At 43.2% G+C, this 110,814-nt stretch overlaps 1 protein-coding gene across 2 annotated transcripts; it reads right to left on the bottom strand.

The window, feature by feature from the left end:
• Positions 1-26,929: 26,929 nt before the first annotated feature.
• On the bottom strand, positions 26,930-100,216 carry LOC139566022 (PRKC apoptosis WT1 regulator protein-like). Of its 2 annotated transcripts, none has more exons than XM_071386828.1 (7): positions 100,068-100,216; positions 99,025-99,756; positions 53,602-53,733; positions 38,941-38,975; positions 34,599-34,713; positions 33,146-33,250; positions 26,930-28,380 (listed from the first exon to the last, which is right to left on the bottom strand). In XM_071386828.1, exons 2-7 carry the CDS (start codon positions 99,589-99,591, stop codon positions 28,294-28,296), a joined length of 1,041 nt encoding a protein of 346 aa, XP_071242929.1. In that variant the 5' UTR covers positions 99,592-99,756; positions 100,068-100,216; the 3' UTR covers positions 26,930-28,293. The 2 variants fall into 2 exon arrangements, with proteins under 2 accessions (XP_071242929.1, XP_071242930.1); XM_071386829.1 differs by having other exon boundaries at positions 34,599-34,710.
• Positions 100,217-110,814: the final 10,598 nt, after the last annotated feature.

The raw sequence follows: 110,814 nt of genomic DNA, 5'->3' as shown, positions 1-110,814 counted from the left end.
TGCACTTTAGGGGTGGACCTCTCATTATCTCTCTCGTCTGAAGCTATAATCACCAAGCAGATTGTCTGGTGTTTTGCAAAGTTTAGCAACAGGAGCAGCAGTTTGTGATGAAAATGAAAATTCAGGTGTTCATGAATAATGTAAATCTGTGTACTTACTGAGAGCGTGCTGACGCACACATGCTCTCCCTTTTGTTTGTCTGTTGAATTAAGAAGTTTGAGCAGGTTTTCTTAATCTCACACAGATGCAGCAGAACACGATGATGGGAATTGTGGCGTATTGGCTCACTGTGGGGGAAATTAAACCACATTCCAGCCGAATAAATTACCATATAGCCTTTCCTCTTCCTCACCTTTTCTCTCACTGTATTGCTGACTGACATTAGCAGATGTATTTCTGCTTTCCCCATTTGCATTACAACTACTCAGGCTTTTAGTGCATCGAAAATCCCCATTTTAAATTGGCAAAACAGATTTGCTCCATTTTCAGACCTTTTACTAATGGAAAGGCTTTCAAAGCTTATTTTTACCCAAATTACTCAAAAACAAAGAGGAACATCGTCTTTCATAAAACTTGAGTGTACGTGGAACTCCCAGACCACTTTATAATGCCGTTTTAAAGTGGGCTTCATATACACTAATACAGCTATGACATGCAGGATAATAGCAACCCACTGTGTGTCGACATAAAAACATGCTTAGGCGGCATGCAGACACGTCCACGTCGCTCAGAGCGAGAGAGCGAGAGAGCGAGAGAGCGAGAGAGAGAGAGAGAGAGAGAGAGAGAGAGAGAGAGAGAGAGAGAGAGAGAGAGAGAGAGAGAGAGAGAGAGAGAGAGAGAGAGAGAGAGAGAGAGAGAGAGAGAGAGAGAGAGAGAGAGAGAGAGAGAGAGAGAGAGAGAGAGAGAGAGAGAGAGAGAGAGAGAGAGTAGACTGTAATTTTTATCATAGGTACACTTCAACTGTGAGAGACAGAATCTAAAACAAAAATCCAGAAAATCACATTGTATGATTTTTAAGTAATTAATTTGCATTTTATTACATGACATAAGTATTTGATCACCTACCAACCAGTAAGAATTCCGGCTCTCACAGACCTGTTAGTTTTTCTTTAAGAAGCCCTCCTGTTCTCCACTCATTACCTGTATTAACTGCACCTGTTTGAACTCGTTACCTGTATAAAAGACACCTGTCCACACACTCAATCAAACAGACTCCAACCTCTCCACAATGGCCAAGACCAGAGAGCTGTGTAAGGACATCAGGGATAAAATTGTAGACCTGCACAAGGCTGGGATGGGCTACAGGACAATAGGCAAGCAGCTTGGTGAGAAGGCAACAACTGTTGGCGCAATTATTAGAAAATGGAAGAAGTTCAAGATGACGGTCAATCACCCTCGGTCTGGAGCTCCATGCAAGATCTCACCTCGTGGGGCATCAATGATCATGAGGAAGGTGAGGGATCAGCCCAGAACTACACAGCAGGACCTGGTCAATGACCTGAAGAGAGCTGGGACCACAGTCTCAAAGAAAACCATTAGTAACACACTACGCCATCATGGATTAAAATCCTGCAGCGCATGCAAGGTCCCCCTGCTCAAGCCAGCGCATGTCCAGGCCCGTCTGAAGTTTGCCAATGACCATCTGGATGATCCAGAGGAGGAATAGGAGAAGGTCGTGTGGTCTGATGAGACAAAAATAGAGCTTTTTGGTCTAAACTCCACTCGCCGTGTTTGGAGGAAGAAGGATGATGAGTACAACCCCAAGAACCCATCCCAACCGTGAAGCATGGAGGTGGAAACATCATTCTTTGGGGATGCTTTTCTGCAAAGGGGTCAGGACGAATGCACCATATTGAGGGGAGGATGGATGGGGCCATGTATCGCAAGATCTTGGCCAACAACCTCCTTCCCTCAGTAAGAGCATTGAAGATGGGTCGTGGCTGGGTCTTCCAGCATGACAACGAAACGAAACACACAGCCAGGGCAACTAAGGAGTGGCTCCGTAAGAAGCATCTCAAGGTCCTGGAGTGGTCTAGCCAGTCTCCAGACCTGAACCCAATAGAAAATCTTTGGAGGGAGCTGAAAGTCCGTATTGCCCAGCGACAGCCCCGAAACCTGAAGGATCTGGGGAAGGTCTGTATGGAGGAGTGGGCCAAAATCCCTGCTGCAGTGTGTGCAAACATGGTCAAGAACTACAGGAAACGTATGAGCTCTGTAATTGCAAACAAAGGTTTCTGTACCAAATATTAAGTTCTGCTTTTCTGATGTATCAAATACTTATGTCATGCAATAAAATGCAAATTAATTATTTAAAAATCACACAATGTGATTTTCTGGATTTTTGTTTTAGATTCCGTCTCTCACAGTTGAAGTGTACCTATGATAAAAATTACAGACCTCTACATGCTTTGTAAGTAGGAAAACCTGCAAAATCGGCAGTGTATCAAATACTTGTTCTCCCCACTGTATCTGACAAGACTGTGGCTGGAAAGCAGTGCCGAAGGAGGAGATGGTGGCAGGAGAGAGGACACAAATGCAGGGGGACAACACAAGGCATGAACCGCTGCTTTAACTATCTGGTACAAATGGAACTGAATGAGTATTGTACTCAATATATTTTAAATGTTACATGTAGGTTACTATAGATTGGCTTGGTATACTCTAAACATGACTTGTAGCTTCGAGCAAGTACAACAACAAAGGTAGATGTGATCTTGGGTATATTATACCTTGGGCACAAGGTGCCTTTTCTTGATCCACTGTTCTTTAGCTGCCTGAGTCAGAGAGGCAGGGTTTAAACCTGCTTAGTTATGCTTCTAATCAGATAGATCACATAGTCGCTCTCCTTCTCAGAGTTCAACGTATGACCAGACAAGGTCTAAGGGTGGCACAATGCTTCAATATTCAGGTCTTAAACAGGGACGCTGATAAGATGTACAACATGCATCATCTTTTTGCTGTGAAATACATATTGCTGTATGCTCAAAGGCATGCTTTCAGTCATTCTTTTTGAAAATGTCATAGCACCCAAACAGTCCTTTTCATGAATTAATTCACATCTCACAAATACTTACAAGGTGTAGAATAGCATTTAATGGCACAGTTTTCATGAACCTCATCAACCACAACAAACATTGAGTCATGATCCCATTTCCCCTTCTAACTCTCACACAGCAGGCAAATCAGAGTGTGAGGGCCGACTGATTGCAGCTTTGCAGCCAGTCAGCTGGAGCCGCTCAACCACCACTGTCTAATCACCAGAATGCTCTCCTGCAGGGTTGTGACGAGATGGAGTACAGCTACGATCAGAAGTGACTTTTCGTAGCAGGTTAAGAAAGCATTTTATCTGACGCTAACCTTTTTCCTAACCTTAACCTGATTCTCAAACCTGCTATGTTAATTCTCCTAACCTGCTATGAAAAAGTCACTTCCATTCATAGCTGTACACCACCTAGTAAAAACCACGTAGGGGTCTGTTCCTTCCTGCTGCAGAGCCACCAGGGGATCTGGGTACTGTATACCCCACAGTCAAGCTCCCCACTGAAACCTATAGCTAAAAACCCAGAGATGAATGTGACTTGGGGGCACACTGGGCCAAGTCACACGATCAGACGGGCGCACTCGCTATCCTCGCCTCCCAGCTGTGCACCGCTGCACAATGGCATTGTGGGAGAACACTCCTTGGGCTGAGAGAACCTACCTGATCCCCTAAGCTGAGCGAGTGTCAAGTCCTTAGATCCCATTGCCTCATATCCTGTTACTGCCAAGTCCATTTTCTCCTGGTACATGATTGTCTGTGCGAGTGGCAAGTGCATATATCCCTTTCAAGTCCTTCTTTTATGACAGAGCAGAATGGCCATTCTATACGGGCTATGAAGTGAACAGCTCGGAGGCCAGAGAGGATATCTTAGCTGCAGTCATCGAAGGAGTGTGTTCAACGAAGCAATGGTTTCTCTGTGGAGTTGCACCTTAGTCAACTGTACACTTAGTACCTACTATAAGGAGTTAGTGAAAACGTATCATGGTGTCTTTCATCATGACTACCTACAGTACAGTTTGGCCCAAATATTATACGGTCTATAACTCCATCAGTAGTCGTGATGTTTTTCTCAAGACGTTGCCGTTCTATATTGGAGTCATTATTCTGCAGGGACAATGGCTGTAAAATCAAGCCTTTTGTTTTCTGTTCCCAAGATATGTTAATTAGAGTAAGAATATTGTATTTTTCACACATCAGTTACTCCAGTTGGGAAAGAAGGACCGTGTTGAGTGCAACTATGATATTATTTATTTTCCGCTCTCAATTATGCCGTTTTAATTAGGGAACATTAGGAGTGTTTTTTTAGATTGCTCTGACGCACACCAACAGAAAAAGGTATGTTTATTTCACGCAAGACATCTCCTTGTATATAAAAAGGACAAGCAAAACTACAGTTACTGTCTATTGCTGATTGGTTTTCCGTTTCTCTTTGGAGTGCAGAGTGGTTTTGTAAATGAGATGTTTGTTTGTAAAGCATTCAAAACAGAAAGGAGAGCGTGATAGCTAGATTATAACAAGTGATGCTAGTTCTGAAACTATGATTTAATATAGAAAGTTTGAATGAGGACGGAAAAATACGTACCGTTATATCGTGTATACCCCGTTATATCGTGTATACCCTCTACGTCAAATCAAATCAAAATCTATTTGTCACATGCGCCGAATACAACAGGTGTAGGTAGACCTTACAGTGAAATGCTTGCTTAAAAGTCCTTAACCAACAATGCAGTTTTAAGAAAATCCCCCAAAAAGTAAGAAATAAGAATAACTAATAATTAAAGAGCAGCAGAAAATTGGATACCAAGATGGCGTAGCAGTCGGACGTGTGTTTTTGTCTTGTCCCTTCCTGTCCCTTGTAAACATCGTTTTCCCTTGTTTTGTTTTTTTCGTATATATATTTCATATTTTAATATCACTTTCTATCTACGGACTGAATATGCTCTCCTGCAACCCGCCTCACCCAATGTGGTACGGATCTGCTATTTTTATACTTAAGAACTCATCAACTCATCAAAAGCTAGCCAGCTAACTGGCTACCAGCTAACTGGCTATTAGTTAGCCACGGCCCGCTAGCTGTCTAAAGTACATCGGACTGTTAGCTTAAGAGGCCCATCGGACAAATTCTTTGGCCACTATACCCACCATAAGAAGCCCTGCTGATCCGTTGTCTGAACCGGAACCCCAACAGATGCTAACTACTAGCTAGTAGTCAGCTAGCCTCTGCTAGCGGTCATCAGCCACCTCCTAGCACGGACAACTCTCGCCAGTCTGCACAGCGCGACTCAAACCAGAGCAAATCGAATGTATTTTTCTCCATATCTCCGGATTCCTACCGCAAGCTCTGAACTTTTTTATTTTCTTCACCTGGATCACCGCAGCTAGCTGCTATTCGAGTGGCCACTCCTGGCTAACGTCATTGTCCCGAAGCAATAACCAATTAGACTGGAGCTAACATAGCTAGGCCCATCTCCTGGCTAGCCAAAGAGGTCCATCAGCCACTACTTGGGCTACAATACCTCTTTTTGCCAACTAGCTTGGACCCCCGCCGACTCATCACGACTGGACCACCGACGTGATTCTCCCGATGGAGTTTTTCTCAACTGACTCCACCATCGCTTCGTCCCCTGAAATCTCATCCACTAGCATGCTAGCCGCGGCCTGCTAGCTGTCCAGAGCACATCGGACTGTTAGCTTAAGAGGTCCACCGGACAAAATCTCTGGCCACTATACCTATTCTGTCAATTGGCCTGGTTTACCACACGGAGCCCTGCTGATCCGTCTGCCGATGTAATAGCAAGAGGGGGCCACAACAGACTTTCTTCCGTCACGACGTCCCTCCAAGGCTCTTCTGTTAGCTTGCTAGCCCCGGCCCGCAAGCTGCCTGAAGCCACTCACTGGACTCCTAGGATCACTTGGCTACGCATGCCTCTCGCTAACGTCAATATGCCTTGTCCATTGCTGTTTTGGTTAGTATTTATTGCCTTATTTCACTGTAGAGCCTCTAGCCCTGCTCAATACGCCTTATTTAACACTTTAGTTCCACCTACCACACATGCGGTGACATCACTTGGTTTTAAATGATACTTCTAGGGACAAAATCTCTTTCATCGTCACGCTATGCACAGGTTTACCCTCACTGTATACACATCCTACCATACCTTTATCTGTACATTATGCCTTGAATCTATTCTACCGTGCCTAGAAATCTGCTCCTTTAACTCTCTGATCTGAACGTACCAGACAACCAGTTATTTTAGCCTTTAGCCGTACCCTTATCCCACTCCTCCTCTGTTCCTCTGGTGATGTGGAGGTTAATCCAGGCCCTGCAGTGCCTAGCTCCACTCCCATCCTCCAGGCACTATCATTTGCTGACTTCTATAACCGCAAAAGCCTTGATTTCATGCATGTTAACATTAGAAGCCTCCTCCCTAAGTTTGTTTTATTCACTGTCCTAGCACACTCTGCCGACCCGGATGTACTAGCCGTGTCTGAATCCTGGCTCAGGAAGACCACCAAAAACCCTGAAATTTCCATACCTAACTAGAACATTTTCCGACAAGATAGAACTGCCAAAGGGGGCAGAGTTGCAATCTACTGCAGAGATAGCCTGCAGAGTTCTGTCTTACTATCCAGGTCTGTACCCAAACAATTTGAGCTTCTACTTTTAAAAATCCACCTTTCTAGAAACAAGTCTCTCACCGTTGCCGCTTGCTATAGACCACCCTCTGCCCCCAGCTGTGCTCTGGACACCATATGTGAACTGATTGCCCCCCATCTATCTTCAAAGCTAGTGCTGCTAGGTGACCTAAACTGGGACATGCTTAACACCCCGGCCATCCTATAATCTAAGCTTGATGCCCTCAATCTCTCACAAATTATCAATGAACCCACCAGGTACAACCCAAATCCATAAACACGGGCACCCTCATAGATATCATCCTAACCAACTTGCCCTCCAAATACACCTCTGCTGTTTTCAACCAAGATCTCAGAGATCACCGCCTCATTGCCTGCATCCGTAACGGGTCTGCGGTCAAACGACCACCCCTCATCACTATCAAAAGCTCCCTAAAACATTTCAGAGAGCAGGCCATCCTAATCGACCTGGCCCGGGTATCCTGGAAAGATATTGACCTCATCCCGTCAGTAGAGGATGCCTTGTCATTCTTTAAAAGTGCCTTCCTCACCATCTTAAATAAGCATGCCCCTTTCAAAACATTTAGGACCAGGAACAGATATAGCCCCTGGTTCTCTCCAGACCTGACTGCCATTGACCAGCACAAACACATCCTGTGGCGTACTGCATTAGCATCGAATAGCCCCCGTGATATGCAACTTTTCAGGGAAGTCAGGAACAAATATACACAGGCAGTTAGGAAAGCTAAGGCTAGCTTTTTCAAGCAGAAATTTGCATCCTGTAGTACAAACTCAACAAGTTCTGGGACACTGTAAAGTCCCTGGAGAATAAGAGCACCTCCTCCCAGCTGCCCACTGGACTGAGGCTAGGAAACACTGTCACCACCGATAAATCCACTATAATTGAGAATTTCAATAAGCATTTTTCTACGGCTGGCCATGCTTTCCACCTAGCTACCCCTACCCCGGTCAACAGCCCTGCACTCCCCACAGCAACTCTCCCAAGCCTCCCCCATTTCTCCTTCACCCAAATCCAGACAGCTGATGTTCTTAAAGAATTGCAAAACCTGGACCCTTTCTTTCTAAAATTATCTGCCGAAATTGCTGTAACCCCTATTACTAGCCTGTTCAACCTCTCTTTCGTATCGTCTGAGATTCCCAAAGATTGGAAAGCTTCCGCGGTCGTCCCAACTTCAAAGGGGGAGACACTCTAGACCCAAACTGCTACAGACCTATATCTATCCTACCCTGCCTTTCTAAGGTCTTCGAAAGCCAAGTCAACAAACAGATTACCGACCATTTTGAATCCCACCGTACATTCTCCGCTATGCAATCTGGTTTCAGAGCTGGTCATGGGTGCACCTCAGCCACGCTCAAGGTCATAAACAATATCATAACCGCCATCGTTAAGAGACATTACTGCGCAGCCGTAGTCATCGACCTGGCCAAGGCTTTCAACTCTGTCAATCACCACATTCTTATTGGCAAACTCAACAGCCTTGGTGTCTCAAATGATTGCCTCGCCTGGTTCACCAATTACTTCTCAGATAGAGTTCAGTGTGTCAAATCGAAGGGCCTGTTGTCTGGACCTCTTGCAGTCTCAATGGGGGTGCCACAGGGTTCAATTCTCAGGCCGACTCTCTTCTCTGTATATATCAATGATGTCGCTCTCGCTGCTGGTGATTCTCTGATCGACATCTACGCAGACGACACCATTCTGTATACTTCTGGCCCTTCTTTGGACACTGTGTTAACTAACCTCCAGACGCGCTTCAATGCCATACAACTCTCCTTCCGTGGCCTCCAACTGCTCTTAAATGCAAGTAAAACTAAGTGCATGCTCTTCAACCGATCACTGCCTGCACCTGCCCGCCCATCCAGCATCACTACTCTGGACGGTTCTGACTTAGAATATGTGGACAACTACAAATACCTAGGTGTCTGGCTAGACTGTAAACTCTCCATCCAGACTCACATTAAGCATCTCCAATCCAAAATTAAATCTAGAATCGGCTTCCTATTTCGCAACAAAGCATCCTTCACTCATGCTGCCAAACATACCCTCGTAAAACTGACCATCCTACCGATCCTCGACTTCGGCGATGTCACCTATAAAATAGCCTCCAACACTCTACTCATCAAATTGGATGCAGTTTATCACAGTGCCATCCATTTTGTCACCAAAGCCCCATATATTACCCACCACTGCGACCTGTACGCTCTCGTTGGCTGGCCATTGCTTCATACTCGTCGCCAAACCCACTGGCTCCAGGTCATCTACAAGGTCATCTGCTAGGTAAGGCCCCGCCTTATCTCAACTCACTGGTCACCATAGCAGCACCCACCCGTAGCACGCGCTCCAGCAGATATATCTCACTGGTCACCCCCAAAGCCCAATTCCTCAGGTACCGCTTGCAGTGCGGTAGCAGAGAGAACAGTCTATGACTAGGGTGGCTGGAGTCTTTGACAATTTTTAGGGCCTTCCTCTGACACCGCCTGGTATAGAGGTCCTGGACGGCAGGAAGCTTGGCACCAGTGATGTACTGCACCGTACGCACTACCCTCTGTAGTGCCTTGCGGTCGGAGGCCGAGCAGTTGCCATATCAGTCAGTGATGCAACCCGTCAGGATGCTCTCAATGGTGCAGCTGTAAAACCTTTTGAGGATCTGAGGACCCATGCCAAATCTTTTCAGTCTCCTGAGGTGGAGTAGGTTTTGTCGTGCCCTCTTCACGACTGTCTTGGTGTACTTGGACCATGTTAGTTTGTTGGTGATGTGGACGCCAAGGAACTTGAAGCTCTCAACTTGCTCCACTACAGCCCCGTCGAAGAGAATGGGGGCGTGCTAGGTCCTCCTTTTCCTGTAGTCCACAATCATCTCCTTTGTCATGATCAGGTTGAGGGAGAGGCTGTTGTCCTTGCACCACACGGTCAGGTCTCTGACCTCCTCCCTATAGGCTGTCTCATCATTGTCGGTGATCAGGCCTACCACTGTTGTGCCATAAGTAAACGTAATGATGGTGTTGGAGTCGTGCCTGGCCGTGCAGTCATGAGTGAACAGGGAGTACAGGAGGGGACTGAGCACGCACCTCTGAGGGGCCCCCGTGTTGAGGATCAGCGTGGCAGATGTGTTGTTGTCTAACCTTACCGCCTGGGAGCGGCGCGTCAGGAAGTCCAGGATCCAGTTGCAGAGGGAGGTGTTTAGTCCCAGGGTCCGTAGCTTAGTGATGAGCTTTGAGGGCACTATGGTGTTGAACGTTGAACTGTAGTCAATGAATAGCATTCTCACATAGGTGTTCCTTTTGTCCAGGTGGGAAAGGGCAGTGTGGAGAGCAATAGAGATTGCATTGTCTGTGGATCTGTTGGTGCGGTATGCAAATTGGAGTGTGTCTAGGGTTTCTGGGATAATGGTGTTGATGTGAGCCAAGAATTTCGTGGCTACAGTTGGTCAGCGCATGCTCGGAGTACACGTCCTGGTAATCTGTCTGGCCCAGTGGCCTTGTGATTGTAGACCTGTTTAAAGTTCTTATTCACATCGGCTGCAGAGAGCGTGATCACACAGTCGTCCAGAACAGCTGATGCTCTCATGCATGTTTCAGTGTTACTTGCCTCGAAGCAAGCATAGAATTTGTTTAGCTTGTCTGGTAGGCTCGTGTCACTGGGCAGCACTCGGCTGTGCTTCCCTTTGTAGTCTGTAATAGTTTGCAAGCCCTGCCACATCCGACGAGCGTCGGAGCCGGTGTAGTACAATTCGATCTCAGTCCTGTATTGACTCTTTGCCTGTTTGATGGTTCGTCGGAGGGCATAGCGGGATTTCTTATAAGCTTCCGTGTTAGAGTCCCGCTCCTTGAAAGCAGCAGCTCTGCTCTTTGGCACAGTGCGAATGTTGCCTGTAATCCATGGCTTCTGGTTGGGGTATGTACGTACAGTCACTGTGGGGACGAAGTTCTCGATGCACTTATTAATAAAGCCAGTGACTGATGTGGTGTACTCCTCAATGCCATCGGAATAATCCCGGAACATATACCAGTATGTTCTAGCAAAACAGTCATGTACTGTAGTTTAGCATCTGCTTCATCTGACCATTTTTTATAGACCAAGTCACTGGTGCATCCTGCTTTAATTTTTGCTTGTACGCAGGAATCAGGAGGATAGAGTTATGGTCAGATTTGCCAAATGGAAGGCAAGGGAGAGCTTTGTGTGTGGAGTAAATGTGGTCTTGAATTTTTTAGACCACATAAAGATGACAATTCTCTAGGTAGATAGTGTGCTCTACAGTTTATCATGAGATACTCTACCTCAGGCGAGCAAAACCCTGAGACTTCCTTGGATATCGTGCATTAGCTATTGTTTACAAATATGCATAGGCCCCGGCCCGGTGTCTTACCAGAGGCTGCTGTTCTGTCCTGTCGATAGTGTATAACCTGCCAGCTGTATGTTCTTAATGTCGACGTTCGGCCACGACTTTGTGAAACATAAGATATTACAGTTTTTAATGTCCTGTTGGTAGGATATACGTGCTTTCAGTTCGTCCCATTTATTTTCCAGCGATTGAACGTTAGCTAGCAGAACGGAAGGCAACGGCAGATTAGCCACTCGTCGCCTGATCCTCACAAGGCATCTTCATCTCTTTCGGCAAAACCTACATTTCCTTTTCCAGGGGATCTGGGCCTGGTCGGGTGTCCGTAGTATTTCCCTCGCGTCAAACTCATTGAAGAACTCCTCATCCAATATGAGGTGAGTAATCCCAGTTCTCATGTCTAGAAGCTCTTTTCGGTCATAAGAGAAGGTAGCAGCAACATTATGTACAAAATATTTTTGATCCTGATTGCGTGAGATTACTCACCTAAATGGTGTTTTCAATGTTATTTTTGTATGGAGGGGAGCCTTTGATTTATCAAAGCACTTCAAATACACTCATACATATCTTTGTAAGAGCTGATGCCCATCATCCAGTCAAGGTAAAGCTTGCCTATATATTATGTTGCTTGCTTACTAACAACCAATGATCAAAGCAGAAAGATGAAATTGTCAAGGCAGATTGCCCTAACACATTGCCTTTAGTAGGAATATTTAGAATAATTCCCACCACAACAAAGGCCCATTGAACTCTAATCCGCTTTCATCTACCTGATGGTACACACACACACACACACACACACACACACACACACACACACACACACACACACACACACACACACACACACACACACACACACACACACACACACACACACACACACACACACACACACACACACACACACACACACACACACACACACACACACACACACACACACACACACACACACACACACACACCACAATGTCATCGCCTTGGTTCACTCACTAATAGCTCCGTAAAAGTGTTAAAACTACCTGTTACTCTCCCTCTCTAGTATCAATAAACCAGAAATGTCCTCTAAAAGGCCATCATCATCTAGACCAATTACCTCTGTTGGTCAGGTGTGGTGCCTAGTTGGAACAACATCCTGCAGTACCTGCAGCACTCCGGGTACAGGGTTGTCTACCCCTGATCTAGGCAGCTAAATGTGCCATTTGAGATGCTGTGGGATGTTTCCAAACTACATTTAAATACAGTAATACAATATAACAAAATTCAAGATGACTGATCTGGTGATGGCTGCTGGAATGACACCAGTCTCTCATATTGGCAGTGATTTTGGAGTCAAAATTGAACTGAATGTGCAGAACATGTCAATAGCCCGTCACATTGCCTAAACATCAAAGTGTTACCATGGTTACTCCAGAAATGTTCAGTCTGACCGAAGTCCCCCTAAAAAAGACGTAGTAGTCTCTACAAGCCAGAATGTTGAATAAAATGATACACTACATGACCAGAAGTATGTGGACACCTGCTCGTCGAACATCTCATTCCAAAATCATGGACATTAATATGGAGTTGGTCTCCCCTTTGCTGCTATAACAGCCTCCACTCTTTTGGGAATGCTTTCCGTTAAATGTTGGAACATTGCAGCAGGGACTTGCATCCATTCAGCCACAAAAGCATTAGTGTGGTCGAGCACTGATGATGGGTGTATACAGTAGGCCTGGCTCACAGTCGGCGTTCCAATTCCTTCCAAAGGTGTGTGATGGGGTTGAAGTCAGGGCTCTGTGCTGGCCTCATTATTCCTCCTCCAAACTTTACAGTTGGCACTATGCATTTGGGCAGGTAGCATTCTCCGGGCATTCAGCAAACCCAGATTTGTCTGTCAGATGGTGAAGTGTGATTCATCACTCCAGAGAACGCATTTCTACTGCTCTAGAGTCCAACGGCAGTGAGCTGTACACCACTCCAGCCAACACTTGGCATTGTGCATGGTGATCTCAGGCTTGTGTGCAGTTGCTTGGCCATGGAAACCGATTTCATGAAGCTGGATGAACAGTTCTGGTGCTGACATTGCTTCCAGAGGCAGTTTGGAACTCAGTAGGGAGTGTTGCAACCGAGCACAGACGGTTTTTACACACTATGCACTACAGCAGTCCCATTCTGTGAGCTTGTGTAGCCTACCACTTCGCAGTTGAGCCATTGTTGCTCCTAGAACGTTTCCACTTCACAATAACAGCACTTACAGTTGACCAGGGCAGCTTTATTTATTTAACCCTTATTTTACCAGATAAGTTGCCTGAGAACACATTTTCATTTACAGCAATGACCTGGGGAATAGTTACAGGGGAGAGGAGATGAATGAGCCAATTCTAAGTTGGGGATGATTAGGTGACCGTGATGGTATGAAGGACAGATTGGAAATTTAGCCAGGACACCAGGGTTAACACCCCTACTCTTATGATAAGTGCCATGGGATCATTAGTGACCACAGAGAGTCAGGACACACATTTAACATCCCATCCGAAAGATGGAACCCTGATATACCACGGCTTTCAGCTAATCAGCATTCAGGGATCGAACCACCCAGTTTATAATTAAGTGATAATGCTTGAGAGGCCAGTGTTTGAAGGATATATTAGCACAGGCATTGTTAGGCACGAGACGAAGTCGAGGCAAACCGTGCCAATATATCCTCCAAACACCGGCTTCGAGGACATTATCACTTATATACAAAGGGTTACAAACATATTCAAATAATGATTGACATATTTTCATTTAAAACTTTATTTTGATAAATGTATTCATACTATTTCATCCTTCCACAAGATATAGTCCAGAAACAAATCTAGGGTTGTTACCCAAGCAGGCGGGTCGTTCGTTCTATTGGTTCGGTTGCCAGAGACGCAACCCAGTCGTTCAGTCTTCAGTCAGAACAGTAGCTGTATTTGTTTAAGCTGTGACATTTCTTTGGATACATCCATAACAATGAGCTAATGAGGCACGATTTCGCCTGACATAGAAAATGTGCTCTCTCTTTAGGACACTGTTGTTCAGAGGAGCTAGCCAACAACACAGCAAACAAAATAACTTCAAACTGAAGCTGGAAAGACTGCAAACTAGCTTCAATTTACATTTCTTTGTATATATCCATAAAAATGATGCCAGCTGATTCATGATTTCGACTGGCTGAGAAACGTTGCCTACCTCTCTCTCTCATCACCACTCCCGTCCCCAACACGCTCATTACTATGGGACAGTTGAAGATCTAATTTAAATATTGAAACAATGTTGCAAATGTCGGAGAGACAGACAGCAAGGTTTGTACAAATCTCCGCTTTTGAAAAAAAAAGTGAGATAATGTCTAGATGCTTTTTATTGTGTAGATTAAGTTCATAACTTCCCTGCCTGGACTGATGGATTGTGCAGTCAGATGGAACAGAGTAAATAGGCATTTTAACGTAACAGATTTAGCCGGTGATAACTTGTGGAATAGACACCGGCTGGAATACACTTTTAACCAATCAGCATTCAAGATTAGACCCACCCGTTGTATAATGTCTGGTGTACCACGGCTTTCAGACAATCAGCATTCAGGACCCAAACTACCCGGTTTATAATTTAAAATATATATCTGCGCCATCTGAATGTCACTATTTAATTTAGTGAGGAACGTTTAGCCTTGTGAAATAGATCAATTAAATAATTTCTGTTTTTCTAAGTAGACTATTCATTACAAACCGAGTGTGGAATTATAATAACTTGAACGCCATGTCTTGAATGCTAAATATCCTCTGAATTCTGGGGCTACACGATTTGTTCTTTGGACTGAAAAGTCTATTCACAGTCAATAAGGATTCCATGATATACAGTCGTGGCCAAAAGTTTTGAGAATGACACAAATATCCATTTTCACAAAGTCTGCTGCCTCAGTGTCTTTAGATATTTTTGTCAGATGTTACCATGGAATACTGAAGTATAATTACAAGCATTTCATAAGTGTCAAAGGATTTTATTGACAATTCCATGAAGTTGTGGGTTTTTGTTTGTCCACCCGCCTCTTGAGGATTGACCACAAGTTCTTAATGGGATTAAGGTCTGGGGAGTTTCCTGGCCATGGACCCAAAATATCGATGTTTTGTTCCCCGAGCCACTTAGTTATCACTTTTGCCTTATGGCAAGGTGCTCCATCATGCTGGAAAAGGCATTGTTCGTCACCAAACTGTTCCTGGATGGTTGGGAGAAAGGTCTCTCGGAGGATGTGTTGGTACCATTCTTTATTTATGACTGTGTTCTTTATGACTGTGCCCACTCCCTTAGCTGAGAAGCAACCCCACACATGAATGGTCTCAGGATGCTTTACTGTTGGCATGACACAGGACTGATGGTAGCGCTCACCATGTCTTCTCCAGACAAGCTTTTTTCCGGATGCCTCAAACAATCGGAAAGGGGATTCATCAGAGAAAATGACTTTACCCCAGTCCTCAGCAGTCCAATCCCTGTACCTTTGCAGAATATCAGTCTGTCCCTGATGTTTTTCCTGGAGAGAAAAGTGGTTTCTTTGCTGCCCTTCTTGACACCAGGCCATCCTCCAAAAGTCTTCACCTCACTGTGCGTGCAGATGCACTCACACCTGCCTGCTGCCATTCCTGAGCAAGCTCTGTACTGGTGGTGCCCCGATCCCGCAGCTGAATCAACTTTAGAAGACGGTCCTGGCGCTTGCTGGACCTTCTTCACAACAATTGAACCGCTTTCCTTGAAGTTCTTGATGATCCGATAAATGGTTGATTTAGTGCAATCCTACTGGCAGCAATATCCTTGCATGTGAATCCCTTTTTGTGCAAATCAATGATGACAGCACATGTTTCCTTGCAGGTAACCATGGATGACAGAGAAAGAACAATGATTCCAAGCACCAACCTCAGTTGAAGCTTCCAGTAATGTTATTCGAACTCAATCAGCATGACAGAGTGATTTCCAGCCTTGTCCTCATCAACACTCACACCTGTGTTAACGAGAGAATCACTGACATTATGTCAGCTGGTCCTTTTGTGGCAGGGCTGAAATGCAGTGGAAATGTATTTTGGGGATTCAGTTCATTTGCATGGCAAAGAGGGACTTTGCAATTAATTGCAATTCATTTGATCACTATTCATAACATTCTGGAGTATATGCAAATTGCCATCATACAAACTGAGGCAGCAGATTTGTGAAAATTAATATTTGTGTCATTCTCAAAACTTTTGACCACGACTGTTCTATACAAACAGAGCTCTCATCTGTTGGGCAAAATACATTGATTACACAACTAGAGTAATGTTCTTCTTCATCTCTCCCCAGTAACAATCCAACATGACCCTGGCTATGGCACCGCTGTTGTTCCGTGAGGGTTGGTGACGTGGCGCTGGGGGGGGGGGGGCGTAGTCAGGACCATGCCAGAGAGCGACCTTTCCAGTCATGTTTCACCTGCTTCTTGCGCTCAGGGAACTGTGGCGACCCTCTCAGCTCGGGTGTGTCTCTGAATGTCACTGTTGTGCTGCTCCACTGGAGCAACAAAGCACTGGAGCCAAGCATCAGCCCAACATACCCTGATGGTGTGAAATCACTTCTATTCATTGAGGACGATACGGTGGTGTCAGATTGTATTTCCAGGGAGGTATTTGTATAATTCATTCCGCATCCAATATGGATGTTTTCTTTGTATTGTTATTGCCTCTGTGTTCCTCCTATGTGGAGGCTTCTCAGAAGACGCTGCTGCCCCTTGCAGGGTCTGTGTCCACCATCCTTCAGAGCGTCATTTAACCTGTGTCAGAGGGGAATCCCCAGTGGGATCAATGGCTCGTTAGATCCCCCTGTGATACTAACTCCCAAGTTGGGTTTTTATTTTCTAAATAAGTTCAGTTTTTATTTTGAAGCGAGACAGAGGCTTGTTTCCGCTACCTTCGTGCCTGTAATTGGTTATGGTGATTTCTTGTACGTGTATGCCCCTGTGACCTCATTACATACATCACTGGACACAGTGTACTGTTGGGCGATGAGGTTTGTTACAAACTCCAAATCCCTCACTCATCACTGTACCCTCTATACAAGAGTGGGCTGGCCTTCCTTCATAGACTAAGACATTGTTGTGTTTTTGTTGATAAGGTCATACTGAAACCGCTCCCATTTTACCTGTGTACCTATATTGTTCAGCAGACAAATGACAACTATCGCCTGAGCTCACATGACTGTGTTTTGTTGACTGTGACTGATGCTGTGTTCGTAACAAAGCAGGAAGTGGGAATTTACCACTTACGACTGGGGAAAATTCAGTTGAATGGCCTCTCCAATGGCCCTCAAACTGGTAATTACTACACATTTATCTTATTTCATTATATTTTTCAAGATATTTAACCTTAATCATCTCACTAAGGTAAAATATGTTGAAAAATATATTGAAATAAGATAAATTACTTTAGGTTAGGGGTTTTCAGGTAAAAATAAGCAAAATCATAATTAAATAATTTGCACTTGGTAAGAAAAAAGAAAATAAATACAAATGTTAAGTGATTTATCACCTAATATAAGATATTTAGGCTTGCTTAAATTTCACTTTTTGTTGTGGGAAACTCATCTATCATCCTGAGCTCCCACTTTTTCTACATGCTGACTAAGAAACTCACCTTTAAAACAGCATTTTTGGCAGTTAAATGCAACAACAAAACATTATTTTTCTTAAAGCAATCTATTCATACGGTTTTGGAATGTAATATAATTTGTTTACAAGCGTGATAGCTGTACTTTTGATTTATGGTTTACGCAGCTTGTTGGCTATTAGCCTATCGGCTTTTCTCAACAAGTTCAAAGCACGTGAATGCATCCAACTGGTAAATTTCCACCTCCCATTTTGTTACCAACATAACATAAGGCCTGTACATAGCTAGGGGGAAAAAGCGTTCCAGTTCTCTGGCACTTATGCTTGGAACAAGCTTCAAAAGGTCCTGAAATTGCAGGTTTAAAGCTAGGGTAAACACTATGATGGGAAATGAAGTGGGGGGCCGTCAATGTTTTGACCCTTGGTTGCAACACACCACACCATCTTGCTGCTCAATGTGTAAATGTATGTTTTTTAAACTGTGGTGCTTCGTGTTTTGTGTCTGAAGCTTTGTGTGCTGCTATTTTGGCCAGGTCTCTCTTGTAAAATATATTTTTTATCTCAATGAGACACCTGGTAAAATAAAGGTAAAATAAATAAATACAAAGTGAGCGCTCATGGAAATGGACATGCATAGAAGAACCGAACTACCGCACTGCTGGCAATCACCTGTGAGTTTATAACTGGAAAATAAAGTGTTGATCATGGAAATGGATGGATGGGTGGGTGGATTCCATAATTTATTGATTCAATGATAGCTGGATGTTATTCTACCACAGAACCTGAATTGGAAGTTTGTATACATGACTTGTTTGATACAGTCTTATCACAGCTGTCAACAGAGTGTGAGGGAGAAAAACTTCAGGCACTTTGCTTACTGCACAAACATTATTCCCTGGAGGTGTTCCGCTGTCTCTGCGCCAGCCCAGCGTATGTTGTGCGTGTTTGCGTCCCCGGGGAGTACTGAGAATGAGACTCTGCTCTGAGCAGAACATGCACCTCTGCCTCTCTCCTACAGAGAGAGAGGCAGCGTGTGTGTGTGTGTGTGTGTGGACCCCTAAATCACAGTACATAACAACAAAACCACAACAGCAACAAGCTTTCCCAGAAGGTGAGCCAGACGGGCTGTCATGGAAACAGTGTAAAGTGACCTTCAGGGACCATTGATGCTCCCCAGAGATGTTTCATATTCTGTATGTCGTGTGGCTTTATGTGTAACCATCACAACCTTGAGATCCATGCACTTTCACTGGTAATAGCTACTAGGAACCTATTTGAGGGCTTTTTGTATTCATAACTCTACTGTTATACTACTGTTATTAATATGTACTGAATTACATTGGGATTCATCACTATCATGAAACAAATTAAAGTGTACAACGGTCCCACATGCAAATATTATCCGGTTTTACAGTCCAGAATAGTGGCAGACTCAAGAGATCTTTTCTTTTCTCTGCCTCCATAGTATTGACAGTAATAATCTTCTGCCTTTGTGTTTTGCCCATAGCTAGTGGTGGTGCTGTGAGAGGGAGGCTATTGTAGAACACAGGACTCCCACAGGGGCTTTATGAGTTTCCACAGGCTAGCATGCCACGTTAGCATAATAACAACACTGGTTTTCAGAACATGCTGTTCATTTGTGACTGTACAGTGTAAATGGCATTTCTATGTAAGACAAACGACAGTATTTTACTTAATTTGCAGCTATTGAATTCATTAATTTTCATTTCCTCTCATAAACATACAAGTGAGATATGGCAGGCATGACTGTTGTACCCAAACAGAACAAGGGTATAGCATTAACAGGACACCGTGTGTGTAGAAAAGAGAGATATGAATCAGTGTAGTGCACGTGTCAAACTCATTCCACGGAGGGCCGAGTGCCTGCAGGTTTTCGCTCCACCCTTGCACTTGATTGACGAATTAAGGTCACTAATTAGTAAGGAACTCCCCTCATCTGGTTGTCTAGGTCTTAATTGAAAGGAAAAACCAGACACTCGGCCCTCCGTGGAATGAGTTTGACACCCCAGTGTAGTGGATTGAATAGGTTGCATGGATGTGGTGAGAACACGGCCCTCCACTGGTAGAGCAGAGCAACTGAAGCAGGGTAGAAAAACATATCTGGTACTGAACATGATTGCTATCTACACAGTGTAGGTTGTGTGAGTCATTCTTTGAATTGAAATTCCTTTGAAAGTTGAAGACATTGGATATGTATGTTATTTCAACTCGTTTCTTCCACATAATTAAAATAGGTGGCGCTCAAGGTAGTTTTGTCTAATAAATAAAAAAAGGGGCAACAAAATTCCCATAGTCTATATATGAGCTATTCTGTCAGTAGTGTTCTCACCCAACAATGCAAAATATGTTGGTGGAATTAGCAGGCAGGTTGTGTGTGTGTCTGCATGGGTGTGCGCAGACCACAGTTTAGAAAGATGGATCGGGATCCGCATCATAACTCGTTGCCATGGCGACCAACGCTGGATCTTTGGAACAGCCAACTTTATTCCCAGCTGAGCAGAGCGCTACTGAAGCCGGTCGTGCTCCGGTTCTAATCATGGGACTCGACAGTTCCATGTGTTGTATGAGGATTTCTTGACTAGAGTATCGACAACTGTACACAAATACTATTGAATAAATTCTGGTTTACACAATCCATGTTGAGGCTGATGTAGTTCATTTTGAGGATGCAGCTTCAAGGTGACATTGATGCCTCCAACATGACAGTAATCAGGACAACGAGGCACCAGTGGATTAAGACAGAAAAGAAATGACACGTTATAACTACCATTACTACAGTGCCTGGCTATCCAACTGTCCTGCCTTGAATTGAACTTGACCTCAAGTTCGACAAAAGGACCACATATAAATTAGGTTCCAACAATTTCTCTTGTCCCACTGGCATTCACAGACCAATGTCCATGTGGCTTAGAAGCCTTGCATTCAACTAAGAGGAAGAAAAGCTTATTGTCATTTAAGAATGCAGTGGAGCACTCAGCAAAGCCCAGAGGACATGGTGTGCTTCTGTTTTTCTTTTTACTCAGATCCCCCCCCCCCAAAAAAAGTAGGATATAAATACTATGTTCTTATGATACCATTGCAGCCCCTGAAGGAACTCTTATCAACAATTGTCTTTGTTATTGTCTTAGGAATTCAGCGTTCTCGGTGTTGTCTTGCCAACCGCTTGTCACACCTCCGAGATGCAGAGGTTCTGTTGTCTTTACATCCTATATGTCGGATATCTGTTTGGAGGTTAACTTTACAGTAATACTATTGGTCAACAACTCAGATTTTGAATCCAAACAACTCAGATGTTATAAAGGGGTCTTAGCTTAATTTTTTCTCTCTTTTGTTCCCGACCTGTGCCAGTGAGACACTTTATTTCCTTCTCCACCCCAGGGACTCTTGGTTGCATGGCCTTTCAGGCTATGACCTCTCACTCTCTCCATGATCATGCTTAGAATAATGCCTTGTAATGCTTATTAATGCTTTGTAACTTAAGTTTATGCCTTGTATAATGTAGCGTTCATCTTACAAAGTAATTAAATACACAATCCTTTCTTGATTGCCTATTACTAACTCAACTATACTCTCTTGCATATTTTATCTTTATGGAGTCAGATGAACAGGCTAATTGCATAGTCTTATCATGGGTCACGTGAGGTATGTACTGTGCCCTGCAAAAGTATCATTACAACCTGTAATTTACATGGATTTTATTTGGATTTCATGTAATGTTCATACACAAAAGTCCAAATTGCTGAAGTGAAATGAAAAAAATTACAAAAAAATACAAAATGGAAAAATGGTGCGTGCATATGTATTCACCCCCTTTGCTATGAAGCCCCTAAATAAGATCTGGTGCAAACAATTACCTTCAGAAGTCACATAATTAGTTAGATTGCACACAGGTGGACTTTAAGTGTCACATGATCTCAGTATATATACACCTGTTCTGAAAGGCCCCAGAGTCTGGCACGCCACTAAGCAAGGGGGACCATCAAGCAAGCGGCACCATGAAGACCAAGGAGCTCTCCAAATAGGTCAGGGACAAAGTTGTGGAGAAGTACAGATCAGGGTTGGGTTATAAAAAAATATCTGAAACTTTGAACATTCCACAGAGCACCATTAAATCCATTATTAAAAATGGAAGGAATATGGCACCACAACAAACCTGCCAAGAAAGGGCCACCCACCAAAACTCACGACCAGGCCAGGAGGGCATTAATAGAAGAGTTAACAAAGAGACCAAAAATAACCCTGAAGGAGCTGCAAAGCTCCACTGCGGAGATTGGAGTATCTGTCCATAGGAAGACTAAGTTGTACACTCCGCAGAGCTGGGCTTTATGGAAGAGTGGCCAGAAAAAAGCCATTGCTTAAAGAAAAAAATAAGCAAACACATTTGGTGTTCGCCAAAAGCCATGTGGGAGACTCCCCAAACATATGGAATAAGGTACTCTGGTCAGATGAGACTAAAATTTAGATTTTTGGCCATCAAGGAAAACGCTATGTCTGCCGCAAACCCAACACCTCTCATCACCCGAGAACACCATCCCCCCACAGTGAAGCATGGTGGTGGCAGCATCATGCTGTGGGGATGTTTTTCATCGACAGGGAAACTGGTCAGAATTGAAGGAATGATGGATGGCACTAAATACAAGGAAATTCTTGAGGGGAAACCTGTTTGTCTTCCTGAGATTTGAGACTGGGACGAAGGTTCACCTTCCAGCAGGACAATGACCCTAAGCATACTGCTAAAGCAATACTCAAGTGGTTTAAGGGGAAACATTTAAATGTCTTGGAATGGCCTAGTCAAAGCCCAGACCTCAATCCAATTGATAATCTGTGGTAAGACTTATAGATTGCTGTACACCAGCGGAACCCATCCAACTTGAAGGAGTTGGAGCAGTTTTGCCTTAAAGAATGGGCAAAAATCCCAGTAGCTAGATGTGCCAAGCTTATAGAGACATACTCCAAGAGACAAAGGTGGCTCTACAAAGTATTGACTTTGGGGGGGGTGAATAGTTATTGTCACAAGCCGGCTCATAGCCTGTGACAAAAATGAGGGGACACGAACAACAGGTATAGGCCAATTAAAAATGTTCTTTATTATAAACCAAAACTATTAACTTTAAACTAAGAAAAGGAATGAGGTGTGAAAGTATTATAATGTAAGGTGTATGTAAAGTGCATGGATGCGTGAATCTGTGTGTGTGAATATGACTGAGTGAAAACTATGCAAAACTACAAAGGAACAAACAAAACAGGATCATGCCTGGAGGAGCAGAGAGAGAGGTGATTAGTGAAGCAGTTTTATACCCTGAGCCCAGGTGGCTCGAATCACTAACGACCCTCCTCTGCCTGCAGGAGGAACCGCCCCCTGCAATGCAGAGGAGGTGCCGTGACATTATGTACGCTCAAGTTCAGTTTGTCTTATTTCTTGTTTGTTTCACAATAAAAAATATTTTGCATCTTCACAGTGGTAGGCATGTTGTGTAAATCAAATGATACAACCCGCCCCCCCCCCAAATCCATTTTAATAACAGGTTGTAAGGCAACAAAATAGGAAAATTGCCAAGGGGGGTGAATATTTTCGCAAGTCACTGTATAGGTGTAATGGCAGTCATATGCAGTATATTCTATCATTTTGAAATGCTTGTAGAGTATTACACATCACATACTGTATCAGAAATGTAATACTACAGCAATAACATAACTGACTATAAGCCTAATCAAAGTACACAAACACCAAGAATGTGTGATTTACACCAAACCATATCGCAGTCATTGCTATGGTAACAGTTCTGGGAAAATGAAAGTATGAGAATCTATCGCACTATGAATCATACAGTCGTAGGAGTTCTGTGGTGAATGAAATGCCTTTGGTCTGTCAATGGTTTATGTTGCTTATTGGTCTGAAAATGGCGCCTTTCCTCCTTATTGACGTTTACAGGGCATTTCTGAAAGGGCAGCACAGCACGTGGCCCTAGTGTGTTGAGAGAAATGTATGTGTCTTGTGTTTTTCCACCTCCCCCTCTCTCTGACATGGTGTTGTTTGCGTTTCAGAGCGTTGGTGGGAGAGCGCGAGTCTAAAAATCCCTCACTAGTCCAGTAGCAAGCCACAGAGGTCCATCAGGATTCCACAAATGCCAATGCTATTAATCTGTGTTACAAAAGACTCGTTGCAGAATGTATCCTAATTTTGATGCGAGTGCAACGTGTGGGAGATCTCGTAGGTTCCATATCAGTAGAACAAGATCTACTGGTTACGAATGGTTTTAGAGAAATGTTACCTTAGTCTAAACAAAATGCCATATGGGCAATTGTTTTTTATTATTTTAGGAGGCATTTTTCTGAGCAGATGGTTCCAAACCAGCCAGCCAATTCAGGGGAGACAAAATAACCCACATATATTCTCTCCCGCCATCTCTCTCCCCGACCCCTGCCATCCTCAGCTGGGTGAGTGGTTCCTTGCACCAGAGATCCCAGAGATTGGCTCTGAGGACCAAGAGCAAGAAACGGCTGATAATGAAATATGGCCTCCTTCAATAAACAAGATAAGGGTTGGTTTTATTTTTTCTCCAATGACTATCAGTTCCACAGGATCAAATGCATTTCGGTGTACACGGACGTGCCCATTCCATCCATATCAACTAGCCTCCAGGCCTCAGCTCAGTGAAGATCTTTAAGGTCTTCACTGAAGAAAGAAAGCCACCTCTGTTACATTTCAGATCAAAAAAAAAAAAGTTAGTTTAAAATTATATCTGATAACGCTGCAGTCCCGTACTTTCGTTAGTGCCGTTAGAGCTTTGATGAGAGCCCAACTGTGACGTGTACCAGTAAGAATACTTACATTGATTTAGCATGAACAAAACCTACATACCTCCATTTTCCAAACATGTCCCCGTGAGGTGGTGGTGAGGGCCTTTCAGAGGGCTGGTTGAGGAACAGATGAGGGGGTTTTAAATGAAGATACAGGTAGTGGGTTAAAACTCAGTTACTGATAGTTTTACTACGCAGAGGAGAAGCAGTCAAGACTGTCAAGTTGGTGAATAACAAGATGGGAAAAAAGACAAAACAGGGGGTTTAAAAGGAGATCATTTCACAAACTACAGGAAGGAGGAGGAATGAATGTCTCTCAAGGTGAGGGAGACTAATTAACTTGGATGGCATTGATATATTAGTCCAGCGTCGATGTGTCTTGGATACGCGGCATCGCCAGGGATGGGTGGTCCCTCTCCAGTCAGACTTCGAGGTGATTGGCGATGATGAATAACCATGGTCGGGGAGCACACAACTGAACCCCCGCTGTCACGTTACATTACCAGCTCAGTGGCATCGTATCATCACATCAAATTAGCCTTAATAAACACTAACGAGTCGACAGAGAGATAATCAAACTTTTATTAAATGACTTCATCTTCTGTACATGCATAATGTAGAGAGAACGAGGTGTGTGTGTCCCTTACAGAAAAAACACGTCACATGATCACATGAAGTTCATGTGACATGTAAAAAAATAAAATATAGTGAAATAAATGTGACAACTTGGGAAGCAAAATGTCAACGTGACACCATTAAACTACACTTGACATCATTTGAGTAAATGTGACAATAATGGGGAGGCAAAACTAACATGTGATAGCATGAAACTATTTGAGCTAGACAAAAACCTTCAGGGGACCATGACACAACATCCCAGGAATGTGCTAAAAACATCCTGGGGGACATCCTTGAAACAAACTGGGAACTAGACAAAACCTCCAGGGGACCATGACACAACATCCCAGGAATGTGCTAAAAACGTCCTGGGGAAAATCCTTGGAACAAACCGGAAACTAGATAAAACCTCCAGGGGACCATGACAACATTCCAAGAACGTCCTAACAACGTCCTTGGGGACATCCCTGGAACAAAACTGGAACTAGACAAAAACCTCCAGGGGACCACGACACAACATCCCAAGAAAGTCATTGAGGAACATGTTAGGATGTGTGTAAGATGTTCTCAAGACCTTTGTTTTACTTATCATCAAGACGTAACATGATGATAAGTAAAGTAAATACATGGTATGGGGGTTTTAAAGTAAGTGGTACGCTGTTCAGCTAAAATAGTAAAATCTTTACTCAATGTCAATATGATTACATTTGACATGATCACTTAGTAGTTAAGTACTGGCTTTTCAATATGAGGCCACCTGGGATTTAAACTCTAACACCGTCTGGATTTGTGGTAAACTGATCTTTCTGTTGTGCCACAAACTCTGTAGCATTCCTCTGCACTTACCAAAAGAGTGCCATTTACACTGCCATTTTACTTATCAGTTAATCTGACTATTCTCTCATCGTTTAATTCATTTACTTATTGCAGCAATTTGAGGGTTTTCTGTAAAGTTGTCTAATATTGGAGAGGCATATTATTCTGTTTTAACGTAACTCCTGAATCACTCCGATAAATATGTACTTTTAACAAAGCTGAGATTTACTTTGAAGTCCAAAGTGTAGGAATATATCGGAATGCCATGAACAAAGAGGTTGTGAGTTGAAATCCTCGGTGAGGACATGTGGAATAATAATTACTGTATAAACAAACATACACAACGTAATCATGTATGTCAAAGTGTGCCAAATATGGGAGTTGAAAACATTAACATTAACAAACAGCACTGTGTGTGCATTCTAACAAATCTGTTTTATTTGCAGGGCATCACCTGTGAAATCTCAAGTGAAAAATATCCCCCAAAAAAGATTCACATTTGAATCAAAATGTGAAAGGTTAATGTGAAACTTCACACGAAGTGTTCCAAAAACACATGGTTTCACATGTTTCTTCTGTAAGGGTTGTGTGTGTGTGTGTGTGTGTGTAAGTCTACCTACCGGTAAGAGAGGTTTCTATATCGAGATGTACCCCAGTAAAGTCTAAAACCTAAAATCTTTACCACCCAGTGGGCTTTACAGAGTACATGATTGCAAGAGCCACACATTTGTTTCAGCACAAAATGGGCCCCTGTATGTAATGCAATGATCTAAATACAGCTGGGTAAAGTAATAGATCTTCTCACAGCCACATCACTGTCTTGAGAAATCAAAAAAATATGCATTCCAAAAAGTATGTTCCTTCAGTTGATTTGGTTATCATACAACAAAATGCACTGCAGTAGCGTACTCTATAAATCTTGCTCACTATATACCAAGAGCAGCTACATCTATCAATATTGCAAACAGAACAAGCTGTAAAGGCTTGAGTTACAGATGCAAAACGCATTTCAAAAGATTCCACGTGTATTTCTACTGGGGCGAAACCCCAAGACCTCTCCCCATCAACAATACTATAATATTTCATTTTCAACATTGAAATGGCTATAAAGCATAGAATTAATGAAAACAAATTGCTTGCTTTTCATGATTTATAACAGGGATATATATATTTGAATGACTTCAGGTTGAAAATATACCACCTGGGAAAAAATCAAGGCGTGAATTGGGTATAGCAGAGTATGGCATTCGTCATATCCTAGCTCAACACCAACAATATAAAATAGGCTACTAAAATCATTCCAATCCCCATTAAAAGGCAAAGGCAGTTTAGCGTATTACGGCTGGAGTCAATTTAGCTTGTTTTTGTTCTCCGAATACCATTTTAGAGTTTTTAAATTGTGTAGAAATGCAGTAAATAAAGCTTCAACTTTATCCCCCCACCCATGTCACTGGCATACCCTAAGTTTAGCTGAAACAACCCCAGTGATTAAAATGTACCAAGTATAAATCGGAACAAGAGAGTAAAAGCGGCATCGACAATGAACAGAAAAAGCACCAGGCTTTTTTTTATCCCCTTGGGGAAATGGAACTAATTGATTTCCAAAAAAGACTTCCGTAAACGTGCAAGGCATTATACCCACTTTGGCTGATGGTAGCAGGGATTTTGTCCTGAATTTGGTCTAAAGGACATAGGCTCCATCACAGAGCCAGTTGTTTCACGTGCAGATGAAGACCAGGTTTTAGTGCTGAGATGGATAATATGGTCACTGGGTTGTAATGATGCAGATGAACAGAAGCACAGAGAGCCGGTTGCACATAACCTAGGCAAGCATTATATACCTTGGTCGACAGATCATTAGAGTCAAAATGTCCAAGACCTCTTTAAGTTCCTAAAACAAACAAAACATCCCTCATGTGCTCGGTGATGCACCACGTACATTCAATTTCCTTTTCCTTTTTAAGATTCATCAAAAAGAACAACAAATCTAAATGGCCTATGTACAAGAGATTTACATTAAATATACCATCACAGAACCTCATTTAGACACCCCGTTGGATCTAAACAGGACTAGAGCTCTCAGTGGCTTCAGTTTCCCCTCAGAACTGAATAAAAACATCCTCAGGGAGGAAGCTAAAGGTGCGTATATGACACAAAGGCTCTGAAAGCTACTTTTAAATGTCCTCTTCCACCCAGCGACAACAACAGAGACACCACTGACACAGAGAAAGGACATGCTGCTGCTGGACTTGGAACGAGGGTGGAAAGGGAAGGGTGGGTGAGAGCAGGGGGTGTAAGGCCTTGGGAGGGGCACTCCGTTGGAGGGAGGGGTGGTTTGTTCTTTTTGGAAGTGGGGATCCGTGGCCCGTTGGGTTCTACCTCGTCAGCTGGCCCACCACCTTCAGGAGAGTTTTGTTCTCCTGCTTCAGCTGCTCGTTCTCATCCTCAATGTCGTCAATGTCCTGCAAAACAAAAACAAAGGCGACAGCTCCACTTCAGCTTGATCGAAAGGAAGTCATATACCATCATTATGCAAGATCTGCCTTATTTTTTTACCTCAGAAGAGTTAGCTTGTCAGTTTAGAGAAAGATGAGAGAGTGAGAGGTGGAACGAAAGAGTTTCACCTCCCGGGTCTCCCTTCAGGAGAATCGCCTTGATAATAACGAATGAAACTTGAACAGCTCCAATTAGACACAAATGAGGAGCCCCATTGCCATGACTCCCTCTCATCAAAGCGCTGATCTAAAAGTGACACTTCTCATTTTCGGCTTCCTCCATCACCGGCGGCAGCGACAGGCGACCGTCAGGATTAGCTAAGCCGCACTTGTCGGAAACTTAAAAAGCGAGATAGTCTGCGAATCAAACACTGGAGGTCACAGAGCCACAGACATGGTGTGGCTACAGAACAGCTCACTGTCTGAGCTGACACAAGGGGAGAAAAGCAGTCTCTTTTCGCATCTGACGGCTGCTAGATTCACTCGATAGCCATGACACTTTTTCTGGCCTCCGGGACACCATTTTAACCTTTTTAAGTTACAACCGACTAATAACTTTATTCACATTTCATTTAATCTCCCAAAATAGATTATATCCACATGTACTTCAACTTGCATGCACCTGCTTGAGCCTGTATTCTATGTAGCCAATACCCAGAGTCAGATGTTTTCCAGGATCATACTGTCTGCCAGCACCTCAGCCTTATCCAAGCCTTCCCTACAAAACAAACTTTGCTAGTGAGTCACAGTTCAATCTTCAAGCGCCGCGAGAAAGAGACGCCACACTGGATCTGTTCCTTATCTCCTGCCTTCCCATCAGGCCTTGCAGGAACCTCTCCGAGGGACATTTCTGATCACTATCGCCCCGGCGAGTGTTCCCACAGGGAGGCTGCCTCTTATGAGGTCCTGTTCATGTGATGCTATCAGGGCTCTCTGATCCAACAGTTATATGGCCTCCTCCACATGGCCAGATGGCTCATAGGCTGTAGACTGCAGTGGCTATCTTAATGAAGAAATGTGAAGATAATAAAGACAGCCAGGCATAGAGGACACTTGCAAGTTCCTGAAATGTGCAAAATCAACACTGACCAGCAACTGTATTTGTTGGCAGGGGAGACTCAGGGATTGTTTGCATTGGAATGCCTCATCGAGGAAGGCTACAAACTCTCTTTTGGAATATTTCAGAGATGAAAGGCTTTGGGAGGCCTGCTGCTGGGTTTCCCAATGCCAAAACCTGTGACCCAGATAACGTGAGCAAGGGTCATGCGATGGGGAGAGTTTGTTGATGGTCTCGGAGTGCTGGGAACACTGGACCAAGACTGTAGACTCAGGAAACAGAAACTCTGACCTCGGATTAAACCAACAGCAAAGAGATCAGCTGTTGAGGTTTCTTCTCAATATTCAATGCCAGGAGGGAGACAATGATATTTGAAACCTTCAAAGTGAGTGAATGCCATCTATTTTTGAAAAATACAAAATAACATCGGGAGAAATGCTAAGGAATGTGTTTCACAGTAGGATCTACAGTAGGTATGGAGACAGGGGGTGGGGTATTTGCCTCTCTGTATACAGTGTGGGTCTACAGTAGGTATGGAGACAGGGGATGGGGTATTTGCCTCTGTATACAGTGTGGGTCTACAGTAGGTATGGAGACAGGGGGTGGGGTATTTGCCTCTCTGTATACAGTGTGGGTCTACAGTAGGTATGGAGACAGGGGTTGGGGGTTTTGTCTCTGTATACAGTGTGGATCTACAGTAGGTATGGAGACAGGGGGTGGGGGTTTTGCCTCTCTGTATACAGTGTGGGTCTACAGTAGGTATGGAGACAGGGGGTGGGGGTTTTGCCTCTCTGTATACAGTGTGGGTCTACAGTAGGTATGGAGACAGGGGGTGGGGGTTTTGCCTCTCGGTATACAGTGTGGGTCTACAGTAGGTATGGAGACAGGGGGTGGGGTATTTGCCTCTGTATACAGTGTGGGTCTATAGTAGGTATGGAGACAGGGGGTGGGGGTTTTGCCTCTCTGTATACAGTGTGGGTCTACAGTAGGTATGGAGACAGGGGGTGGGGTATTTGCCTCTCTGTATACAGTGTGGGTCTACAGTAGGTATGGAGACAGGGAGTGGGGTATTTGCCTCTCTGTATACAGTGTGGGTCTACAGTAGGTATGGAAACAGGGGGTGGGGTATTTGCCTGTAGGCTGTCACAGATCTGACTCCCTGGTGCCTAGAGAAAGAGGCACATGAGACACAGCTGTCTCTTTACATTCAGAGTCTGTGGATTTAGCATAATGCATGGACTACTAAATGGTTACATAACATTCAGGAGCGCATAGGAGTGTAAATGTAGTAACTCTTGCCTAATGATGAATTAATTACAGGCTGATAACCCTAGTGGTTATAAGTCACGTTACATATCAGGGGATGATTGAAATCAGCCTCCTACCACCGCGTGTAGGATGTTGATTGGCATAAGGACTCTTGACTTATAGCAGTTTTCTTCAGACTAGATCCGATAAACTCTCTGTCAGGGACGGGGACATGTCATGTTTTGAAAAGGGCAGCTGTTCTAAGTCAGGAGGCACACAGCGAAACTCAAAAGTTGTTTCTCCAAACTGCCATGGGGTGCAGGGGAGTGAAACTGAAGAGCTCTGCACCTCGAACGGGTCTGCATATCGTTTACTTCAGGCTCTGTAGACCAAAATCGGATGGGGTTACCCGTGCGGTTGACAATGAGTTTAAAATGTTGATAAAACACCAATCAGATCCAGTTCAGAGGTTGGGGTACGGGAGATAAAGAGAGTGAGAAAGAACATGAGAAAATGACTTTTTTGGGGGGTGCCTGTGCGAGTGTTAATCCTTGCAAGCGCTGGATAATTGTAATCTTCTGCTTATCCGAGAAGCAGCTTTACAATATCAAGCTGATTGCCTGCAGATAGTGACGTGGTAATTTAGTACTCTGCTTCACTCAACACAGCTGTGAGATACTGAATAGTGCCAAGTTTCCTCTGCAGTGCAGAGTTACTAAAAATGACAAGCTTTCAACTGACAATTAAGAGAAACTATAATAAGATTAAAGTTGCAATATGTAACTTTTTGGGTGACCTGACCAAATTCACATAGAAATGTGTGTTATAGATCAGTAATTCTCATTGAAACCAAGTCAAAGAAGTGGTAGATCTGTTCTACGTGTGCTATTTATATGCTTCCCTTAAGGGGGGTGGGGGGTGCTCCCGGATCCGGGATTGATACTCGTGAAAGGTTAAGTTACATTTTTTTCTTTCAGTTTTGTACACCAGCTTTAAACAACTGAAAATACAATATTTTTTGTTATGGAAAATATATTTCCCAGCTGTTTAAATGGTACAATGATTCTCTACACTATACTTGCCAGTTGCCACAAACTGAAATTAAGCGAACTACTAGAATTTTTGCAACCAGGAAATGGCGGAGCTATTTCTGCATAGTGCATCTTTAACTGTGGCAGTTAGACGTGGCAAGACAGAGTTGTCCATCAAAGGATTACTGGCACACAAAAAAACATACATTACTATACCATTACTATACCTGTGTTCTAGACTAAAAGGGCACCATACATAGCATACATTATCATGTAAGTAGCATACTATTCATTTATAATACAATTGAGAGCACAATTGAGAGCATCCTGTCGGGCTGTATCACCACCTGGTACAGCAACTGCACCGCCCACAACCGCAAGGCTCTCCAGAGGGTGGTGCAGTCTGCATAACGCATCACCGGGGGCAAACAACTTGCCCTCCTGGACACCTACAGCACGCGATGTCACAGGAAGGCCAAAAAGATCATCAAGGACAATAACCACCCGAGCAACTGCCTGTTCACCCCGCTATCATCCAGAAGGCGAGGTCAGTACAGGTGCATCAAAGCTGGGACCGAGACACTGAAAAACAGCTTCTATCTTAAGGCCATCAGATTGTTAAACAGCCATCACTAACACAGGGAGGCTGCTGCCTACATACAGACTTGAAATCATTGGCCACTTTAATAAATGGATCACTAGTGACTTTTATAATGCCACTTTAATAATGTTTACATATCTTGCATTACTCATCTCTTATGTATATACTGTATTTTATACCATCTATTGCATCTTGCCTATGCCGCTCGGTCATCACTCATCCATATCTTTATATTCTTATATTCTTATTCCATTCCTTACTTAGATTTGTGTGTATTAGGTAGTTGTTGTGGAATTGTTAAATTACATGTTAGATATTGCTGCGCTCTCGGAACTAGAAGCACAAGCATATCACTACACTCGCAATAACATCTGCTAACCATGTGTATGTGACCAATAAAATTTGATTTGAATATTTGTGAAAGTAGATCTAGCCCTGTTGCTCTAACATCTGTATAGTAACCTCTTCAAAATACCTTAAACTCTCAGTGCCTTAGAGGCTGCCCACACTAGCCCATCTCTACCCTCTCAACCCTGGATGACAGTCTCCAACACTCCCCACTCTAGCCCAACTCTACCCTGTCAACTCTGGTTGACCCTCCCCAAGAATCTAGCCCAACTCTACCCTCTCAACCCTGGGTGACCGTCTCCAACACTCCCCAGCCTAGCCACTCTACCCTCGGTGACCCTCTCCAAAAATCTACCCCACCTCTACCCTGGTTGACCCTCTCCAACACTCCCCAGCCTAGCCCAACTCTACCCTCTCAACCCTGGGCAAACCCTCTCCATCACTCACTCTATTCAGCAAGTCAATCTCCTCCTTGAGCTTTCCAATCAGGTCGTCTTTATCCTGGTGGGCTTTCAGCAGCTGCCCGTTCTCCTGCCTCTGTCTGGCCAGCTCCTGAGAAAGAAGGGGCAAAGAACTCTGTTAACGTTAGAACACATACTGCAGCACTTTGGTATGGTCCACACACAGACAGAGAGACAGAAACAGAGAGAGAACAAATATAGAAGCCTCAGCAATGTGGACATATGGTCACGTTTCAAGATGATATTTACGCTGCGAAATGAACGCTCGCCAGGAATCCGCCTCTCCAACTTAACTTTGTTTTTACTACAGATAAGCGTGAACTGGTTTCCATGGAAACCCATATAGCAACGAGAAAACATCAAAACAATGTAGCATGATGTCCATACCGTGGCGACCATAAATCTTCAGGCCGCGGAAGATAAATGTTATTTTATGGAGGGTTACATGGGTAACTGAAGCTTCAAAGTAATACTTTCATTATCATGATGAATGACACTACAATGCGATTCTCAAAGCAATCAAGGATGCTGCACCTTTGTCAATGTTGTGTAAAGCTATGAAATCTACTGCATTTAAACAAGCCAGAGACCAGTGACAGAACTTGCTGAAATCAATACAAAACTAAAGTGCACCGACTGCTCTCTCGAACTCGCCAGTGATGTGCAAACTCTTAATTTACAGGCGTCGTGGCAAGTGAAAGTAGTAGATTTTCTTTTATAAATGTCCTGGACCAGGATGACATTTGAGAATCTAAAAAGTGATTGAGAGGGAGTACAGAGTGTTTCATAAGAACAGGGTGATGGGGAAGAGAGAACTCCCCCTCTCCCTAACTCCAGTAAAATACATTCTCTGACTGAACACAGAGGAGTTATTGCAGACAGGAATATAGGAAGGGCTACATCTGACTGAAGACGAACAGCGAGGCCAGACTGGGCAGCCGCTCAAACGACTCGGTGAGGAATTCATATTTTAAAAACAAATCCTCAAGATTTATCAGGATGCTGATAGATGCTTTAAAAACAGTTATAGCAGCAGGGCCTTGGGAGAGGAGACCTATCAAAGTCTCTCTGCCCCTGTGACAGATGGACAGACAAACACAGGGCTTTCAGGAAACGTGAGATGGATATAGACAGGAAGGATAACAAATACCAACAAAATGTCAAATGTGCCAAGAAGCATAACAGTCATTCTGAAATAATCAACTAAAACATGTCGTATTTTAATATTTCAAACATCACAGTCACATTATAAACATTGGATAGTGATGATGGATAGGCCTGTGTTGAAATACAGTTGTCAACTAGTGAACGATAGGCCTAATGCGGAACCTTCCCCCAGCTATGCTTGCTTGCACTAATCCAATGCGTTCAATGCATGAGGGGGAGTGACCGAGTGCACACTTCTGGGGGAATGGTAGAGCAAGCCTAATTTTGAGTACCTTTTCCAGTTCCTCCATCCTCCTCTCCAGTCCTCCGGGTACGGCGGCGTTGCCGTGGCGGTGTCGACTGTTCCCCCCCGCCGCCTCCTCAGAACCAGGACCGCCAGAGCTGCTGCTGCCATAACACACACATCAATACTTCTGACCAACACCAATGTCCATGCTTTCAACACTGACTCATGTCCATAATAGAACTGGGTACGGTACACGTTCACAACGCACGTGCACAAAAACCTGTAGTTTGTGAAGTAAATCCAATAAGGAACGTATAAACCTTTTGAAAGTTCCCTGACATTCAAAAGCATCACATAAAAACTGAAAAGCTGTTGCAGCGTATGACTCAGAGCCTGTTGAACACACAATACAGCTCTAATGGTCAGACTTAAGTGTGAGGAGAACAAGTATTTATACCTTTTATCCCATTAGAACATAAAAGCTGTCAGCGTTCTATCTCGAAGGGCGAAGAATGGATTCTGAATATGAGGCAATTTCAGTATGACCATCTGAATGCTGAGATGTGTAAAGAGTGCCCTGTATAAATCCACTTCATGTCATTAGCAACAAAGCGTCCCTATTCATCGGCTAGTGAAAAGAGGTGCTCCAGGGTCCTTGGTCTGCTAGTGAGGGACATAAACAGCTCTCTCCCCCTTTCTCTCTCTCGTTCTCGCTCTTCTCTGAGAGAAGACTCTCGGGGGCAGCGAGGGGAATATTGGAACTTATTTCCTAGCGGCCTTATTTCAATAATTACTGAAGTGGAAGACTTGGAATGAGCTGCGCTCCTCATATTTTTACCCATGCGGATTGTGCCCGGTCCAATAACTCTCTCCTGGAATCAAATTATTGGGCAGCCTCTGGGCTTCGCCTCATTGCTTAAGAGGGTTGTCTGCATATTTCACAAAAAGGACCACAAAAAAAGAAAAAAAAGGGAAGCTTCTGGAATTGCTACAGAAAAGCACAATATTCCATTGTGTACCACCTGTAGACGTGTGTTCATGCTGCTACCTACTGGGAATTCAATAGACCAGTTAAGCTAAGAGTGATACCAGTCTCTTGTAGGAGTACAGTATGTCTGCATTACAGGAAAGCAAACTTCAATATTTCTTAAAACGGGGTTGAATACCTACTTATGCTGAGCAGTAAATAAATATACCTTTCTGAGACTACACGATCACAAGCTCTCTAAGAAGCAGAAATCTGACCTATCTCCCCTTCCATCTCTTTTATTTCGCCAGGAAACTCCACCACTCATAATACAAACACTCAGGTAGTAATGCAGTTTTTTGGGGCTATTTGACATTTACTTCCTCAGTAACTCAGAGGCTGAGCCCACAGAAATTATTTTGTGCCCATTGCTTTTGATGCTAGAGAGAAAGTCCTTGAAATGCTCTCCATGGCACTTGCCTATGCCAAGTGAATTAAATGTTTTTGGCTGAATGTCTTCGAGGCCACTCCGCCCTTGTGGATGCAAACACACACACACACTCTCTACATCCCTCTGTCTCTAGGGCTTGCAGCATCTGCCAGGCACCCAGTCTAAATGGCCATGCCCTCAGTGCTAATCACCCCACTCTGGTCCATTAGCGCCCCGCAGAGAGCGCACGGGAGACAGGCAGAGGCAATGATCCACTCTTGGAGGTCTCAGCAGGTGGGGGTTGGAGAGGAGAGACAGAACCAATAACAGAGTGGTAACCCAATGGCCACACACAACAAGCACTGAGATGCCTGGTGTGGTCTGCTAGCAGAGCCCAGGGGAACAGAGAAGGCCCATCCATCTTAAAGTCATAAGACTGACAACCAGCGACAGGCTGATCGCCATAATAGCCCATAATGATAGTGTAGTGAGAGAGGATGGTGTGAATACATTAGCAGCCTGTTGTATAGTTTTGTTGGAGTTCACAGAGACAGGGTTGTCCAATATTTCCACCATCTTCTGCCCACCTGTCAGCCACTCTGCTCCACAACACTGGACCAGCCGACAGTGGAGGCCAGCCAATCACAGTAGGACATCATTATTGGGCCAGATTGGGAGCGTCAGCCGGTGAACTGGGCAGGGATCACACAGAACTTAACAATTTGATGGTGATTGTCTTTATGCAAATAGTGGAAAAGAATGTCCAAATGGTGGTTGGGAATTTAGCAGTGTGGTGTCCAGAAAAACTGAGGTGTCAATGGCTATGGACATTTAACAGTGTGATGTCCAGGAAGAAGATAAATTGAGGTGTCAATGGCCACACCATATGCAAGAAATATACTGACTTGGTGTGGATTAATTGACTCTTGTATGCTCCAATAAGTCAATCATAGTAAGTGTGTGGTATAAATAGGATGTAAACTGACCTTGATTGAACTTCAATTCCTTTTCGAGACATCGGATTGTCTTGACATGGCTTCATGTCACTCAATGTTGCATTGACTGCAAACTTGTCGAACGATAGTCTGAACAAAATGTACACGCCTGTTGTTGGCGTACAGTCAACTACTAGAGCAGTTTTTCCCAAACTCTGTCCTGGGGCCCCCCCTGGGTACACAGCTGATTCAAATAATCAAAGCTTACTTGAATTAGGGTGGGCCCCAGGACCGAGGTTGGGAAACCCTGTACGAGAAGACACCCGGCGAGTTAAGCTGTGCTGTCATTTCTGATGCATTGAAATCAAACTGGAACTAGATGTTCTGACAGGCACCGTAAACAGAGTGCATTTTCAATTGTGAAACTTCAAAATCTAGTACATGCAAGGTCATCTGCTATGGTAATTAACCTCTCTAGGATTGGGGGCAGCATTTTCACGTTTGGATGAAAAACATACCCAAATTCAACTGCCAGTTACTCATCGCCAGGAGATAAGATATGCATATTATTAGTAGATTTGGATAGAAAACACTCTGAAGTTTCTAAAACTGTTTGAGTCATGTCTGAGAATAACAGAACTTATTTAGCAGGCGAAACCTCGAGGACAAACCATTCAGATTTTTTTTTTTTTTTTGAGGTCACTGTCTTTTCAGTGAGTTTTCATTGGGACACCAGATTTCTAAGCAACTTGCTTGCAGTTCTTACGGCTTCCACTGGATGTCAACAGTCATGAGAAATAGGTTGAGGTTATTCCTTTGTGTAATGAAGAAATACGGCCATCTTGAAGTCGAGGCACTCCTGGTGTCCTAGACATGCGTTTCAATCAAACAGAAGGCATGCTACATATCGTTTTAATCCTTTATTGAACACATATCATCCAGTCTTCAATTTTATCGATTATTCACGTTAAAAAAATACCTAAAGTTGTATTACATAAGTAGTTTGACATTTTTTGGCAAAGTTTAAAGGTAACCTTTGATATATTTTGTCGTCATGTTTGAGCAAGTTGGAACCAGTGTTTTTCTGGATCAAACGCGCCAAATAAATGGACATTTTGGACATATAATCGACAGAATTAATCAAACAAAAGGACCATTTGTGATGTTTATGGGACATATTGGAGTGCCAACAACAGAAGCTCGTCAAAGGTGAGGCATGAATTATATTTTTATTCTGCGTTTTGTGTCGCTCCTGCAGGGTTGAAATGTTCTCTCTTTTGTTTACAATGGTGCTATGCTCAGATAATAGCATCGTATGCTTTCGCTGAAAAAGCCTATTTGAATTCTGACATGTTGGCTGGATTCACAACCAGTGTAGCTTTAATTTGATATCTTTCATGTGTGATTTAATGAAAGTTAGATTTTATAGTAATTTTCATAGTCATTCATTTTAATGTGGCGCTATGCATTTTCTCAGGCTTTTTGCCAAGTGATACAGTAGCGTCTTGCCTAAACTCAGATTTTTGGATATAAATATGAACTTTACCGAACATAAAATACATGTATTGTGTAACATGAAGTCCTATGAGTGTCATCTGATGAAGATTATCAAAGGTTAGTGATTAATTGTATCTCTATTTCTGCTTTTTGTTAATGCTCTCTTTAGCTGGAAACATGGCTGTCTTTTTCTGTGACTTGGCTCATACCTTACATAATCGTTTGGTGTGCTTTCGTCGTAAAACCTTTTTGAAACGGACACTTTGGCTGGATTTACAACAAGTGTAGCTTTAAAATGGTGTAAAATACTTCTATGTTTGAGGAATTTAAATTATGGGATTTCTGTTTTGAATATGGCGCCATGCAGTATCACTGGCTGTTGATGAGGTTAAGGTGGGACGCTAACGTCCCACCTACCCTAGAGAGGTTAATGACCTAAACTGCTGCCTTCTCTTCCTGGTCTTCCAGGTTCTTTGTTTCTTCACTTATCACCACCTTCACTCCCACCATACCAGACACAATAATATTCTCAGCAGAAGTAATAGAGAAGGTTTCTCACCTCTGGTGGTGGCCACTCCCGGATCTTGGAGTATCCTAGGAAAACAAAGGAGAGCCATGTCAGAGGAAGGGAATACTCAGACAACAAAAGGGCCAGGGTTCTTTTGTACAGTATATTACATACTGGTGGGCTATGTCAGGGGGAGGGCCATTTCTAATGGCTAAGAAATACATGAACAAAGGCAAGGGACGTCTATCATACACAGAGGTGGATATGTTTGTTAGGATGAATACTTTATGTGCCTGAGGAAAATGATGATCTGTAGCCTGAGTTATGAAACGGTTTAGTCGGCATTTTTGTATTCAACACCTGTGTCCAGATTGTGAAATGCACCGAGGAGACTCAAAATAATCAGCTTGAAAAGCTTGTCACTGCCTGACACAAAGCCCACCTTTCCTGATTAATCTGCCTTGGGTGAGCACACACACACGCACACACACGACAACAAAATAGCATTGCGTCAACATCAGCAGAAAGTCATCAGGTGTAGCTACTACAGAGAGCCTGTAGGTTGTGTATAAACCTTCTTGAACCTCTGCTGCTGAACTGACAGAAAGCTCCCCTGGATCTAATAGCTTAACTATCACCACACAGCCTCCAGTTGTACCATGCATACAATCTGTTGTGTAACGCGAGGTGCACACGTTAATCATTTTTCACAATCCAGTATAATCTTAGAGTTAAAGGTCCATACATCGGCGATGCCCCCACTGATCCCCGATGGTACAAAAAAATCTCAATTTCAGAAAGAAGTCAGGACCAGAGATGCATACACACTACGGATGGATATCTATTCATCCCCTCAGGCCCTGAACAGTGCAACTCCTCTGGTGCTTTTGAGGGTCTCTGTCTCTCCTCCACTCGATCAGAGAGTGTGGTTTAGTTGGTGCCGGATCTTAGTCTCTACTGTAGCTGTCTCCCTGACAGCAGAACCAGAGAGGCCTCTTAATAAACTCTGGAAGAAGTTCCAAGGAATCACACTTACTTAGAGGCTTTAGGACTTCAAAGACATAAGACGTAGCATTCTCGCTATAGAGAATTCAGAATAATTTTGTATGGTACAGAACTTCCATAGAGCACTTCAAATGCGTGTCTAAATGCAGATCTGTAAGTGTAGTGTGTAAAGTACTATGGTTTATGAATTGGTACAGTTGTTCCTAGATGCTCTGGCTTTCTATACATACAGTTGAAGTCGGAAGTTTACATACACTTAGGTTGGAGTCATTAAAACTCGTTTTTCAACCACTCCACAAATTTCTTGTTAACAAACTATGGTTTTGGCAAGTCGTTTAGGACATCTACTTTGTGCAGGACACAAATAATTTTTCCTGAGGAAGGCACAGCGATGCCGAAAAGTTGGTAAATAACAATTCAATTGCTGGGAGATTATACATGGAGTGTGCAGCTTTCCTTATTTTGACAGTTTACAAGTAATTTTTCCAACAATTGTTTACAGTGAAATAATCTGTCTGTATCACAATTCCAGTGGGTCAGAAGTTTACATACACTAAGTTGAATGTGCCTTTAAACAGCTTGGAAAATTCCAGAAAATAATGTCATGGCCTTAGAAGCTTCTCATAGGCTAATTGACATCATTTGAGTCAAATTGGAGATGTACCTGTGGATGCATTTCAAGGCCTACCTCAGTGCCTCTTTGCTTGACATCATAGAAAAATCTAAAAAAAATCAACCAAAACGTCAGGAAAAGAATTGTAGACCTCCACAAGTCTGGTTCATCTTTGGGAGAAATTTCCAAACGCCTGGAGGTACCACATTCATCTGTAGAAACAATAGTACGCAAGTATAAACACCATGTGATCACACAGCCGTCATACCGCTCAGGAAAGAGACGCATTTTGTCTCCTAGAGATGAACGTACTTTGGTGTGAAAAGTGCAAATCAATCCCAGAACAGCAGCAAAGGACCTTTTTAAGATGCTGGAGGAAACAAGTACAAAAGTATCTATAGCCACAGTAAAACGAGTCCTATATCGACATAACCTGAAAGGCCGCTCAGCAAGGAAGAAACCACTGCTCCAAAACCGCCATAAAAAAGCCAGATTACAGTTTGCAACTGCACATGGGGACAAAGATTGTACTTTTGAGAAATGTCCTCAGGTTTGATGAAACAAAAATAAAACTGTTTGGCCATAATGACCATCGTTATGTTTGGAGGAAAAAGGGGGACGCTTGCAAGCCGAAGAACACCATCCCAACCGTGAAGCATGGGGGTGGCAGCATCATGTTGTGGGGGTGCTTTTCTGCAGGAGGGGCTGGTGCACTTCACAAAATAGATGGCATCATGAGGAAAGACAAGTATGAGGATATATTGAAGCAACATCTCAAGACATCAGTCAGGAAGTTAAAGCTTGGTCGCAAATGGGTCTTCCAAATGGACAATGACCCCAAGCATACTTCCAAAGTTGTGGCAAAATGGCTTAAGGACAGCAAAGTCAAGGTATTGGAGTGGCCATCACAAAGCCCTGACCTCAATCCTATAGAACATTTGTGGGCAGAACTGAAAAGAGTGTTTCGAGCAAGGAGGCCTACACACCGGACTCAGTTAGACCAGCTCTGTCAGGAGGAATGGGACAGAAATTCACCCAACTTATTGTGAGAAGCATGCGGAAGGCTATTCGAAACGTTTGACCCAAGTTAAACAATTTAAAGGCAATGCTGCCAAATACTAATTGAGTGCATGTAAACTTCTGACCCACTGGGAATGTGATGAAAGAAATAAAAGCTGAAATAAATAATTCTCTCTACTATTACTCTGACATTTCACATTCTTAAAATAGTGGTGATCCTAACTGACCTAAGACAGGGAATTTTTACTTGGATTAAATGTCAGGAATTGTGAAAAACTGAGTTTAAATGTATTTGTCTAAGGCGTGTGTAAACTTCCGACTTCAACTGTATATACCACACACACACAAAAGTGTGGGGTCACTTAGAAATGTCCTTGTTTTTGAAAGAAAAGCAAATTTTTTGTCCATTAAAATAACATAAAATTGATCAGAAATACAATGTAGACATTGTTAATGACTATTGTAGCTGTAAACAGCAGATTTCTTCATGGAATAATTGATAATTGATCATTAGAAAACCCTTTTGCAATTACATTAGCACAGCTGAAAACTGTTATTTTGATTAAATAAGCAATAAAACTGGACTATTTAGACTAGTTGAGTATCTGGAGCATCAGCATTTGTGGGTTCAATTACAGGCTCAAAATGGCCAGAAACAAAGAACTTTCTTCTGAAACTCGTCAGTCTATTCTTGTTCTGAGAAATGAAGGCTATTCCATGCGAGAAATTGCCAGGAAACTGAAGATCTCGTACAACGCTGTGTACTACTCCCTTCACAGAACAGCGCAAACTGTCTCTAACCAGAATAGAAAGAGGAGTGGGAGGCCCCACTCAGCACAACTGAGCAAAAGTACAAGTACATTAGAGTGTCTAGTTTGAGAAACAGACGCCTCACAAGTCCTCAACTGGCAGCTTCATTAAATAGTACCCGCCAAACACCAGTCTCAACGTCAACAGCGGAGAGGCGACTTCGGGATGCTGGCCTTCTAGGCAGAGTTGCAAAGAAAAAGCCATATCTCAGACTAGCCAATAAAAATAAAAAAGATTAAGATGGGCAAAAGAACACAGACACTGGACAGAGGAACTCTGCCTAGAAGGCCAGCATCCCAGAGTTGCCTCTTCACTGTTGACGTTGAGTGATGTTGTGCGGGTACTATTTAATGAAGCTGCCAGTTGAGGGCATCTGTTTCTCAAACTAGACACTCTAATGAACTTGACCTCTTGCTCAGTTGTGCACCCGGGGAGGTTAATTGCTTAATTAATTTAGGAAACACACCTGTGTGGAAGCACCTGCTTTCAATATACAGTACTTTGTACTCATTTACTCAAGTGTTTCCTTTATTTTGGCAGTTAGTATATTTCCATAGGGATAAGTTAAAATCAGATCCAAAGGTTAGTTAACAGAGCAAATGTTTTCCTATAAACCCTGGGATTTATAAACACACGATCAAGAGAGTAGTAGATTACAGCAGCTCTCGCATGTTGTGGTGCACAATGTATTGATCAAATAGATATTTGACTAGATAAAACAAGACAAGATGTACTTTATTGTCCATTAACTTGCAGAGAACAGAAATGTCTTCATGTTCACAACCCAACATGCATGCATACCTGAAAGTGTCTTAATCTGTCGTGTATAAAACACACAAGGGTTACACAACCATAAATGTGAGTGTCTGTCAGCCCTTTCATGGAGCTGTGTGCTGCTCTGAACAACTCCCAAGAATACCAAGGGTGTCAAGGACTCTAAGGCCTGCCTGGGTGTTCAGTAGAGAGTTGTGTGAGAGAGAAACACGACACTGCTGCTGCGTGCCACGTTGAAAAAAGTATTTGTTTTCAGATACTCCCCCAGTTCGCATTCATCACATTAACAGTCCACCGTGCGGCAGTTGTTTCCCAGTGTGTTGTCTTGCATCCCGGGCCGGGAGATGCTGAGACAAGGTTAATGCAATTTAGGTGAGGATACTTCACAGTGCTGCATTATGGGGCTGCACAGCTCTATTTGTCATGCTTAAAACCTCTTAAGGATCTCTACAGATCGGTGTCCCACCCTTGGGATGGTTGAGCTAATGTGCGCTGATATGATTAGCATGACGTTTTAAGTAACAAGAACATTTCCCAGGACATAGACATATCTGATATGGGCAGAAAGCTTACATTCTTGTTATTCTAACTGCACTGTCCAATACAGTAGCTATTGCAGTGAAAGAATACCATGCTATTGTTTGAGGAGAGTACACAAATATGAAATTGAAAATGTATGAATAAACCAATTAGGCACATTTGGGCAGTCTTGATACAACATTTTGAATAGATATGCAATAGTTCATTGGATCTCTCTAAAAAACTTTGCACATACACTGATGCCATCTAGTAGCCAAAGACTAAATTGCACCTGGGCTAGTATAATTCATTATAGCCTTTCTCTTGCATTTCAAAGACGACACAAGGGGGGGAAAAAATTAAAATCTTTGTATTATCTTTTACCAGATCTAATGCGTTATATTCTCCTACATTAATTTCAAATTTCCACAAACTTCAGTGTTTCCTTTCAAATGGTATCAAGAATATGCATATCCTTGCTTCAGGTCCTGAGCTACAGGCAGTTAGATTTGGGTATGTAATTTTAGCCGAAAATTGAAAGAAAGGGGCGGATCCTTAATTAACAGCTTCTGCTGCAGCCCTAAGAGCCACTATTACAGAGAACAGACAGGCCTCAGGAAAGCCTCGGAAACAACACTATGAATGAGCTGTATTCATGTTACATTTCCAGCTCTTATGCTAATTTTTTTTTGGTTTCAACACTCATATAGAAGTCAATACAAACAGAAATCCATGCGCATACAACATATTCATGGATAACAGTAACAAAATAAACAAACACCAGAAAAAAAAGATAAAAAAATCTATAATGTCCTGTGGTCTTAAAGTGACTCATTAATCAATGAGCAGAAACATGGGATTGGTGACGTCATGTACCTTTCTGTTCTAGACTTTGGTATAGTCAGTTTGTTTTGGCTGCGGGTGTTCCTGCCTCCGGTCAGGGGGTAGCCAGTCTCTGAATTTAGATTTTAGGAGGCTGACAGCGAAGTCAGTGCAGAGTTATGTCTTTCATGAAGCCGGGGTAGGGACAGTTGGCGTTATTTTATTTACATATGACGGAAGAAAGAGATTTACAATGGGATCTTTTTTATTTTTTTATTTATTTATCCCCTTTTCTCCCCAATTTTCGTGGTATCCAATCGCTAGTAATTACTATCTTGTCTCATCGCTACAACTCCCGTACGGGCTCGGGAGAGACGAAGGTCGAAAGTCATGCGTCCTCCGAAGCACAACCCAACCAAGCCGCACTGCTTCTTAACACAGCGCGCCTCCAACCCGGAAGCCAGCCGCACCAATGTGTCGGAGGAAACACCGTGCACCCGCCCCCCTCAGTTAGCGCGCACTGCGCCCGGCCCGCCACAGGAGTCGCTGGAGCGCGATGAGACAAGGATATCCCTACCGGCCAAACCCTCCCTAACCCGGACGACGCTAAGCCAATTGTGCGTCGCCCCACGGACCTCCCGGTCGCGGCCGGCTGCGACAGAGCCTGGGCGCGAACCCAGACTCTGGTGGCGCAGCATAGCACTGCGATGCAGTGCTCTAGACCACTGCGCCACCCGGGAGGCCTACAATGGGATCTTAACAATAGAAAACAATGAAATCTGAAAAATACCTCTATGTTGCATCGACAGGAGGCAGTGTGTGTGTGTGTGTGTGTGTGTGTGTGCATGTTTGTCTGTCTAAGATACACAAATCACACAGGAGTTAGAGTATTGTTACCTGTAAAAACCTTTTGGGGTGCTAACCCCCTTTCAAACAGTCCCATTTGTGCATCCTGTGCACATGCCTGTGACACCGGTGACAGTGGGAGTAGGGGTTCCTGAGTGGCGTAGCGCTCTAAGGCACTGCATCTCAGTGCTAAAAGCGTCACTACAGACACCCTGGTTCGAAATCAGGCTGTATCATAACCGGCCATGATTGTGAGTCCCATAGGGCGGCGCACAATTGGCCCAACATCGTCCGGGTTTGGCCGGTGTAGGCCGTCATTGTAAATAAGAATTTGTTCTTAACTGACTTGCTTAGTTAAATGAAGGTTAAATTTTAAAATATATATATAACATTTAAAAAAAAGGGGGTATGTAGATGTGGGTAAGCGTCTATTTTTATAAATCCATTGAATATATACCATCACAAAGAAATCCATTATTAATTTGTTTAGGCAGGTACTAAGAACCATTATAAGACTAATAAAATGCATTTTCAAAATAATGAAATAGCATTTTTGGGATTAATTACGTTACTTTTCCCACACAACTTGGAAACGCTGTCATGTAACAAAAAAAGTGATATTTTGAAACAGAGCCCATTGCCCTCATTTTTCAGAGTTTGTAAGTGATTGTATGTTAGAAACCTTAGAATCTGCTCTTTCCAATAATGTAAAGAAATGTAAAAGCTGACCTGGATGAACCTCCGTAGGATGATTTGTAAAAGTCACTGTTTTATCCACGTTTCATATTTTTTCCTACCCTCACCCTGCTTTGTTAGACATCATGCACATTGATATCTTGCTAACAAATGTCCTCGCCAACTGCCTTTTTAATTGTAGGCAGCAGACATCTAAATAGGACTAATCGTACTGTAGGGTAGGGCAGCCCCTGAAGTGACTTATCAACCGTATGCGAGAAACTCCTCTGTGTTGTCTTAGGAATTCAGCATTCTCAGTTTTATTTCTCCAACCCCCATTGTCTCACCTCTGATAAGCAGAGGTCACATCATGTAGATCTGATATCTGATTGGAGGTTAACTTTACAGTAATACTATTGGCCAACAACTCAGATTTTGAATCCAAACAACTCAGACCCTTATAAAAGAGTCTAAGATTTACAGTTCTTTCTCTTTTTTCTTCCTTTCTCCACCCCATGGATTTCTGGGGCATGGCCTTTCAGGCTATGATTTCTCTCTTTCTCTGATCATGCATAGTATAATGATTTGTTAATGTCAGTATTGCCTTGTAACTTCAGATTTATGCCTTGTATGTGAATCTATTCATTTTCCAAGGTAATTAAATACACTTGTATTTCGAATTCCATTCTCAGACTTGATGGCCTATTACTGTATCTCAATTACAGTGTTCTTGCATATTGCTACTTACCTTTATGGAGTCTGATAAACATTTTAATAGGCTAAATACTTAGTCTTATTACGAGTCACACTTGAGATATTTATAATATATACACTAAATACACACGTCAAATATTACTTCCACTAGAGTAGCAAAACATGCTCAACATAAATATCAACATGATATTGTAGCCTATAGACTTGTGCCACTCCAGGAAAATAGGAATAGTGCAGTGTCAAACGTTCTCCCCTTCATAAATCACATGCACATTACATTGTTTAAACAGGAATTTATGGGTGTTTGCGATCTGAAAGCCTTTGTGAGCTTGACAGCCCAGTAAAATGTCTGAAATTCCAGCTAAATATAAGTTGACATTAAAAGTCAAATTGTAGTTTAAGTTTGACACGTATGTATATTTACCCATAATTTCTTAGGTAGATATAAGGACCTTTTAAAATGTACCTGTTAAAAGTCAATATAAAAATATGAAATGGCAGATTCCTGTGTGTGTTCTCTGAGGCTAAATGCTAAAGCATTTCTGTGACAATAGACAAGTCCAGCTCAAGGACAGAACTACATACATGTAAATGGAGATAAATACATTAAAAGGAATTCAGTGAAGCTTTGTAATTGACAGGTTTGATGTCGGACAAGAATAGACTGTTCATGATTTATTGTGTGCCAAAGCCGGTAAGATAAAAGGTAATGTTTTATACTGAGGCGTTGGTGGGACTTTAAAACATATTACTGCATTAAAGACTACCTCGGTTGGAGGAAATAAAAGTACAAGCTTTGTTACTGGCAATACCTTGCATGGTAAAGTTGGCAGATTTTTGTGTCAGTCAGTCTGTGTCGGTCTGCCCATCTATCCATGGCCAAATATATAATTCATGACAATGTTCTCCCGCTCATAAATCACATGCACTTTTTTTTTTTAAGAAAAAAAAATGAATTTATGGGTTTGCAATCGGACAGCCTTTGTGCGCTTGACAGCCCATTAAAATGTCTGAAATCCCAGAAGGCATGCCTAATAAAAGTTCAACAATAGGTCTACTTTTGCATTCCAGCATGCTGCCAATGCCCTGAATTCTCCATCTATGTCTCCTTGCAAAGCTGATAAATATCCCCATCTGTTACTCTGGAGGATCTGTCATTTTAGGAGTCCACGATTGACATTTCAAAAAGGTGAGGCCAAAGAATTAAACTGGAAAAATGAGAGGACTACAGCCAATGACCTATTTTAGCTGACAGCAATCTTGTAAAAGATAAATATTAATCTAGTTAACCTGATTTACACACTTGTAATCTTTGGTCAACAATGGTGATACCCTCTGAAAATATTGTCTCAGGCTAAACAACCAAACAGCTTAGAGAACATTACATCTAAGCAGGGAAGCTTCAGTTAATGCATTTGAAAACTGTCTAGGCAGGGAGGAGAAAGTGCCTGCCTTAAAGAAAAGATTCTCAAGCTTTGCTGGACTGACAGGTGCAAATTAAAAATGCAAATGAGGGTTGTTAAGGTGTTGGATACCACAATGGGGTGTGGGTGTGTGTGTCTTATTCACATATGTTATGCTCTAAAATAATTTGCACATACAGTACCACAATCAAAATATAATTGTATTGCAAAACCATATACTGTAGCTACATGTGTATACATTTAAACTTAGTATACAACACCTGCTCTTTCCATGACATAGACTGACCAGGTGAAACCAGGTGAAAGCTATGATCTGTAGTGACGCCTCAAGCACTGCAATGCCTTAGACTGCTGCCCCACTCGGGAGGCCCCAAAAAAAGATTTTTAAGCCTGGAGACAATTGAGACATGGATTGTGTATGTGTGCCATTCAGAGGGTGAATGGGCAAGACAAAATATTTAAGTGCCTTTTGAACAGGGTATGGTACGTAGTAGGTGCCAGGCACACCGGTTTGTGTCAAGAACTGCAACGCTGCAGGGTTTTTCATGCTCAACAGTTTCCCATGTGTCTCAAGAATGATCCACCACAACAAGGACATCCAGCCAACTTGACAACTGTGGGAAGCATTGGGGTGAACATGGGCCAGCATCCCCGTGGAATGCTTTCGACACCTTGTACAGTCTATGCCCTGACGAACTGAGGCTGTTCTGAGTGAAAAGGGGGGGCATAATATTAGTGTTGCTAATGTTTCGTATACTCAGTGTATACAGCGCACACCGTTTCAGAACTCAGAACCTAAACCACTCCCCCCTTTGGACCAGGCGCAACATTAGAAGCAGATGATCCGGTTGAATGTTGCCTATGGTTTTGTTTATCTGACAAGGCTCCAGGTTTAGGGAAAGTGTTTTCCTTGTACGGCTCACATACCAGAGGGGTAAGGCCTGATAACTAGGACCACATGGGGTCCCCAGAGAGAGGGCCTCTCTGTGACACGGACGTCACTGAAACTACACTTGATTACACTACCTCACAGAGGAACGCAACCATAGGAAAGAAAAAAACCAGTGTGTGTGTGCGTGAGTATTTGTGTATGTGCGTGCGTACGGGTGTGTGTGTGATTCCATGTGTATCACAAGGTGCTAGTGTGTGGGGGTGGATGGGTTGGCAGCAGGAGATGGGGATATGAAATAGATGAGTAGGAACAGAGAGAGGATGACAGTGGAGGAGATAGTGCTGCAGCCATTACAGGACTCCCTCTCACTGAGACGGGCTGGTCAGTAGTGCCGGAAGGATACCAGTATCGCGATACTCGTTAGTATCGTGCCAAGGAAACAAAACACGAAGTGGATTTAACGTCTTTAGGAAAACAGCCCTGATGTTGGAAACAAAAATCATTATGTTATCATCCAGAGTCACATTTATTTATTTTCCAAGCTGTAGCACACAATATTGTACATACAGCAGGTTTTTAAATGACCAAAGAGTTTGGTCTGCTTCGTGTTTTCATTTTTGCCATGGAAAACATATTGCAATACTGGTATTGTCACAACCCTACTTGACAGTGCTACACTGCTATTACCTAGTCTCATCCTCATGAACGGGTTGTTCATGGAGCTCATTAACCACCACACAGCGCTCCACAGAGGAAGAAGGGGAGGATAGTGTGTTTTACTTGGTACCAGATAGACAGACCCAAGAAAGGATGAAAAGAGAGAAATACGAATCAACTATCAAATGAAAGTCAGAAAGCTCATTAACCAAGTTCACTTATTATTGACGCAACACCGTGTGGGCTCAAAACGATAGGGGATTATTTTGTTTTGCAGAAACGTCTACGTTTTCTTAGTATTTGAAGTTGCCAGTCCTGCCTCAGTCCAGACATCTTGATACCAGTGCCGAAGCTAAAAAGCCAGACAGTTTGCTCTCGAGGTAGCTGTATATTACACAGACAACATGGCAACCAAGTCTGTGTGATAAATGGGGTCAGAATGAAACGGCACATTTTTGGAATGCTCCGTCTTTACAGATGTCGGCTTGACAGCTCCCTGTAGATCCTCTCTCCCCTCCTCCGTTAGCTCGTCACTACGGTCACAAAGGCATGACACACAACCAAATATGACCATCAAAAATCCCTAGACCAAAGACAGGGAGTGGTAGAGCAATGGGTGAGATGCAGTGTGGGAGATCCCCAGTGGTTAGTCGTGGCAGTACCCACATCTGCTCTGACTTTAGGGGAATATGTTGTGGTAATGGTAAGGTGGGCTCAGCAGGCACTTCTAGGTCTCATTTGAACGCTGAAGCGTAATCTGTTTATGTCTCAGTGGGAAGGATGTGTTATATAGTGAATCTTCCGGATTCACTATATGGTATGTCAATGGAGTAGAAGCATCTTCACTTTCTACACACATGACACATCGGTTAAACGAGTGGGTGACTCGTATTTCTAGTGAATTAAGTGTTTGTAGGCCTACTGACTTGATACATTAAATTACTAACTACATTTGGAAAGCTTTATATGAATATATCATCTGATATACTGTATAGTACAGACAGAAAACATATCTGTTAATATAACACAGGGAGGAAATCTAAATCGTATTATATTCCAGCTCATAGACGAGTGCTTCCGCTGTTGCCTTCGTTACCGACATATTCTCAAGTCCTTTCATGTCTCTGCATAGAGAGTTTGACAACACTTCAATTGCACACTTGTTGACTGCACAGTAATGATCTCTTCAAGGGAAAAGTAACAGAAAACAATATTTGCAACATCACTGCTTATAGAAACAATCCTATCAATAATAATTAACCTGATAGTAGGTACTCTGTCTTATTCACATATGTTATGCTCTGGAACGGTTTGCTTCAAATCAATTACGCACCTAGTACCACAATCAAAACATAATTGTTTGCAAAACCATGTGTATATAAAATCGGTTTGGCCTTCCTATGAAATCTATTAACGCATTGGACTGAATAGGCAGGGACTCCTCTGTTCCCAAACTGCATGCTCCATATCAATAGCCTGTCATACATGCAGATTAGTTCCAGATACGGCTCTGAAGTGTGTTTTTAGAGAGACTTGCTCCAACACAGGCTCCAAATGAAGCTATAAGCACTTAGCCCTGTGGACCTTTGAGCTGAGCTGTGTTGTGACCATCTCAAAAACACAGGTGTCTAAGCTGTGTTTTTAGTACTGCTAATGTCACCACACTCAGAAAATGGTTATATGGAATGAGAAAATGGTTATATGGAATGAGAATACGTTTGTATTTTGTAGAGTATTGTCGTGCAAATAGAGCAATGCATTGTTTGCAGCGCTCTCCTTCTCAAGCAGCCTATAGAGTGATTTCTCTCTGACCAACAGTGCCTCTGTTTGGTGGCACTGTGGTATGTATCTATCCATCCATCATCACATTCTGCTCAGGGGAGGGGAGTGTGTAAGTTGGGGCTGGACTCAGCTGTAGATCACCATGGGAATCAAGAGATCTATCCTGTTTTGTACTGTACACTCTTAGAAAAAAAGGGTACTTTGGGGTTCTATATAGAACCTTCTGGTACTTCAATTAATATTTAAAGAACCCTTTACTAAAAAAAGTTATACACACACATACATACCCAGTAAAGACAAAGAACATTGAGAGTTCTATCCCGCCCAGAGTGTAATGGGGATTTTAGAAATTAAACAGCTAAAAAAAGCTAACCCAGTCACATCAAACTCTGAAATGACAGCTAACATTCCCTCTTAATTTGTTTTACCTGTTTTCCATTGACATTTATATCCATATTAATGATGCTGCTGTGTGACTTCAATGGTCTGAGTGGCAAACAGCCAGGCATAAACTTGTGCAAGAGGAAATAATGTGTTAAATAAAAGCACACACACTCATATAAAAAGGGGTTCTAGAAACTTTTGGGTAACTGCCATGCCTATTCAAAAACCAACTGCCAATCCATTCCAGCATGACAAAGCAAGAGGACGGTGGTTGAACCAACTTGCCTACCAATAAGCACGTTATTTTTTCAATGTATTAAAGGTGAGCAAAATTGATTTAATTAAAATATATGAAGCAAAAGTCTTATGATAAACTATATACTAGATAAATAAAGTTGAAACGTTATTAGAATTAGCATGATTGTAAGCTAGCTAGCTAAACAGAAAAAGCTAGGCTAGTTTGATTCACCACTTCACAAGCTAGCTTTCTCTTTCTAATAAACCATTTTTTATTATGGGACATGCCAAATAGAGCTACAGACCCAGTCTGACATTGGCAATTAGCTAATTCTTTATTTTATGTCAGTATTTCAGAGTCAATTGAGGGGACTGTTTCATTAAAACCAGTATAAGACTGTTTCTGAATGTAGGTATGTAGAGGTATGTATACATAATTTATTATAAATAATGTATAATAAGTATTGGTGATTCAATAGCCTAGTTAATTATTACATGACTTTTAACACACAATCTATGTTTTGCAGTAACCCAGAACTATCAAAGGCTCTCTCTTTCGGCTGCTGCGGACAACTACATGCAAGTTGTTCTTCTACATCAGAATAATTGTATGTCTGCATAGTATTTTGGCAGGTTAACTCATGCTTATTTCTGGAGTTGAACTCATGTCTCCAGTCAAGCAGGTAAACCAGCGGCGTGTGGCCGAAAGGTGGCTGGTTCTAATCCCGGGCTGGGTGCTGGAGAGAAAAAAAATGACAGAATTGATCTGACAACTGGAGGGCTGCTGGGTTCACGTCTTCAAAACATTGGCTGCTGGGTTCACATCTTCAAAACATTCCCCTACCATTAGGCCCTTGAGCAAGGCCTTTAACCCCACAACATGCTCTCCATCCAGGGGCGCTGCATGCAGCTTGAACCTGTGGTTGTCTCGACTGTATGTGTGAGGTCTGCTGTTTGGTGGTGGTTGAGAACAGAGCAGAAGACACCTTTTTGTCGATCACTAACTAATGGACAAAGTATTGTATAGTAAAGAAGTCAGCCAGAGTTGACATGGGCCATCATTCAAACAAAGAGATGTCTCCCTGGCCACCAGTGCATATTTCCAAACTATGTTCGCATAGAATGGCAAATAATTCTAGCTGGTGTTCTTTGATCCATTATTTAATTGTTTATTAAAGTATATTCTTAGCTCAAAATAGTAGTAGCCATAATTCATAAATGGCACAATGCAGTGTTCAACAGTATATGGAAACATTTTGGTTCAGTGAAGAACCTCTAGGGTTCTGATCAAAGAACCATATAAAAAGGGTTCTATATAGAACTTCTAGGTGTTTCATATATGAAGCAAGCGATAGAACCCTTTTTTTCCCTAAATGTGAACAATAACATAGGGAGCCAAATGCTTTATTGATTGATATGACTTGAGCCCATAGTGTTTCCGGGTCCGGTTACATGGTCAGGCAAAACGCCAGGCCCTAGATATTACACTAAGGGGTAAAAGGTCAGTGAGGTTCGGTGACATGTGACATGGTCCTCACCTGTAGTAAGTGGGTGGCGGCCCCTGGGTCAGAGGTCATGGCTTCGTTCTGTTCCGTGTTGAGCTGGGTCAGCTGCTGCTCCTCCTCCTTCGCCTTATCCCCTCCGTCGTCATCATCCAGCTCATCCAGGCTCTGCAATACAGCGAGAGAGAGAGTTGAACACACCTTTATTGAATAATTAAGGTGTGAATAGAGAGGTCAACTTATTGAATGTTCTTTAGGTGCAAATAAAAAATTAACTATGCTATACACTAAGTAACATATCAACAGGATGTACAGCTATTGAAAGAGAGAGAGGTACAGAGCAATAAAGAGAGAGAGGCACGGGTAGTGAGACACCACCACTGATGTTGGCGAGCGGTGACAGCCGGGGTCATTCTCACTGTAACCGTGGTAGCCTCCGGAGAGAAGTGGCCCCGGTCCCCTTAATCCTCTTAAGACATGATTTCTTTCACAGCTCTGATGCAACCTAGGCCACATTCACTGGGACACACAGGCAACAGGAAGACGGCAGGCAAGGGGTCCTTACACTGCTGTGGACGTGTAGACAGAGGGCTTTTTGACCAGTGGAATGTCCCCGAAAACACTGGGAGTCAACAACGCCCTGTGATGTAGGGGTCAGTCGGGGAACAGCGAGAAATTGTGAAATTCATGATATATGCGATTTAGTTAAGTAGTGCATCAAAATAAATGAATATGCATTGAGAAAATGAAGTTTGACTTTGAACTTGACGGTTGTATCATCTGTATTGACAGAAACAGGAGCCAACCTCCCACTCGTGCAGAACACAAACCAGTCTTTCCTGTTTTCACGCTGTGCAACAAACAAAAAGGTGCTTACCGAACGAACAGGCCCTTGAATGGTAAAAATAGCCTTAAAAGGCTAAAAAGGAATGTAGTCATTTGCAAAGACCTTCCTGCCAAAATGTTTATCAGCACGCCTGGGGAAATGCCAACTCCTTTCTTCTCTGCTCTAACTCAGGCAGAGGTTAACGCTAGTTGTTCTCGTCTGGCCTTTGACATATTGACACAGACATTACTTTTAGGAGCATGCTACCTGTGTCTGTGCAGACAAGCCCAGTAAACACACTGCCTGCCTTTAGCCATCTGACCCCTGCAAAGGGCACAGGGATGCTCTGTGCTGTTTGACTTGCCAAAACATTCCCCTGCTCCCTCCCAACAGCAATACACAGCTGTAGACTCCGGAGAAGCAGGGGTCAGAAACATAGAACTAATAACAGTCACATATGGAATAATGAGGGATATTACACAGTCTAACAGAAGTCCGTCTACATCAACACAGTGTTTTAAGACTAAAAATGTTGCTATGCACAGTTGCCCAAACAGAGGGACTAAATCTGGAACTCGGTTAGGAACATTTCTTTTGGATCACGGTGCTGGCTGTTTTACCCACTATTACTTCAAATCATTTCCATGCATTTGTCTTATTCCAGATAAAACAATGGGAGATCCAGGCTCATCCTTTTAAGGGATGTTTCTGTTTCTGATTTCAGCAGAAAGAATGTGTGTTTTTCCGACCCAGCCAGTGAGGAGATGTCTCTGTGCTCGATCAGTCATGGTGGCCACGTCTGAGTCCACAGGGTCAAACAGGTTTATGTCAACAGAACCATGGATATATAACCTTGGTCCAGCATTCACTTTCACATTACCAAGTCCGATAGTGAAGTATTATAGGATACTGTCCTTAGCATGCTAATAGACTTCCAGTCATTGTGCTAATGCTAGCTAGCATTGGCTCGCGAAACTACCTCTAACTTCCTTCATACTGGAGGCAGAGACATACAAATAATAGCATACTGTATGACTAATGTACAATAACTATTAAGAATGGGTATACAGTATCATGGTGTAACCACACAACTTATCAGACAGCTGTATTTAAAATACAGATAAACACACTTAGCAAACACAGACAGATATCCATTAGACACACAGCTAAACTAGGGACAAGTATCACCTATAGAAAGCAGGAAGAGGGCACTACTGGCTGCCCTGGGAAACGCTGAGTACATTTCCTCCCGTCGAGGGGCTCAGATAAAGTGGTGATGATGACACACCAGAGGGGAAGTGGGGGAGTGAGTTCTGAAAAGAAGCAGCCGAGTCCCAACATTCCTTCCTCTTCCTGTTTATAATGTGTGGGACCTTGGCAGGCGTAAAGCGCGAGGCCTCTGAAGAGCGTTTACTCAACATGTTATTGAGGTCTCCAAACGCCAGTGTTCATCATGGGAAGACAAGTCCAGTTAAGAAGCTACATCTGGACCCGACTGTGGCGGTCCATTAGGAATGCGTGTGCTGGGTGGAAATGTGGTCCTTTTGGGGGAAAGTGATCCGCAATCTATCATTCTAATGCTGAATCCATGGCAGGAGGAACTTGCAAAATGTCTGACTTTTGGTGTCTATACCTCCCTGAATGGATATTTCAGTGTCTCAAATAACACTGCTTATGTAATGGAGGTGAAGAATCTGAACAGTTTATAGCATCCTCAACTTGTTACAAGATGGGAAAGAAATCCTCAAGAACAGCTGCCCCTTGACAGAACTATAGCTGCAGACAGCTCATACAGGCAGAGCACTCATACCATCTTCTCTCTCTCCTCAGTGTGGTCCTCTACCTAATATCCCCTTCCTAAACACTAACACTCATTCCATCTTCTCTCTCTCCTCAGTGTGGTCCTCTACCTAATATCCCCTTCCTAAACACTAACACTCATACCATCTTCTCTCTCTCCTCAGTGTGGTCCTATACCTAATATCCCCTTCCTAAACACTAACACTCATACCATCTTCTCTCACTCCTCAGTGTGGTCCTATACCTAATATCCCCTTCCTAAACACTAACACTCATAATATCTTCTCTTTCTCTCTCTCCTCAGTGTGGTCTTCTACCTAATATCCCCTTCCTAAACACTAACACTCACAATATCTTCTCTTTCTCTCTCTCCTCAGTGTGGTCCTCTACCTAATATCCCCTTCCTAAACACTAACACTCACAATATCTTCTCTCTCCCCCCCTTTAACTAGGCAAGTCAGTTAAGAACAAATTCTTATTTACAATGACGGCCTACCAAAAGGCAAAAGGCCTCCTGCGGGGACGGGGGCCTGGGATTAAAATAAATAAATGACAAAACACACACATCACAACAAGAGAGACAACACTACATAAAGTCTCTCTCCTCAGAGGACTCGTTTGAAACATTTAAGCTGACCGCCAGCGCCGACATGTTAACGTGCCAGCGCTCTGTCCGTTTACTCCTCAAATGTGTTAATAAACAAGCAAAGGGCACCTCCGTCCGCTAGTCTTTTCTTCCCATTGGAGGCTGCTGCTACGGTGGTATTGCGCGACCGTGTTTAATGACTTGTGTTCCTTAATTACCTACTGCACGCCCTGGCACTGACGGAGTTCATTTGGATGATGTGTTGGAGATGGAGCGGAGAGGAGCAGTGAGGAAAGGAGAGGAACAACAGCACTGAGATGATTCACACACTGCCCACTGTCCATTAATCATCAGCGTTGTTCATTCAGCCTCAGCTAGGACCTGGCTCACAAATACAACACAGAGCTCTCTGGAGGGAGGAACTCAGGTCTGTCAGAGATCTTAGGGAGAAAAAGCATCCACAGTGAGAGTCGGGGGGATAAATGTGACACTTGAGGACGTTGTTGCCAATGTGAGTTAAAGTAGAGGTTTGCCAGCTATGAGGCCTGAACAATATCATCTGACAAGGTCATAAGAGTTTGTGTAAAATATTACTGTCTGGTTATCGTAACAACCTGTTATGGTCCAACGTGAAATAATAATAGCATGAAGGCAGATTAGGTGAATTCTGAATTAAACAATGGTTGATTCGCTGAGTAAAGGGAACAACGTGAGGATACAAGTGCATTACCCACAATGTCTCTTGGCTGTAGCAAGAGTCCAAGGGAGTGGTGTTCAGTGCCCGGATTCAGGCAAGCTGTGTCTCTCTCTCTCACACACACACACACACACACACACACAGAGTGAGAGTGATGAAGAGGCTGCAAACTGCTCAGTGGGCTGTGTCAGACAGATGGAGGTGCTGGTCAGCTATGGGGCCAACCTTAAACCATCTCTGAGCCTCTAAAATCAGTGCCAACTCTCTCTCCCCAAACCCAGAAAGCATGATTTATCGGCCCTGTTAATCCCAGACTGGTTTTGTTCCCAAAATATGTCGTTTTTTCATTTAACTTCTGAGTTGAAATTCCAAATAAACTTGTTTCTCCTTGCAGGGGTTGGTTTGGGCCTTGAAGTCAAACTGTGTACAAGACATTCTCATAAAATGCAACTTGTCTTGGCTGAGAGTACAACTTCTTTATGTAAACTGAGCAAAAAAAGACACCGCCCCAGACCATGACTGATCCTCCACCTCCAAATCGATCCCGCTCTAGAGTACAGGCCTCAGTGTAACGCTCATTCCTTCGACGATAAACGTGAATCCGACCATCACCCCTGGTGAGAGAAAACCGTGACTCGTCAGTGAAAAGCACTTTTTGCCAGTCCTGTCTCGCCCAGAGACGGTAGGTTTGTGCCCATAGGTGACGGTGTTGCAGGTGATGTCTGGGGTGAGGACCTGCCTTACAACAGGCCTTCAAGCCCTCAGTCCAGCCTCTCTCGGCCTATTGCGGATAGTCTGAGCACTGATGGAGGGATTGTGCGTTCCTGGTATAACTCGGGCAGTTGTTGTTGCCATCCTGTACCTGTCCCGCAGGTGTGATGTCCATATGTACCGATCCTGTGCAGGTGTTGTTACACGTGGTCTGCCACTGCGAGGACAATCTGCTGTCCATCATGTCTCCCTGTAGCGCCGTCTTAGGCGTCTCACAGTACGGACATTACAATGTATTTCCCTGGCCACATCTGCAGTACTCATGCCTCCTTACAGTATGCCTAAAGCACATTCACGCAGATGAGCAGGGACCCTGGTCATCTTTATTTTGGTATTTTTCAGTCAGAAGAAAGGCCTCTTTAGTGTCCTAAGTTTTCATAACTGTGACCTTAATTGCCTACAGTCTGTAAGCTGATTATATATATATATATTTTTTTATCAATGTTTATCAAGCACAAGCCTGGAACGGTAAAGGACCATTAAACTGGGTCTAAAGCAGAAGTCCACATTTCCCCTTTTTTATCAAACTTTTCAGCAATAACGTTTTAACAAGCACGTTTAGTACTCCACCAGACCTCACAGGGACGGAATCTCCACGTGGGGTGACAGTATGCCATTACAAAACATAGGCTACAACTACTAGGAAACGCACTATATTTCCTCCGTGGTCACCAATCATGAGACAGTACCCGCATCATTTTCCCTCTCCGTTGTAGTTAGACCTGGGCAGCCAGGAGGCCAAGCAGAGGTCTACTGTCTGACCTCTGGCCCCAGCTTTAATCCATCTGTGGGAATAGACCATGCAACAACATCGCACTGTGTGTTTCACTGCTCTTGCTTTGCCAGCCTCATTCTACGCTCTATAACCTCTGTGGTTTGGACGAAGACCCAGGAATTGAACTGCATGTTATGAGGCTTTGGGGGAAGAGTTTGAGAGGGGGCAGAGAAGGTATCAAAACAGACTCAGGGCCTAAACTCCTAAAATGGTAGCTTACACTGCAATACCACCCAGCTCTCTGTACTAACCCCATTCCTAATGTTGTATCACAGAATGGGGTCGTCTTGTTTTCTGAGAGCATTACGGTTTTGGATCAACTGTGACAGAGAATCAATGAAATTGAGCAATTATTGCCATGTGTAGCTAATGGATAACAATGTACTACGCTGTTTGGTTGTCCATCAGTCTATGTAGCCCCCAGGAGAGGCCTGAGGCAGACCTTATAAAACTTTGAATAAATAAATATGTGCCATTTGGCAGACGCTTTTATCCAATGCAACTTAGTCATGCGTGCATAACATTTTACATGTGGGAGTTGAACCCACGACCCTGGCGTTACAAGCGCCATGCTCTACCAACTGAGATACAAAAGGACCACCAGTCAGTCTCCTGACAGGGCTCATCCTGCCTAAAGCAGTGCCTCTGACCTCAGCGAGACCTCAGAGGATGTGTGGTCGTGACCTCTCCCCGGTTTCATCCACAAGATGACAGAATGGTCATAAGAACAATGAATGATAGGTTAGTGAGTTCCTCAACCGCCATGAAAATATCAAAGGCTTATTAATGATTACAAATACGTGACAACATACTTAATTACATGTACTGCATTACGCATTCCTGGTGCAAAATTATCATTGATTTTCATAGTCATCCTGCTACTAGGAGAGTTCTCTGCCTCATGTTTTATTACCAGCCTTAAATGTGGCGTGCAGTCAGTCAGACAGACATTCAGTCAGAGACAGTGACAGACATTCAGTCAGACAGTGACAGACAGTTACCGACAGACAGACAGACAGTCAGACATTCAGTCAGAGACAGTGACAGTCAGACATTCAGTCAGAGACAGTGACAGACAGACATACTTGTTGGTTATTACTGCATTGTCGGAACTAGAAGCACAAGCATTTCGCTACACTCGCATTAACATCTGCTAACCATGTGTATGTGACAAATAAAATTTGATTTGATTTGATTCAGTCAGAGACAGTGACAGACAGAGACAGTGACAAACAGACAGTCAGAGACAGAAAAGATGATGGGTTCAGGTGAGCAATATTTAAAATGACTCAAACGGAGAAAACAACCTTGGTAAGAAGATGACACCGCATAACAAGCTCTGGAAATAGTGTGAAGTATTATGAATGCATGTCATTCGCTGATCATATGTTACGATGTAGCAATTTTCCAGTCATATGGAGAATTGCTTAATTACATGGTTGCCTCTTAATTCCTAATGAATAATTAGCAGCTGGATGTTTGGTTAAATTTATGCAACAGAGGAAATAGGCTACTGTACACAGACCGTCCTCGAGAAAAGACAGCCAGTGCTGTCTTGTCTTTAGACGGTGCGGCAGGTAGCCTAGTGGTTAGAGCATTGGACTAGTAACCGAAGGATTGCAAGATCGAATCCCCGAGCTGACAAGGTAAAAAAAATCTGTCGTTCTGCCCCTGAACAAGGCAGTTAACACACTGTTCCTAGGCCGTCATTGAAAATAAGAATTTAACTTAACTGACTTGCCTAGTTAAATAAAGGTAAAATAAATGAAGACGGCCAAGCATTTTAAAAGATTACAGACTCAGACAGATTACAAACTGATGGCCAACAGATCCACTCTCCCCCCGTTGTCATCCCTCCAGAACAAAGTGATTTTACACTGTGTAAAAAGGCAGCTTGACGTGAAGGCACATGTATAGCCCGTTCCAGCTGTTATGATTTTGGACCATAACGTAAATCTTTCATGAAATAAAACATGAATATTCAAGACAATATATTTCAGCACAATAGTTCTATGTTGGAGTCCATTCAGCACAGTTGGGCTCATCAGCGTCCAATGAGAGGAGTGTTTAATACATCGGTCTAGTCTTCTAAACCTATCAGATCCTCTTATAGAAGCATCCCAGCAGGACTGTATACTGTGCAGACCAAACTAACCTGTTGGCCAGGGGGTCTTTATCTCTGTGTTGACTCTAGCCCACTGCATAAACATTGCTTGCCCGGGTCTGATAGAAGGGTATGCAGCTTGTAGTTAAGGCCCCATTAGCAAGTCTACTGTTTGTTTTCTCTAGTGTTTGACCAGGGAGGAGTACCTCACGCACACTCAACTGCAAACACACTCAACTGCAAACACACTCAACTGCAAACACACTCAACTGCAAACACACTCGGTCCGGTCCACTGCTCTGGCTACCCTAGAGCAGCTGGTTGGTGCAGGTAGACTCATTGTGCTATCATGATGACAGGAAACCTCTGCATGACTCGAGGTTCAGACATGCCTGTCCACAGGTATAGGGAAAGAGAAGGGAAGGGAAAGGGTAACTAGTCATTTGCCAGATGTTAAATATATCTTCAGATTGCCTGCAGACAGTTTCAAGGCCCTCACGCCAACTGAATGCATTCAACCGAAATGTGCCTTCTGCATTTAACCCAACCCCTCTGAATCAGAGAGGTACGGGGGGCTGCCTTAAATCGACGTTCACATCATCGGCACCCGGGGAGCAGTTGTTGGGGGTTAACTGCCTTGCTCAAGGGCAGAAGGGCAGATTTTTCCAACTTGCCAGCTCTGGGATTTGAACCAAGCCCTTCAGTTACTGGCTCAACGCTGCCCCTATTCAATGGCAGTGTGGTTTTCAAATGATACCAACAGTTACGTCCAACTCTTCTAGTATGACACTGTTGAATCTTCCTGTTGGCATGACAACAACAATACCATCTCGTCTCCAGAGTTGGCATGAGGGTCTTGAAACAGTCTGAAGGCAAGTGTAGATGGGATATATTTAACATCTGGCTCTTCTATCCACAAGCTAAGGGGCCTGTACTGTACCGTAACTCAAACCAGTGTATAACAGTGAGACCAGGCTGATGGTAGCTGGGACCTGCTAGAGTACTTAGACCCACAGCTCTGGATCCAGGACCATCATAATGAATCCCTGTAAACCAGCAGTAATAACAGGGTTTGTGGTGGTGGTATACGGAGTCAGTGGGGGAAGCTGGTCCTGTGTTATGTGTAAAGTCTCAGACTGACAGCATCATTGCGTTTGGATACACTAGAAGTAGATTCACATCCAATGGATAGTGTTAATCAAATTGTATCCGTAGACTTGACAGAAATAGTAGCAAAAGGTGAATGTTGAACTGTTGGTTGTACACATATCCAGAACAAAATGTTCAAATCAAACTTTATTTGCCACATGCGCCGAATACAACAAGTGTAGACTTTACTCGTGAAATGCTTACTTACAAGCCCTTAACCAACAGTGCAGTTCAAGAAGAAGAAAATATTTACCAAGTAGGCTAAAATAAAAAGTAACACAATAAGAATAATTGTCCGGCGCCGATTTTTATGAATTGTTCAGCAGTCTAATGGCTTGGGGGTAGAAGCTGTTGAGGAGCCTTTTGGTCCTAGACTTGGCGCTCTGGTACCGCTTGCCGTGCGGTAGCAGAGAAAACAGTCTATAACTTGGGTGACTGGAGTCTGACAATTTTCTGGCCTTTCCTCTGACACCTCCTATTATATAGGTCCTGGATGGCAGGAAGCTTGGCCCCAGTGAAGCTTGGCCCCAGCTGCTCGCACTACCCTCTTGTCAGGATGTGGCCCTTTCTGGGTAGAGAGCGCGGTATCCCCCTCTCTCTCCCTCCTACACCCAGGTTCTGTTATCTCAGGTTGTAAATTCCTGGAGGAGACTCTCCTCCTGGCCATGCAGAAAGAGACACAGAGAGAACAAAGGAACTTCTCTACATCACAGAACTTGAGAACTGAACAATATCCATGTTTTGGAGAATGTGTAAACGGTCGGTGGAGAAACCAGCTACGACCCGGTCCGTTTTGTTTCATGTTTGTGACCTCATGAAAGACAATACAGCCACATTACCATAACTCTGTTTATACAGGAGCCTTCGTTATGAGGTTTGCATCTAATTATTGTATAAAATGAATGAGTAAAGTTTAAACTATTTGTGAAATTATGTCATGTGATTTTAAACCGTTTATGTGAGAGAATTGTATTCCCTTTAAGTCATTAGCCCGCCCCCATGAACACAGACATCATCTGGCTCATGGGATAGCCCTTTTCTACTGTTCTGAATAAAAAACCCACCTGAAGAAATCCAAGGCCATGCGTACCTCGATCACCAAGGGGGCGAAGGTTTGAGTAGAGACCACAAAAACCTCAGTATAAGCTAAGGTTGTAATGGTTGTTGAATTCCTAACCAAACCACATGGAACATTGGCTAAGACCTACAACCGCCGAAACACCTATTCTATAAGAACATATCTGAATGGTACTTTGAAGTATCCATTCTAACCACGAAAGACTCCAGGGAAGCAGAGAGATGCTTGGATGAACTTTCCAACAGAAAGACGGACGATTCCAACAGAGACCACGACGACACACTGAGCGTAAATATATATTGATTGCAATTAGTCCCGAATGAGTGAGCGTTCATGTGCAAAGGATTAGCATTTCAATTAATATAATTATCAACTGTGTAGTGTCTCTTTTGTCTTTCGCGCCCTTCTCAGTCCACACCCACGTCCCTTTGTCCGCCAAATTTGCTTAGCCCACTAGGGAACCTCCCCTATCATTTCCTTGTAACCATATCTACTGTTTGTTTATGCATTTCTGTGATTATTGAGTTAGTTAGTAAATAAATGATTAAGACAATTGATGTATGGATGATTCATAGTAAAGGCTGGGTTCGTGCAGATATCCAACAATTTACGACGTTTGGAATGAGACTAACGTGAGGTAAAGAACAATTCATTATTTAGAAAACTAATTGATCAGATATTAAAATATCTGAAGAGTTATATTAGGAAAATTATAACTTTATAATCTGAAGATTTTCCTTGGTGCCCCGACTTCCTAGTTAATTACATTTACATGATTAGTTCAATCATGTAATAATAAGTAGAGAATTGATGATAAAATAACAGTCTTCAATTTAATAATGCCAAAGACACGACACTCTGTAGCGCCTTATGGTCAGATGCCAAGCAGTTGCCATACCAGGCGGTGATGCAACCGGTCAGGATGCTCTCGATGGTGCAGCTGCAGAACCTTTTGAGGATCTGGAGACCTATGCCAAATCTTTTCAGTCTCCTGAGGGGGAAAGGTTTTGTCGTGCCCTCTTCACGACTGTCTTGGTGTGTTTGGACCATGTTAGTTTGTTGGTGATGTGGACACCAAGGAACTTGAAACTCTCGACCCACTCCACTACAGTCTTGTCGATGTTAATGGGTGCCTGTTTGGGCCGCCTTTTCCTGTAGTCCACGATCAGCTACTTTGTCTTGCTCACAGATAACATAATGTAAAATAATATATTATGCCGCATTGATGCAATGGCGCCATCTGTCTGATCGAGGCGTAACATCCGAATGTTTTCGGCCTCAGCACTGGCACAAATAATTACTCCCCCCCCCGCTTTTAGTGTTAGGTAGGGGTAAAGTGACTATGCACAGATAATAAACAGTGAGTAGCAGCAGTGTAAAAACAAAGGGGGGGGGGGGGTCAATATAAATAGTCAGGGTGGCCATTGGATTAATTGTTCAGCAGTCTTACTGCTTGGGGTTAGAAGCTGTCAAGGAGCCTTTTGGACCTAGACTTGGCGCTCCGGTACACGTAGAACAACCCCATGGTGTGAGGCTGTTTCTCATCCAGCGCCAGGCCGCTGAGCTCCCTCCATTGTTCGGTCATTCACCGCACCATCCACACAGTCCTACAGAAGCATGCAGGGGGAAGCAGTGCAGTTAGCCAGGAGACAAAAGGGAAAGCAGGGCAGCCTCAAATGCGCCCCCTCCCTTCCTTCCTCCCTTCCATCTTCAATGGACAACCATGCATGTTTGTTCCGTTGCCTGCTGACTCACGCTTAGGGAGAGGTATGGGCGTAAGGGGAGGTGGTTGGTGCTGTTCGGGAGTCACCACGGTGGTGGGAGGGACCGGTGGGACAGAAACAGTGTATTCGTTAAGTATTCAGACCCCTTGACTTTTTGTTTGTTTTTTCCTCATCAATCTACACACAATACCCTATAATACCAAAGCAAAAACAGGTACATTTTTTCTCCACATTTATAAAAAATATAAAACTACAATGTCCAGTATTAACAGCCTTTACACTCAGGAATTTGTTGATGCTCCTTTGGCAGCAAATACATCCTCGAGTATTTTTGGGTATGACGCTACAAGCTTGGCACACCTCTATTTCGGGAGTTTCTCCCATTCTTCTCTGCAGATCCTCTCAAGCTCTGTCAGTTGGTGCACAGCTATTTTCAGGTCTCTCAAGAGATGTTCGATTGGGTTCAAATCTGGGCACTCAAGGACAATCAGAGACTTGTTCTGAAGGTACTCCTGCATGTCTGGGCTGTGTGCTTAGGGTCGTTGTCCTGTTGGAAGGTGAACCTTCGCCTCAGTCTGTCCTGAGTGCTCTGGAGCTCGTTTTCATCAAGGATCTCTCTGTACATTGCTCCGTTCTTCTTACCCTCGATCCTGACTAGTCTCCCAGTCCCTGCCACTGAAAAACATCCCCACAGGATGATGCTGCCACCACCATGCTTCACCTTAGGGATGGTGATATGTTTCTTCCAGACGTGAGGCTTGACATTGAGGCCAAAGGAGTTCAATCTTGGTTTCATCAGACCAGAGAATCTTGTTTCTCATGGTCTGAGGGTCTTTAGGTGCCTTTTGACAAACTCCAAGCGGGCTGTCAGGTGCCTTTTACTGAGGAGTGGCTTCCGTCTGGCTACTCTACCATAAATCCCACATTGGTGGAGTGCTGCAGAGATGATTGTCCTTCTGGAAGGTTCTCCCATCTCCACAGAGGAACTGTGGCGCTCTGTCAGAGTGACCATCAGGATCTTGGTCACCTCCCTGGCCATGGCCCTTCTCCCCCGATTGCTCAGTTTGAAAGAACGGCCAGCTCTTGGAATAGTCTTGGTGGTTCCAAACTACTTCCATTTAAGAATGATGGAGGCCACTGTTCTTGGGGACCTTCAACGCTGCCGAATTTTTTTGGTACCCTTTCCCAGATCTGTGCCTTGACACAATCCTATCTCAGAGCTCTACGGACAATTCTTTCGAACTCATGGATGAGTTTATGCTCTGACATGCACTATCAACTGTGGGACCTTATATAGACAGTTGTGTGCCTTTCCAAATCATGTACAATCAATTGAATTTACCACAGGTGGACTCCAAGTTGTAGAAATATCAAGGATGATCAATGGAAACAGGATGCACCTGAGCTCAATTTCTCATAGCAAAGGGTCTGAATACTTATGTAAATAAGGTATATGTTTTGTATTTGTAATAAATGTGCTAAAATTTCTAAAAACCTGTTTTCACTTGGTCATTATAGGGTATTGTGTATAGATTGATGAGGAAAATTATTTATTTAATCAATTTAAAATAAGGGGTCTGGAAAAAGTCACATTACTTTCCGAATGCACTATAAGAGGCTAACCCAGTATTTAATGGGCTGCTCATCTCCTGAGCCAGTCCTACTGTGTGTCAGCCCATTACAACCTGACCTCTAGCCTCATACGCCCTGTAGGAGGCAGACAGACCCACATCCTCCACACACCCTTCATCTTTGGAATGCTTAGTATCTGTACATATGAACAACCCATCAACCTCTGTCTGACCTGTTTTTAGAATACCAGTACAAAACGGGGCATTACACAGTAGCTGACAACCCATAATATTCTGTGTCAATGTTGTGTCAATGCTTTGATCTAAGGCTACCTAGCGCAGAGGGCTCATCCAAGCGGCAGGGGAATCCGCAACAGCAGCACTTAACACTGGGTTATTGTGTCAGTAGTGGTTCGACCCAACAAAAGGAGCCAAGAGAGAGATGTCTTGGCTGGGCCAGTATGAGCCAATAAAACCCCTCGGGACGCTTAAAGAAGAGAAAGCCATCGATTCTTCTTCCCTTTGATTGGGTTTATCTAAAAAAAAAACTAGCCAACGACAGTCAGAGCCAAGCGCCATTCAGTCCCTCGCTCCTTTTGTTGGCTGCAATGGCTCGGTTTCTTGGCAGCAGCTTCTTCACTCTCATACAGTCTCAACTCTGGGACTATTGGGGTTTCATAGAGCTATCAAAAGACCCAAAAAGACACTGGGCGGCAGTAAAGCCGGTCCACAGCAGCCAGCTAGAGCAGTAGCAGCAACAAATGTCTATCACGTTGTCAGACTGGAAGATATCATCACTTCTCATGGCCAGGATGAAACCAAACAACCTAAAGGGCTGTGTACAACACCAGCTTCCTTTGTCCTTTCACGGGGTAGAATAATATATTCTGTCTAGAACATGAGAAAGGATGTGTGTAAAACCAGTGCATACAATCACAACTATGACCCTGTAAAAAACAGAGCCAGGACCAACACAACGCATGAGAATGGATCAAGTCCTCTGTGACCGCAGGGTTGTGGAGTCAATTTCCAAGAGAGGTCTCAATAACAGTCTCAACCTTTGCTTGGAATCAAGGTTTTTTAGATTCAGGTTCAACAAATACAAGTCAAAACAATCTGTCATCCAAGAGGGAGATACAGAAGAGCTGCACAGCCATCTTATTCGTAACACATCAGGGTGCCTGCTCATCAAGTAAGGAAGGAGAAGCGGAGATAAAAAGAAAAGCAGAGGTGAGTCAGACCAGTGTGTGTTGTGTCTCTATGGTGACTGATGGGCCAATAGGAGAGAGCAGAGCAGTAGTAGCCTGAAGGCGCCTGATGGCAGTGCTGAACCATCCTCCCCTGCCAGGCAGCCACCTTCCTCTACAATACCTTTACAGGTCTACCACAGATACACGAACACAGACCTCCAACAACACACCACAGACAAACAATGTTATCCAAGATGGCGTAGCAGTCAGACATCTTGTCCCATATATATCTTTTTTATATTTTTCTAAACCTAAACTTCAAAATACTCTCCTGCAACCCGCCTCACCTAATGTGGTGTGGATCTGCTTTTTTCTAAAGTATTTTTCTTTACCTCTGAATCGGAATCCCTCAACTGAAGCTAGCCAGCAAACTAGCTGCTAGCTAGTAGTCAGCTACCTTTCACAACTGGACTACCGACGTAATCTGCTCGAGGGGTTTACGCAACTGGCTCCTACGTCGCGACGTCCCCTGAATGCCCATCTGCTAGCCGCAGCCCGGTAGCTGTCTAGAGCATATCGGACTGTTCGCAAATAGGTCCATCGGCTAATTTCTCGTGCCACTATTCCTATTTTGCCAAATCGGCCTGGGCCCCTTTTACCACACGAAGCCCTGCTTATCCATCACGACTGGACTACCGACGTAATATGGCCGAGTTTTCCCCAACAGGCCCCTTAGTCGCGACGTCCCCTGAATGCCCATCTGCTAGCCGCGGCCCGCTGGCTGTCTAGAGCATATTGGACTGTTAGCCGAATAGATCCATTTGCCAATTGGACTGAACCCCTCTGCTACACGGAATCCTACTAATCCATCAAGACTGGTCTATCGACGGAACCGCACGAGGAGGCTAAAACAGACTATCCTCCGTCGCAACATCCCTCTAAGGCCCTTCTGCTAGCTTGCTAGCTCCGGCCTGTTAGCTGTCTGAATCGCAGTGTCTCCAGCCAGCCCAACCACTCACTGGACCCTTATGATCACTCGGCTACGCATGCCTCTCCCTAATGTCAATATGCCTTGTCCATTACTGTTCTGGTTAGTGATTGTTTTATTTCACTGTAGAGCCACCAGCCCTGCTCAATATGCCTTAACCAACCATTTAGTTCCACCTCCCACTTATGCAATGACATCACCTGGTTTAAATGTTTCTAGAGACAATATCTCTCTCATCATCACTCAATGCCTAGGTTTACCTCCAATGTACTCACATCCTACCATACCTTTGTCTGTACATTATGCCTTGAATCCATTCTATCGGAAACCTGCTCCTTTTACTCTCTGTTCCGAACGTACTAGACGGCCAGTTCTTATAGCCTTTAGCCGTACCCTTATCCTACTTTCCTCTGGTGATGTAGAGGTTAATCCAGGACCTGCAGTGCCTAGCTCCACTCCTATTCCCCAGGTGCTCTCATTTGTTGACTTCGTGTAACTGTAAAAGCCTTGGGTTTCATGCATGTTAACATTAGAAGCCTCCTCCCTAAGTTTGTTTTATTCACTGCTTTAGCACACTCTGCCAACCTTAGGAAGACCACCAAAAACCCAGAGATTTCCATCCAACTATAACATTTTCCACCAAGATAGAACTGCCAAAGGGGGGCGGAGTTTAAATCTACTGTAGCGATAGCCTGCAGAGTTCTGTCTTACTATCCAGGTCTGTACCCAAACAATTTGAGCATCTACTTTTAAAAATCCACTTTTCCAGAAACAAGTAACTCACCGTTGCCGCTTACTAGACCACCCAATGCCCCCAGCTGTGCCCTGGACACCATATGTGCCCTCCATCCATCTTCAGAGCTCATGCTGCTAGGTGACCTAAACTGGGACATGCTTAACATCCCAGCCATCCTACAAGCTAAGCTTGATGCCCTCAATCTCACACAATTTATCAATGAACCTACCAGGTACAACACCAAATCCATGAACACGGGCACCCTCATTGAGATCATCCTAACTAACCTGCCCTCCAATTACACCTCTGCTGTTTTCAACCAAGATCTCAGCAATCATACTGCCTCATTGCCTGCATCCGTAATGGGTCTGCAGTCAAACAACCACCCATCATCACTGTCGAACGCTCCCTAAAACACTTCAACAAGCAGGCCTTTCTAATCGACCTGGCCGGGGTATCCTGGAATGATACTGACCTCATCCCGTCAGTACAGGATGCCAGGTTATTCTTTAAAAGTGCCTTCCTCACCATCTTAAATAAGCATGCTCCATTCAAAAAATTAAGAACGAGGAAAAGATATACCCGTTGGTTCACTCCAGACCGGACTGCCCTTGACCAGCAAAAAAACATCCTGTGGCGTACTGCATTAGCATCTGATAGCCCCCGTGACATTTCAGGGAAGTTAGGAAAAAATATACACAGTCAGTTAGGAAAGATAAAGCTAGCTTTTTCAAACAGAAATTGCATCCTGTAGCACAAACTCAAAAAAGTTCTGGGACACTGTAAAGTCCATGGAGAATAAGAACACCTCCTCCCATCTGCCCACTGCACTGAGGCTAGGAAACACTGTCACCACCGATAAATCCACTATAATTGAGAATTTCAATAAGCATTTTTCTACGGCTGGCCATGCTTTCCACCTGGCTACCCTTACCCCGGTCAACTGCCCGGCACCCCCCACAGCAACTCACCCAAGCCTCCCCCATTTTTCCTTCACCCAAATCCAGATACCTGATGTTCTTAAAGAATTGCCAAACCTGGACCCCTACAAAGCAGCCGGGCAAGACAATCTGGACCTTCTCTTTCTAAAAGTATTGCAACCCCTATTACTAGCCTGTTCAACCTCTCTTTCGTATCATCTGAGATTCCCAAAGATTTCTGCAGCTTTTCAATCATCCCCCTCTTCAAAGAGGAGACACTCTAGATCCAAACTGCTATAGACCTATATCTATCCTACCCTACCTTTCTAAGGTCCTTGAAAGCCAAGTTAAAGAGATTACCGAACATGTCGAATCCCACCGTACCTTCTCCGCTATGCAATCTGGTTTCAGAGCTGGTCATGGGTGCACCTCAGCCACGCTCAAGGTCCTAAACGATATCATAAACACCATCGATAAGAGACATTACCGTGTAGCTGTATTTGTCGACCTGGCCAAGGCTTTCGACTGTCAATCACCACATTCTTATCGGCAGACTAAACAGCCTTGGTGTCTCAGATGACTGCCTCGCCTGGTTCACCAACTACTTCTCAGATAGAGTTCAGTGTGTAAAATCGGAGGGCCTGTTGTCTGGACTTCTGGCAGTCTCTATGGGGGTGCCACAGGGTTCAATTCTTGGGGCAACTTTCTTCTCTGTATACATCAAGGATGTGGCTCTTGCTGCTGGTGATTCTCTGATCCACCTCTACGCAGACGACACCATTCTGTATACTTCTGGCCCCTCTTTGGACACTGTGTTAACAAACCTCCAGACGAGCTTGAATGCCATACAACTCTCCTTCTGTTGCCTCCAACTGCTCTTAAATGCAAGTAAAACTAAATGCATGCTCTTCAACCGATCGCTGCCCGCACCTGCCCGCCCGTCCAGCATCACTACTCTGGACGGTTCTGACTTAGAATATGTGGACAACTACAAATACCTAGATGTCTGGTTAGACTGTAAACTCTCCTTCCAGACTCACATTGAGCAGCTCCAATCCAAAATTAAATCTAGAATCGGCTTCCTATTTCACAAAGCATTCTTCACTCATGCTGCCAAACATACACTCATAAAACTGACCATCCTACCAATCCTCGACTTCGGCGATGTCATTTACAAAATAGCCTCCAACACTCTACTCAACAAATTGGATGCAGTCTATCACAGTGCCATCCGTTTTGTCACTAAATCCCCATATACTACCCACCATTGCGACCTGTACGCTCTCGTTGGCTGGCCCTCGCTTCATACTCGTCGGCAAACCCACTGGCTCCAGGTCATCTACAAGTCTCTGCTAGGAAAAGCCCCGCCTTATCTCAGCTCACTGGTCACCATAGCAGCACCCACCCGTAGCACGCGCTCCAGCAGGTATATCTCACTAGTCACTCCCAAAGCCAATTCCTCCTTTGGCCGCCTTTCCTTCCAGTTCTCTGCTGCCAATGACTGGAACAAACTGCAAAAATGACTGAAGCTGGAGACTCATATCTCCCTCACCAGCTGTCAGAGCAGCTCACAGATCACTGCACCTGTACATAGCCCGTCTGTAATATAGCCCATTCAACTACCTCATCCTCATACTGTATCTATCTATCTATCTATCTATCTTGCTCCTTTGCACCCCAGTATCTCTACTTGCACATTCCTCTTCTGGACATCAAAACACTCCCGTGTTTAATTGGTATATTGTAATTACTTCGCCACCATGGCCTATTTATTGCCTTACCTCCCTTATCTTACCTCATTGCACACACTGTATATAGATTTTTTTCTACTGTATTGACTGTATGTTTGTTTATTCCATGTGTAACTCTGTTGTTGTATGTGTCGAACTGCTTTGCTTTATCTTGGCCAGGTCGCAGATGTAAATGAGAACTTGTTCTCAACTAGCCTACCTGGTTAAATAAAGGTGAAATAAAATACATAAAAACACACCTCCAACGGGTCTCCTAGAAACACACTGACCTCAAATACATGTAGGGAGCATTGAGCTGGACAGAGTGCAGAAGTATATGTATCAATCAGAACAATCTGATGTTAAATGCATAGTTTCTACCTCTCTCATACTCTTTGCCAGGTTTCTTTTGGTCTTGTAATGATGTGGCGTTATTGAACACAGAAATAGTCTGGTCTGGCACCCAGGGCAATTTCAAAGTAGTGTGATAGCACAAACCACACTTATTGAGGGGGAACTGAGAACATTGAGTAGTGGGAGAACATGTTGTCCCTTTCTATTTCCCGCGTCATCCTTCAATTCACATTGGAGGTTGAGTTTGAAGGGGTATTCATCATTCAACCAAATACCACACAAACTTCCTCCAATGTGGTTTCACTCTCAGGAACGCTAGAGTGGTGGGGTATTGCTGTGTAGCCTAGTTCCAGCTCCAAGGCTGGACTCTTTTTTTTAGTTTGGGCCATTAGAAAAGTATGGCACTGAAGACTTGATTTCCTCCTCAGGATATTTTCCCTCCATCTCATTAAGGGGACTGGCCTGTTTAAAAGCAATTTCGGCATTACAACAACAAGCTAATTAAGGAGATAATGTCTTATAGCAACAAAACAAATACCTCTGGCAACCAGCGCAGGGCACTGATCCAGAGTAGGTCACAATTCAATTATTTCAGATGGAGCTCCTTGTTCTCACAATGAGAGAAAAAAAGAACACACTAAGACTGACTCCAAGAATCAAATGTAGTAATGGGATTACCGAGCCTTGGGAAACAAACTGTCCTCCTCTTTTCTTATTAGCTTTGTCATTCATGCTCATTTTCTTCTTAGCTTTTGTATCATCCCGCTTTAATTTGAAGGAATCAAAAGATGGAGCGAATTTTTAATTAGGCTAGGTTCTAAAATGAAATGCCGCACACAGAGTATACCGCGTCGTCTCCCATTTGTACACCGGATCATCTGTTCGTCAAACACATGAGGCAGTGCTATAAGCCGCTCAGTGCATGGAAGGAAAAATGCCAGCCACCTTCAGATCCATGAACGGTTTCTACTCTGGCAAAATATCAATCCATCTGCATCATCCATGTTCCATCAACCACCATTTATTTACAGAAATCCTCATTTGTACAGATGCACGGTACACAGTTTACATAAAGGCGATCACTCACAAAATATGGCATTTCCTTGGGGGGACGTTTGAAGGGATTTAACGACAATGGCAATTTATGAACTGAGGATCTTGGTGCAAAGTTGAGGTTTGGCATCAAATTGACGGACATCCTCCTCCTAGATTGACTTACAATTTTGCGGTTGACACAATTTACATTATAGTGTGTATTAGTCATTTCTATTTAGAGAACTATGTCAATGCACTTCTCCCAAACAAAGCATTTGAAAAGTAATGTGTATAAAAGCCCAATGGCCCAAACAAAAAATGTGCATGACCCTGGTCCCTGCATGGGTAGCCCCCACATGAAGAATTCCCGATTGAGGTTAAGTCCAGTGTTAAGCTCAGAAGAACAGCCCCTCCAAACACACACAGGGCTGACTGAACACCTACATTAACCTAACTATCTACCGTACGGCTGTGGGAACTCCGGGGGACTACTGTATCTTTGATTGACAGCCCTCTGGAAGAAAAATTAAAAAACAGGAGAACACTGACGGACCTCTTACTCCCCCAGCCAAGTCCCTTCAAAGCCCAAAGCTCATTCCTACTTTCATTTCCTCCAAGGGTTCTTGAGAGGGGGACTGAAAGGGAAGCTGGGAACAGGAGGCTCGGAAAAACAGACGTTTTCTACAAAAAAAAGAGAGCTCAGCTGAAGAGTTTATTATTCAGCAAGACGGAGAAGCTCCCTGAATTCCTGGGCATTAACTAATGAGGAACTAACGAGCCGAGCGGGGCTCCCATGTAAAGGCTGGATAAATCACACTGCAACGCAGCAACACAGGCTCCCGGGTTCCTCACAGGCCTTGTGACAGCACAACCTAACAACGTCAACACATTCCGCACCCATTTGGTACCATTTAACAACGCAAAACCGAGAGAATGCACTGTGTACACTTGGACATATGTTTCTTGTGGATCAAATAACCAACACATAACTCAAAGTCCAAGAATCACAGTGTCCAAGCCAGGTCATAATCACCAGGCAGCGCAGTGGGTGAAGTGACGTGTGGACAAGTGCTGAGGACAGCCGCCACATTCCCATTCTGATTGGTTCAAGCTGGGGTTGGTCCAATGAGGGCAGAAGGCCCAGAGACTAGTCTCTCGGGGCCCATGTACAAGTCTAAAATTCTCTCTCTGCATTAAACCTAAGGTATAACAAATGTTAATGGGATAATCAAAGTAGTATGGCTTTGGGTTATATCAGAGATGTATAACAAAGAATCCTTTGTGACGTATATACTGTAATAACGGCGTTAACTTTAAGCCCATTGTATAAAACACACAGAAGGTAAAAGATGGACTTTAATGAATCCCAAACTGGGGCCCAGTGTGTGTGTGTCTGCAGATGACTTGTGTTCTGGGGAAAATGTAATGAGTCTCTGAAGTGAGTCCCCAGAGTGAGTTCCAATATCAGAGGAATGTAAATGAACTGAGTGCGGATCCTCTGAGTAGTGGTGGCCAGTGGGAAGCTCATTGGGTATCTGAGGGTTTTACTTTGAGCTCTCTGCACTCCCAGCCATAGTGAGGGATGAGTAGCAGACTTTTAAGCAAATAAACCAGATTTCTAACAGCTCCCAAACATGAAAATAGTCTGGTTGAGTGATTAAATTTGTGGGGCCACCGGCCAAATATCGTCGGCCTCGCCCGCCGTGCGAGAACTATGGGGCTATGGTTGACGCTGTGGTGACAACGGGGAGACAGGAGCTGAAGACGCATTGGGGTTCTAGGCCTGTTATTGGTTAGAACCACAGGACAGGAGATCCAAACCAACTATGTAATAAAATGTTTTATACTTCTCATTTTGAGGACTAGGATGTATGAGATTGGTGAGAATGACAGACAAAACCTGACCTGAACAGAACAGTGTTCTATAAGCAAGGAAAATGCCCAGAGTACTTTATAGAGAGAGACCCCACACAAAACACCCACAGACATCCCACTTATTTCAGGGCCAGCTTTATTCTTTCTTCCTATGTTTGCAAGGAAAAAGAAAGAAAAGAATAAGAGTGAGCTTTCTCAGGCATTCTGGACTTCCTCTCCTCTCTCACTGTCTGTACCTCCCGGCTGGGGACGAGCATTCACTCGTCTTTTTTTTGCCAAGAGTGGCATTCAAGCACAAGAACATTTTCTTGATATCGCTCTCTCTTTGTGTATTTCATGCTTCCTGAATCAGGACAAGCTGGGATAATGCAACTCTCCTGAGGCTAGATCACAGCTGATGAGGCTTCTGTCTGTGAACTCTTTCTCTAATAAACATACTATTTGTTTCTAGGTTGAGTACTTCGGGACTGAACAGTGTGCTATAGCAGCACTAGAGGCTCTCTTCCACGTAGCCTACTGTGGGTGGAATCACATGTAGGTGGATAGGAGCTGGAGGGAGAAGCCTCTGCCTGTGTTTTGGCTGTGTGAATCTCTTACGTAATCTCAATTGGGTCTAACAAAATGCTGTAATAAATCAAAGCAAGTAGGCTCTCGCAGTAGGTTTACCATCGTGTTCAATACCAGTTTGTGCTCCATACTGATTAAGTTTTGATTATGCTCTGCATTACTTTTTTAGAGGAACTATTTTCCCTGCAGGGAAACTATCCAGCCCATTCCTGCCAGACCCCTAAAGGGTATTGTACACTGGAGAGATAAACAGCCATCTGATTTCCTCAATCCTACTATACATCTCTAGAGCTACTAAACCTCATCTTCAGTTCAGCCCATCAAAACAGTGTTAAAATACAATCCACAGACCACAGGTACACTTTGATTGGAGTAATATCAAAATACCCCAGTTGACCAATGAAGCTTAGCACAAGTCCCAGCATGCACTGCAAATCCACAAGCACTACGGGAAGAGAGGAGAGTCATGCAAAAGAGTAGAGATTCATTGGCATCTGTTCAAAGACACGATGACGTCCACTGCACATGGAGACAGACAGACAGGGATTTGCTACACTCGGCATAAAAAAACATGGCCGCTGTGCCAAATCCCCAACCAATGCCATAGGCTGATAAAGCACTTCACAGCACTACTGAGATATAAAGTATGAACCAGAGCTCTAATGCCAGTTTACCCTCCTTTCCGGGACGAGCTGGCTGGCCTAACACCACCACCCCCGCTACTAGCTCTGGCAGTCCACCGTGTTAAACCAAGTCTGGCTAAGGGACGCACTGCCACCTCTAAGGCTTTGAGTGAGAACAGAGCCGTGGCCACACTGAGTGAGGTAATGAGAGTGAGAATCATCAGCGTGAATTACAGACTACAGGTTCAAATCAACTCAAGTCATCAACTCCAGGCCCTGAGAGAGCAAGACCACCCACTCAGACGATTAGCTGATAATCATAATATCAAAAAAGGCTATTTTACCATTTAGCAACTTCGACCACCACTGCTTAGCTTAAATTAACCTGGAATTAAAATGTGTGCTTTGATGTTGAGCAAAAAATGTGGCTGTTGTTTCAGGGCCGATAAGCAATTTGAAATTGAAACCAAAGTCTAAGAAACTCAAATCCTCTGTGAAGCATAGAAGAGAGAGCATAATTAAATTCCATCACCTCTCTGATATCAGAAGTTATTTGATCCATTTAAACTATTTGCCCTTTGTAGAAGATCCCCATAAGCACTAGGTTAACAGCACATGGCTTCAATAACACTTCTCTTCCACACACCCACACTCATTCTCTCTCGCATGTCCCCCAGAGCAGTCTCTCCCAGTCCTAACCTTCCAATACACAATCCAGTCAGAACATGTTAAGCCAACGCCCTTTCACACCTGCAGCTTCACAAGGCAATGCACTAAACAACTCAACACAAAGGAGACTAGCATTACCTAACACGTATAAGGCCAACATGGCAGGGCTATGATACTATATAGCAATGTAAAGAACCTAAGGAGGAGCCCAGGAGGGTGACTGGGCACAATGTTTGAGACATTGTGCTTTGATCAGTGTGTGAGTGGCTCAGAGCAAGTCAAGGAAATCCCTAGACACTCTGTTTTGACTGGCATACCCCGACTTGTGACATCTACTTATCATACAGACAGAACACACTGACAGGGGGGGCGAAAGGGGCTGTAAAAACAATGAGAGGGTGAACTGAGGAGATGAAGACAGAGGGGGAAAGAGAGAGAACTGAGGAGACGATGACGGAGAGAGAGAGAGGGAAAGAGCGAGTGAGAGAGAAAGAGAGGGGGGAGTTTGAGAGGGGGATAGAGAGAGACAGAGCGAGCGAGAAAGAAAGAGAGAGGGGGTGGAGTTTGAAAGAGAGAGACTAAGTGGGAGAGAGAACGTGGGGAGAAACTGGTTCAATGGCTGATTTTTACGACAGTGTCACATAAGACTATTTCAAGTTTGGCAAGGCTTTTATCCAGGATGGGTTGATGGCTTCCAGGGCATTGTTCTTCTGGAGACACTTCAGAGAGATCTGGATTTCTGTAGAATTGAGAGGGTGTCACGCCAAGGCAGTGCAAATCGCCAGCTCGTGTGAACTACACCTGTTGTTGCAGAGTTCCTGAGTTTATGACTCCAGTGAAGATACATAAAATGCTAATCTGTTCATTACTAACACATTACAATAAATGAAAGATAGTAAACAAGGGTTTCTTCGCTGTAAGTTAAAAGACCTTCAATGATTGGGTTAACATTGCTGGTTTTGGTCAGTGTGGCAATACCCACTACAGGTCGGAAAAGAAGAGTATTTTTCATAAAGCAAATGCTACAGATACACAAGAATGTTAAAACATTATTTTTATTTGAAAAAGGAGAAAATGCAACCTTCCTCATGTTTCTCCAGGGCTTCAATGAGAATGTATTGCATTAGTTTGAATGTAACATTTTTAAGCCCATCATTTCCCCCCAATGTAATTCTGCAGGCCCCGTTGTCTCCATACCCCTTTTCTTCTGTTTCAGAAATGTGCCTGTGTTGCTCAGCTTCGATGGAAGACACAGAACAAAAACATAGATCTAACTTAGCCATATTTAGCATCTAGCGAACATTATCTAAAATGGAGTACAACAAATAACTCCATAAACCGGAAATACTTGTCGAATGACTAGGTTGTTTTCCTCCCAAAGTAAACTAACAACCAGACAGACAGTGTCGAGCAGAGCTGATATCAGAGTGTGGGGAACAAAAACAGGCTGGTTTTCAGCAAGCGTTTATCAGATTCTCATTCTGTCATGTTTTTTTTTAAAGGTAAGAGTCTGGACCAGTCTTACCATGAAACACTCTCTCTAAAATAGTCAATACATATCCTCACACACAGTAACTGAATAGTTTGAAAACTTGCCATCTTAAAAAAATACTCTGGGGTGTGCGTCATAGTTTCCTGTCAAATGTGACAATGATGACATACATGAGTAATGCTACTTATTTGGCTTCAATAAGGAAGGAGGAAGTGAATGAATGACGCGTATTTGCATAAAGCCTTTAGGTCTACACGTATCAAATGTCAGTTACATCTATCTGCATGAAGAGCAAATATGAATAAAGGGCCTTAAGGACTTTGAAGGAAGAGTTATTCACCAGTGAGGCAGGCACAGAGACTGGGTTCTGAACCAAGTTGTGTTTGTAGAATTCTTAATGTCAAATTTTATTGGTCACAAACACAAATTTTGCAGATACTATTGCGAGTGTAGCGAAATGCTTGTGCAAAGTTGCTTAGGAGCCAGAAACAGGGCGGCCATGTCTATCGGCGCCATCTTGATTATCATTGTCATTGACTTTAAAATAGAAAACATTTCTAATACAATAACAATATTCCAAGGGAGAGTACAGAAAACACAAGAAACTTAGTATTCAAACAAAAATGCCTGAATTCTGAGGCCAAAACAGCAAAACAGCTGTTTTGCTCAAGAACAGATGGGGAGAAAATAAACATTTAAACTCTCAGCTTGAAATATATTTGGCATAGAGAGGCAGTAAAACACCTCCTTGGCACTGTAATAATGAGGCTGGTGTTGGGCATGTCTTGTCTGGTATAAAAGAGAGTTCTGCTGCACCTGTAACTCACTTGGTAGAGCATGGTGCTTGCAACACCAGGGTTGTGGGTTCAATTCCCACAGGGGACCAGTACAGATAAAAGTGTCTACTAAATGACTAAAATGGAAACAGCTCTACTCTCTCTTCTGAGCCTGAAACCATCCCACTACCATATGGAATGTTCGGCTCCCTTTGATGAAATATTGTTGGGAAGCACATAGCTCAGTTTACGGTCACATAAAACAGTTTAAGTGAAGCTTCATGAGTGAAACAGTTGTTTATTTGAGGCAAGAGAAAGCTGAACTTTCACTTTGGCACACATAAGCCAGCTTCAAGCTACTCAATTGCCATATTAAGCAAGAATGCCGCAATGCTATGAAGTTGGAGCTCCTTCCTTTGTCTGTGTGCATTTGAAAGACAAGCCTGGAAATGTTAGTCAAACACCGCAAGACAGGTGTGGTTCTGCAATAGCTGCTGTAAAAAGTGGAGAGAAACTCCCATCCTGGTGAGACACCATTCATTGTGAATGAGACCCATTGTTTCAGTGGTACAGAGCGGGGGATACCATTCAGCCCAGTGTTTCCGCAGCAGTTAATTCACTGTGGAGCTGCGCTATGGCAAAATGATTGCCGCCACGGCAACAAAATTTGGGGCAGGAAAATATTTCTGCCGAGGCGCACTTTGAAGATGCAAGAACAGTCTACATTTACTTTTGCTCTGCAACAAAATGAGTAATGAATATTAAAATCAGACAAACCTAAGGTAGAATAGTTGGTCCATTTACCTAGTCAGCTTGTTGTTACTTTATTTCTCAACTCCTAAATATTTTGCGAATGGCACCATTTTAAACACAGACTTTTTAGCAGCTGCATGGTGAAGAACCTTACCACTCTGCAATCCACCATGAGTATATAGGGGAGAGTGGGGCTGAATAGAACATGGGTCAATTGTGATGGAGGAGGGGGGGGGGGGGGTCTGAGAGAAGTACAGGCAGGGGCGTATTACCCCAGGTGGTGTTTTTACCCCAAGTTACCCTAACAGGTAGTCATACAGTATAGTCATTGTATTTATGCAAGTTTTTTGGGATATAAAATTGTTCAAATATGATGATAACTTGTTAAAAGATAGGGTAAATGCAGATTGGCAACTCCATGCTTCAGCCTATTTATTTCTAGCCACTATGCTGCATCACTTGGTCTACAGGTGATAATGCTTACTGCTAATAGCATACCTGATAATATGGACCATGAATAGGCTATAAGCATGGTCCAATATGTTAAAATCATTTTACCAAATCACTTTACCAATATGTTATTGGGCTTATTTCTGGAGGTGGAAATTATATTTTGACGGTGTTAGCATATTTATTTTAATTCATTTTGGAATAGTATGTCCTTTTAGAAAGTCACAAGAACTGAGATTCTTAGTCCTTCTACATAAAAGTTATCCGGGGGACGCCAGACCACAAAAACAGGGTTGCCCATCTGCATTTACCCTATATTAACCCCCCCCACCTCTGGCAGAACAAGACAAAAAAACAAACAAAAAAAATCCCGACAACAGTGAAACTTCCTCTGCATCAGCATTGTTTGGGCCAGAGAGGGAAAACATAGCCAGATGGCCCAGGTCTGGTCTGAGGACTTTTGTTTTGAAGTGCTGACAAAGGAAAGCAGTCTGGCAGACTGGGCTAGGCAGGGCTAGGCAGGGCAGCAGAGTTGCGTGATTAGTGCATTCCTGCACTGCCGCTCCATTGGCAAAACAGTTAGCACAGAGACAGCGGGCGGGCTTAGAGCAACAATGACAGGCCTGACTCACACACTCTCTGTCAGAACGATTCCCTGGTGGTAATTTGCTCATAAACCCACCAGTCCATTCTATCACTCCGAGACATGAGACAGTAGATTAAAAATGGCCACTGTGTTACCTGAGAACCATTACTGAAATCCTCCTACCGCTCCCCTCAACCTGGCGGCGCAGGAAGAGGGAACACAAAGAGAGTAGAAATGACAAAGATGGAGGTCACCCCAGAGATAGTGACCAGAGGCATCACATCATGCCAGGAACATACACACACACCAACAGTTTCCATAATTAGTGGGCCGTGTGGGTGGTTGACAGTTGACACACCAGGTGTGGTTCTGGCACAGGTGGCAGCGAGATGAGAGGCGTCTAAAGGTCTTCACATTCCATTGGTTACCATCAGCACAGGACAGCCACATGGCAACTTCCTCCCTCGTTTATCTAAACAACACCCAGAGGGTAAAGCACCATCTCTGTTGTGTTGGGTATTAGTCTGTCTACCATCGCATTCATATTATACATCTCCTCCCTCTGCTTAAGTCTCGCCTTTCAGAGAGGATCACCCCAGAAATGTGCAATGGACCCGGTGTGGCTTTCAAGGGAGCCGGAGGGTCCAACGTGGAAAGATAGAGACAAACAGTCAGTGTAAATGGCCAAGAGCGCAGCCCAGCATGACGCTTGTGATTCATGAGAAAGAAATGACTCCCTGCTCCCCCCCACGAGGATCTGGGAATGTTACTGTCTGGGCAAATTAACCTCCTCTCTCCCTTGCTCCCTGGATCTGAAGACAGACCAAGATGGCCACCGCCATTACCGTGTCTATGACCTCAAACCCCATCACTTATCTGGCACGGAGGGAGGGTGGCAGAGGAGAGTTCAGCATGTAGGGGGGGGGGGCAGAGAGGAAGTGAGAGAGAGCGAAAGAGAGAGTTCGGGGTGCAGATGATGGATTTCCCTGGAAGTAGACCAACAGTTCAAGCATGCATTGGGTAACAGTCTCCAAGGATTAATCAGGGGAAATGTGTGGAGAAGGAGAGAGGCAGAGGAAGTGAGAGAGTGAGGATTTCAGAGCCTTGCAAACATGCAAGCAGCCACGTTCAACCATTGAGGAGTTCACAAAACAATCATAAGGCAGAAAGTGTATGCATGCCTGCATAAACCAGACAATGAGGAAAAACCTCAAGTTGAGCTAAATCTCAAACACCATTTGGAGGCATACATCTAAGGCATGCACGATTTTGACTACATCTATAAAAAAAAAATGGCAAAACACGAAAGGGAAGGCCTCCAGAGCGAGATTACGGGGAGATATCAAGTCACGGCACCACATCATTTATCACAGCTTGCTGATAGCAGTTCCTTGAATATTTTAGAACCAAAGCGATCCGTTTGCCTGCTTCAAAGCGCCACTCGGGGGTGAGAGGGAGGGAAAAAAACGGAGAGGGAGGAGGCAGTGTTTCACATGTTATCAGGGAAGCCAACTGGAAACATGTTCATCTGATTAAATGGGTCTCTGGCAACCGTGTGTCTCCACAATATAGATTTAATTACCTGATAAGGACAGCAGAAGCCAACAGGTTTAAAGCGGGTGCCTTTGTGTTAGTGATGGTCATGCAAGCACCGATTTAGGCAACTACCCCTGCTTTTCCTATTGTATCCTTTTATATCTACGCCGATGATGGTGACGGTGTGAATTCACCCTGATATAAAACAATGTTAATGATCGGCGTAGCAGTACAACGTATTTGGATGATTGATCTAACGGGCCTTATTGTAATGGCTATACCATTTCTGATATCAACACTGTGATAGGGTTATATAATACACTGTTCACAAAATCATTACATAACAAGCCTCCGTGACCAATTGATCTTCAACCAATAATAATTTTTACCTTAAAAACTGATGTTTCTACTGGAACTCTCTCAGTTTTTGTTTAAGTAGGCTGGTGGCAGACACTGTGCAAAGGGGGAGTTCTATCCTTACACGTCATTGCAGAACCTCGCCCTCCATCTCTCCCTCTCTCTACAAGCTGGATCTCACTGCAATAATTCATCCAATGGAGAGAGGAAGCAAAGTGAAAGATAAAGGTTCAGAACACTGAGGTCTGTACTTTCTCAGTAATTATTCCAGAGATATTAACCCTCCTCAGAGAGGGAGAAATAGAGAGTGTGACAGGAAACCAACTGCCTCCAAACTACAGGCATGTGACAACAAAGAAGCATCATCACCTCCAGGCATTTTAAAAGTGTCCCTATAGCTCAACAGTTATTCCTCTGCTGCAAAACTGCCTCAACTTCTCCAAAGTAGATTAAGAGTGAGCGAGCGACTGAGTGAGTAAGATCACCCCAATCCATAAAAATGGAGACAAATTTGACCCCAATAACTACTGTGGGATACTCATCAACAGCAACCTTGGGAAAATCGTCTGCATTATCATTAACCTCTTATGGCTCAAATATCAGCAGTGAGTATCAGCAGTGGAAAGAGGTGGCCATTTCAAACGGCCTCGTACTCAATTCTTGCTCGTACAATATGCATATTATTATTACCTTTGGATAGAAAACACCTTCTAGTTTCTAAAACAGGTTTAATTATTTCTCTAAGTGAAACATAACTCTTTTTACAGCCCATTTTCTATCCTGAAGTGAAATTTCCAAGAAGCTATGTCTCTCTTCAAGATACTCTCTATAAAAGGCCTTGGCACTTAGGACTGTAGAAACACGTCACACATCTTCCCCTGGTTGTCATGCGGAAGTGAGAGAAAAAATGACTTGATTATCTCTGTCAGGGACTGAAAACAACATCTTTGAGTGATAAGTGCGCACTTAATTTCTTTTTCTGGGCGCGAAGTAGGAACTGGACTGCGCTCCTGGAAAACCCTCGTTATAGGTGAATATGACCTCCGGCTTCGAATTTATTTGATACATGTCACAATATCATCCTAAAGTATGTTTTTTCAATATACTTTAATTATATTATTGAAATTTATTCTGGACTTTAGACGTGATGCGACGCAAGAATTTTGTCAAGACGGAGAGGTTAGCACGGCATGGCCAGTGTGCCATGCTAATTCAAGAGGGACATCGTTCGTTCTAGGTCCAAATGAACACGGTTCTGAACAAAGGACCCTTTGGAGAACATTCTGATGGAAAATCAACAAAGATAAGGACCCAATTTGGGATGCTTTTTCATATATCTGTCGAACTGTGCTATCGCTAGCGTTTGACTAGAATCAATGCTGCTGTGTGTTAGCTATTGTAGTAAGCTAATATAACGATATATTGTGTTTTCGCTGTAAAACACTTCAGAAATCGGAAATATTGTCTGTATTCACAAGATCTTTCTCTTTCATTAGCTATCCACCATATATTTTTCTGAAATCTTTTCTGATGTGAAATTAGTAGTTGACGTTGGTGTCTGTTTTCTCTGGCTACTGCCGTGCGATTTCTGACTGTAGCTATGATGGTGGCTAAGATGGTAGCAGTAATGTAAAACTGATTTATAGCTAAAATATTCAACTTTTTCGAACAAAACATAGATTTATTGTGTAACATGTTATAGGACTGTCATCTGAGGTAGTTTTTTCTAGGTTATTTGGGTTGGTTCTAGGTTATTTAGGTTGGTTCTAGGTTAGTTTGGTTAGCTTTGTGCATGCTAATTGCATGCTACCGTTGCTGTGAAAAATGTCTGTCTGTCTTTTGTATTTGGTGGTGAGCTAACATAAATATATGTGGTGTTTTCGCTGTAAAACACTTCAGAAATCGGAAATATTGTCTGTATTCACAAGATCTTTGTCTTTCATTAGCTATCCACCATATATTTCTCTGAAATGTTTTCTGATGTGTAATAAGGTAGTTGACGTTGGTGTCTGTATTTTCTCTGGCTACTCCCGTGCGATTTCTGACTGTAGCTATGATGGTAGCAGTAATGTAAAACTGATTTATAGCTAAAATATGCATTTTTTTTGAACAAAACATAGATTTATTGTGTAACATGTTATAGGACTGTCATCTGAGGTAGTTTTTTCTAGGTTATTTAGGTTGGTTTTAGGTTAGTTAGGTTGGCTTGTGCATGCTACTTCATCCTACTTGTGCTGTGAAAAATGTCTGTCCTCTTTTTTATTTGGTGGTGAGCTAACATAAATATATGTGGTGTTTTCTCTGTAAAACATTTAAAAAATCGGACATGTTGGCTGGATTGACAAGATGTTTATCTTTCAAATGCTGTATTGGACTTGTTAATGTGTGAAAGTTAAATATTTAAAAAAAATAGATTTTGAATTTCGCGCCCTGCACTTGAAGTGGCTGTTGTCATATTGTGTCCGGTGTCGGGCTTGCAGCCTGAAGAAGTTAACAGTAGTCTCGTACATTTCCTCAATGAAAACAATGTAGTGAGCAAATGTCAATTTGGCTCTTTACACACGACAGACCACGTGTTCACCCTGCACACCCTAATTGACAAACATACAAACCAAAACAAAGGCAAAGTCTTCTCATGCTTTGTTGATTTCAAAAAAAGCCTTTGACTCAATTTGGCATGAGGGTCTGCTATACAAATTGATAGAACGTGGTGTTGGGGAAAAAAACATAAGACATTAGAAAATCCATGTACACAAACAACAAATGTGCGGTTAAAATGGGCAAAAAAAACACATTTCTTTCTCCAGGGCCGTTGGGTGAGACAGGGATGCGCAGCTTTAAGCCAGGACCACAAATACAAATTCCATCTAGACACCGTAGCCCTAGAGCACACAAGAAACTTCCACAAAGCTGTGAATGGGCTGAGAGACAAGGCAAGAAGGGCCTTCTATCCCACCGAAAGGAACATAAAATTTGACATACCAATTAGGATATGGCTAAAAAATACTTGAATCAGTTATCGAACCCATTGACCTTTATGGTTGTGAGGTCTGGGGTCTGCTCACCAACCAAGAATTCACAAAATGAGAAACACCAAACAGACCCTGCATACAGAATTATGCAAAAATATCCTCTATGTACAATGTAAAACACCAAATAATGCATGCAGAGCAGAATTAGGACAATACCCGCTAATGCTTAAAATCCAGAAAAGAGCCGTTAAATTCTAAAACCACCTAAAAGGAAGCGATTCCCAAACCTTCCATAACAAAGCCATCACCTACAGAGAGAAGGACCTGGAGAAGAGTCCCCTAAGCAAGCTTTTCCTGGGGCTCTATTCACAAACAGAGAGCCCCAGAACAGCGACACAATTAGACCCAACCAAATCATGAGAGAAAAAAAATAATTACTTGACACATCGGAAAGAATTAACAAAAAAAAACTGAGCAAACTAGAATGTTATTTGAATTGAGAGAGAGCAAGAGAGATAGCAAGAGAGAGAAGCAAAGAAGAAAGGAGAGCGAGGGACTGTTGGGAACATGAGGAAAAACCTGACAGTCTGCATGTGACTGCTGCAAGGCTTTGTGCCTACTATCTCCTCCCCAATCTGTCTGAAGTGTCTAATGTGACATATACTTTACGTTCCTCCCCCTGACTTTTAGCAGCGAAGAGAAAATTCAGAAAACCCTCATTCACCTTCTGTCAACACTGCCTGTTCCAGGAAACTTAAACTTGCCCAACAATAATACTAATAATTAGGTATTATGTTAGAGAACACCTACTGTGGATTGATGGTGGTGACAACCCCATTTTGAGGATTTGGGGAAAAGTGCTAAGTTACTCTGATAGAAGACACCTCAAAGTCAATATGTTTTAATGATTAAGAAACTACCCCTATGTGGTTTTACCATTGTGCTCAGGACAATATGTGGTTTTGGGAGTAACATTCAGGGAAAATAAAGCGCACCTTGCATGGCATGCCTAACGAGTAACACAATCTCCCAATATTCTATGTCGGAAACGGTTAAGGCATCTTTTGCATTCCTATGAGAAAGGGGGCTTTGTGTACAGTGGCCATTGTGTTAGGGCATTGGCAGACTAGAGTAGACCATGAGTCATAGAGAGCACTGTCTGGGTTCCAAGGAGGAGACATTGGGATCACTGGGAATTGTGGGAAAGGTTAAGTCCATGTTTGATCAGGAAAAAAATAGCATTTCCCTATTTCCCTTTTCACCTGAGAACTATAGATGTGCAGATATGACTCAGAACATGAGACATGGCATCAGTACAAGAGCTGAACTGTAAAGAGAGTGATTTTAAATGGCTGTTGTTCACAGAGCAAATAGCTCCCCATGCTAACACAGCAGCCTTGGTAGGAAAAGCGGCGAAGCTCAGGAAACAGGAATTTCAATTTCACATGCTGTGCTAACCACATCAAAAAGCTGCTGCAGTCAAACTCAATTTCTGGAAATGTCCTCGTAAAATTTTGGAATCAGCTCTTTCGGGAGCGCCCCTTGTGAAGATCATCGTTCTCCTGGTGGTATCTGAATTATACTTACTGGGAATACTGGGAGAACGTTCACAGAATGAAGGCTAAGTGAGTTATTCTGTGAGAGAATATCCTCCTGACCACTATAACCCACTGTCAAGTTGTTAACACATTTTAAGAGAGAATCCGAAACAGGAAGCCATAATTTACTACTACGTTATACTGCTTTGGCACAATGCCCTGACGTTACATTAAACGACAAGTATATAACTAAGTTAGGTAGATAAATAACTAAAAGACAAGTGTTCAATATAAATATCATTATTATAACCAACGGGGGAGTGTTGTCATGAAACATCTGTCTGATATTAATACGTTAAATTGGCTAATGCCTTAGAGCATTTCACTGCATGAATTTGGTTGACTTTCTTCCCGTACATTCCTTTGGAAGTTAAATTCCATATACCCAGAAGCATGCTGTTTGCATTTGTATCATTCACGTCAAAAGGAGAGTTGACTGGAGGCACTCTGTCCTCTCTGTCCCTTTCTCCCTCTCTAGATAATGCTGGTCCGTGGACTATTTGCACTTGATTGTGGACCTTTGAGGCTGGGAAAGATAAATCCAGCACTGTGGACAGACGGAGCAGGCAACACCAGCCCCTTCATCTTGCTGGAGAAGGATCCAGCCATCTAGCTTTCACCGCTGGCCCACATGGGAAAAGAGGGGGGAAGAGGGACAGAGTGAGAGACGGAGCGAGAGAGCGAAAGAAAGAACAAGAGAGAACCACACCTCATGTTTACTCATGAGCCCGGGCCACACAAAAGGAGGAGCAGTGCATCTCCGACTCTCTGGACAGTCGACACAAACAAACACGGTTTGGGCAGACTAGACTAGATGACTGCCATGCAAATGAGCAGTTTCACAAGAAAAGCCAGAGAGGAGTGACCTCTAGTCCCCAGTCCAGAGAAAGAAAGGAAAGAATGCAAAAATGTGGAACCGGCCTAACATAAATAAATCATGTGTATCCACAGGCTAAATACCATGCGAGGACTCAAGCAGCTAGCCGAGCATAAAAGAGGAAGAATAAGAAATGGAAAAAGGGAGCAGAAAAGGGGACGGGCGGAATCCCAGACCAGGCATCCACAATCAGTGAGGGCGTTTTGGGGATGAGAATCCCATCGGTCACACCAGAGTGGAGCGTTTCATTGGCCGTGCATCTTTTAAGAGGCTGCTGGGCTCCACAGACAAAAGGTTCATACCCACAGAGGAATGGAGGCAACATCGCGCAGGGCAAGCCTGCTGAAAATTACCATTTGGTTTATTCTCTCTGAAAGTGCAGTCATCACCCAGGAGATTAAAGGGAGGCATTTGCCATCTCTCAGAGACTCTTGCTCTTCAACTTAAACTTTTGTGCAGGGTTTTAGATGACAGGTGAAGAGGGGGTGATACAAACTGGCAAAACCAATTAAGCCTGCATTAATTATGCAACAGTGTACTTTTGAAAGAGAAGAGGGGGGAAAAAATTCCAAACAGACTTATCAGTATGCAGAAGGAGATTGTCTAACAAGGGACAAGTGCTGGCGGGGACAGAGCAGTAACAGACTTCATTGCACTGATCTGACCACTGGACAGTTCTACAATGTAAGCGAGCAGATGATCTACATTGGAGGTGTGAACAGACTCCTAGAGACAAACAGAGAGGAAATAACATGTACATGCTGTGTCTGTTTGGAATTACATTGCCGTTCTGAGTGTTGCTGTTTAATATAACCCTTTGTCACTGTGGAATTGCTTGCTACTGGGCAATTCAACAGTAACAGAATGACGCTTTGACTCAGTTTTTTTTACTTTAAAATGTATGCCAAAAACCATTGATTTCAAAGTTTAACAAACTATAAAACTATACACAAGGAGTACTTGTAACAATTTCCTCAAATTGTACAAAAACGAATTTAGTGGAAGAACTGTGCAGATGCAAATTTTTGCAATGGAATTCATGTAAAATCTCCCTCGGGTTTTTAAGCAAACCCATTTTCCAAAAACTTAAATATCTGGGTCCCTGATCTGTACTAGGCTTGGGTGGTATACCGTATACTGGGGTATTTGGAAAAAGACACAGGATGTTCTCTCTATACCGTCAATACAATTTATTTGACGTTTTTCAATAAATGTGAATATTTGTAGCTACTTTAAGTTAATACTTGCAGTCAACTGCAATACGTTAGGAGATAAAGCAGATTGCTTTCTTCATTTCACCCGTCACATTATGAAGCTTCGTGTCGTTCGCCAGAACAGTTGAGGCAGTCACGTGTATGTTTGTAAATAGCACAACGGGAGAAGGCGATGATCTGGTGAGTCCATAGCGTTTTAGATCTATCGGCAAGTCTCTGTTGTGCGGTGCACATGAGGTGAAGAAGTTACACTTGTATGCAATTCACTACAAAATGTGACTGTCTGCCAGAATTCACAGAGGTCCGAATGAGTTTTTCCCCCCCTGTGCTTCCCACTAGTGTTTATTTCCTGCTCTGTTCTTCTCTGTGTACACATGCTGCTCCTCCTTCAGAAAAACATGCATCACAACATTGTACATGTGCGTAATTTCTCTCGCTTGTAAATGTCTACACTCACCAAAAATGACATTCGGTAGCTACGCTTGTATAACTTTATGAGCTGGATTTGCCAGTCTTTGCAATTAATTTAGTAATGCTAACAAGTGAAAATTAACAATTTGCTCACGGAATTACAAGTTTTAATCACTTAATGATAAAAGTCAAATCACTATAACTAATTGGTAGGTCTACCATTACTTGTTACTTCTATGAACTTTCATTATCCTTCCTTTCTCACGAGGGAGAGAAATTTGAAAATATCTTAAAGATGTTTTTGGTAATGGAATTACAAGGCAATACTTCTTAATTTATAGAAGCTTAACAATTTTTTTAAAATGTCTAAATATAAAGTGTTGATATTATTTGGCAGGAGTCTTCACGTCAACATTGCGTTTTGATGTATTTCTGATACCGTTTAAGACTTTTTCTGGTTTCTAAGACCACTTTTCCATCTGTTTACCCAATCAAAGCCTTTACTTATGTCAAATTTTTAAGATGGAAAATGGTTGTGCCTTCATTCACTTGGCACCCAATTTGATATGCTACGATGAACTTATTAACATGTTGGAGCTCATGGGTCCTTTGATGGAATTCCCCTACAGTGAAAATACATTTCAAATATGTTTGGGGAGGCCAAAGAAGTGCTACTTTGTTTAGTTTAAACTGCGATTATGGGCAGGTCACTGTGGTCTTGGACAACGGCTTCTCTCCAAGCTTTCACCTCGAGGAAAGATACCATACATGCCAACACCTCTTCATAATGGCTATGATTATCAGCGATAAATGGAGGTTCACCACTCATGCACTTGACAGCTTGTAAAATGCCAAGACACATGCAATGGGGTGTAATAAACCAGCCTTGAGTAAACAGAATGACCCTAGATACTGTAGCTACGTGGTTGCTCTGTTTTGATAGGACGTGTGATGAGGAAAGTGTGCCTATTGACAGGGCGTGTCCATATTGTCAAGATTCCTCAGCTCCGGGTTGGGGACACTGACACAGGGTTTGTTGATGTATCTGCCCATGTGATTCTACAGCACCGTGTTTACTTTTCATGCCAGGCCACGTGTCACCTAAGGCCACAGGGTACAATACCAAGCAATCTCTTCTGATAGCAGAAGAATGGAACCTTTGGCTGGGTTAATCGTCGCCGTGGGCGTTACAGAACGCACAACCGTTCTCTAAGACGGGATGGCACTGAGGGGTGTAAGCAGTGAGGGGTGTAAGCAGGAGCAAATGGTCTGGAACAATGGGGCGACTACTAATCCAGTTGTTCTGCTCCGTGTCTCTGTTGTCTTTGGGCCTTGTGCACCTCGTGCCTCCTAGCAGCCTCAGGGAGGAAACTAAGTCTTCCTCCGGACCCTAGCACATGGCTGGCATGATCCACATAACGGAGTCTTTAAGGCTTCCAGCACAAAAATAAAAACAACTGGGATTTGGACAGCATTCCAGTGCCCCAGAGGCCTGCTGGAAGCGAGGAAAGATGTGAAAGGTTGGGGTGTTGGTTGGAAGCCCATCTCGGCCACCCGGGAACACATACGTGGGTCAGATGCGATGGGCGGAAGGTAGGTATGCTGCCAGTAGCAGCCAATCGCTGGTCTGTTGTGTACATTGTGGGGTGCGTGCCAGCAATGCGTCATAGTTCAACACAGCTAAGTTGACCCTCCTACCCACAACAGGATCAGTAGAGGAAGGACACACACACTGATACACAGAATGAGGTTCCAGCTCTATAGCCAGGGGTAGGATGGCATGTAGTTACTTTAATCCTCTAAAACATTCATTCGTCTTTGTTTGGTTCAACAACTTAAAGATCAAGGCTTTATATCCACAGGCACTTTGAACCCACATTTTAATTTAATTTACAGTGTTTATCAGCTACATTCTCAAGCTGTTTTCCTGAACCACTTTTTCATTTGGTTCCTCTTTTGATGTGAGCCTGCCCGGGTGTATTTTCCATAAATCAAAAAGATGACCCACACAAACAACATACACGTCAACAGTCAGAATATTCGATTTCTTCAAAGCATTATGAATCCCTCCCATTTCTCCAGCTTCCAACAAATCAACTTAAGCCTCCTCGGGTATGCATGTAAAGTGAATGTGTTTTTAAGAGCTAGGCTTAAGACCCCCCCACCCCACCCAACAGTCCTCCCAGCAGCACACACTGGAATGACAAACACTCCTGACAGCCTCCACCTGTAGATCACCAACTGTATTCCTACACTCAGCTAGGTGCTGCTATGACACCCAGAAGACACTCTCTACCGCTTATCCACACGGTGAAGCAGAATGAAAAGAGCAAAGACTTTTATGACGTATGATTTGCATGTTTATTATTCATCACCTTGGTTAGCTAGATTGTTATGCTGCCGTGTCTGATACCGTAGCCTACTTCTGCTGATGCTTATCAGGGGACAAAGTCTGACAGGGAACCATGGTGCCATAATGGGAGGAGAGAGAACCCATTGGCCTGTGGTGGTGCTGGATCTCTCTAGCTGTGTGTGCAGTACCAACATAACACTCTGGAACTTTTAGAGCCACTGTATGTTGACATATCATCTATAAGAGCTCATCCATAAAAATTAAGAAAGGTTTTACCAAGAATAACACTCCAAAACAACTCTTTCCGTGCCCATAGAAAGAGGAGAGAAAGAAACAGAAGTAGCAGCTGCATACTATTCTGTTCTACTGTAATGAATCCAAACATACAGTTCTCCTGAATGCCTAATCATGCAGTGGCCTGATTACAGCTGACTCACAAATCACCCACTGCTGCCAAGCACACAGGATTGTCCAACAAACAAGTTACAGTTATGCAGGAACACACACAGCACAGCTACTGTCAATCAGCAAGCTGATCAGCAGACAAACCCCAATCCACTGAATCTCTATGGGATCTCCGCATGCAGCAGCTGAATGTGGCAGCCCAAGCTTCCACAAGAACACAGTGGGGGGGGGCTAAGCGGCAGTTTCCAAAGGGGAGGCATGAAAACCACTACCCCATGCATCCGTGTGAAACCATAAGCTATTAGTAGATATCAGGGGCAGGACATTTCAGTTACAATAACACGCAACAGTTCATGTTAATACTGTTAGCGTGATGGCTGGTATTGGAGGGAACAGATAGGGAAAAAGGAAAACTTAAGCCTAAACATATGACAGATGAAAAGAAATCACTGTCTCCACATCTGCTAGTGGATTATGAAGGTGTTAACCTCAATGAGGGGAGACAACGACCCATTTAGTTCAAAGGAGAAGGCTTCCATGTTCCGTGACACAATTCCAAAGCATTGGCATTTTACTCTAGGTCTTATTGTAAATCCTGAAGTGCCTCGCGGGGAATTGGACACAAACAATTTGGTACTAACAAATTGTTTAAAGTATGGGTCAACCACACACCAAGAGGGAAGATCAGTCACGCTATGATTTACTATTCGAACAGTTGACCCATCCTTCAGTCACATTTCACAACACAGTAGGACATTAACCTCAACAACACCTTATTAAGTAACCAACAAGTCTCCCATATCGCTGAAACGTCCTGGTTTTGATTGTGAGTTAATGATTGGCCCCTCAGACAGCCACTGCGTCATCCAAGCAGTGACAGAGGAGCATGTCATTTCTCACGCAAACAAAATGTGCAAACAGGAGTCTCTGTAAAAGGTAGATTCATAGGGTCTGGCGTATTACTGTCCATTGGGACCATGACTGTGTGGTTCTGTTGTGCTAAAGGCTGAGCTGGGGGGGGGGGTTGTTACTCATTCAGCAGACACGTGCTCAAGACATCAATGCCCATTGACCCTGGGCAATCAGGTTTGCATTCTTGGAGATAGGCAGCGCAGGGGAGCATTCTTTTTTGGACAATAATTATCTACCACATGGAGCTCCTATAGCCTCATAACTAAAGAGCACTGACCCAATTCCAGCAGAGAAATCTATGGCCTGGGTTAGAACAGAACACTCTACAAACCTACACATTCGGAACAGGACTCCAAATTAGGCAGGCTATTTTCTTGTCAGGCCTGCTGAAGTGCATACATTGTAAAAATACTCCTGTGATCATGTTTTGTTACAAAATGTTTCAAACTGGATTCCTTGCCAGAAAGTGAGCTCATTAACCTGTGACAACCAAAGAGGATGTGGGGAGTAAGCAGAGACCAGGTCAGTCAGAGGGCCATTAGAGGAGCAGCCAGGACTACTGTATTCTGAGTGAAGGCTCCAGTTTTCACATACCCTTGGTCTGGTTAAGTGATATGATTAAAACTGACAGGGTAATGGAAGGCTATTCACTGGGCCTCACCTAGTCAGAGGGCACATTAATGAGAGCTGTCGTTTACGCAACGTTCCAAAAACATGCACAAAATTCTGTGCCACAGCCCATTAGTGGGAGCAGGGTGTTTTATGAGGTGCTGCGAGACCATTGGGTGCCCCCTGTACTAGGGGCCTACCTGGTAACCATGTCATGGAACAAGGCGAACAGTAGTTCCACATTCTTCCTCCTCTACAACTTCCTGTGGAATTCCCCTAACTTTCACCACACAGCTCTATTGGGACTTCTTCCTATTAGTCCCACCCCCCTTAACTTATTTTGCGAAAGATATCCTCGTAAACAATCAACAACTCCTGCTAATTAGTCAACTTGTCAAATGTTCTTGTAAACTCACATAGCTGGCAAAGGAGCCTGGGTATAAAAGAAACACTCTTTGGATTAGAGAGTTGAACATAACTTCAAATTCCTTTTGTTCCACCAACAACCCAAAACCCTGCCAAAATAATTCCTTGCTTATCCAAGCCCATGATCCAATCCCTATGGTATTTCCAGTGATAATGTGACCTTGTTTGGGAAAGGTTTTAGGAGCGAGTAAAACAGGCTCCACCCAATGGCACACTTACATTCCTTTAGAACAGACGTATAGAAAGCTTTACATTTGACCTAATTACCTTACAATTAAATAACACCCTATTGCACTGATACTCAAAACTTTCCCTGGCCATTGCTTTCGGGCCTATTAGAAGACGTGAATGACAACTCCATTTAGAACTGTAGTCCGTGGGAGGCCTTTAGAACAGAATAATTTATGATCGTACTACAGCAGGAAGAGAGGGATCTTTAGAGGTGGAAACTGAACACAGATGGATGAGAAAAAGTACGACAGCCTCAGCATAAGGTACGGAAGTAGTGGAACAAAAACGTATACAACTCCCATAGGACAGGCAGAGAGTGTAGCAGCACTAGGATGTGTGATTTGATTTAACCAAAAGGTTCCTCAACAGCTTCTACCCCCAAGCCATAAGACTGCTGAACAATTAATAAAATCGCCACTGGACAATTCACATTGACACCCCGCCCGCTCCCTATTTTTTGTACACTGCTGCTACTCGCTGTTTATTATCTATGCATAGTCACTTCACCCCCACCTACATGTACCAATTACCTCAACTAACCTGTACCCCCACACACATATTTTGATTTGTTTAACACTTTTCGGTTTCTACATGATTCCATATGTGTTATTTCATAGTTTTGATGTCTTCACATCACGTCTTCACTATTATTCTGCAATAATAGCCCTGGGTGTTCCAGACACAAAAGCAGCAGCCTTTATCAGAGAGATCCAGCCCAACACATGAAACAAAGTTCACGCTCCTGAGTGAAAGCAACTCAGTCTCCAAGCAGAGCCTTATAAAAACACACTGCTGGTCATAAAACATGGATGTCCCCAGACAATGAGGCTCATCAACTAGGCCTAAACCACGGTGAGGCCAACAGGAAACGGATCAGACAACACACACATCCTAAAGAGAGAGAGAGAAAAGGAGAGAGAGCAAGTGTCTCGGGCGAGGTGAGTACTCAGACAGCGCACATCACTTAAGCAGTATTCCATTGTTCAGTAAGCATTTGTTAAGCGGGTCAGAGGTCCCCAACAGCCAGTAGACACATACCATTCTCCGTCAAAGAGAGTGAGACGGACAGGGAGGCAGAAACAAGACACCTTCCTGGAATGCAGGAGGTGGTCCTGATTGACACTCCACAGAAGAGCCAGTGTTTGCTTCGGTTAACCGTGAAGCCATTATCAGCCATTCATAGGGAGAGTGGCGCGATTGGGTTCCCTATTGCTCTGAAACCCCCTCAACAGCTATTGTGCCCCACAGAACAAGCAGGCTGATTATGCCCCAGCGTACCTATTCAATAAAATTCATAACACAAGAGGCCTTGTATGAAGAGGGTCCAAATCATACAGCGATCGCGATGTCAGGGTTTAGATTTACCATGGGAAAGATGCAATGCAATAAACACAGGCAATGTTGCTGCATGGGGCATGATCGCACATAGTTTGGCATGATCTGTGGGGATGAAACCTAGCTTTACGGCTTGGCTTCTGACCAGCCTCTCAAACTCCTTGACTGGCACTGCCGACCGCCTAATAACAGGCTGTCACCAGCCAACAGACACTGGTCAACCTCCAGGTGAAACTCCACAGTCGGCAGCATGCTCTGGGTCTGGGCAGCTGTCAGAAAAGCCAGGCCCCTAATATGTAGACTACACTCTGTGGCTTCAAGGCACAGAGCCAGTGTCAATGTCATAAAACAAGCCCATTATACAGTGCCTTCAGAAAGTATTCATACCCCTTGACCTCTTCCACATTTTGTTGTTTTAGCCTAAATGCAAAATGAATTACATTAAATTTTTTGCTCACCCATCTGCACACAATAACCCATAATGGTCAAAGTGAAAACATGTTTCAAATTTGTGCTAATTTATTGACAATTAAATATCTAATTGACTTAAGTATTCACACCCCTGAATCAACCTGTTAGAATCACCTTTGATTACAGCTGTGAGTCTTTCCGGGTAAGCTTTGCACACCTGGATTGTACAATATTTGCACATAATTTGTTTTAATTCTTCAAGCTCTGTCAAGTCTCGCTATATATTTTCAAGTCGATTTAAGTCAAAACTGCAACTAGGCCTCTCAGGTACTTTCAATGTCATCTTGGTAAGCAACTCCAGTGTATATTTGGCCTTGTGTTTTAGGTTATTGTCCTGCTGAAAGGTGAATTTGTCTCCCAGTGTCTGTTGGAAAGCAGACAGAACCAGGTGTTCCTCTAGGATTTTGCCTGTGCTTAGCTCTATTCCGTTTATTTTTATCCAATAAATCTCTGGAGTCCTTGCCGATGACAAGCATACTCATAACATGATGCTTTCATATGTTCTGAGAAAGGAACTTAAACATTAGCTTTTTTACATGGCACATATTGCACTTTTACTTTCTTCTCCGACACTTTGTTTTTGCATTTAAACCAAATTGAACATGTTTCATTATTTATTTGAGAATAAATAGATTTTCTTGATGTATTATATTAAGTTAAAATAAGTGTTCATTCAGTATTGTTGTAATTGTCATTATTACAAATATATATATAATATAAATATATATATATATATAAATAAATTTAAAAAACGGCCGATTAATGGGTATTGGCTTTTTTTGGTCCTCCAATAATCGGTATCGGCGTTGAAAAATCATAATCGGTCGACCTCTAGTATTGATACACTATCCAAACTGTAATTAATAACTTCACCATGCTCAAAGGGATATTCAATGGCTGTTTTTTTAATCTATCTACCAATTAGTGCCCTTCATTGCGAGGCATTGGATTGAATCGGTGTTTGAAATTGACAGCTGAATTGAGGGACCTTACAGGTAATTGTATGTGTGGGGTACAAAGATGAGGTACCCCTTCGAAAATCATGTTAACCACTATTATTGCACACAGAGTGAGTCCATGCAACTTAATGTGACTTGAGCACATTTTTTGCCTTATTTAGGCTTGCCATAACAAAAGGGATTGAATACTTATTGACTCAAGACAATTCAGCTTTTCATTTATGAATTTGTAAATATTTCTAAAAACATAAATCCACTCGAACATTATGGGGTATTGTTTGTAGGCCAGCAGCAAAATCTCCATTTAATCCATTTTAAATTCAGGCTGTAACACAACAAAATGTGGGTTAAAAGTCAAGGGATGTGAATACTTTCCGAAGGCACTGTATAAACATCATTTCCCTGATGGTGGAAGTTCTTAGAATAACAGGACAGACATATTATTGAGTGGCGAACTGGTGGTTGTCATGCTTTCAGCAACGTCACTGCTGCCAGGCTGTGACATGATTTAAGTGCAATAACAACGATACTGCTCCCTCTGCACATTTTCAGCATACTCATGGAGACTTTTTTCACGTCTGTGCTAGACAGAAGGTCTTCATAAACACTCCACCGGAACAGATATGTTTATGGGGCTTTTGAAGGTCAGAAGAATGAATGTTTTAGAACCCCATTTGATTACTTCTCATTAGTCATTAAAGCTACTCAGTTTCAAACTATTTTCCCACAAATATCCAACCCATTTGGTACATTAAAATGTTCGTTTCACAATGACAATGACGCAACCTAAGAGACTGATAAGTCCATCTTCTATGCCGTCTTCTCATAACTTTTTTTTGTTGTTGTTGCATAGGCCTACAGGTTGCCAGTACAAAGTGTAAACAGTCTCATCCAACACCATGCGCCATGCTTATTAATTAGGCGATGATTTCGTAAACAAATGAAAGTTACAGACAGCTTGGACTCACCTCGGTGGATGGCATGCTGACAACACCTGTTGATCTGCGCTTCTCCCTCAGCTTTCTCTTCTCTATCTGTCCTTTCCCCTTCCTGGCGCTTGGACCACTGTTTTTCTTCTCTTTGCCTTTACTGGGTGAGGGGCTCTCCTTGTCACTGCCATGGTCATTGCATGCAGTGGGGCTGGACTCTTGTGGGGTGCAGGGCACTTTTTCCGGCTGCGGTGTCTTCTTCAGGTTACTCCCCGGCGTATCCGCTCCTCTGACGGCTGGTGTCGGGTGTGGGTCATCGTCAGGTCTCTTCAAGGCTGAGGAGGATGATGAGCGAGCCATGGGGTAGGATGTCCCGCGGTCCGGGTTGCCGTTGTTGTTAAGTTCGGTGCTCGAGGTAGCATTGCGCATCTCACTTTTGTTGCTGTGGCTCCCCAGGGACGCAGTGGCAGGGGCAATACCACCAGTGCACGCGCCGGTGGCCGCAGCGATGTCCCCGAGCATTTTTGCCCTCATTTTCTCCCGTTTAGCCTTCCATTCCTCCAGAAAGTCTGTCTGTGCATTTGGTTTAAATCCACCCGTTGCCATGTTCCTTTTTTTCGTTTTGTATGTGTGCGGTTTTCACCAGTGGCTTTACTACGTTTGTAAACTACGCTCCTTCAGCAGGGAATTTGTAATGTCCGTTTTTAAGTCAGGTTACCGTGCAATCGTCCTTCGCTTCTAATGGCACCACATTTCTCAAAACGATTCGGTCTAAAGGTAATGGAGAATCACGTTTAGTGTAAATTTGGTCTAAACTTCAATGAAACGACCTCACTTCAAAATTACTATCCGTGTGTAAAGTTCATCACATTGGACGTGTATCAAGTTGTTTTCACAAACTAGCCTTCCCGTAAACAAACGGGTTTGAACTATAAATAACTCATAGCAAAGTTTGTTCTACAGTAGATAGTCACGATAATTCTTAGAAGTTATTTTATCCCCAAAAATGTTAAAGTAACTTATTGGAAATAACATGACTCATTTAGTGAACAATTGTGACATGCGTTTCTAAGAAGACTCACCTGTTATTTTGCAGTGCTTTCGCTCTCTCAGGTGAACATTCCGTAGGAATGAATTGTAGCCTACTTCACTGGCAAACTCGATTAGTCACATGCAACCTAGAGATCAGTGCGGCTCGGACTCAGCCCCCTCTCCTGGGCTTCTCCGAACCCATACGAAAACTCACGAATGCATACGAAATTAAACGGTTAGAGCCTGTTCTGTTATTGTTATCTGTTATCTAAACACCTTTCTTTGATCCCTATTTTCCAACTAAATGTTTCTTTTTCACAGCATCTAGGCTACAGGATGGAAATAAATAAAAATAAAAATGTCTCAGCCTAATCATAGACTATATAGTGTATATTCTTCTTAACCTATAGGCTGTGTTAGTGGAGGCTGGTGGGAGGAGCTATAGGAGGATGGGTTCACTGTAATGGTTGGATGGAATTAATGGAACAGTCAAACATGTGGTTTCCATATGTTTGATACCTTTCCATTAATTCCATTCCAGCCATTAAAAAGAGCCCATCCTCCTATAGCTCCTCCCACCAGCTTCCTCTGCTATGGACAGTTTGTTGTTGATGCTACCACGCAGATCCCACAGAAAACCTCCCTAAGGCGTTGGATGAGTCACCCAGCCCCAGAGCGCTTCAGAGGTGAACATTATTCATCTCTCAATAGCAAAACAGGCATACCAACCCACAACAACACTATATGGCTATGTGTGATGGTCATGATCTAAGTGCATAGTTGTTTCCACACTTCCCATAAGAGCTGCTTGAAAATAACCCAAATGGACACAGGTTGAGTGATGGTGCCAGGCTGATTCATAGTGATTGTAATACAGCCATATGGATGAATGGGAGAAGACTCACTCAGAGATATCCTAGCCGGGTTCAAACAAGACAGTGACCTTGACTGAACAGTCAGTATGGAGCCAATAGCATCTTTACCATTCATACCACACTGGATGAATTATGTGAAGGCAGTGGGTGCTTACAGTGTAGGTTCTCTTTGGGTTGATTAGGTTCTGTTCGGTTTGAGATATTTTATAATCATACCAAACAGAACCTAAGAACCCACTGTATTCACATAACAAGCTGTGATTATGTGAATACGGTCAGTGCTTATTTCAGCTCTCTTGCAACATGCTTTGGAAGCTGCCGTATCTCCTGGAGTTATGTACATTTTATTCGGTCCTCATGTTTATGGATCTCTGTTTAAGGAAATATACTGCTGCATCTGTTGCGATGGACGCAGAGCTCCAGTGCAATAACTCTGGTTGACATTCCTATCTATTCAGTCTGTGTTCATTCCCATTCATAGCTTAGCTGTGCTGCTGCGCTGGGTTGGTTACTGCTGAAGGAGTTTTTTTTTTAACCTTTAGCATGGAGACCAAGGCCTCTTTTCCAAGGGATCCCTGCATGAACACATTGATAAAATGTGCAACATTCAAACATACAACGTAATAAGAACATACTACTAGCAATTTAAGAAGCAAAACACATTCCTCAACAACGAGGTCATCCATTAGCATTTGAACTCATCTATACATAGCCTATATAATAATATACTGTTTGTAAACTACATATATTAGATAGTATTGTACATGTGCCGACATGATTGATTGGAGATAAAGGAGAAAAGTACCTAGGTGAAAGGAATTAGACACCTTTGTCTAAAAATAGTGGCTGATCTAAGGTTTGAGGTCACACTGCTGCATATTTAGCATTTTTCTGTCTGCTTTTTGGGAAGCTGAAATACGAGAGGGCAGTTGTTGTCGCTCACAGCAGCTCGCTCCATGCCAACACAAACTGTGCTCCTCTTTCAACTAAACCCCACTTAGCAGTCCAATAATGCATTTCCACTGGGAGAGATAAGTGTGTGAACTCCCTTTCTGAACATCTCACAGTGTTACATCTTATCTCTGGTGGGTTAAAGACCTTCTGTAAAAGCAGTCTGGCATTTTAAATAAATGCCCAGATAACTTTTTCCTCCATGTTACACATAGCCCAGACTGCACATTTGTGGTGGAGTTGTAGAAAAATACAGAGAGCAGACAAACAGTAAAATCTTCATAGCAAGTAGCCTAAAATGTATTCTCTAAACATAACATAATATCCACCATTTTTGGTTCACAGTTTTTTTATCCATCCCACAGTTATGTATTACGTTAAAAGTCATGAGGTGGCCGATAAAATGAAAATGATTTCCCTTTGTTCAGTTTCAACTGGAGCTTTTTGTGGATATAACTTAGACTGAGTGGACAAAACATGACATAGACTGACCCGGTTAAACCCGGTGAAAGCTATGATCCCTTATTGGGTTGTGCAACTCAGTATTAGGAAGGTGTTCTTATTGTTTTGTACACTCTGTGTATATTGTAATAACTCTATGAAAACATTCACATTCTGAAGGGATACTCTCACCAAACGCCATCATCCCTCACCACTACATAACATTCCCTTATTTACCCATTTCGGGTCATCCCATTTCGGGTCATAATGCTTAATGTTATGGTCTGAGTCATTATCTCCTTTCTGTTAGTGACTGGACAATCAGACGCACAACACAGACTGCACCATATGCCTTACAAGTCTTGTGAGTGTGTTTGACATACCAAAAGAGCTGAGGAGAAGGCATATGCCTCTCAGTAGCATGTACAGCATTGCTGACTGGCCCTCTGAAAGAAGCTTGGCCAGAGGCAGGAAGGAAGTGAGGCAGAGACGGACAACAGAGCCCTGGGTGAGACTTCCTCACACAGAGAGAGGGAGTGAGGGAAGGAAGAGAGAAAGGAGAGACTACCCCAAATTACATGTAAAGAAGCCGACTAGCCACATCAGAACCAGATCATTCTCAACTGAACCAGACCCCAGTCAGGTTTAGGGTTTGTCCCCTGCCTGTACTCCTCTGGTGATGTGGACTCTGACTCCATGGATCCATTCGTCTCTCTCTCTCTCTGTCCAGTATGTGTAGGTCCGTTACCCCTCCTGTGCCCTCCAACGGCTGCTCATGCCAAAGGCGGAGTGCCATCTGGTGAGTGTGATGTGGTGGGTGACTAAGTGGGACAGTTAGCCAACATGTTCCATGTTCTGTACCACTGAGTCAGTACATCCCTCTGCTGATTGGCTTCTACTGTGGTTTAGCCAACAGGATGTCAGCTACAGATGTTGCATCAGTAGATGTATCGTACCATCGTAGGCAGTGTGCATGAATCGATAGCCCTGTTTATGTCTGCCGTTAGCATGTATCCTTCATCCACCTGATCTTGACCTGATTTTGTCTATTTACACGTATAAGATCTGATCACAGTCAGATCACAATGCGTCTTTTAATCATCTACTGTACACTAAAAATGTGGGCACAGTCAGAATGTGGACAAGATCAGGACAAAGGCTGCATGTTTGAACCAGGTATAAACAGGGCTAGAATAGGCTCATATGGTTAGCTGCATAAAAGCGGTGTTGTCTTGTCTGAACTTGCTTTGGTCTAATCCACTCCTAGATCCTGAGTGTCTGAATAATATGTGGTTTGTCTGCTGCAGTAAGGCTATGTTTATGACTCCCTGTTTGACACCTCAGTGAGAGGGAGTGGAGAGTATGAGGGTGGGAATGGCAACTCCCAATGTTATGTAACACCGTTCCCAACCACCCTACTGTACTGTATGTGGGGAATGACAGCGGGCACAGAGACAGACAGACACAGAGGCAATTTGAACACTTCCAAAGCACAATGTTCTTCTAATTGCTCCAATTAACACTGCGTTTTCGTTAATCATGCATCCAACTCGTTTGAATAGTCCAATCTACCAGATCTGTGCTCCCGTAATGCGAGTATGGCACATGTTGTAACAGCCCGGTCAGCTATTGTACCATTGTCTGTCTGTGGAGCAGAGGGGCTTTGTTCACCCAGCGTGTCTGATACGGGCGGCAGAGAGCTTTGTGCTCGTCAGCTGCTCTGCTCTGCCTCTGTTAGTTAGCTCAAACTCTGCTACTTCAGCAAAGTGCAGGACAGAGGAAAGGGAGATGAATAAGGCACAGACAACAGTGGAAAAAATGAGGAGAGAGGGAAGGGATCAGAACACGGTGTACGACAGGAGCTGCTGTGGAGATCTAATTCCCCTCTCTGGGTGATTTCAAACCCAGAAAAGCACATAATCTTATGGCAGAACAGTTGTCAGGAATCAAAGAATCAGGTCTCGCTACCAATCATGAGCTGCTTTTGGGGCTAAGCCCCCAGTGATTTGCTTTGAGCCTCAGTGAGGGAAAATTATACCCTATCAAATACAACAGATGAAGTCTGCTTCTGATGAAATGTTCATGATTCATTCTATTTACCTACTGAAGTCTCACAAAAACAGATAGGTTGTCATCTAAATGTTTTCTGTCTGGTCCACAGGTTCACAGTGGAGATCAGGCAAAACAGAACACATTCATCCTTTGCACTGAGAAAAGTGATTCCAGCCCCTGTGTGTGTGTGTGTGTGTGTGTGTGTGTGTGTGTGTGTGTGTGTGTGTGTGTGTGTGTGTGTGTGTGTGTGTGTGTGTGTATGTGTGTCATTAAACACACAGAAACCACCACAACCGTCCTCTAAATGTTTTTGGTTTGATCATAATGATATCATCAGATACTAATAAGAAGTCCACATACACATTGTCCTGACTATGTTTCACAAACACTCAAAATGCAAGCTTATGACCATTTCTGGTCTACAGTACCATTGTACCCTCTCCCTTTGGGATGCTGGGAAAGCAATGAATCGACTATAATAATTAAATCCATTTGTTTCTATAATTATCTCTGGTCATTTTCTAAACCTGGGAAGCTGTCCAACTGATATTTTTCCCATTAGCTTTGCTCAAGGTCCTGAATAAGACAATGTGTTTGAGGTAGCTATGAAGGAATGTCCATATTGACACCAGACACAGACCAGGCTCAGTCCCACTATCATTATGCTTGTGCAAAAAGAAAATGGAAAAATACAAGTATTTTGCATGCTGACTCTTATCCCCAAAGTATTATCTAAGCTTGGAGTTGGTTCTTTGAAGAGCACCATTGGAGCAGGGCATTCTCTCTGCCAAGAGCAGTCAATGTAAATTATTAAATACTCTTTATTAATAAGCAACTCCATCGGTTTTATTAGATATATGTACTGACCACAGCAGTGAACTGTTGGAACTCTGGCTTGAGGTCTGATCCTCTAAGGTGGATGTAAGCGCCTTTGTTCCCCATCTGATCACTGGATCACTTTAACCCTGATTAAATAACTGTCACCATTATCCATGACATTGTTTGCCACTGATATTGACCTCGCAGTGTATATTCTTGTGTGTATTTATTTTATGTAACTTAGTATCACTGCATTGTTGAGAAGGAGCTTGCAAGCAGCAAGCATTTCACTATACTGTTTACACTGGCTGTATCCTGTGCATGTGACAAATCAACTCTGATTTGGGAGAGAGAAAAAGAAGAGGAGCAGACAAGAAAGTTTAAAACAATAGATGTCACATTTGATGGGATATTCCCAGCAGTGGTAAAAGTACCCAATTGTCATACTTGAGTAAAAGTAAAGATAACTTAATAAAAAATGACTCAAGTAAAAGTGAACATCACCAAGTAAAATACTACTTGAGCAAAAGTCTAAAAGTATTTGGTTTTAAACTTAAGTATTACAAGTAAAAGTATAAATCATTTCAAATTTCTTGTATTAAGCGTACCAGAAGGCACCATTTTATTGTTTATTGACGGATAGCCAGGGGCACGCTCCAACACTCAGACATAACTCAGACATAATTTACAAATTAATATTCTGTGTTTAGTGAGTCTGCCAGATCAGAGTTAGTAGGGATGACCAGGGATGTTCTCTTGATAAGTGTGTGAATTGGACAATTTTCCTGTCCTGCTGAGCATTCAAAATGTAACGAGTACAGGGAGAAATCAGGGAAAATGCATGGGAGTAAAAAGTACATTACTTGTACTTCACTACATTCCTACATTCCTAAATAAAATAATCAAAAATATAAATAGTAAAGTACAGATACCCCAAAAAACTACTTAAGTAGTACTTTAAACTATTTTTACTTAAGTACTTTACACCACTGGATATTCCATAGAGTCCATAGTCTAGCATGGTATGAGTTGGAGTGGCCTCTATACCGTACCATGCATTTGAGTACAAAGCATTGTATTATCGACGTGACCTTCCCTTCTTTAAGCTTTGGTCCCGTGTATTCGTCCTCAACCACGGCATAGTGGGATAGCAGTATTTGTCACGAAGTGTTTAACAGCAACCCAACCTTGAGGAAGAGCATCTTCATTTTAAGAAGGGACTCAGGGCTATGCTCAGCCCCTCTGCTGGCTTACTTCCGTAGGAATGGTCCGTCTCTCACTCGCCCCAGTTTCCATCAACTATACAATTAAACACATGATGGCACACATAAAAACCCAGATGTTACTGTAATATTTGAACATTTAATTGTGTCAACCAGACCACCCAAAAACCACCGATAGCCCTCTATGTTCATAGATATCAGAATTGTAGAGGGGTAGGTATAGCCAATGACTTGCTTTCTGCAAGTGGCCATAACACACTGCATCCCCCAGGGAGCGCCACCAGCCTAGTTAAATTGATGTTAGACAGTTCCGCACCCTGAAGTAGGTTGACATTTATTGTCATGGGTCTTGTCCTGGAGGCAGAATTGAGCAATTTCCCCTTAGATAGGCCAGTTTCAAAGTCAAAATTGCCTATAATGAAAACATTTATGAAAACAAAAATTACTTTTTTGGTCTTCATCTAAGGTTAGCCGTTAGGGTTAGCAGTGTTGTTAAGGTTTAAAATCAGATTGTATGACTTTGTGGCTGTTCCAGCTAGTAACTACTCTGCAGAGCTGCCTCCAGAACAAGATTCATGACAAAAAACTCTTATCCGCAAGTAATCTATCAGCAGGTAGGCTAGTGGTTAGAGCATTGGGCCAGTAACCGAAAGTTTGCTAGATTGAATCCCTGAGCTGACAAGGTAAAGATCTGTCGTTCTGCCCCTGAACAAGGCAGTTAGCCCACTGTTCCTAGGCCGTCATTGTAGATAATAATCCGTTCTTAACTGATTTGTCTAGTTAAATAACGATTAAATAACATTTAAAAAATCTATGGGCCAGGATTCTAATCCATGGTTGACATGGGTCTATAATATCACATCATTATTATTGCAGTTGAAACAAACTAACCTGAGGTGGTGGATGTAGGCCTAGAGGAGCATGGTTGTTGGGCTCTCCCCAGCTGAGCTGGGTGTTTCCGTTCTGTGTAGGTGAAAATAAACTTGAATTTTTACTTGGTACCACATGAATAGGAATGCGTAGACGTTGTCAATTTTTAAAACATGTACACTCTTGTTTGTTATAAACAAAATACAGGAAGTAGTTTTGACAGACACGAACATGGCTAACATAGCCCTCTATGTTTGTCGATATCATAATTGTAGAGGGTAGGTATCACCGATGACTTACTTTCCGCGAACAGCAATAACACACTGTATCCACCAGGGGATGCCATCAGCCTAATTTTGTAATAATGTTTTTATTGGAATTTCACACATTAACATACAACAAAATGATAAAACAATTACAATAAAGAAAAAAAACATTTAAAAAAAACTAACAAACAGAAGAAAATGAAATACTAAAGCTCAGTTTAAATAGAGTAATTAGGCCCAATACATGGAACGTACAGTATAAGCATGAGACAAGTAAACAACAAACTGCCTGCTGTCTGACAAAATCACTATTTCAATAGTTCTTAAAAATAGATAAGGCATACTTTTAAGACTGCTGAGTAACATCTATCAATCAATTATACTGATCGTTTTGTTATCATCTGTCGGGTAGAGATGCAGTACCTAAGCAACTGCTAAACTGTGAGTGAAAGCCAAAGATATTAAAATTGTATTCGTCCAATGTCTGTCATGTTTTTGGATAACGTGATGACATCGGCACTGCTCCTTGTTTGCACTGAGTGCTAGTGCGCAGGCGTAGTAATCCCAGTAAAACTGGATCTAGAAAGATGGCAAGCCCCATGAAACCACGTATACGAACGTCCATCTTGGAAGCTGCCTCTACAGTCTCTTGTGACAAGGTAGGGTTGGTATACAGAAGATAGCCCTATTTGGTAAAAGACCAAGTCCATATTATGGCAAGAACAGCTCAAATAAGCAAAAAGAAACGACAGTCCATCATTACTTTAAAACAAAGGTCAATCAATTGGACGGCCAAGAAGAAGCACGAAGCTGAAAAGTTACCACCGTTTCATTAGAACTACACTGCTCCAAAAAATAAAGGGAACACTTAAACAACACAATGTAACTCCAAGTCAATCACACTTCTGTGAAATCAAACTGTCCACTTAGGAAGCAACACTGATTGACAATAAATTTCACATGCTGTTGTGCAAATGGAATAGACAAAAGGTGGAAATTATAGGCAATTAGCAAGACACCCCCAAAAAAGGAGTGATTCTGCAGGTGGTGACCACAGACCACTTCTCAGTTCCTATGCTTCCTGGCTGATGTTTTGGTCACTTTTGAATGCTGGCGGTGCTCTCACTCTAGTGGTAGCATGAGACGGAGTCTACAACCCACACAAGTGGCTCAGGTAGTGCAGTTCATCCAGGATGGCACATCAATGCGAGCTGTGGCAAAAAGGTTTGCTGTGTCTGTCAGCGTAGTGTCCAGAGCATGGAGGCGCTACCAGGAGACAGGCCAGTACATCAGGAGACGTGGAGGAGGCCGTAGGAGGGCAACAACCCAGCAGCAGGACCGCTACCTCCGCCTTTGTGCGAGGTGGTGCACTGCCAGAGCCCTGCAAAATGACCTCCAGCAGGCCACAAATGTGCATGTGTCTGCTCAAACGGTCAGAAACAGACTCCATGAGGGTGGTATGAGGGCCCGACGACCACAGGTGGGGGTTGTGCTCACAGCCCAGCACCGTGCAGGACGTTTGGCATTTGCCAGAGAACACCAAGATTGGCAAATTCGCCACTGGCGCCCTGTGCTCTTCACAGATGAAAGCAGGTTCACACTGAGCACATGAGCACGTGACAGACGTGACAGAGTCTGGAGACGCCGTGGAGAATGTTCTGCTGCCTGCAACATCCTCCAGCATGACCGGTTTGGCGGTGGGTCAGTCATGGTGTGGGGTGGCATTTCTTTGTGGGGCCGCACAGCCCTCCATGTGCTCGCCAGAGGTAGCCTGACTGCCATTAGGTACCGAGATGAGATCCTCAGACCCCTTGTGAGACCATATGCTGACACATGCACATTTGTGGCCTGCTGGAGGTCATTTTGCAGGGCTCTGGCAGTGCACCTCCTTGCACAAAGGCGGAGGTAGCGGTCCTGCTGCTGGGTTGTTGCCCTCCTACGGCCTCCTCCACATCTCCTGATGTACTGGCCTGTCTCCTGGTAGCGCCTCCATGCTCTGGACACTACGCTGACAGACACAGCAAACCTTTTTGCCACAGCTCGCATTGATGTGCCATCCTGGATGAACTGCACTACCTGAGCCACTTGTGTGGGTTGTAGACTCCGTCTCATGCTACCACTAGAGTGAGAGCACCGCCAGCATTCAAAAGTGACCAAAACATCAGCCAGGAAGCATAGGAACTGAGAAGTGGTCTGTGGTCACCACCTGCAGAATCACTCCTTTTTTGGGGGTGTCTTGCTAATTGCCTATAATTTCCACCTTTTGTCTATTCCATTTGCACAACAGCATGAGAAATTTATTGTCAATCAGTGTTGCTTCCTAAGTGGACAGTTTGATTTCACAGAAGTGTGATTGACTTGGAGTTACATTGTGTTGTTTAAGTGTTCCCTTTATTTTTTTGAGCAGTGTATAAATCTCACCAGATGTATATCTCACTTTCGCCACTTTTTTGGGGGGCATTTTCTAAAAGAATTGGCTGGCAACAGTCAGTAAAAAAAATCGGCCTGTAACTAATGGCTTCTTACCATACTATAAATCCTCAGTTCGAACAGGCACGCTCCGGAATGCTATCAAGGCTGAAGGAGTAGACTAGTTCAATTGAGACTTCTCTAATTTTCGGCGATGTATCGCACTTGTTGAGTGTCAAATATCTTTTATAAAAGGCATTTGGTATGAGTCAATGAGAGAAGTGAGAAATTCTTCCTTAGTTGTTAATTATCTCTAAATATAAAGGCACAACCTAGAGGCGAGCCAATGTCTTAAGTAGATGAACATGTTATGACTCCAACCTCGTGAAAGTGACAAACTAAAATGTTTTAATTTTAGTCAAAAACAACTTTATATCGAAGGAGTGCCTTTAATTTGTCAGTCTGCACATGCACAGTTCGCACAAGACCGTTAGACCTGATGACGTGTTTCTGCGCATGAGCTTAGCTAGCCAACGTCGCCATGACATCGACTACAAGCGTGATCTAGTCTTTCTATTGGAGAAGCAGTTTCTGCCTATCTTCATACTGTACTGTGTTTGATATTAGTTTGACACTTTTTTCAAACATAAAATAAGAAATGTACTACTTATGAATGAAGATGGCCTCAAAAAGCGCAGCAGCCCACCCAAAGATAATGCCTCTTTCCATCTCTATGATTGACATCCTTGCACTTTTCTTAAATAATTCTCTATTTCTTTTAAAATAAGTTGCTTGTTTTGCAATTCACTTGTCTGTGCAACCAAGTTTGGGTCTCAAAAATGTTGTACCATTTTATTTTACTAAATTAAATTAAATTTTACTAAATTAAAT

This window comes from Salvelinus alpinus, chromosome 37 (assembly GCF_045679555.1).
Source record: "Salvelinus alpinus chromosome 37, SLU_Salpinus.1, whole genome shotgun sequence".
NCBI classification, from domain to species: domain Eukaryota; kingdom Metazoa; phylum Chordata; class Actinopteri; order Salmoniformes; family Salmonidae; genus Salvelinus; species Salvelinus alpinus.
The sequence above is the reverse complement of the archived record's forward strand: the minus strand, read 5'-3'. Positions and strand labels throughout refer to the sequence as shown.

Coding starts and splice junctions, on each gene's coding strand:
- LOC139566022 (XM_071386828.1), bottom strand. CDS start 99,591: ATGGCAACGGGTGGATTTAAACCAAATGCACAGACAGACTTTCTGGAG. Junction 33,251..34,598: donor GGATGGAGGAACTGGAAAAG/GTACTCAAAATT, acceptor CTTCTTTCTCAG/GAGCTGGCCAGACAGAGGCA. Junction 28,381..33,145: donor AGATTGACTTGCTGAATAGA/GTGAGTGATGGA, acceptor TTTGTTTTGCAG/GACATTGACGACATTGAGGA.